This window comes from Zosterops lateralis (genome assembly GCF_965231275.1).
Source record: "Zosterops lateralis genome assembly, chromosome: 4".
Classification (NCBI taxonomy): domain Eukaryota; kingdom Metazoa; phylum Chordata; class Aves; order Passeriformes; family Zosteropidae; genus Zosterops; species Zosterops lateralis.
Window position 1 is genome coordinate 49,549,947 of NC_139765.1, and position 115,363 is coordinate 49,665,309.

At 39.4% G+C, this 115,363-nt stretch overlaps 1 protein-coding gene across 4 annotated transcripts; it reads left to right on the top strand.

Annotated features, from left to right (window-relative positions):
• The first annotated feature begins 13,419 nt into the window (after positions 1-13,419).
• MET (MET proto-oncogene, receptor tyrosine kinase) lies at positions 13,420-103,502 on the top strand. 4 transcript variants are annotated; one of them, XM_083859273.1, is made up of 22 exons: positions 13,795-14,275; positions 33,317-34,531; positions 46,287-46,478; positions 58,201-58,335; positions 59,689-59,862; positions 65,207-65,367; positions 66,558-66,660; positions 66,873-67,009; positions 69,421-69,594; positions 70,504-70,603; positions 78,692-78,910; positions 84,704-84,850; positions 86,824-86,980; positions 87,775-87,915; positions 90,306-90,536; positions 92,935-93,015; positions 93,652-93,833; positions 95,345-95,454; positions 97,935-98,100; positions 99,004-99,140; positions 99,285-99,498; positions 102,082-103,502. In XM_083859273.1, the coding sequence occupies exons 1-21, from the start codon at positions 14,018-14,020 to the stop codon at positions 99,493-99,495; spliced, it is 4,431 nt and encodes a 1,476-aa protein (XP_083715399.1). In that variant the 5' UTR covers positions 13,795-14,017; the 3' UTR covers positions 99,496-99,498; positions 102,082-103,502. The 4 variants fall into 4 exon arrangements, with proteins under 4 accessions (XP_083715401.1, XP_083715399.1, XP_083715398.1 ...); XM_083859275.1 differs by lacking the exon at positions 13,795-14,275 and adding an exon at positions 13,420-13,488 and having other exon boundaries at positions 99,285-103,502; XM_083859272.1 differs by having other exon boundaries at positions 99,285-103,502.
• The last annotated feature ends 11,861 nt before the right edge of the window (positions 103,503-115,363 follow it).

Sequence of the window (115,363 nt, forward strand, 5' to 3'; positions counted from 1 at the left end):
CCCAGTGAAACTGTAGCCTCTAAGTGCATTTTGCCAAAGCTGGTGAATTTTATATGTCCCAGGTCCATTCTTCTAAAGCTATCTGTCAGGTCTTTCTCTCCACAAATTCTCCAACTTGGTTGTATTGAGAACTCTGATATATATTTCTTGATACAAGCTTTGGATATAAGGAGGCTTCCCCTTCATATGTGTTTTTTCTTAAACAAAACAAAACCATTTTTTAACAAATACAAAAAATGTATCTAGTGACATTCCTCCAATATCAAACAATCAAACTGCAGTAATGAGCATGCATTTTGCAAATAACAGGTACAGTGAAAGCAATTATTGAAATTAAACAGAAAACTCCTTTTAGCAATTTTAAAACCATATTCGATGGAATGCATTTTTAACTAGCCAGAAGTGTGAGAATGAGAAAGATGCAAGAGCTGAAGCCAGAACAATAAGTCAGTGTTCAGACTTAGAGATGAAGGAAGTATGAGCAACTTAAAAAGAAACTGAGAACTGGTAAATAGAGAAAATAATAAATGCAAATAAATCACAGCTGCAGAGGGAATTACAAAAAGTTAAATGTTTGATGATGTGAAATCTAAGTAGTTTAATTCTAAGTGTTAATTATTTCAAGTGCCTTTTGCAGCATGCTGAGTTTAGTGAAACAGTATGAATCACTGTCTAGCCTTAAATATGAACCATAATGGAGTTTATTTCAGTGATGGTGGTGAATGTTTTCTGATTTTTCTACTACAGCAGTCCTCAGACATTGTTTATTTTGGGGGTTTAAGGCCCTTTTCCTAGCTTTTGTACAGCACAATAACTCTTCTTTTATAAATGTGTTCATACCTGAGTTTAAATAGGCAGAAGTGCTATTTTTCATTCCCATAAGGGGAAGAGCTGCCTTGACACCAATATTGATATCACTGGTTATTACAGCTGCCAACAGTTTGGTCTCAAAATAGATCCATGCTGCAGCAATGTTTTACTGGAATTCTGCTTCAAATATTGGTTCCCACATGTATGGGATTTGGGTTCCTGGTGCTGTTCTTGTTAACTCAAAAAGCAAAGACATCTCTCTGAAGTTGCCATAAGATGGATTTTTTTTCTCATGCCTTGATTCATTAGGGAGTCACTGATGATGTGCTGAAGGAATGATTCAGAGCCTTCAGGAAAAAGAATCTGGCTTTTTTCACTTTTCCTTTATTTACTGGGTCCAGTAGAATAGAGGAATTCAGAGCACACATTCAGAAGAACACAACTTAATAGATTCCTCTGATGCATATACCCAGACTTTCTCAGAGGTGAATTATGAAATTCAGTTTATATCACAAGGAACAATTACATATGGAGAAGTTTTTCATTCCTTGTAATATCAGCCTTCAAGAATTTAAGAAGAACCAAATTCCAGGCATAATTTGCAATATCACTACATCTCAATCCAGCATTAACTTTTGTGGATGCTACAGAGGGAAAAACTGTCAAGTTTAGACTACTACAGTGCTTATGTGAGAATGCCTCCTAACTTTCAAACAGAAAGGAAGTCTTAGGAACTTATGGAGTTGTTTATATAAGCCATAGTAAGATCATGTCTATATCAATAGAAGTTTAAATAATACCAAAAATTCTGTGGTAAGAAATGAGCTATATTTTTGGCCATGAAGTGCAACTCACACTTATGCCACAATGTAAATAAGGATGATAAAATATGATCTAGACATTATCTCAGAATCCACGAGGTGGCAGTGTCATAGTTTTCTTAGTATTGCATGCTAAAACATTATTAATCTCTTTTTAAAAATGATATTTTATGATATCACATATCATTATAATATTTATCCCCTCAGGTTGAAAAATTTGGGGAGCTATTTGACACATTTCCTTCATTTCTAAAACCTGTCAAGAACAAATTATTTTCCTAAGAAAAGGCAGAAACTGTTGTATAAAGATATGGAGCTGGCTTCCTATGAGGCATCTGTCATGGTCTTCAGTGTTCAATGCTGGGGTGTCTACAGAAGCTTGTGAAGGATTCTGAACTCAGATGTGATCATAACCTGCCACCAGAACATCACATTCAAAAATCAGGCAGTCTTCCAAATCAACTTTCATTTAGAGTGGTTAAAAAAAAAAAAAAAAAAAAAAAAAAAAAAAAAGGCAATTTCTCCCTATTTCATTTTTATTTAGAAAACATTGACTTTGTTATTTAGCAAAAATATTATATGTTAGGTCTATTTTTGCTCATATCAGATATCTTTAACAAAAAGCTCCTTATCTGAAAAACACAAAATATGTCCCTATGTACATGTAAATATATCTGCATTATGTTTTTTAAAATAATAAGACTGCAGAACTGCTAAGAATATCTAAAGGGAGAAATACCTTTGTCCTATTCTACCCTTGCCCAGGAAACACCACATCCCTATTTTAAATGAAGGAAAAGGTCATGAAGGATTTCGCAAGTGGTTTCCTTTGAATTCCCTGGCTACTCCTGCCTTTGCACCCATTGGGAGGCTGTTGCAGGCCGGCTTGCCCAGTCCCAAGGGCTGGGGCTGTGGCCATCTCCCAGCTGCCGGCTCTGTGCCCAGTGGTGCCGGGTGGCCCGTGCCGAGTTCTGTCACTTTGAGAAGATTAATGTGATTGGACAGATCACATCCATCAGGATCCGTCAGATTCCCGGGAGGATGATTAATTAGTGTAATCTTATTTAAACTCAGTATGTCGATTTCAATCTTTTCTACATCCAATATGAGCTTTCCTCCCTTTTTCTAGTGAGCCGTTCAATAAACACCCAACCATGTGGGGCCATGAATACACAGAGCTGTTAGCAGCAGAGCTGGTGCTGGGATTTCCTAGCTGCTGGGATTTCTAGCTGCCTCTCAGAACAAGAGCTGCACAGTTGGCTAACTCAACCTGTCACCACCTTCCAAAACAACTGGTTAGCCTCTGTGGCAGTTCTAGTGCTCTTCTTAAAAATTCATGTCTGTGACTGTACCTCTTTCTTCCCTCCTGACCACTCCTCCATGTAATCTCCAACTCTCCACGACTCTGACTCTTACTCCCTTTCATTGTTCTCTCTCCTGGGATAATCTTGCCCACACAGAACATCTCAGCAGTGATCCCAGCTCTTTTGCCATTCCATACTAAGTTGCATGATGAAGACAACCACCTGGAGGTGCCCACTTACAGATGTCTATGCGTGAGCCGGCTACTCAGGTCACACACTGTGTGGAGGTGTAATTTACACCAGCAGCCAGGTCAGGAAACAGGCAGATATCTATAGTGAGTCCCAGCATACACAAGACACACTTTTTACCCTTCTACCTGACTCAATCTTTTATCTTCTCTGAACAACTTCCATCTCCAGCAGCTCAGGCCAAACCTGGCTAAGACAGAGCTTTCAGCCTTCCTCAAGGCTTTGTCACCTGTGTCCTGTAGCAAGACCAAGCATGCTGCCACCTCAGACCTACCTGCAGCTGTGCACACCTGGCCAGTCTCTAAATCACAGGCTCTCTCTGAGGGAGATCTCTGCAGCCTTTCAAAGCCATCTGTAGCCATTCAGAGCAGGGGCACCCAGCTCTGACACTGGGCAGGGGGATCAGGCAAAACCAGTTCTGAATCCCTTCAAAAAACGTGGAGGCAGCTTCCCATCCTAGGCAGAGGCATGCAAGGCTTATGCTCAAGCCGGTGAAAAATACATCAAGGTTTGATTAGGAAGTCTCTCACTGGAAACTCTCAGATTTAAATAGCACCCTGCTCCACACAAAGTAAAAGTTCATAGGCTATTGGAATTACCAGGATATGAATAGATAAGAAACTGAGTGTTCAATGACCCAAAATGTTTGCAATCTCTTTGTGTCCATTCAAGAACTATCTTCAAAACTACTGTGACAGAAGTAGATCAGGAGATCAGTCAGATCTGGTATCTCACTAGCCATATATTAAATGAAATTTAATTAAAACTGATAATTATCACAACTAGTGAAATTTTCCCTGTATATTTTGCTGCACTTTTGAACTTAACAAAAAAGACAGAATTCTACTATGGTCTAATACTACCTTTCATAATGAGAAAGAAAAAAAAAAAAAAAAAAAAAAAAAAAAAAAAAAAAAAAAAAAACAACACGGAAGTCCAGAGTTAAGAAATTTAGGATAAGTTTAGGAGCTGTGTAAGTGCATGTTTTTATCTGTGGATTTTGTTTGTTTTCTTTCCTCAAAAGCAAAATGGCCTGTTCCAAAATCTCTTGGACAACACTGGCGATAACTCAGCAAGGGTATTTCCATTGTATTTCCATAGTTGATCTAAATTAATTGGTTTTGAAAGTTCCATCTTTTGCATTTTCCTAGGTACTTCCCTCATAGTACATCAGGCAAAAAAACCTGGGTTCTTCTTCTCTGACTACGTGTCTATAACTGAGACCCAATAGAAAGATGTCCTACATTATGAATCAAGTGTATGAAGAAAAATAAAGTGATTCATATTTTAAATGCATCGATTCAAATTCTCAGAGGTTTTTCTCTCTGTTGCTGTTTACTATAAAAGGAGACCAGACCGAGATCCTTGGGCATCTGACAAGGCACATGAAGTGATCTGGGTCTTGCCTGGGTGAGAGGATGGCTGAGAGCCCACCTCTGACACAGAGGCCACCCCACAGTGAGGTGATGGGGCTGGAGATCATCTTTTCCTTCCTAGAAAGCAGCAGCCTTTCCTTTTTCTCTCCAGTCACACCTCCACCCCAGCCACTCCCCTGACATGTTTGGGTTGAGATTAAGCTTGTCTCCTGATTAATGCCAATAGGATGTGTGCAATGAGACACATCGCAGCCTTCTAAGATAATGTTAACAGTTATTACATCATAATTGTCATTAAAGAGCACTAACACATACCAGCAAAATGTTTGCAAGACATTTTAGCCCTCACAAAAGCATTAAAAGCTCCCTTAAGATGTAAAAGCTCTGTCTAGCTTGCACATTCAGAGGAAATTGAAAACCCCCAAGAAATGGCCATTCCCGCACTGCCCTCAGTACAACTTCTGAGAGTTTCTCAGCCCTGTTCTCTGTTCCTCTGGGGACTGGGAGGACAGGCTGAAGTGACCTGGATGCTTTGAAGAAGCCAGCTGACCTCACAAGCTAGCTTGACCAAGGTGACCCAGGTGACCTTCACATGGTGACCAGGATGCTCAAGGCAGATGATCTTTCTCCCTGTTTCTCATGAAATGGTTCCAGACAAAAATCATTAGATTTCACAAACAAGCAGCTATTTTCACAGCCAGATCAAACAATTAAATGACTAATGTATAGATTAACAACACAACAGTGGCAAAAGGAATATTTTCAGAATTAGCACCACAGCTCAGAGTCCCAGTTCCAAAGCTGTGATTTTATTTTCACATGAGTCTTACCTCTCTGACCTATTTAGGCATCAAAAAACCCATTTCCTTTAGGATTTTTGGACATTCAGAAAGATAATTCTACATTAGACCTACTTTCATCTCTCAGCTTCTCTAGAGGTTTCCTTCCTGTCTTAACTTAGTCAAGGCAGTGGTTTTCTCTGTTCCTCAGCCCCCCATCAGTAAAATGAAGCTAACAGTACTTCCCAATAGTGACTTGTGGGAAGAGTAAGACAGCAGGAGTTTGAGACATTCTTCAGTATGTTAGCATGGGAGACAGCAATAGGAGGGAACAGCCTATGTAAAAATGAAGAAAAGAAGGGCAAAAATCTTTCTAGTTTCTTAGTTGAGAGTAAAACTTTGGGAGCAAACATGGGAGTCAATCACAGCTGGATTTGTCCTGATGGTAATTGCAGCTTTTATACGATCATTTAAATTGTCTGTCAAATGAAAATATTTCTGTATAATGAGCATGCTATTAAAAATACCCCTGCCAAAGTGAGGGCAGACACTGTCACCATATCTATGAGGGACTGGCACAGATTCACAGCCACCACTGGGCCCGGTGAACACCAGAGCAGAACGCCTGAGCCTTCCGCAGCCCTCCACAGCAGGCTGGGCAGGTATTCAGAGTGAGTACCATGATTTAATTTGAAAAAAAAGAATCAACTTCTAGTCTCTCACTTCGGATGTACTCATTATACAGCTAAATCTCCCGAACTGGATAGGTTTTGTCCTACTGGTCCCCTCTTTCCTGCTACCCTCTTCTTGGTGGGGTGCTTTTGTTCCTTCTTAGAGATAAAATTAAATCTATGAAAGTGACCAAAATCAGTAAGGTGTTCTTACAAAACCCACATTTTAACTTTGAATTTTGCCTTTGTTAAAAATCTCTCAGCAGATAGAGGGAAGTGAAACATAAAATTACCAAGCTGAAGCTAATCCCTTTTGGTTTGGCTCAGTATTTCCTCTAAATTCCTTGTTTCGTTTGATTTGAAAATGTTCCCAAACTCAAAGTTAAACTTTAAGCTCACCTGAGTACTTGCTGGTATGTTTAAACATGCTTTCTCTCTGTATATTACACAACAGTGCTATTAGCTCCCAAAGCAGTACAAACAATAAAATTGTAATAATGGTATAAGGACATTCTGAATTTTTTTTTCTTTTTTTTTGTTAAGAAATGTACTGCTATCAGTATAGATGTTGTTAAGGACACAAATATTTCCTGGCTACACATTATGGGTGTGCTCCTGTCTATTTTAAAATTATGGGATTTGAACGTTGACTTCATTCTCCGTAGTATTACATTCATAATCAGCACATGTGTCTAATTAAATAATGAAAGTTATTGAAAGAAATAATCTTCTATCAAGATCCTCATGAGTTGGGCTGTATCCTAAACCAGCCTTATGAAATAGAGCTTTTGGCAAATACCATGTGCTTACATCATTACAGAATCGACTATGTTATTCTAAAGTTAACTTTAAAATGCAGATTCTTAAATTATAATGAACCAAATCCAAGCCTGATTTACAATAATTTGGCTTGGTAACAGAATACATTTCTTTATCTTTAAAAATGTATCATAATAAGTATTGTACATAAAACGCAACACAATCTAAACCACATCTGAGAAACATCTCATTTTTAATGACATTAAGTAGAAAGCCACTATGAGATTTTAGAACTGTGCTCTAATTCTTCAAGGAGAGGTAGAAGACGGATTTTACACACTCAAGGTAAAGTGACCAGGTTTTCCAAATTGACAAATATTTCTGTGTTTAGGTCCCTAGATGTGGGGAAAATATGATGATGACATCTAGACACAGCTCTTCAAAACTAAGCATGTCAGGCAGACTGCCACTATAAACGACATCAGTCTGAGGTTTTGCCAAAGACCTCCACTTTGGTAGTTACAGAGAGCTAGGACACAAGTTCCCAAGTCTGCAAACACTTGTGTATGCAATTGATTTCATTACCAAACCATTCTGAAATGCCTCTCCTTTCTTTCCTCTTGACACATGGTTAATGTTATGCCAAGAAAGTATAGATTGATATGGGATCTCATTTTTTTCTGTATTCTCTGGCATTTTATTGAAGTTCTATGAAGATGGTTTCTGGTTTTAAAGTGCTTTTCTCTCTCACACATGTTGAAAAAAAAATAATTGAGGAAAAAATCTTTGAGTTAATTTGAAAACAAGTGCTATAAATGCAAGAAGTAAGTAAGCAAGCAGAAAACAAAGTGGCTTTTCTTGTCAAAATCTCTGTTCCACTCCTTGGAGGTGGTCCTTACAGCAGCATTATCTTAAGCAGTAGCATTCTGAGATGCTTTCAGACAAAGGAGAAATCTGAAGGTGATGGTTCTTTTTCAGTGCACAGGAGTTCACCAACAGTATTACTTGTGCAAATGGCAACTGCAGAGCTGTGTCATGACCTGAAAGGATGAGCACAACTGCAAAAACCAGGCTGCAAATGCCCCTGGCACTCAGCATCACCTAACTTAGGCAATTGTTTAATTTTAGACATCCGATTATCTCTGGTGAAGGTTATATCTTCCAAAAGTAGGCTGAATCAGAACTGTTTGCTCATGCATGCTCACACGCGTGTTAGCATAGTCACACCCTTCCCCTGCTCGCCAGGTGCACACATAGCTGGAGGCAGGATTTGTTCCTGTGCTTTTAAATAGGCAGATTTTCTATTTTCAATTATCTGGATGCTATGCCCTTTGTAAATACAAACAGCAAACTAAGGGAGGGAAGAAAAAGGCTGCACCTGCATTACAGGAATCAGACTTAAAAGAGACTTTAGGAAACTTTCTAGCAGATAGTCCAAAAATAACCCTGGAAATATAAAAATCTGAGTGATTTCTCTACTAAACAAAAGCAACGCGTCTGCAGTTGAAATAAAGGGGTAGTGGTGTTAGAATTCATTTAAAATGTACTAAAAACAATGTCAAGGAATAGCATTTTAACTAAGTGTGCAAGAGCAGTGAACGTATGAATATTATACGTAGTAATTCTTCACTTCGTAATCACTTCGTCATTTTGAGTATCATTAGGTTTGTTTTCAGTTATGCAAACAAATTTACTGTTCCAAAGTGGCACATATATGGTACTGGGTTTGGATATTGCCACTGTGCTTTTGCCTGAAGCAGTTCATGCTGAGCTATGCTAAAAAAGTTCTCTACAGCATGTGCTGGAAAGCCTTTGCTGCTGCAGTGTGAGCTCAGTGAATGCACCAAGGACTACTGCACTTCTGTCATTTTAAGGGACGTGAACACAAAGACTATTCAGCTTTCCATCCCTGAAATGATTTCTTGGCTTTGCATGTTCAGAGGTACTCATTCAGGGATTTAATGTATTTCAACACCAATAGGAAAGGAGGCAAGGTTCAGGTGGGGAGCAGTAAGATCCATACCATCTCCCTCCCCTGCCTTCTGGAGGGTGAGGTGCCCCCTCCAGTTAAGCTGATGTAAATCTTGGCTGTCATGAGCCCACCCTCCTCTTTGGTTTCTGACCTCGTCCTTTTGCAGCACTAGCACTGACATTACTGCATAGCAGATGGATTTGAAGAGCTAATCTATCTGTAAACTAATCTTTGTTCTTTTGAGTGATTAATTTTTGCTGGATTCCTGAACTTCATGTACAAGTTTCCCATGTGATCACCAAGGCTCTGGGACTAGCACAAAAAGGACACAGAGCCATGGCAATCCAGACTTCAGATGCACTAACTCCATAAACATTTTCCTCCATTTTCAAGAATTACATTTGATGCATTCACCATTTGTATTTCAGAATGGCCCAGTTGTGGTGTTCATTTACAAACAGAAAGACAAACAAGGAGGAAAACGTCATCAAGTTAAACAAAAGACTTCCATTTGCTCAGAATTCACCTGTCATCCACAGTGCAATAGGTCGAAACACCTTTGGTTATGATCTGTGTTCCCATACAAATGGAGAACTGCCCAGGGTGGCTTAGTGGGTAGAGATTAGGACTTCTAACTGGAGACTTCTATTCCTGGCTTTGCAAGGGACTTTTGCAACCACCAGTCACAGGATGAATTTCTTCCAGTGACATTGTTGGCCTTCTTACAAACAAACAAAAAGTACTTATTTAGTTTTCAGAATCTATGGGCTTAGTTAATAAATGGCTAGATAATAAAATGCAGTGATGATCAAGTCTTTGGAATCTAGAGATCTAAGTAGCAATTCTGATATTTAGTCTGGTTTCCTGAGAGGCAAAAAATACCATGGGCATTTTTTCTCAAAATCCCAATCCCCAGTCAACACTGTCTCCCTGCCCACTGTGTGCTTTTTGAGCCCAGGAAAGACAGTGAAAGACAGATTGTGTCAGAGTGACTCGAAGGGACAAAGTAGTAGCAGGAAAATGTGCCTCAGGCACAACCCCTTTCATGAGCTGCCTCTGGCACTTGCAGCCAGGCTGCCTTCCAGTGAATAAGGGTCTACAGGAAATAAGGCTACACATTACCCCAACAGGCTGTTGAACTATAATTTTCCCCTTGGATCACTGGTTTGTAAGGCAGTTGGGTGGGTTCACCTAAGGCTCTTATTTTGTTTATCAACCTCCAGGGAGAATCAGACTCAGCTATTCTGAGCCCCCATTACAGGGTTCTGTGATGACAGGAGGGTACCTGTTACCCACCACTACTAAGCTCAGCTCTAGAGATCTTTGTCTTGTGTGCTCTTAAGCATTAAATTAATTCCTTTCTGCTGTCTTGCTCCTTCTGAAATCATTTACTCATGAGTAAGCTCTGCTAAGTCAGAAGTCTCTGGAGTCTTACAATGATATTTGCATTTTATATCTGCTCCCAATGTGTGAATGACTGCAGCAGAGGACAAAGAGTAAATCCTCTGATGGTACCATATAGCAGTGGTACATATGGTAGAGTGTGGTTCTGCAGCAATGCACAGTAGATTCATGTCTGATTCTGCACTTTTAGAAAATGTGGTTAGATCCAGATTTTCAAAGTTATTAAAATATATCTTTTTCTTATTGAAATTAAGTATAAATTGGATACATAAGTCTATGGACTTCATTTTGCTACCTGTAGTTATGATAAATAACTTTTTAGGTTCTGAACAGAAGTCACAATGAAACCCATAAAACTGAAGTGGGCACCTTAGTGTGTTGAGATGCACTAATGCCAATGCACAGAAATCATAAATCATCCCGTGTTTTCATTCCTCACATTTACACTTGAAAGTTTAACTTCAACATAGCCTTGCAATTCATTTTCTAACTCTCTGTTTGTATTCTTGGAAATGCGATAGGGTTTTCTCATCAGCTTCCTATCTCAAAACACGTCAGGGCTGGAAAGCCTGTGCCAATACACTCCCTGGTGTGTTCCAGTTCTCTTACTGAACAGATCACCCTCACACACTCTCCTTCACCCTTTTGAATTGTTTTTTCCAGTGCCGTCAGCTTTCTAAAATGTGTCACACCATCTTATGCCAGACTGAAGAGGACCAGCTCCTTTTGGATTCAGGAGAGAGAAGTTAGGAAAACCTATAAAGAAACCAGGATGATTAATAAGAAGGTTATAGGGTTTTTTCCACCCAAAACTGCACCCTAAAGGTGCTTCAAGCCTCTGAGAAGCTGTTTATGGTGCACACATATCATTGCAAGCATGATGAAAGGAGTATCAGACAATTATCAAACTCTCAGTGCAGTGTCACTGTCTCATACAACTAACCTAAAATAACATGGCATCAGCATGGTCAAAATGGAAAGGAAACATCTGTTTCTCCTTTTTATGTTAGTGACAATCCATTTGCTAGCTTTAGAATAGCACAGGCTGTCCCACTGATAACAGCCTGGGCGCTGGCTGTCCAGCCCAGGCAGGTGCACAGCGAACTCAGGAGCGGACTAAGAACAGATAATATGAGAGGCTGTTCTTAGGATGAACACTTGATTTAAATCCCTTTCATTATCACTTTCTTTCAAAACCCTTCAGGTAGATTCTTCCAAATCTGGTGTGGCTGTACAGGTGTGCAATGACTGACTGATCAATAACTGAAGCCCAGCGAGCAGTACAGTCTTATTGTAGCCATGCTTTTCCCTGGGGCGGGGGGGCTGGCACTGTGTCTTCCTTTTCTAACTACTGCTGAGTATTAACTGAAATAAAGGTTGTTGAAGTAAATGGACAAATTTCCAGAGACTTCAAAGAAATGAAATCACATCAGTCATGAAGTGAGACAAGTGCTGAATTCTGCATCTGGGATGGGACAACACTGGATGTATGGACAGACTGGAGAACAAGAAGTTGGAGATCAGTGCTGTGGAAAGGGACCTGGGGTCCTGGTTGATGGCAAACTGAATTTGAATCAGCAGTGCCCTGGCAGCCAGGAGGGCATGTCCTGGTGGCTGTCAGGGACAGCATTGCCAGCCAGGCAGGGGAGGGGATTGTTCCACTCTGCTCTGCACTGGGGCAGCCTCACCTGGAGTACTGGGGGCTGTTTTGGGTGCCACAATGTAAGGAAAATATAAAGCTGCTAGAGAGCATCCAAAGGAGGGCAATGAAGATGGTGAAGGGCCTTATGAGAGGCTCTTATAAAGGGCCTTATGAGGGGAAGCCGTATGAGGAGTGGCTGAGGTCAGTTGGTCTGTTCAGCCTGGAGAAGAGGAGACTGAGAGGACACCTCATTGCAGTTACAACTTCTTCTCAAGGGGAAGCCCTCAATCACACATCTGGTTTTGCACAGGATCAGCTTATAGCTAGGTTAGATGTCTTTGTCACTGGTGCTGCCAAGTCCATAGGAAAGAGGAGACAGATATATTGTGAAAGTGCTGAAGACTAGCAGAAGGCTGGCTAACTGCTTTTTTTAAACATTTTGTTCTGATGTACAGCTTTGTCTTTGTACACATCATGGTGACATCCAAGGCCTAAAACAAATATACACAATATTGAATTTTCCTTACAGTATGTTTTGATGTAAGGTCTGACATTTTTCCCATGGTTAATCAGGAAACTGGGCAGTGTTTCTTACAGTTCCTTGTACTTCACTCATGAAAAGCATTCATTGGTTTAAATGGTATGATTAAGGGGAGCAGACTTGGGGCCAAAAAAGGAAGAAGGCAAAGGGAAAATAGATGTCTCCAGTAACTTCTATTGGAATATGGAGCCTTTCACTTAAAATCTGGTTTAAATCAGTAGCTGCTGAAACTTGTTACCAGAAAAAAAAATGGATCTTTTGCTGCATGCCCCAGCGTTGAGACTGCAGCAGTCTCTCGGCAGCTCCACAAGTGTACATTGCACAGGCAGTATTGCTGAGTGACTCAGTTTCTCAGCACCTCTGAAAGATGAGGTCATCATCTGCTTTGCAAACCTTGTGAGGGAGAAACCCCAACCTGTGCAGTTTAGTAACCTGTAGGAAGCACAAATGGGGGGAGAGAGCTACTTGACAGTCTATATAAACTGAGGTCATTTACTTGAATTACATGTGGATAGACATTTAAAGCACAGTCAGCACTGACACCATGATAGTGCAGTATGGGCTAAATTTGTTCACTACTACACAACCTGGGGGTGGTCTCGGGACAAGCCTAGGGGTGCCCATATCTTGACCTCTCAGGGTTAGGCTTTAGCATCAGTCAGGCCCTGACACCTGACGGTGGGTGCCCAGCTGTTGGGAGTGAGGAGGGAGGCTGTGCCTGCACATCATCCCGGTACTCACTCGGCCTCAAAACGCAGAGGTGCAGGATAAGGTCCACCAAGGGTCCCCTCCTGGCTTTCCCCATGTGAGGAGTGACAGCCATCAGCCATCCCTCCTGCCCCCGGGGCTGGGGGCACCTGGCCGGGAGGGACGAGGGGAAGAAAGGAGGGGAGGGGGAGCGAGAGAAGGAGGCCCCCCCCTCCTTTCTCCCACCGCGCACCCGGGCTCCTGCGATGTGGTGAGTCACAGGCAGGTCAGGACCGCGCCGGAGGGGCGGAGGGAGCGCGGGGACCGGCTGATTTACCGCTGGGAGCCGCCACCAGCGCGGCGGAGGCGCCGGAGGGAAGGGCGCGGAGAGCCGCCCCGCAGCCCAGGTGCCGTGCGGGAGGGAGGGAGGGACGCCCCTGCCCGCCGGGGCGCGCAGCCCCTGCCGCCCCCAGGTAGGGACAGCGGCGGGGCCGGGCCGGGCCGGGGGGAGCCCGCGGGGCGGGGGGGAGCGGAGGGGAGCGGCGGAGGGGAGCGGGGCCGCGGAGGTGCGTCGGGCTCGCCCCGCCCGCCCGGGCTGGGCCGGCTGCCGGGCCGGGACCGCGGGGCCAGCCCAGCCCAGCCCAGCCCGGCCCGCCGGGGTGCAGCGCTCGCCCCTCCGGCGCTGGTGCCGGCGCGCAGCCCGCTCCGCTGCGGTAAGGACCGGCACCCGCGGGGGGACGCGGGGATGAGATGAGCGGGAGCGGGGGAGGACGGGCAGCGGCGCGGGGCTGCGCCGTGCCCCGCCCGGGAACTTGGCGGGAGCGCGGCCGCTCTCCGGGGCGGGCCGGGCGCGGGGGCAGGTAACAGCGGTGCGGGGGCAGGTAACAGCGGTGCGGGGCTGCCGCTCGCCCCCGGCCCGGGCGGGCTCCGCGGGGCGCCGGGACCCGGGTCCGCCGCGGGCGGGGCGGGCAGGGCAGGGCAGGGCGGGCGGCGCTCCCCGGGATGCTGCCGGCAGCGGCCCCTTGGCACAGCCCGAGCCGCTGCCCCTCCCGGCCCTTCCCGCTCCGCGGGCGCGGCGGGAGCGCGGCGGGGCAGCGTCCGGCAGTGCGGCCGGGAAGTTCCAGCTCGGAGACCCCGCCGGACTTCGCGTTTGTGGTGCCCGGTCCGACCGCCCTCCGTGCGGCGCAGGGGGAGCTGCGGGATTCCCCAACTTGGGGATGTGTACTTTATGGTTGCACGGCGTTCACAGTTTTCCTTGCGGTATGGCTTTTTTTTTTTTTTTTTTTTTTTTTTTTTTTAATTGGGGTTTGTTTTTTTATTTTCATTTTTTAAAGCAGAATTTTCTCCGAGCAGTAAACAAATCGCAAAGAGCTCATATAATGGCATTCCACTACTGTTTCCATGTCAGCATTAAATTATGTGGTCTTATGCTTTATAAATACTGAATGCACTCCTTAGAAATTGGAAATTTTTCACCTACATCAATAGGGATTAATAATCAAATAGCAGTGTTGTTTAACAAACTGTGCGTTTGTAACCTGTAGGAGGTTTATTCAAGCTGCAGTGCGTGCTTTTCCCGAAGAACCTGTGCCCTGTGTGGTAGTTCGTTTGCTTTATCCCACAGGTGCTTTTTTCATTGTCCAGTAGCAAAAAGAGGACGGTATCTCTTTTTTGTTGTCTTTTTATTTTAGATCTGAGAGGTTTGGATTCATAATCAGGCAAGATAAAGTGTCTCACATGTTTCTCAGAGAGCTGGTTAAATGTTTACGGATCATACACTGCAAGAGCAAAAAGCTAGCCTTTGGCAGGAGCTGCATGTTGAAAACAAAGTAACTTGGAGAATGACTGTATCGCTTGTTCTTTGTGTCCTAATCCTTCTTCAGCACTGTATGATTCTTTTTCTGTCTTCTAATACAAACTGAATCATTTGGAAACTGGGATATTTGGTATAACATTCATCTTGCTATTTACAGAAGAGAGCGTCAACTTCTGTGCCTTTTTGGTGGGGAGGGAATGAATTGTCTTTATTATTCTATAAGAATTTTCTCTTTTGTCGCCCTTTTTTTTTTTCTTTCCTTTTTTTTGAATTTTTTTCTTCTCCTCAGAGGTTAACCACTGCATAGCATTTCTTTAGTGGTAGGCTGAAGTGCACATGTTGTGGCTGGAGAGGGGTTCACAGACGTGTTATTTGCTCAAGTGTAGATGACAGTGCAGCCATAGATGGATGGGAGCTCACTGAGTCAGGGCAAGGCCGCCAGAAAGCCAAAATTCAGCAGAGGTTCAATGAAAAGCTCATGAATGCAAAACTAAGTAGCAAGTGTTGTCTTCCCAGGATTGCCTTTCCCATCTTGAGTCTCCTGCATTTATGGTTTTCTGGTACCTTAGCTGTAACCTTACCTTACCTTACCTGTAACCTCTTCTTGCTTGTCCAATGCAATCAAAGGGAGCAACCCACCTACTCTTACTCTTCTATAATCTGCAGTTGCCTGCTCTGTATTTTTCGACTCAGATGAGAAATTCAAAGGCTGCTGCCTCCCAAATCTGGCTTCCAGAGCTCCAGAGACTAACTGGCACAGCTGGCTGCAGTGCAAGAGCAGCAGTCTTGCCTTTGCAGCCACAAAGGGAACCTGATGCCGGCAGCGTGCTGGGCTGGGGTAGCCAGAGAGCCAGAGCTGCAGCAGTGGGAGTCACAGAGCACTGGGTGATCTGCTTTGTGCCATGATTGCTGTGTGGTGGGGATGTGTCTAGACTTTATTTGCTTCAGGCAGAAATCAAGGAAAGGTTCTGCATCTCCATCTGTGTTTGTGAAATATCTAGTGTAAGGGAAATCCTGCTTGGGCTCCCTTAGCACTACACATCATTTCTTGAATGAGAAAGGGATAGGGTAGCTGAACAGCATTCTCTAAAACTACAGAACACAAAATTCAGTGGGGAGTTACAAGGATCTGTTTGGTCCAAAGCAGAAGGAATGCATGCAGTTTGTGAAACTTCAAACACACCTTCCTAAGATTTTGGGTGGCAACACCACCTTTATGGTGGGTTCCTGTGAAACCCTTATGTCCAGGCTTTCCACCTGCCCTGTTGCTACCTTGCCGTCTGTCCTTTGAGCTGGTGGCACAACTTCCTGTTTCGTTAGGCATTTACCCTCAGATGAGCCATCAACCTGTGCATCTCGTCTGCTATGGCCACAGTTGGTGATTTTGCTTTCTGTGCAAAGGTTGTGTTTGGTCATTAAACCTGTGCAGCGCACCAACCCTGGTCACGCCACATTGCCCCAAGCAATGCCATCACCAAGGAGGCAGGGCCACAGCTCCATGCAGGACTCTGAGGAGGGCATCTTTTTGCTACAGCCAAGATGAGGAGGTTTCTGTTGTTCTCTTACAAAAATGTTGTGTTTTTCTCAGCAGTGGCTTCAAAGATCTGTCTCATACATAGCGACTGATGCAAACATGTTAGCAGAAGCCATTTTTAAATCAGTTTCCTTACCCAGGGGAAATGTAGTATAGACAGGGCCTTCAGGAAACGAATAATTAGGTGACCTTTTCCCCCCCAGAATATCAGGTCTGTTTTATGTAGAGCTGTTTGAAGTCACACAAATTCTCATTACTCTCCAAATCTCTAACCTTGCCTTGTTTAAGATACCTTTTAGGAAATCAAATCAGTGTTTCAATCTAATTTCCAAAGGCATTCAAACACATGGTATGTGTGCTAACTTGTTTCCTCTAGCATTAACAAATCTAGCAAATTGCCAAGCTATTTGCCTTGAGGAAAACTATGATGTTGTACAAGAAGATAAAGTATTTTTTTCCTCCAATTTTAAACATTAGAAAAAGAAAAGAGAGGTAAAGTTATCAGACCACATTAGTCCAGGATATAACTCCTTTGAAGCAAACAGTGTTCCCAAGTAGATTGCCATGGTTTTTTGATCTGTTCTGGGACTTTTTAGTCACGCTGTGATCTTTTTTCAGACACTTGATGTGGCTGGATGGTGACTGAGTCCCCTTAGCTCAGATGGACTTACATTAAATTAGTTACAATTGAGTATACCAAATATGAGAGTGGAAAATAGAAGTGGAGATAAACAATTTGAGCAGCTTGTAACCCTCAAATTTTAAGAATTTTATAATGCTTGTATTTTAAGGAGAGGCTGTGTACATAAGCGAGGCACAAGGGCGTATGTGGTGCAACAGAAGGAGTGAATGGTCTGAAACCTCTCCTCTGCCTCTCCTCTCAGCACACCAGTCTCCAGGGACACAAGTGCTCCAGAACATTTAATTATTCAAGCGGTTGTCAATAACAGAAGAGTTTCTGCAATGCTGAGGAGTTTAATAACTTCAAAATTCTTAAACAAAATGCTGCTCTTTTTTTTGTGCATCCTACAGCTCTGATAGTTTCTTCTGCTTAGTCCAAGAAAATGAACATGGATTTGTCCTTTTGTGTGGAAGGCAGCAAAACGTTCTTGTTTGAATTCATGATAAATTTGGTTGCAAATGCATGTGGAAGGAAAATTGCCAAATGCTTTCAGAAGATTTTCATTTTGTTCGAGTGTTCACACCATGGCCATCACCATGGTATTTGATAGCTATCCATTTTGCTGTGTACATTGCAGCTTTAGCCTCATGTTGAAGGGTCACACTGGCATATCTTTTTTTCCTTTAGTCATAAAGAAATAAGACTTTTTAATGTAAATTGCTTTCCTTTACTGCAGTTCCTTCATTTTGATGTTTATCCACCTAAACAGTATCAGAATCTTTTTGACATGTATAGTTATCATTTCTGTGAAGGATCAGTGACCTAGCTTGATGAATTTAAAAGTTCAGCTATAAACCTAAATATGTGACATTTATTGAAATTCATTCTTTGCCATGGAGCTACTTTCTTTCAAAAATATTGAGAATAGTAAGGAATTGCATCTGCAATTTGATTAAATCTACAGTTGTTACCATTTGCCTTCTGAAAATTGATTCCCTCCCCTCCCTGTCCTCCAGCTTGACATGCTTATTGATTAAAAATTCTGCACTGGCCTAGGCTAGCATATATTTGTGTGTTTCCTATGCAAGTTCTGACAGGCTTTCAACTGTGGAAGCCAACTCTATTCCTAAGCTATTGGAAATGCTAAGGTTCCTTAGTAATTGTTTTAAACTATATGATGACACATCTTTGAACCCCATTGTATGAAGGAAAAATACCTTCTGACTGGAGAGAGGTTTCCTGTTTATGTGTGTGTTTGCTGGAATTAAGCCTTCCCCTGTGTGTTGGCTGAATATTTTTTTGTAATCCAAAATGGCAACATGGCAAGTCACCTCCAGAGTTTATTTTTTGGACAGGATACAGGTCTTTTATTTTCAAAATAGCATGGCTCTGGAGTTGATGATGAAGCACAGAGCCCTCTCAGTTACACTATTAAGCAGACTCAATTAATTCAGGAGGCACAGCTAAATTTAAGCAATAAGTAATAAATTAATAAAGACAGATTTAAGCAATAAGTAATTAATTTTTATTGACAATTTTATACAATGTATGTTGTTTACTTCCCACACAGGAAGTTTTTTGCTTCAGCCAGAATTTCTTTCAGCATAAGGATGTGAAATTTGCCAAATGTATAATTTATTTTATAAAATGGCTAGAATCATAGCTTTGGTTGTGGCTGAAGAGTCCCGTGAAATTTTCTGCTTCTCTTTAAAGAGCAGGCCAGCAGGTGGCCTCCAGGTGGTAGCCCTGCTGTAGGAGGATGGCATGTAATACCTGAAGGGTTTTCAGCTGTTTAGATATGGGGAGGTGACCAAAAAAATAGCATATATAATACTCTTGCCTCTTGGTATCTGGGGTGGACCTTGCACCCTACCTGCCGTAGCTGAACCTGCTTCAGAGGGGAGAGGCGATGAGACTCAGAAAGGCATTTTGCCTCCAATAGTAACAAGGCTGGACCACCGTGAATTTAGGCAGTGAAGTTAGTTATTTATGAAATACAGTGTTAAGGTTTCTGGTTTTCTTCAAATAATGCTCATTTTAAACAACTGTCTGGGACTGGGAGAAACCTGGACTAATGGACTGATTACACGAGCGTTTGTTAGGGCTGAGCGCCACATGGCCCTGGTGTGGGATGTCCACACCCAGCCCCAGCTTTGCTGGCTGCTACCCCTGCCCACTACTGGCAGAATGTCCTCAGCTGAATTCCAGCCCCTTTATCACCCACCGCAAACACTCAGGCCTACAAAAACACATGTGGGGCTCAGGAAACTGCCTTTTTTTACCTGTTTTTGTAGTTGTGCTACTTTTCTGGTAAGAACCCTGAGCAAGACTGTGGCCTCGTGGTTGTCCCTGGGAGCTTTGTCACTGACTCTTCATGGACACTGGATTTAGCTCTGCTTTTGTGTGTGTCTGCACCATATTTGAAAAGTGGATTTCCTCTTCTTTGACTTTAGTAGGAGGTTGATGTACCTTTTTTGACATAGAATTTTTCTCATTAATAGTTATAAAAATTAAGTTCTGCAGGAACTATCTATTTTCATCTAAATTTTGTGGAAACAAATCCTTTCTGAGCATGTTTAATGAGTTAGATGAAAACAATTATCATCTACAGTTAGAATTCCAAACTTACTTATTTAATGTTTCTTAACTTAATGTTTTGTTTGTTTGTTTTTTGTTTTTTAGTTTGTTTGAGCTGGATGCTGAACCTCACCTTTCTTTTACTTTGTTTTGAAACTAATGTAGCTAGTGAGATTTCAAGCTTGATAGTGGTCTATTGTGCCATGTGAATGCCTAGAGACATACATGACTTTTTATTGTTTTGTGTTCAGCTGTATCATAAATAAGAGTGCATTTAGGATTGGTTGACCCAAACTAAATCACCAGAATTTTAGGACCATCAGGGATATTTATTAAGATGTTGGGGTTTGCTTCTCCCTCCCTACATGCTCGTGTTGTGGATGATCCTGTGAGGATAAAAGTAGGAAGTTTCTACGTAAGCCCAGCATTCCAAGTAGGCCTAGAGAAAAGTCCCAAATCTGTGGATTGTCCCAAAGCATGACTAGAAAAGAACAAACTGAAATAACTCCACAAGCTTCATTTGTCTTAGATATATGCTGGGATAGCTCTGGTTTGGATTACTCTCTATCTTTGAGACTGTTCGACATTCAAAATTGTATTAGGATTTCTGTTATGGGAATTACATATCCTTTTATCTGTTGCTATCATATATCCTGATATCAGTTATGGGTGTTATTATATCTGTATTATTATATATACTTTCATGTGTCTTCTCATCCAAATTTAGCAGATTCTGTTAGGTCTGAGAAAGCAGGTTAAAAGAGAGCAGGGCAGCTTTACTGAAGACAGTGAAAGGTGTTAGTAGTTGAATTAATGTTAAAAGTTTATTAATTACCCTATCCTGATGTAATTGAAAATGTTAAATGAATTACTTTAGTTATATTCTGTTTTCCTGTCTACTTCTAGAGAGGGGGTATTAATTTTACATGTTATGTATTACTGTCCTGTAAAACCTTTCCTTAAACTCTTTAGGTTTATTGCTTTTGCTCTTTGGATTAGAGGCCAATATTTTTACTGAGGGAAAATGTTTCTTGCTAATACTCAGTATTTGATATCATTCTTACAAATGCCCAAAGCCAAAGTAAAAAAAAAAAATACAATTGCAATATTAATAATCTTTTAAAGAGTAGGTAGAATGCAAGCAGTAATGGGCTCCCGTAAGCAGTGAGCCAGTGTGGAGCTCCCTCTGTGATAAAGCACTTCTGCATCAGAGAAAATAATCCAAATTTCACCCTAAAAATGTATTTACCATCCATTTAGATGAGTGGGAAATGTTCATGTTTGAAGGTGCAATTTAGCTTGCTGCAGATTGAAAACTATCTTAACAGTTGTTTAACTCTTCTGATGACGGAAAAGAAAACTTTGATGAAGGAATACTTTGAATACTTTGCTTTTGCCTTCCTATATATGTTCAAGGATGAAGTGTTGCATGATAGTGAGTTTTTTCACTGTTTTATCATTGCAGCACTTCCAAATAGTAAAGGGGAGTGTTTCCCTAGCCAGGATGTAGGTACCTTTAGTTAAACTCAGGGTGTAAATTCCGTCATCTTCAGTGGAAACTGTACAAGAGTTGAAAACAGAGGACCCAGATGTGCACTGTGTCTTTATGCTTTACTTTGATTTCTTCATTTCCTAGTATTTAGGGTTTATTAAGCCTATTGCAGTCAGAATCTGAAATTCCCAAATGTCTGTTTTTCCTGGTATTACAAATACTGGCCTTACAAACAAATTACCAGGTTGCACAGTGGCAGCATTTCACTGTGTCCTTTTCCCTTCTCAGAGGATTAAGTAGCTCCTTTTCTGGGAATGTCCTCTCCTGTGACATTTTCAAGATCTTGTCAGCTCTCCACCATAAATTTCCCCAATGGAAAAATTCTATTGAATATAGCATGGGAACCTTACTATAAGTTTCTGAATTATCCTATGAAATTCAATATTCAATCTGTTTGTGCTTCAGAACTGCATATTAAAATCTCATTACATTTTATCTTCCATTAAATCCCATAGAATTCAGTTATTATTTCAATCAGATTCCATTAGGCTTTTGTCCTTTTTATCCTGACCTTATGTATACATAAGAGAGGGATTGCAAGGCATGTTCATTTGTGAGAAAGGGATGATTCTCTCCTTCTCCTGGTCGTATTCAAAAAGGCCTAACCAACAACAGTCACCTTTTTTTTTCGTGGTTGACTGTGGAAGGCTACATGGGAGGAAATGTTCTGGATGCATAACATGCTAATAGAATTTGAGAGAGGTGAGAGCCAGCCAGAAGGTAAATAAAGTCAGCATAAGCGTGCATGAAATCACAGAAATCATTAATGACCTTCTAATTGCAAAACTGAAGCTCATGATTTTCATGCAGGGCTAAAAAGGGGGAAAACACCTTGCATGGCCGTTTTTAGTGAGAAGGCTTGTTTTCCAGTTCTGTGGAGTTTTCTTTCCTCCCTTCTAAAAACACGTTTACAAAAATAAGTATGTATTTGTTCTTCAGATGTAAGCTGCCATGATAAAATCAGCTGGGGTAGAGCTCAGAGACAACTTTGCTGCTTCCTGAGGATGGCTGAGTTGTGTTTTTGTTTGTTTGTTTTCAATTTGAGAAGTTTTCATATAACATGCTTTGAAAGACCTTCTTCTATGCAAATAATGCCACAATTCTCTTGTAAGTGAAACACACACTTGGCCAACCTCTGTCTGCAGGTAAGCAGGAATGGCTTAAAAGTTCCCCTGCCTGCAGTGGGAGAGGTCTCTGCTTATCTGAGCAGAGTATGTGCATCCAAAATCCCCTGCAGGGTAGAAAACTAAGGTAACAACCAGTGAATTGTTTTCACAGTACAAAAAGCCTTTCAAGAAGGAGCAAGAAGCAATAAGAGGTGGCTTAAAAATAAGAAAGTACCCCTTCCCCAGCTGCAAGAGGGAAATCTAAAGTTATGTTATTTACCGAGACCACCATCTCATGCTATTAACAGGGGTAAAAGCCATCAGTCAAATATTTGACTACTCATGGTTTATAGGGATTTCAAAGACTTATGGAAAGATAATGCCTCTGTCCATTAGCTAGTTACTTAGAAATGCAGCATTGGTTAATTCAGCCTTTCTGTAAAGAGTAATTATTATCTTCATTAACAATATATAAGATTTTAAAGATTTACTCTTCTGCACCTATCATTCCTGTTAGGTCTTCTGTATCTCAGTGTTTACCCTGTATCATCTATTGCTCATTTTAAATGAGGTAGTATTGAGATTCTGTCATTGCCACAGATCTTCTGTCTTTCAGCCTGTTTTAAGCACCCTGTTCTCCAGTCCTTAGTCAGCTCAACTATCACAGGAATCAATGAGAGTAATGTTTGCATAGAGACTGTGGAGTCAAGTCTTGGAAAAGATGATGGCTTCACAGTGAAGGAATGTAGCTTATCCTGACCTAGCTTAGGTCCAAAACCAGGCTTTTGTGTGAAAGTCAGGTGTATAAGAGTTGAGATCTGTCCATCTTCACCCCAAACACCTGTATCTTGCTCCCATTAAAAATGCTTGAGTAATTATTAATCACAAGTAGTCCCTATTTTTTGTCTGAACACAACATACATGGTGCTAATAAGTAATACAATATAATTTGAATATTTTTAGTAGGAGCAGGGATGTAAAAGAAAATATTCCTTCTAAATGACAGTGACCTTTGTTAAGTGCCCAAAATACTGAATTAAATATCAACTCTTTAGTAAAATATGCTCAGGAGCAATTGTTTCACTATAAAGTCCTAAATTTAAAACATACATTAACTGACCAATTCTAATTTTACCACTGCCATTTTATTTTTCTTTTGGATAAACAGACCAAGCTTAATATTACGGGGAAGATCCAGAGAGGCTGCTTTGGCATCTGAAATGGGGCTTAGAGTGAGTTCAGGGCACAAGTCCAACAAAGGGATCTAAAAAGCTAACACTCACTGGCCACAAAGCTCTCAGGTGCTTGGATTAACCAGTGTCTGCACTTTGTGATGAATATTCTCTGGATCTCACCTGAGCTGGAGCTCTGGAAGAGAAGACAGAGCAGTAGGAGGTTCTCAGTCCTGGCTGGGTTACAGCTCCCAGCCAAGCTCCTTTGCAGTGCCCAGACAGGATGGAGCCAGGCATGGGTTCTGCTGCTGACAGGCAGCCTCCAGCACCACACGCCATCCCCTCTCTTCCTCCCAGATGGCTTCGCTCCAAAGCATCAGGACAGCTTTGCCTAGGAGGACTCACATTCTGCTGTCTGCATCTTCCACCAGGACAGGAAGAGGAGGAAGAGAGTGAGGAATGGCCATGGGGTGGTGGATGGCTGGATCTCATGGCAAAAGGGCAGGAGAGTGCAGGCAGGGGCTGCAGAGGGCAGGGGGCAAAAGCAGCAGAGCCAAGCCCTAGTCCCAGATTTAGACCTTTGGCCAGCCTGTTCGTGCAGGGATGAGGACCATGGTTTTAAATCAGCCCCTTTATGGCAGGCACCATCCTACAGCTCAGCCTGTCTGTGCTGTGCCTGTAGTAAACACCAGCACTAAGCCTTTTGTGTTTTGGAGGAATGGATTCATTATCCTCATTTCACCCTTATGAGAAAGGTAAATACACTCTGAAGCCTCTTTGCTTATCTCACAGACTCCTTGAATCCGACTCCAGATTTTCAAAGGAAGCATTCCAGGGTCTGAACAAGTCCAAAACCTTGTTCTGGGCCGAGTATAAATGAGAACCTCTAAAGAGCAACAGTAGCACATTTAAGCTTCCCAGGTCTCTCCAAATGAGGGGAGAGGACAGGCTGAAAGAAAGTAAATGAACCAGCTGAAAAATCCTTTCAGAAACAAACACACATAAAAAGATCCCATTAGCATGAAAAAACTCAGACTGCTCAGCCATCCCTGAACTCCTTCTTCAAACTATTGAGCTTTTCAGCATCTTCTGAAGGTCAACACAATATTTCAAAATAAAAACTGTGGCTGATGGATCCTTGCTGAGGGACATCTGCCAAAAAAAAAAAAAGGGAGCTGAGGCTGCTACAGATCAGCCACTCTCCTGATTGCAGCTGTGACACTTGCCTCTGGTGAGAGCCAGGATGTCAGATAGGCTGATCCCAGGCCATTTCGGGATTTATGAATGCCAGTACCGTAAAGTCCTTGGAAGGGGATCATGAATCACAGGTCCACAGCAAGGCAGCAGTCATGCCAATGAGTCGTCATTAACGCCGTTTCTAAACTGAGTGAAAGTAGGGCATCAGTTAAAGTGCACTGCAATAACATAAACTTACAGTGACAAAAGCAAGGTCAGCATTAAAAAGAAAAGGTCATAACCTCTTAACCAAACACAGCTGGGAAATGATCACTATCCTTGACATTGTTCCTTTTTGATTATCAAAAAGCCGCTATGAAGCTAAATAGACCATCAGGTTATTAACTTTGGTGTCAGATAATGTATGAAGCTGAGGCATAAATAAAGACTCCATTGCTTTCACTAGCAAATTTACAAACACAGCCAATTCAGTTTTGTTTGTAGCTGTTTTGAGTGTTTGCACCACATTTTCCCTTGGGGCAAAGACCACCAAAGCTTTGCATAGAGGTGGTTTGTGTTTGGTGGGGCTGATTATCTCAAACACAGCATTACACAATCATGGTTATACATTGTGGAGCCAGCTTGAGCATGGAAGGAGTGCAGTCTGCTTTCCAACACTAAGTATACGTGCAGACAAAGCACAGTATCAGCCCAGCACAGTACCAGCCCAATGGACTGTGCCAGGCCAGACTAGTTCAACAGCACCACAAAAGTTCCTAGATGCAAGGAGATGACTTGGAGGCAACTTAAAGTCCTCTTAAAGTCCAGTGCTGGCATAGGTTCATAAGCAGAGCTTCTTCTTGGTTTTTCCTTTCCCTGGATAAACCAACACCAGCAGGCTGAGTAAAGGAGAACTGAGGGTCTTATTCCAGCCTTTGGGCCAATTCTCCAAATCTGTGAGCCCAGCTCAATTGAACAGATGTGCTGATCTTGCTGGGACCCTGGACTGTTTGACCATGACATCTCAGCTTGACAAGCTGTGTATCAAGCAAGGCGTTAGCAGCCTTTTGGATATCCTTGACCCTAAGTTTGTTGCTAATTTGCCTTGTGGCTCTTGGAGACACATTAACTAGGAAGGGTGAAATCATGGCACACAGTGGCATGTTTTATGTGGGCCTGCCAAGCAGAAAGCCACTGTCTGACACTGTCCTGCCAGATCATTCAGAGGAAAGAACGGAGCCAGCACAATCTTTTGCTTAGTATCCTAGGTATTTGTTGCACACCTTGGAAGAATTCAGAGACTTCTTGGGTTTTAGTTGCTGATAATATTATATTTAATATGACATTAAAAGGAAACTTGGTAATTTGGTGGACTTGTAGGATCCATTGGTACCAATCTAATAAAATACCTTATCATCACTATTTTCATACAGTTGTCATGTATCATACAATGTACTTTACCATCTGTTTCTATTGACATGCAGAACTTTTTTTTTTAAGAGATTAATGTTTGGCTGTGAAGAGTTATTATCTCAGGGACTCCTAAGAACCATTAGCAGCAAATGACAATTAAACTGCAGGAAATGTCCTGCATCAAGATCATTCATAATTGCTGTTAGAACATTTAGATCAAATCTGTATGCTGTCTTGGTTACTCATGACTATCTGCCTTTGAATCTTTTTCATTTTTATGACCCATGCCGTTCCTTTAATTATCACAGTATGGAAGGCTGTTAGCTTTACAAGACAAGAAAGGCTTCCAAAATATGATCTGCATTTCAATACAGGAATTCAGGTAGATAGATGTTATAACCATAAAGCATAAAGTAGCAAATCTAAGTGCTGAGACTACTTGAAAGAATTGAGCTAAAACTGTGCTTGCAGCCAGGTTTGCCAACTTGGCTCTTTACAAAAGGAGGAACTACATTCCAAGGAAATTACACTGTCCCCATTCAGTACAGACAACCACAAAATGCTTAGACTCATGCAGAAAAGTTGATCAACAGGATCAACTCAGAAATGCAAGTAAGTTTCTTTCTCCTACTATAAGGTGTTCTTATCACACCAGAAGCAAAAGTTTGGATTTTTACCCAAGCTTGTGTGATTTCTTCAGTCCATCAGAGCATGTCTACATTTATCTCAACACACTAGAAGTTGACAAAGGCCTTGGCTTTGTATATATGGTGAAAATAGATAAGAGACTAATTAGTCTTTTCACACATGAAAAATTTGAAGTGACCCCCAAATATCTCTATATGCACTATCCTGAACCAGAAGACCAACATTGCCTTGTGTTATTAGTCATGACATGTACTATATCAAGCGTAGGATGTTACTCCACTTACACAATCATAGCTCTTTTTCTACTTGCACTGAACCTTTGGACTGAGTAAGATGTTCATATGTCAGTGGTCAGGCTGAATTATTTGCTGCAGATACAAAGCTTAAGTCTATGCTAGAACTGGGTTTATTTTGTAGTGGTAAAGAGCCACAATACCATCACACTTATTTTCTTAGTGAAGTTCCACAAAGTCTGACTTGCATTTCAGATGAACAGGATGGATCAACTGTGTTGTTCAAAGTTTGCTTTCTATTTTCCTATTATTGCTAGACTATACAATAGTTTTTTAAAAAATCCTTCCATCCTTATCATCCAGATGTGGAAAATGTCCTATTTAAAGATCCAAATCCATCTGCAAATATAAGCATGAAGAAACAGTGAAGGTTCTACCTTATTTGGGGTGTTTTCTCCCTGGTTTTCAGTTATTCTATGTATCTTTTGAGCTTCTAGTCCATGTTCTTTGTGGAATTGATTCCTCAGCCCTTAAAATGAGTACTACTTCCTCACATGAGCAATTTCTCTCAATTGCAAGAAATGCCGTATTCCATCTATTAAATTAATCTTTTTGAGCAATATATAGGTCTTGATCTGTTCCACTCATTTGTAATATATCAGTGAGTGTTTGCTGAGGTTCATTACAAAAGAACCAGTACTGTCATTGTAGCCCATCACAACAAAAAATGATTAAATAAATCCAGTTGTGCTAAAGACCCATGACATGAGTTGGCTTTACGATGTTAAGTTCTGAAGCAAGTTTCAAATAAAATATTCTACTGCACTGCAGGACACCTCAAAAAAAAAAAAAAAAAAAAAAAGCCAAATGAGTGTAAGAATGGCATTTTCTCCACTGCAAAGACTAGATTAGTGTTCTTGTGGTTTAAAGCCTGTTAAAAATAAATGTGCTAGACAACAGAAATGCTTCTTTTGATAGCTGCTGTGAATTATAATGGTATATGGGACCCAGTAATGGACTATGTATATTAAAGAGTGTGTTTTACGCAGGGATAATTTTAATTCTTTTTTTATGTGTTTGAATATTGTAAGGAAAAGCTTGCAGAGCAGTTGAACCTGCTAATGAAAGCAATTTCTTCTGACACACATGACTGCACTGTGTATGTAGCAGATTTAGTTAATGGTAGATCCTCCAGCAATTACCTAGACTGTGCCCTGCCCAACAGTTCTTCCCCATCAGCCTTCTACACACACACCTCTTGGAATAGCATAGAAACCTCCCAGTTCTGCTGTGAATGAATTTATTATGTAAATCACTGCTAATACAGTCTTTGACTCTATACACTTGAAAACTGCATTGTGCTAGAGTGCACACCATGCTGCAGGAAAAATTATGTTGCCACCCTAGTCAGGATGAGTGACCTAACCTAGAGCTGAAATAGTGCTGAAGACAAGGGAACATGAATTTTAACTCAGACTAGCCATTTGAATTCAACTCCAGGATAATTTGTATGTTTGCTGCTGCATTACTCAATTTCTTTGTTCTCTCTGTTGTCTTAAGGTAACTAAGTTCAGATTTAAAAACTTTTTTTTTTTTTTACCTCTGAACTTGGAAAACATGTTACCCTCACTAAGTGTTTTACATATAATCAACCTTGTGTACAGATGCAATTGGTTAATTGAAAAGTCTGATGAAGGCACATCCATTGTGAGCTTAATCTGTTGAAGCTGATGCCAGTGCTGTGACAGATTTGCAACAACTGATTAAAGCTGCATGGATGGAGCTGTTATCATCACCCTCTCTCATTTTCCCTGTCCTCTTGAATGATGATGTTCTCTCCATGGCACAGCCTCTGAATCACAGGGAATCAGATCCTGCACTGGCACAGATTTTAGTCCAAAATAGCAAAGCAAACTGAAGTCCCAGGAGGAGTAGTCACTAGGGTTATTCTATATAAATTTGCCACCTCAGCTCTGTCAGAGACCCAAGTAACAAGATGTACTATCCCACTGGAAAAAGTATAAAACCATACTATCAACCTTAAAGAGGGAGAAAGACTACCATTTAGTGACAATAGAGTTCTTGAAACATGAATTTAAATAGCTCTGCTGTTACCTAACCTGAAATGACCTATCTGAGGACTAAATATGTTCTTGTACAAACACTCTCTGTGAGATAGAGGACCCTGTTATTTCCTTTTCTGTAATAAAGCAGGGAAAATGAGGTGCACCAAACAGCCTACAAAATATTTTCATTCAGCATGTTGTCTGAGCTTGTGCAGATCCATGGAGTGCTTGTGATTAGAGCTAAATGGGACCCAAGTTTCTGAAATGAGGGAAAGGCAAACAGGCATGGCTGTGTTTTCTGGCTTCCTTGCATATGCCAGCTTGAACATTATTCCACAATAAGGCCAGGCCTGACTTGTCAGTACAGTCAAACAGTGCAAAGGAGAGACTTGATGTTCAATATTTACAAATTATCACCCAAATCGTAATTAGAAGGAATGAAACTTGTAGGAAGAGGATTACCACTGGGAAACTGTTAATGGTATAAAAACAGTCCAGCCATAGCACTTGAGGCTGCCAATCACACTAATATGACACATCATTACCAATCATTTGCAATGGTTAACCAAAATCTATTTTCTCATCACTTTTACTGGCTACTGTCTGATGAGAGATGGAAAAATGAGCACATCATGACACTGGCTTTGAAAATATCTCTTACAAAAGGAATAATCCATGCATAGCTATTGCTCACTGATAGCTATCACAGGCCAAAGCTTACAAGTCATCTGCAGACACATGAAAGACACACACACGTGTCGCAGGAAGGCCACAATAGGTTAAACAACATCCATCATTCAAACCAAGTAGAGAAACAAAAGGTTTCCTTATTTTCCTTCTGAAACTGGTAAACAGCTAGTTCTTTGACCTGTATCTATAGCACAAGTATTTTGGTTCTAATTCACCAAAGCTTTTTAAGTTCAAAAAATTACTTTTGAGTGTTTGCTAAGGAGAGCTGTTGCACCTTTGAAGAGAGGAAAGACTGAATTTTTAATTCACCAAAATTTCTCTGCTTCTTCAGGATGTAATTGGGTGAAGTGTATTTGCAGTGACCTGATCTGGAGGTTAGAGAAGAGCAGCTCTGTGCTGGAGATTGCAATGCTGGAATAGAGAAAGAACCTGGGTCAGATGAAGAGAGGCACCAAATGTCATGAGGCTCTGAGTAAGAAGCAGCAGAGTTTATATGATATGAGGACTGTGAAGTACACAGTACTCTTCACATGATTCCTTATGTTCTCCCTAAGCTATAAATGTCTCACTGTAGGGCATGTTCCTTCTGATATCAGGCACCTTGAGAGAAGATTCACAGTATGCTGGGAACATGGACTGTAGAGAACCATCTTCTCTAGAGAGCTGCCCATGAATCTGAGCCAGAGCTTCCCATAGGTTGGAATCAGCAGATTTCTGTCTGGGAGGATGCTTGAAACATCTCAAAAGTACACAAAGGAAAGCACTATGATGCGACTCAAATAGAAGAGAAAAGATTACTTCATTTTCATTTATTGCTCATATTTTCCTTCCTGTAGTGGTAAAATAAAGTACCTATTATTCCTGGCATCCTTTACCTCATACTGAATTCCACCTTTTTTTTTTTTTTTTTTTTTTTTTTTTTTTTTTTTTTTTTACTGTTCTTACTGTTAAATTTTCCATTCCAGCCTCATTCGCTAAAGGAGTCAAAGATGGAATTTTTGGTCTCCAAGAGAATAGATTGAAATTAGTGGTGTTTTACTGAGTGTAGGCAGAGCGGACTATCTGAGCCTTTATAGACTATACTGGCCTCACATCCCAAAATATGGTTGGAGTGAAAGAATATGTCAGATAGTATTTATTACTCTTAAGTACCCCTGCAGTGCACACTAGTACTGGTTGTTGGACAACTAGGGATACACTTTTTCATACACTGGAATAGGAAGGATTGTAAACTGAAGACTGAGGGACATACTGGTGGGAAATTTATTTGGGAACATTGCAACAACATAGCACAGAGTATAGTGCAACAAATAAGATGCCTGTCAAGTAACCTTCCTTTCATCCTTTTTTCCTGTGTTGGTGGTTAATCAGCCTCATCCTCATGCAACTCTTTTCCCACCCATTGCTTCCTCTCTCCACTGCAGGGCCGCCTCTGTTAGGTGGGTTTAAACCTATTGCACTGAACAATATACCTGTCTCTGCCTGGTGTCAGAAATAGAGCACTTTTGGAATTTTCTGCCGAATCTAATATTTGTCAGAACATGTTGACTCATCAGAAGGTGAATCTGCAGGAATGCATCAGTTTCAGCAGTTTCTTGGGTGGAAGTGCTGGTTGAAAAGAGGCAGACAGTCAAACCAGGCTCTCACTTCTGCCAGTGCTGGGACCTTCACTTGGCACTGGCCAGGCAGGATGTGAACACGATTGTTCTTGGATCACGTGTGACTTCTGGGTGTTTTACTCAAACTTTGAAAGCTCTTGGTTTCATCCCAGCACAGAGCAGAAAAAAAATTTCAGAAATTTTTTTCAGAAAAAATTTCAAAAAAAATTTCATAGCAAGATGTTACAGAGGATGAGAAGAGTTTCCTGCCCTATGCAATGTGGAGGTCCGCAGTTTGTGTACTGGGACTATTTTCTAACTATAGCAATATCCTTGCTCTCTTTTCTCTTTTTTCTTTTTCTTTCAAATTCAAATCCAGGCTAGATTTGTTTCCAGGAGTCTGTTATCACTAATTAATATCAGAAAAATGTTACTAATTTGAAGAAAGATCTTTATGTCTCAATACTAGAAGTGTGACTTGTTTTTACCAGCTAATACTTGCAAATAGCCTGTGTTTCTGATTTTTATCTCCAGCTCTTCGTCATGATTCTTATCAGATAACAGGGAGGAAGAACAATTAGTTTCCAAAACCTATTATTTTGTGTAATTAAAGAGGTAAACCATGGAAGGAATTCAGTGGATGCTGAAATAAACCACCACAAGAATTATTGATGGATTGTTTTAACCAATCTAGTGAAAACACTAGATTTATACACAGCTGAACCAGCTGTGGTCTACAGTCATGTTTTCATTTTGCATAAAGTCCTAATGAAATAAAAAGTTGGTACAGATTCCTATTCAATTTGTAATTTTCTAGGTTGTCTATTTTAAATTCTCTCAGTCGTCACAAGCATTTCTTGATTAGCAACAGTTGCCTAACTATAGTCAAACTAGAGGGATTTTCCCAAAGTATGTGATCATATTGCTGTTAGAATGCATAATTGTTTTCTCCATGAAGAAGCTAAATTTGGCTTAGCAACTGTGTCATGATGTTGATAGAAAATATCTGGTGTGACAGGGCATAATGTGGATACTGCGCTGAAACGCTCATAACCACAGTTCATTTCATTGATCTTTCAAGGGGGTGAAATATCACACAAGTCATCTGCCTTTGGTTTTTCAAACCACATCAAACAACTGTGTGGAGATGTAAAAAAAAAAAGAGAGAAGTGCTAGGTGGTTTGATTTCATCAGTTAATGGCTGTAGGTCACTTGATAGCCCTTTGTTTACAATACAGCGATACGCCTGTATCTTGTAAGGCTCACCAGAGTGACTTACTGCTGTGGTACAATGCCTAAAATAAAGCTTGCACATGCCAAGCACCACATGATGCATAAAATATTCTAATAATACATTACAAAGCCTTGTCAACACTGGGGAGAATGACTATTCCAAGAAGTAGGGCTGGCTGAAAAAAGAAATTCTTTTTTCCAAACTAGGCCTTTATGAAAGACAGTGATTTGGGGAACTGGAGGGAGAGAGGGAGAGAGAGAGGTTTCTTCCTTTGGTCTGGTGAAGTGTCTCTACCTTGGTTAATCAAAAAAATCAACAGAATATAAGTCCACTCAAGCTCAAATCTTCACATTATTTCATGTCTTTTCTATTTCTTACTTTTGATCAGCTGTGCTAGGAATCCAATCAGTCCCTTGAGAACTTGACAAATATCTTATATCCACACGTTGAAGTGTACAACTGCTTTGTGTGCTGTTGTGTCCTCAGTGTCCTGGGCAGTTTTCCTTTCAGCTGTGTGTACAGCATCCTGTTCTAAACCATATCAGTCAGCTGGTTTAATGCCATTGTGGAAATAGTCCTCTCTCTTTTGCTGCTCTACAATGTGCTGAGGTGTCTTGAGAAATTCATTGTAAGAAAATCCTTCTGTGAATTTTTCTGAAGGCAATGAAATGGATACCTGCAAAGAACAGGGACTGTAGCCATTTCTAGCACAACTATTACGACACTAAGCAAGTTTGCAACACTTCTTAAACTGAAATAGTTCAGCTACTACATGCAGCCTAGAAACGGATTTCTGTTGTCTGATAAACTGACCGTTTAGTATATGAAATATAACCAGTTTTTCCATTAAATATATTTTGACAGATTAGATCTCTGACAATGAAGCCTTTTACTGCATATCCTTCTGGATTTATCATATTCCTGTTTGCCTTGCTGCAGAGGAGCCATGGACAATGCAAAGAAGCAGCTAAAAAATCAGAGATGAATCTTGGTGTAAAATATGATCTTCCTAACTTCATTGCAGACACACCAATTCAGAATGTGGTTTTATACAAGCATCATGTTTATATTGGAGCAGTCAATAAGATTTATGTACTAAATGAAACTCTCCAGAACATTTCTGTGTACAAGACTGGGCCTGTTTTGGAGAACCCTGACTGTGCACCATGTGAAGACTGCCGAGATAAAGCCAATTTATCTAACAGCGTATGGAAGGATAACGTCAACATGGCACTGCTTTTAGAAACTTATTATGATGATCAGCTCATTAGCTGTGGTAGTGTGTCCGGAGGCATCTGCCACCGTCACATCATTCACCCTGACAACCCTGCTGACATTGAAAGCGAGGTGCACTGCATGTACTCACCCCAGGTGGATGGAGAAGCAGATAACTGTCCTGACTGTGTTGTTAGCACTTTAGGAACCAAAGTTTTGGTGACCGAAAAGGACAGGTTTGTCAATTTCTTTGTTGGAAATACTGTGACATCTACATTTCAACCTCCCCATGTGCTGCATTCAATATCAGTTAGAAGATTAAAAGAAACACAGGACGGTTTTGAGTTTCTCACAGATCAATCTTATATAGATATCCTCCCTCAGTTCCGTGACTCTTATCCCATTAGATATGTCCATGCCTTTGAAAATGATCACTTTGTCTATTTTTTGACTGTACAGAGAGAAACTCTTGACTCACAATCTTTTCACACAAGAATTATCCGCTTCTGCACTTTAGACTCAGAGATGCGTTCCTACATGGAGATGCCTCTTGAGTGCATTTTTACTGAAAAACGAAGAAAGAGGTCCATCCGAAAGGAGGTATTCAACATTTTGCAAGCTGCCTATGTAAGCAAGCCTGGTGCAGCTCTAGCACACGAAATGGGCCTTGGGCTCAACGATGATATCCTTTACGGTGTTTTTGCACAAAGCAAACCAGACTCTTCTGAACCAACCAACCGATCTGCTGTCTGCGCCGTTTCTGTGCGAACCATCAACGAGTTCTTCAACAAGATTGTTGACAAGCAAAACATGAAATGCCTCCAACACTTTTACGGGAAAGAGAGCAAATACTGCTTGAACAGGGTAAGTGATAACTGATTTGTTACATTTTGGGACTTTGGTTCTCTCTTTGCCTATTCCATTGCCAGGTATCTATCCCTTCAGTTTCAGTTACAAAATGTAAGTCTCTGATCATTGCAGATTGCTTAGCATTGCTGTTGATTATCTCTAAAAGGATTTGTTCCTATAAATTAAGTATAAAAATTGCTGAGGTCTTTATGGGGCTAAAAAATGTAGTTTTTTGCTTGAGAAACTATGATGCAGATAAATGAAACATTTAGGAGGCTATTTCTTTTACTATTTAAAAAAAGTATTCATAAACATTCATGTGCACTGAACAGACCCTGAAAAACATCACATACTTAAAAGTATGTTAATGCTGAATCACTGCCCATCTCAGAAAAAAATGAAAGAGCTGGTTTGGTGTCTGCCATGAAGAGCCAGATTGTAATGTAGTTACTCATGCTTGGTACAGAAACAGTCCAACTGACATCAGTTTTCTGCACGAAAGAAGTGTCAATGAAATCCGTATCTGAATCCACCATTCAGGTGGTTTCAGGTGGGAGGGTTGCATTTCTGTACACCATGATTTCAGAGGGTTGCTACTCTCCAACCCTATGAAATACCGTGAGCAGAGGAAGCACAGAAATTTTCCCATTCCCTTCTGGCCAGTGTCTGGGCTGGTTTCAGGTCTTGTAAATAAATACAGAATCTGGGAATTGGGTAGTTTGAACAATTACTTTGGAACATGAAACATTAGAACTTTCAATCATCTGCTTATGAAGCAGGCCCTTAAATAGACTAGCTGGAGAACTTTCTTTTCTGCAATACAAGAAATTTGGAGTTCAGAGGTGGCATGCTGTCTTCTACCAGAGGGCCAGAGCCACTGTGGTGAGGCGAGGCTCAGCCAGTATGAGGCCTGTGTCAGGGCAGATCAGCAGCTCCACCTGCTTTTAAAGGTGGATGGTACCTGTCATATCCCATTGTTGGGACAGCTCAAAGTGAGAATGGGAGCCACAGGTCTTCTTCACCCCAAGTATAACCAGTGTCCTCCAGCACAGCTGCTCAGCACAGCTGAGGTTAGGATATTGACACAATGCCCTGGTTGGAAGTGGGAGTCTATTTTGTCAAAGAGAGGGGCTGCTCCCCTCTGCCAGAGGTGAGACAGGGTAGTCTGGGGGAAAAACCCATTACAGACACCCTGTGACTTCTCCCCAGTAGCAGGAATGTGCTCAGAGGGGGTCTGAAGCGGTCCAAGCATAACCACAGCAGCCTTGGCATTTGAGGGATGACTGCTTATAGCAGGCTCCAGGTGTTCAACACAGATGTAGGCATTGCCAGGGGATGATGATACAGCAACCCCAACAGACATAGCATTTCATTCCTTTTTTTGTGGGAGGGGGACAGGCAATTTTCAGCAACTAAAAACAAGTTAGCAAACATTCAGCACAGTAGCTTATCTCTCTTCACTGTGTTATTGCTGTCCTAATTTTTCATTTCAGGTAGTAATATCCTCTTTATTTTTTTTTTCATTTTTCAGTTCATTTTTAACAAGAACCATTGTCCTTCTCTGAAAGTACTTTTATTCTATATTCCTGGGGTATATGATTTGTGAATGACTGTCTTTAAAGCTTGTGGCCTTTAACTTATCTCATTCTGCACTTGCCTATACACCCATTTCATAAGGTGATCTCTTCAAAGCAAAGTATACCATTAAAATATTGACAGAATAATTTGCTGCTTTTCACATGCTGGGAAGTACTTTCGTGTTTCAAAAGCTTTTCCAGAGTCTGCTGCTGCTGCTTTGCATATCAGAATGAATGTCTTGTACTGCCAACATGTTTATTATAGTTGCCTATTTTCAAGAAATGTCACCAGAGCTCTGATTTTTGCTACATTAAATTGATAAAAGGAAAAATGTTTCTATGATTTCTTGTGGTTCTTTTAAATGGCATAAAGGCAGTCAGAAATTTTTGTCCTGATTGTTTGCTTAACTCTGAAATATCAAGACTGTCAAGCTTTGCCATTCCATTTCCTTTGCCTTGTTCCAGAGGACTCATTAAGGCTCCAGTAAAAAGTGTCCTTTGAGGTTTATCAGGTTTCAACTAGCCAAAAATATTGGCAAGAACTCGCCAGCCATCCTTTATACACCTGTTTTTCTCTGGTGTATAAAGCAGACCTGGAAGGTTGGAATGTGAAGGAAGGGAAGGATCAGGCAGAAGAAGGAAAAGACATTATTTCTTATGCTTGTCCCAAAAATGTTAAATTCCCTGATTTTGCTGGAGATTAAATAATAATTAATTAAAAAAGAGTCTCAAACCCCTCAACTCTTCTTAAGTCCTTCTTTGTACCTTGTAAAGGTGTGCATAAGAGCATAAAACATTTTTCCCCTTTTTGTAAGTCACCATCAACATAAAAGAAAGCTTTTATAAAAATCTGAAAATTTGTCACAGTTTATTTTTGTGAAGTTCAAAACTTGTTTTTGTAATGTTGCCAAGATGATCTTTCTCTTTGATGTCAAGAGAATAAAACCACAGACCACTCATGCAAGTGAAAGGCACTGACCACTCCAAAATTAAGTCATAGGACAGTGAAAACACTCCAGCAGTGAATATGGTATACCACTAACTTCAACATTAAAAAGAAAAATGAGCCTCTTGCACTCTTTGCAAGGAAATGCTCTCTGATAATTTACAGTTAGAGTTTGATTGATGAAAGCCATTTCATGTTATCAAAAAAAGTCCCATAAGACAATTGTACATAATTTTGTTGGACTTGGGGTAGTCCATCTTTTTAAGTGGCTGTCCCTCAGGACTGTTTAATCTGAGGCTTCTGAAGGTAGAATTGACCAAAATAAACCTGAATGATACATCTGAAACACTTTCTCAGCTTGTTCTTCTCATTTAAAGCAAAAATAAGAAAAACTTCCACTCTTCTTTATGCGATTGGCAAAATTTGTTCCATTTCGGCCTTGTTTTCTACAAGAATGACATTTATGTGGTCTTTCTGTCAGTTATCCTTAAAGCCTCAACAATAAGAAATCTTAAAGATGTGAATTAACTGTGAGTCCAGAGGCTCAGGCTATGGAAACTGATGAAATTTTAGGAGTACCTTTCTAAACATGAGAAGGACTCACAAGGACTGAAGAAAGTATTGCTCACCCATGGAAAAAGTCTCCATCAGAGCTTAGTTGAAGAGCAAAGTCAACCAACCACAAGCTGTAAATCAAGACACAACTGTGCTTCACTTACTCCAGTGCTCATGGAAAACTTCATAAAATCAAAATACAATATTTCCAGTTGTGTTTAAGTGTAATACATATTAAGCCAAAACCTGGGCTCACTGAAGTTAGGAAAAGTGAATCCAATGGAGCATCTGATTGATGTCAGATGTACTTCAGCAGAACTGTGACCAGTTAGTACTGCATAATAATTTACTTCAGTGAAGAGCTGACTGACACTTAAATGACAGCAAGATGGAAACAGAACTGGCTTTGAATTAAAAGAAAAATTGGGAGTAATAGTAAGGAGGTTTTATTGCTTGAGTCAGGACAAAGATATCTGAGAAGTAGCTGCTGTGGGGGGTTTTGAATCACTGTTCAGGAATCTCCCACAACAAAGAGAAAACTGGATGTAGTCTTTAAGCAGAGTTTATATGGTCAGTTAGTCATTATCAGCCTCAGCGTGGTATCCCCAAAGAAGAGGTGTGCTTAGATGAGGAGACAAATGCTGCTTACTTCATTTTCAGACATAGTCCAGTAGTGTGCATATTTACCATAGATTAAATGAGATCTTTTAAGTGAGGAAGATGCGTTGATTTTAGCTTGACAATCTCAACTATACATTTCAGTTGTCATAGATCAAGATCTTACAGGCTTTTTTTGACCTTTCTGCATCTCTTACGTGCTAAACAGTTGTAAGCCAAACTACCTGACTTTAATCATTATGGACTCACATGATAAAACACCTCTAAAAATGAAATCCAAATTCAGCTCTGTAAAGATCTTATCTTTATTTTTTCTACAGGTAAGTTCAGGTGAAGGCCTAAAATACTTAGATCTTACAGGAAAAGAGAAACCCTAAATAGGCTTTTGCCATTGTGCTCTCAGAAAGTGTCATAAAGCAAAACATTATGGTCACAATTCCTGTGAAATGAAAGGCATAAACAGTTGGAAAACATGATAGGAAAACAGAAGATCACCAAAAGAAAAAATAAAGTGAGGGTAAAATAAACACATGGTGATGCTTCTTTATTACCATTGCACACATGATTGATGAGTAAAATTAGGTTATGCTTATATTGTAATGGAAGAAAATAATTGCTGCCTTCTATCAGGAAACCGCAAAGGCACTTATTGATCTGTCGTCTTAAGGCTGTGTCTGAGAATATTTAATAAAATAAACAGAGATAAATAACTCTTTTGAGGCCCTGTAACTGCAATATCCCACATCATTTGGCATAAAATTTTGGCAGGTTTAAAAATAACACCACATATCTCTGATTAAAATGGGTTGTTGTAAATTACTTAGATAATCTCACCGCATCGAGATGTTTTCATATTGTGAGTAGAATGTGACTGAATATTTTCCTTAAAAGATAGGCACCAGGATCCATTAGGTTAGTTCAGTCATTTATTCCTCTGGAAATGCAATATCAGATGGCATACAGCACTCTGCCTGGGCTCGAAATCTGTTCCTATTTGTATGCAAGCAGTTAAAGTGCATGGGAGGGACACAGGTATGAGTGTGTAGGGGTGGGGTATGAGCATGGGTGTGGGTCTGGGTAAGGTTATCTCAGCCTGAACCACATTTAGCAAACACTTGTCTACAGAGGTAAGGGCTGTTCCATCTCTGGGACTGGCCACGCGGAACTCCCTCATGAGAGAGTTCCTGAGAAAGAAGACAAGGAAAAAGGCAGGTCAGGGAGTTTTTGTGGAAAGTACCACTCAATCCCTAGTGGTAGATATCTTTGCAGACTCTTCCGAGCCCCAGAAGCTATGGAGTTTGAGGGTAACCTCTTAGACACTGATGGCTGAAAAAACTACAGTTTTCCTTCTCTTGGTGTCCAGCTGGGGACCTGTCCTTCCTTGCTTCCTAGTGCTGCTGCTTGGCATTTTATCATCTTCTTGATGAAAGCTGGATTTCTCTGTGAAAAAGCAGTATCCGTTAAATGACCATTTTCTGCAAAGGGCACAGATTTATCAGCCAGAGTTACTAATAATGTTCAATTTCCAGACTTTTTAATCAAATTCTTCCACTGAATGCAGGGTTCCCTATTGGTTATTACTGTGGAAAAGTGACTCTGCTGCTTTTCTCTGGAATTGCACAGAAATCGTTTCAGGCAGAAAGTAATTTTTATTTTGTTAAAATGGATATCTATTTGTGTGGGTTTTATGTCTCGGTTTCTGAAGGCTCTTAAATCTAAAGACTAGAACTGGACAATGTATAATTTTCTTACCCTATGTAGCCTTGCGAATTAGAAAAAAAAAAATTACAGTCCCACAAAAAGGGGTGTCCAAAATGTATATGAGTAGTTGTATAATATTAAGGACACTCCCTAAAGATGTATAATATTCAGATCTGAGCCTCTTTTCCTGGGTTCAGACCAAATTCCAAGACTCCTTAATCCCAGATTAAGTTCACTTCAAGTCTGCTGATGACTATTCTGCAATGGGACCATCTCAGCCCTGTCTGAAAAATCTGCTTGGATTTCTTTAAGCACAATTCCAAGTTCCAGAGAAAGAGGAGCTGATTATGAGTGCATTGTGTGCAGATCTAAGTCCTGGATTCATCCCACCTGGCCTTGGTAGATGGTTGACATATCTAAGCAAGCAATGAATTTTCCTCATGTTCTGCTGCCAAACAATGGAGAGACACATAAGTCCTGACAAAGCAGACATCTGCCTTTCAGCTCACTCAGCACCCACCTTACCTCAGCAGTTTTCTACTTACTCTACTTATTCTGACTCAGGACCACATCTGGCCATCATTATTGCTCACTAAAGCAACAGTAGGTAATTATTATCCAGCAGAGAGCTCTGTTACTCAAACTTTCTAAGTGGCATGTGGGTTTCTGATCTCAGACAGCTTTTGCATCAGAGTGGAATTACTTCTCATTTCCAAATGTACAAGTAAAACCAGAATCAAATCCCACAGTAAATTAAAAAAAGAATAATAATGCTGAGGAAGAGCATCCATGGCATAAATGGTTCAGAAAGCAAGTCTAAGCCATATGAAATTATTACTTGCACTGTCTGCAGGGTGTGTGAAAACAAAGAAATGTTAGAGAAGTGATCTTGCAGGAAGTGATAATGGCAGCTTAATTTTCTTAAGGCAGAAATCACCTGCTTTTATACGCACCCTGTGGAAATTAGGACAGATTGCATTATTTTCTTCTAGTTTCTTGACTTCTTTCTGTCCCACACGTCTTGCACCACTATTTTGGCTAGACATGCAGTTGTTGTGCAATGTTTTGTTGGAATAAGGGTCTCCACCCTCAGCATTATCTTTGGATAACTGGTCTAGATGTGATTCCCAGCTTTTCTATTTTACCACAGCTTCCATGTTAGTAAGGACTTCTATGAAAAATGCACCTAATAGACACTACAAATGTAGAGCAAAACTGCTTTCATCAGCACAATATCTCCAATGCATTACTTTATTTCTTAAAAATGTGTAATTAGTCAACACCTCTTCTTTGATAATCTGTATACTGAGTTAAATGCTAAATTAATATAAAGGAAATCAGCAAAATACAAAGATTACTTAGGTCCATTTTGTCTGCTGAATCAATAGGATTTACTTAGTGCTAATGCACTAACCAGATTATGAGAACTAATGCAGTACTGTTCAATGACAAAAGCAAATAACTCTTTGAATGATCTTGACAAAAGAACATGAAATCATCTTAATTTGTATTAACTAATTACATTTAACATGGATGTTTTTCTACCTATTACTTTAAGTGGAGCATCAGTACAGTGACTTCTTTCCCCCATCTCATTTTAGGAGTAGATGAAAGCAACAAGTATTAAGAGTTACTGAAATGATACCATGCAAAATTTTACACTGATGGAGTTCTTTTAAATATTTTATTCTCAGAAAGGGACATGTTTTCTCTGTATTCCATATAAAAATCTTGGAATTGCTTTCAAATACATGAGGAGTATTGGGAAGAGGAGGAAGGAAGAAGAGGGTAACAATTCTTTGTTTAAAACAAAAAGAGGAAGAAACGTTTTAGAGTGAAGCTTCAGTGCCTCAGCAGAAATTCTTAGAAACAGAGACCTCAGTCCCCTGTCCCAGACATGTTCTGTCCTGCATGAACACTGGACTGAGTTCACAGCACCCACACACCCTCAAGGTGTTGTTCACCAATCAAGAAGAAACCAGAAGCACTGTGGCTCTGCTTCTATGGGAACTGTTTAGCACATGAATTGGCTTCCACTGGCAAAATTGAGCCTTTCAATATGATTCATTTTTCCCTTCCTTAGGATTACAAGAGTCATCATTACCATGATGATGATCGAGTCACTCTCACCCTCAGACAATTACCTGGCCTCACTGAATTATTTGTGCCAGAATTACATTTTTGTATTTTCAATGGAGAGGAGCAGTGATCAAATGCACTTCTCACCTGAGGAGAAATAATGCAGACTACCCAAAAAACTAAGGTGTATCAAGAAGAGCAAAGCTATATTGGCTGAAAATACATGGAAATATTTAGAGAGGAAAATATGAAAAGGTTCTTCTGTGTTCCTCATGGTTACTCTTCCTGCTCAGAGTCTGCTGTATGTGTAAATTCTTCACCATTATGTGTTTGATTCGAATAGGACCCACTCTGAAAACTCTAGTTTGATTATTCATCTTAATTCACTGACTTCCACAAGAGAAAAAGAACTTATATACTCTCTTGGTTTTAATGGTCTTGGTAACTAATTTGTTATGTAGAATCACTAATTCATTCAGAAACTCTGCAGTCATTTCTTTGGGAAAAGATTTTTGCCATTTGCTGACATCTGGATCCAGGTCATTTAAGAATAGTTTATTTCTCCCTACTCTGTGTTATGCCGTGGATCTTAAGGGTCTTTTCCAACCTGAGAGATTCTTTGATTCTACAAAAGGAGAAATGCTGTTGGCTCTTGTAGGTGACTACGTCTCTTGAGAGAGAATCCCAGAGTTCATTGCAGAAAAAAAAGTTGATACTTAGAATTTTGATTCTTGACAGCCAACAAGTTAAAAGTCATATAAACAAACCAGCAGAAGATAAAACTCATGCATATTCCTACTTTCATTTGAGCTTTACATCGTAACTGCAGTATTTTATGACTGACACTAGGAAATATCACCTAATTACTTTCTGACCATTTCTCTAATTTGTCAAATTAAACTTTAATTTTAATTATGTCCTTCAAGTGGCTCACAAGACAGTATGAAATGTTCTGCAGTGATTGTCATTGATTTCCAGACTGTTCAAGACATTAAACATAATATCAAGACATTATACATAAAATCACTTTCTATATGAGCACTGCACTTAACTAAGAGCAGGTTTTGACCAGCTCTAGAAGAATGAGCCTGGAGGAGTGGTTCTCCGATTGGCAGTCACTGCAAATTAGACAAAAGCTCTCAAAAAAATTTGGATTTTTTTTTTTTCCTGGGTATAGTATTCAGACAAGAGACTAGACTTTTGATTTTTTTTTCTGACACCAACATAACTGAGTATTTTTCTGAAATTTTCATTAGTTTCTCTAAGAATTCCTTCCCCACTTTTTTCACTTTTCGCTTCAAATGTGCAACTCTGTCTGAAATATTTTATTTTTATGCTCACTGGATATGACATATAACCCATCAGTTAGCTGCAAAACAGTGACAGCTCCTGATAGCTCAGCTCAGCAACATCCAGAGACTTTTTTGGCATGTTTGTCTTTTGTGAACCAAATCAAGAGTAAATTCCAAAACTCCACAACTTCCCGTAAGAGCAAATAAGATAATATTAATTATCTTCTAGCCTTCTGGACACAGCTGTAAGGCAGGGCTTGGTCACACCTCACTGCATTCCAGCAGCACACCTGTGCCAGCTTAACAGTAACAAAGCCCTCTCTATGAATCACAGGCACAATTGGCACCTCTTGTCCTACAAGAGAAGCAATATAGCTGAACCCAGGGAATTACCCGTGCTCTAATCGTCCATTTCAATAGTTGTGTGATTTCTCAGTGGAACTTGGCATAATATCCAGAGTGCATCATCTGACATCAGTTATTTTTCCACATTGACAGCCAAATGGATAGTTATGTGTATACTGGGAGGGAGAGAGAGAAAGCCAGGCTTAAAAGTGTTGATTTAAAGCAGCATCTTTGACAAAGTTTTCTCTGTTATCAATCTTCCTTTCGTTTTCTAAGTAGCCTTTAATCTCTGCATTTCTACTCAAAGATCAAAGCCTTCCTATTTCTTGAACAGCCAACCCTACATTATGGTTAATCCCTGAAGCACCAGGTTTTTGTAAGAACCGTATGTGTAACAATCTGCAGGTTCTTCAGCAGATAGACAAAATTATGGCATCTCTGAGGAAGGCTGAGCTGACTTTGTGACTGAGCTGACTTTGGATAAGCTAAGAAAGGTGTCAGGGCAAGCAGGAAAATCTAGCCACTTTTTCCAAAGAGCTTGACCAGGGTTTCATGAGGCAGCATGTTAGGATGTTTGAATTGTGCTGAAATGACTATGTAGGAGGAAGTACTTTAAGCTTAACACAGAAACATCTCTCTCCAAAGTATTTGCTTATGGAAAAAAGCAGTTACAGGAAAGAGCAAAGATCCCATGTTGGGGGAGGGTAAAATCAAAAATCTGCCTTATTTCAAAAAGCATGAAAACTGTGTATCTTTCTGAACTTGAACTATTCATACTCATTGTATGAGTAATCTGCACAGATGTTTCAGAAATACTTTTAGACTGGGTAGGATATGAGTGCAAAATAATACAGTTTTTACTTGTTTGATGGCCAAAACAAAGAAAAGCTAAACTTGCCCATTGATGATTTAACCTAGTCAAACATGTGGTTAAAAAGTGCTTAAAGTGTGTTCAGTGTTCCTGGTTCAAATTATTAGTTCAGTTCCTGCTGAACAAAATACGCTATATATTAACAGTTAATAAGAAAACTAATACAGTAAAACCTTTAGTATGTGGATAACCAAACTGTTAAGTCACTGCTGTACCAGATCTAATTTAGAAGCCCTTTTTCTGTATCATTAAGACACTGCACAGAGATTTCAACAGCTCATTTGGTCTGATCTAGGCTTTCACCTAAATAATACAGTGAATTGACAAGGCACCTTCAGAAAAGCTGGCACCAATGCTGACTGCAACTCCGAGGGACCACAGCAAACCTCATCTGCCAGTGCTATTGCCAAGCTCAGCTCAGAAACATCACAATTCAACAGCAAAGGGCTGAGCTACTAGGCTGAACATTTTATTGATAGTATTTTCAATGCCTTGGGTTTCAGTCCAGAATTCAACAGAGTTAGGCCAACAAGAAATTCTTCATTCACTGCTTTCTTTTTCATACTTTGAGGAAAGACATCTGAATCTAGAAAAGAAGACAGTAAAATTTTAGTTCTATATGCTCTTTAAGGGTATGATGCAGATCTATTTGACTTAGTAAAAAGGCTCTTGACTGTCTTGGAAAGGTTTCATTCAAGCTTCTTAGAAGATTTTTTAAAACATGTTTGTGACAAAAAACAAGTAAATAAAAAAAAATAAGAGAAATTAAGCTCACTGTTGATTTCAACAGAGGGAACTGCCATAAGGTCCTTTATAATCTTCTTATATGTTTTTTCATAAAGTATGTCACAGTGGGAACATGCTACATGTCTTCCAAATTTAAACTGGTTAAAGATCCTTCAAGGAATTCCTGGTTATTTTCTTTATACAATGTCCCCAAAACAAATGATGTACTATCAATAATAATGAAATTATCAGGTAATGTATTACTATTGAGTTGTTAGGAGGTTATATTCTTCTTCAGAGATAACTTAAAGTGTATTGTTCAAGACTTTTTCTAATGAAAATTAAAAACAGTCAATCTCTATTCCCAAAATGACAGAGAAAATCCTGCAAATGCTGCTATTTTTTTGTACATTCAAGATATATAGAGATCAGATGAAATAGTGCATGAACTATAGATGATCAATATAATAATCTAAGTAATTAAAAATCTGTCTTCCCCATGGTTGCATTTAAGCATACAATCAGAAACCTGTTTTTCCTAACTTAACTCCCTTTTCTTTCTCTGGCTTCTTCTCCACTTTAGTGTCTTAGCTCTGAAAAAGATGGTGAAAATAGAGGTGGGAGAATATTGGAAATTGTTATTTTAATGTAAAAAATCATGCTGCTGTTAGAAAGTCTATTTCCAGGAAACTGTTTTAGAAGCAGGTGTGTCACTGAGCAGGCTTTGCAGTACAAGAATTCTCAGACTCTTGGAGAAGCAGCATTTAGGAAGTCACTATGCGAGAGGATACCTTGCTATATGTGCTTATACACCTATCATCTAGTTAAATAAAGACCCTACATCTTATTCCTGCAGACAGGATTTTGAAAGTTAATAGAAACATTCCCATAACATTAAGAAGTTTTTGCCTTTCTCATGGAACATCATAACTGATGGAGCAATTAAGTTTGAAACATCTTAAAATACTTTTGGTCGAATGCATTTGTGCTAAATGACTTCATTCTGACAAAGATCTAGTGCTGCTCATAAAGTACTCATCTGTACTTCATTTCCAAACAGGCTTTTTCAAGAAACGCTTCATCCTGCAGAGCACAGGATGATGAATATCGCTTAGAAGTTACGACTCCTCTGCAGAGGGTTGACTTGTTCATGGGCCAGTTCAACAGTGTCCTGTTGACTTCAATATCTGTCTTCACCAAAGGGAACCTTACCATTGCTAACCTGGGAACTTCGGATGGACGCTTCATGCAGGTAAATATTACCATGTTACTACAAGAACTTCACAATAAAAAAACTTACTAGAGTTAAGCAGGATGGTAAAAATGGAGGAGCGTTATTACCCCAGTTTAAAAGGGCATTAAAAATTGAAATTACCAAAAAAAATAGCCTTTGGAATATAAAGTGTCTAATATAGCATTCAGTATTTTAAGTGTTTACCTGGAGTCTGTGGTTTAGAACAGTGATTGTAGAGTAAATTCTACCATTATCTCCAGCTGTCTTAGTTCACAGAACAATTTTGGTCCATACAAATGAGTACTTTCAAAGAAGACTAAACTGAAAATACTGTCTTGGTTAGACATCAAATATGCCTCAACCCCAGCTGGAGTAGAAAGATCTAAAACAGTGACTGATTATTCAAACAGCTTCAAAAATACACTTTGTATGGTCACTGACTCTAGAGGATCAGATTAAATCTATTCAATTTAAAATGCCAAGACATTTTATAATGTAGAAGCCTTAGAATTAGTTGTTTCTATATACTGATCCACTCCTCTGGCAACAAATTCCTTGCTAGTGTACCCACAGCCTATGACTCACAGCTGTAGAATTGAGATTAGTTCCTTCTCCACCTACTTTCAAGTTTCTCTAAATGTGTGTTAGATTTTCAGGCTCTTGCTCACTCCTATCTCACTCTGTTCTTTTGGATTACAGTTCTTCCTGTCCTAAAACAAATTTTTCATAAAAAAGTGATAAATCACCCTCTTGAGTAGTCTGTCTCTCTCCATTAAGTACATAACTAATCCAGACAGGTAGATGACTTCTTTGTAGGTGACTAATGAAATAAATATAACACATACAAGCAGCAGTCTTTTAAAATCTTGGCAGTCAAAGTCAAACATCAGAAGACAAAGAGAAAATACTTTGAGTTTATCCATCTTATTTCAAACACTATCATCCTGTAGTAACTTCCTTGGAGAGCTTGGCTTCTCCAGCTGCCACAGAGTCCAGCCTGGATGTGCATCTCAGCCTGGATCCTTCTTGCAGCCAAGGACCTGTGTTATTTCAATTTGCCAATACTATTTGTCTTCTAGAAAACTTGCTGAAGTATTGACAGTCGTCTGGCCTTCTTGTTCTGTAGACTATAGAGAGTCATCAAAGTTAATGAGAAGACCATCAGTTGCTATGCCATTCCAGTTTTCCCATTTCCCATAACCTTCCATTAGAAAATACTTGGGCACATGTAGCCTTTAATGGAGCTAAGCCTTTCCTTTCTTCTCTCCCTTTCCCTCATTTTTTTTGCCACATGCAGTGCATAGGGTTATATATTGTCCTCAGTATATGCACCTTGTCTGGAAAAAGGGAATCCTATACCTCCAGTCTTCTGCGCGGACTCTACACAGAACCAGCTACATAATGCAAATTCTGTACTGCTTCTACAGGCAAGAAGTTCAAAGTAATATGCTGCAAAGGACAGATGAAAAAGTAGTGAAAATCATGTTTCTCTTTTCCCCCCACAAAAAAAAAATTAACAAAACTTTCAGTGAGAACCCTGCCAGTTTTATCTTAACTTCCCATGATGACCTTGGTAAATTTAAGCTGCAGTTTGTTTTCTGTGCAGGAAAGGCAAATGCTAAGAGCTACACACTAAGCAGGGGCCCAAACTGCTCTCTGTTCTTGAAAGCAGATACTGATTCACACAGCGAAATGAGCAATTTGTTTAACCTTTCTGAAGTAATTTCCTTATCTACAAAATACAATTAATAACAACTACTCTCTTACTCCCAGCATTACTTCTGGGCTGTCACAAAGCTTTTAGGAAGGTTTGGTAGAAAGCACAAGGGAGCAATATTTTTATTTATAATGTTCTTTAAATTATTCATTCAAATCCTGCAGCACACACTTCATTCAGATGTTTGCCCAATTCAAGGAACAATTAAATATTTCCAGAATACATTTCCCATTCCAGGTTCAGTTACAGATCAAAAGAAAAGGCTATTGTGTAAACTGCACATGGCCATTAGCAGAAATATTCTCATCATTGAATTAGACTGGCTTCAGCTACAGGGGGAAGTCAGCATTGGGCTCATATTGTACTAAATAGGAGCTCTTTCTTTGAGGGTTGGGTGCAACCAGTAGGAGAATAAGCATACTGACTACCTTTAATGATACTACCTCTAAATAAAAGGTTAGTATCTGTTTTGTCTTTAAATGGTTTTGGAAGGGATACAGATCTGTGTAGGATACAGCAGAGATTTTTGCATAATTTAATGTTCTCTTACTTTTTTTTTTTTCTCTAATAGTAATCTAGGAAGTACTTTGAAACAGGTTCATTAGGAAATGCCCAACTAAAGCAGATTTGTAGTGTTTCTATGGAAATATAGCTATTAACTGCAATGAGATTTAGATCATTAAAAATTAAGCTATTATATGACCATTACTGAAGTAAAATGAGTTAAAAAATCAGGATAATCTAACAACAGCTTAATTCATCAAAAAGATATCCCCAAAGACTTCCACACATTTTTAGCAAAGAAATGTAATGGGCCTTTTTTATTTCATTCACAAATCTGTTGGAACACACTGCAAAGAATCCTCAGCTCTTCACTTGTTATGAATCTCACCTTTGCACAGTCATTTGCACTGATATTTTTAAATCTTTGTACAAGCGAATATTGAATTTTCCTGTCCAATCTCCTTGTAACTTGTAGCTATTCAAGGCTGACTTCTGACACAGGCATGCTTTCAGAGAAAATTATTTACAAAAAATCTACGTACAGGTTCAGGGAACCTGTTTCAAGACTGGTTGTTTTTGTGTTAGTATTTTGAGAACGTATTATCATGCCAACTATTTAAAAACAAACCAAAACAAAAATTCATGTATAGCTTTCTATATTTAGAAAATCAGCTTAGCCCTTCAAGTGCACCCAGTTCGTATCTTATTTGAAATACCAAACCTTACTATATTTAGACAATTTAGTTTCTGACATAAATTTCAGTACTAGCAGCCATCCATGAGATTAAAAAAGTAGTACATTATCTGTCTTTGACAACAGCACCCTGAAGTGTCCAGATATGCAGCAGTTTGGTGAAAGCAATGAACATTTGAATCACAATTTTGCTGTAGTAGTTTAGGGTTTCCTTTAGTTGTTATGAAACATGAAGGGGGGTGGTGGTGGGAGGGGGCTGGGGGGAGCCTCTTTAAAACGTAGTGATCTTGTCAATCTTGTCATCCAAATTGAGTTGAAGCTCCAAGCCTGTGCAGTGGAAGCCAGTAGGTGCAGCAGCAAGCTATTGAACCTGAGAGAAATTTACTTGCAAATGTTTCTCATATATCCCCATTATACTTGATCAGCAGCCAACCACTTGATTCTCTTTTTTTTTTTTTCTTTCCTCTTTCTTGTCATCTTTCCATCTCCTTTTGCTTTTCTTCTGCTCATCACTTTCTGCCTTCCTACATCCCTCTTGTTTCCAACTCTATTTCTATCTCCATTTTTCTCTCTTTACCTCATGGCTATGGCACAGCACTGCTGCAAAATTCAACAGATTTAATATGTATGTTTTTCCTTTTATAGGCTGATGGCTACCAGATTCTGGGGTTTTGATGTATTTAGGGATGTATGTTAGGAATGAACAGTTTCTAACTTTACAAGTGATTCCCCCAAAGCTTATCAAATTACTCATCAGAATTGTTAATGACCCAACTCAGAACATAGCCCACATTTTACTTATTTGAAAAAAAGCTTTCTAAAGAAGCAGTAATAGTCAGAATGCAAAAGCAGGTATTTTTTATCCAACCAAGGAATACCTACCTGTTGTTTTCTGCTTTTAGTTTGATAAAATAGAATTATTCACTTGAACTGCTTTGGAAAGCACTAATACTGGAAAGTAAATATAGCCTCCTTTGTTAAATGTTTAATTTTTTTCAGCCAAAATCTGGAACTAAAATAAAATCAATCTGGATGGTCCAAATACAGAAGAGGCATGTGTTCTTCTGAGGAGGATAATTAGGGCCATGAGGTGAATTCCAGATCTCTCCTGAAAAGTACTGCAGCCCATTCACATACTGAGCATGTTTTGGCTGCCTCAGAAATGTCAGATCTGTATTTGGCCATGAATAGATTGGAGTTTGTAGTTTACTAAATATTGTGGAGTTTCTGTTACAAAACAGACCAGTAATATTTTTTCTAAGACAGCTGACATGCATGAGACAGAAAAGAAAAATGGTTTTACTTCCTTCCTAAGCTGGAGCCTGACAACAAACTTTTTTTTTTCCTTATGTTTTTTTTTTTCTGCTGAGAAGTTGCAGCTGTTTCAGCCTTTCTTATTGTGCTTGTTTTCAGACTGTGAGTGGGAACACAGACTGTAACTACAGCTGTTGGGTGCAAAGTGAATCAGGTATTTCACAGTGGTTATTTGATTAGAAAACAGCGCCCAGTCAAACTGCTATAGCTGAGGAATCAGATATTCAGCTAGTGTAAAACAGCCTTATTCTGCTCAAACCAAGCTAGGCTGAGAATACACTCACAACTGGAAAAGACACTTATATTACCAGCCAATATTTTGGGAAATTACAGTTTGTAAAAAAAAACTCCACTCCATGATATATTGAGATAAAATATCTTTTTTTTTTTTTTTTTTTTTTTTTTTGCTATGTGTCAAGGCATTTTGGGTTTTTTCTGCCTGAAGTTGGCATTATTTCAGAGAGTGTTTTTAGAGTGATGATGAAATGAGGAAGGGAAATCTTTGTGGTAGCTCTGGGAAGTGTGGGATATGGGAATGTCTAACAAGATTTATTCTTAAAAGCTCACATTTGGTCTGGCCATAACAATGAACAAGAGATCAATGCCCTTGACATAGCAGAAGCTGGAATTCAGCCTAAGATTATGTTTGGAAGCAGAATAGTGCATGTGCCCCCTACACTTGAAGCTGGCCTTAACAACTTAACACCCCAGCAAAACCACCACAGCTGCTTTTTGGTGACCTTCTTGAGGAAGAGGGACTAGAGAAGTTTTCACTGTATGTTTTACAGCTGTGATGGGCAACCACTCTCTGTAGATGCAATTTTGGCAGCAGGGCCACCTCATCCTTCTGAGTGTCCCAGTGTAACTCAGTGCACAGCAGGGCAGCAGCAATGCAGAGTGAGGGCCCCCACCATGGGCCCTCTCATCTCCATGGTTTGCTGGGACATTCATCCTGCTGCTTCTGGAGGTGAGGAAAGGATCTTCCCATGGGCAAACATAGACTCTGAAGTGCCATCAGCCACATGCTGGCTGCAGTCCTGTTCCATCTGGCTGAACGTGAGCCAGCTCTAGCTGAAAAGCCAAGCATTAGCAAAACATGTAATGCACTGTCATGTCTGAACAGATTCTGGACAGAAAATGGCTTTGGGCACAAAAAACAAAGTGTGATGGTACACACAGGCCTTGCTGGAGTACTGCACATCAGGCAACAGGCCACTCATGCTCCCAGAGGCTCTCTGCACTTGTTAGAGGTGCAGCAGTACAGATTAATGTAAGCCTTATTCTAGAGAACCATTATATCCCAGTATTTTTAATCAGACTTTTTGCTAAGAAATGTTGTATGGGGTTATAATAAAGGTTCAAGGAGCAGTGCTCTGGCAGGAGTTAAGACAGATAACAGAGAGGTATAAGGCAAGTAAAAGCACAGAAAATACCTTTATCAGTATCCCCCAGCTTCTGGCACTTAGTGACCCAGAGGTACTCTGGGCTGTAAATTGAACCCATATTTGTCACTCAATAGTCATTAATAGACTCCTTTCTCCTCAGTTTTGCTTACTGTTTTTAAATTTATCTTTGTTTTCTTCTCTGTAATATGCTGTGACAATTACTTTCATAATTTCATTCTGCTTTGAATGATAAAGAACTTTATAGGGTTTTCTTAACCTGCTGCCTAATCATTTTTTTAGTTGCCATTCTGTCTGATCAGGAATAGGAATGGGACACTCACAAATCAATGGTTTGGGAAATTCTCACACACTGAGTATAAGTCTGTTTTCAATCATAAGTATTCCTGGGAAATGAGTGTGATTATCAAGTATTCTGTCTACTTGGATCTGAAAGACAACAAACACCAGAACCAAACTTTAGCACACATCTCATTTCCCCAAAAAGAGAGAACTTAGCATGTGTTGTAGCTGCTTTCATAGACTACATGCCAGGGAACATAATGCATGCTACAGAAATCAGTGAAAAAAAAATCACATCTGCTTTTTATTTGTAACTACATTCAAGGATTGGGAAAATTTGTCCGAGAATTCAGCAAGAGAGCCAAGTCTTCAACATTGCTCTCCTATTGCAAACAGCAAAGCAGCAAGACCTCACCACTCAGAGTCATGGTGCCTGTCAGCAAAATGAGTTGACACAGAGCAAAGAAATACAGAGCTTTGCATCTTTCACTGTGCTCAGTCAAATCCAGTGTATACTGTAGTGTACTAGAAGCCATATGCACCTTTGAATTTATCAAATTTCTCTTGATCCAATTCTTGCGTGGGTTGTGATAAAACCCACCCATGCAAGTGGCAAGACATATTTGAAGCAAGTGCAAGAAGGCCAAGAAATATATGAGCATGGACTTTAAACCCTACAGAGCCTGGAGGAGGAAAGAGTGATGGGATACCCATGGAGTCATTGCAAAAGTTGTCCTCAGTGCCCACTGCTGTCCTGTCTCAGTGGCCCAGCAATGCATCCGGCAGTCTGACCTAGTTAAGGCTAAATGCAAACTGTGCACACAAGCATTTGTAGGAATGCAATCCTTCCATCTTTCATTTTTAAGCCAACAGAAAACTCTGGCAAACTCTTGATACGTAGCATTTTCATATCAATTTTTGACATTTATGATAGCAGTTCTTTCTGGGATAAAGAATGTATCTTGATTCTCCCAGTGAAAAAAAGGCATCAAACACTCCATAATACAAAATCCATATAGCCAAATTAAACTTAACACCTGGTACTGAATAACTGGTTTGAGAGCACATATGTTTTAATATTCAGTTTGAGTAGAAAAGCTTACACTCTTCAGAAGGGATCCATTATATTCTTCATGGATTAGAATGATATACAGCATTTAGAGAGCTACATATGTGCCCTTTGCAAGGCTATGCTGCATATCCCAGGGCATTTGAGGCATTGCACAATAAAGTTAACCCCGAGCCTATCTCTGCTGGATAATGGCATACACCTGCCAGACATCTAGGGAAAAAATAACAATATGATACTTAGATTGGATTCCTTTTGGAAGGCCTCTCATTTTTGCAGAAGATATTACAACATGTAGACAGTAACATTTGTAATTCAATCCTGCTGACTAGCAGAACTGAGCATCAGAATGATTTTTAAAATAAGCTGTTGCATGCTGGTTTTCAACTTAAGTTAGTACAGTCTTAATTTGCCATATTACACAGACAAACCTAGACTCAAGTCTTCATATTTAACATTAATACTAGCTGATATGGCTAGTATTAATATTAATATATTAGCACTAATATTAATAATATTTAATTTAATAATTTTAGTGTTCATGGACCTAAGTGATCGCTGACTTCCAACATAAAGAATACATTAATATATTCATTAATTAAGTAATTGTCGGCTGTTATCTCCTTGGAAGTACTTCATGGAAGTAGTCTGAGCTATGCTGGAACAGAATTTTTTTTCTCTAGATAGAGAGACAGAAATATTGTCTTTGTCATAGTTACTGGTATTGAACATGATTCTCAAAAGATATCAGAAGAGCCACATGGATTTAAATGAAGGGTCCATCTAGTTCTAGTGCTCTGTCTCCAGTGGTATTGACAAATGGATGCCTAGTGACCCAGACACACATAGCTATTACCTTCTGCTTCAAGTCTCCAAGTATTTTCCTTTCCGGGGTTTTCCTGAGCTATTCATTTTTGTCTGTGTAGCTCTTTCCATGTACCTGTGGAGTTTCCCTTTGTATGTGCATTTCTCTTGCATGTGTTGCTCTCCACATTCTTTGGCAGGGAGTACCATAGGTCATCTCATATTGCTAGGATGTCATATTCTTTTGTTTGCCTTGAACCAAGTCTTGGTTTTGTCTTTCGGTGGTGTTTAGATTTTTTATTAGCATTAAATAATGGAATAACAGAATCATTTAGGACTGAAAACACCTGTAGTATCATTGAGTCCAACCATTAACCTAACACTGCCAAGTCCAGGACTAAACAATGCCCTTAAGTGCATTCTTCTATGTCTTTTAAATATCTCCAGGGATGGTGGCTCAACCATTTCCCTGGGCAGCCTGTTCCACTGCTTGACAGCCCTTTTGGTGAAGAAATGCTCCCTGAAATATAATCTAAACCTCCCCTGGTGCAACTTGAGGCCATTTCTTCTTTCCTATCACTTGTTACTTGGAAGAAGAGACCAACCCCAAGCTGGCTACAACCCCACTTAGGGTAGTTGTAGAAGAGAGTATGTGGTTGGTCTCTACCCACTCATGATTCTCTATTCCTTGTTCATAGAGATTCCACACATACCATACTCAATCATTGTTCATTACAGCCTTTTGATCATCTTTGTTACCCTTCTCTCAGCTTTTCCCCTTTTTAACATTCTCTTTTTGCCAGGAGGCAAGTAGAACTACACTGGGATTTTAAGCTTCAGGCAAGCCATGAATTTATTTGATATCAGGGTGTTTTCTGGTTTGTTCTCTAGTCCTTTTCCAATTATTTCTAGGTTTTTATTAGGTTGGTTTTGGCTGCTGCTAAGCAGTTTGATAACTATCTATCATATACTGCTTTAAATTAATTTTCTTTGTTGTAGTTCACTTGCCATTTTATTGCCTTGATAGACTGTCTTGTAAAGTAACCACCTTGAATACCTTTAGAACATCGCAAAACTTTATCACTGGACTGCTCAACCACTTTTCTAACTCATTTATGGGTGTATTGACCAGTATAGACTCCAGCACATACAGCTTGTAGAGCACCTCTGGTAACTTCTTACTATTGCAGCCACTGATCATTTACTACTAATGTCTGTTCTCCTTTGGTTAATTATCTGTGCTAGGCCTTCCCTAACTCCTAATTGCTCAAGTGCAGGAATAGAAATAAGATTTCATTTCTCTTATGCTCTGGAGAAATGTTTGGTTAATAAATTAATTATTAAAATGTAAATAAAACAAACAAAAAATCCAACACTTACTCTCCCCCCACCAAAAAAGATACCTCCAAAACCCCCAGGATTTTATAGTCTTTGCAGAGAGAAATCCTCCTGTAGTACTGAACCATTTTCATAGTAGTGGTGCCTGTATGTTGGTGTGTCCATGGCAGATGAAATTTATGCTGCACACATACCAGCTCAGTCCCAAGCCATAAAAATCAGAGCTTTATGAGAATGACACTGGAGTCCTAAGTAGCCTCTTCCTCCTGCTGTAGAAGCTGTCTTCAAATTGCTTTTTTTTCAGGATTATATCAGATAAGGGTAAGATAGAATTTCAAGGACTGGGCTGATGTGTGCAAATATCACACAGTTGTATAGACCAAAAAGAACATCTTTGCGTCTAGTATCTGTTATAGCAGCACTGTAGGCTGGTAGATTAGTTTTAAGCAAAATCCAAACTTTTATTCCATGAGCTAGGAAGTGTAATCCGAGCTCCCTGTGTGTCATGAGGTCAAAGTCTAGTCATTTGGGCTTTGAGCAGGTGATTCGACTGTCAACCTCAGTAAAATAAAGGTCAGTCAATGTTTAAAGTACCGAGTAATTTTTCCAAGATTGTAGAGATGGAATCCAAATTTTCATGTATTGCTCTGAGGCTGAAATGCAGATGTGTTTAAAGAGTTAACACTGTGGCTCAATCAGAAAGAATGCTTGGCAATAAGAGGAAGCCTGGATTAATGATGGAAAAGAATTCTTAGCATTTTATAGCAGTGGGTATTCGAGATGAGACACGGCTAATGATCAACTAAAAAGGTATTTGCAGCTGTGGTGCTACCTCTCCCCATAATGCCAACATTAATCAAGCTTTTTCATGCAGCTTTCCAGTCCATTCTATTTTTCATTGTCCTGAATAGAAAAACAGAGCTCATGCCCTATTACACTGAGTCAGAGACCATACTTCTGTGTCACCAAAAACGATCATACCTTATTGATTTCTAAAATCTGTACTTTCTGTGCTGTGAAATAAATCCATAGCAAAATCTGTAACAAAGTCACTTTCATTTTTAAAGGAAAAAAAGCCTCTTGCTACCCCAAACTAGAAATACCTCTGGGATGTGAAGCAGTTATCGGCATGAATTAACTGTCATGTATTTTATTTAAGTCTTGAATTACATCAGAACATCAGCTATAATTACAGCATCTCTAAGTCTAGTTTTGGAGTCAGCCATCTTGTTGAAAGACCTTGGCAGTGTGAAAGCCAGTGAAATCGTGTAAGTCAATGTCCTGGCTGTTCTGATTCTGCCTTCGGAGTCAGAAGAAAAGCTTCATTATAGTAAAAAATGAAACATTTGACATACAAGTTATTTCCAAAATGGCTTCAATCTTTTTAAATAATGAACCCCATTGAATCCTAACTTCTCAGCAAATGTCGATTATCTAAATTCTTTAAGTAAACTACACGTGATACAGCTTTTGAAACATGAACATGATCTTCCCTCATGTAAACAATCCTCTGCCTTTGTTGCCTGATGCTATCACATTTGGGTGCACATCCTTCTGGATTGCAGGCCCGAGCCTATAAAATCTTGCTATCAAATATCCACCCCGATGTGCAGATGCTTTATGCCTCTGCTTAACAGCCATGACTCATCCCGTTAAAGTCAACAAAGTTACAGTAGTAAAGTTAGGCGTGTGTTTGCAGGAATAGGCCCAGATTCTCAGAAGGATTTAGGTAACTCAAGATGCAGAAAGATGAGTAGTGGGGGAATTTCATACTGGTGTGACTAATTCCCTAAGATCTCCTAAAATTGAGAGAGAGAGGTGGGGGGAGAGAGGGAAGGTTTTTGCGAAGGGGCTTCGAACAACCAAATAAGGCTCCTGTTTTGGAGTGTCTCCTAAAGGAGCCTCCACCGTTCCCTGTAATTTAAGAAGTTTTAAATTCTCAGTCCTGGCTCACACAGAAATCAACAGGAGCCAGAGCTCAGGGTGCCCAGCCAAACCTTGCAAGGAGCTTGTCAGAGCAATGGCCATCTGGGCAGCTCTGGGTGCTGAACTCTGTGTATGTGTGGCTCTGCGGGGTGCCCACGGCGGCCGCCTGCAGTGCCTGACATAGCTTTGCAATCTAATTGCCCCACGTGCTGCAAGACCAGAGACTCTTGACACAGGGTAAGGTTTGCTTTTCAAACTGAAGGACTGATGTCAAAATAAAAGGAAATGTTTTTGACTTCAGAAGACTTGGAGGTTTAAGATTCTTTTAAATAGACATTGTAGATAAAATTCTTCATTCTTAAATATATAGGACTGACTAAATGACCTATCTTCATTTTTTATGGTGATTTATAAATACCTGAAATTGAAGGAATAGGAAACATTGCAGTGATTCCTGCATATTTTAATAAATATGGTGTATTTTGAGGATCCTCCAACAGCCATGATTTTGCTGTATTAAATGAAGTCAGTTTTATAGCACTTTAATCAGATTATGATGGAACATTATGCAAAATATTATGCAATGTAATGCAAAGTAATTAATGCAAGCAGAGAACATGAGACAACTGAGCAGCATGCATTTGTGTTACATACTGCCTGCTGATTTTCAAAATTTCTTTCTTTCTTAGATAGTGGTTTCCCGTTCAGAACCCACAGCTCCGCACGTCAGCTTTCAGCTAGACTCCCACCCCATCTCTCCCCAGGTTGTTGTCAAGAATTCATTAGCAGATGACGGCTATACCCTGGTAGTGACTGGGAAAAAGGTGAGTGGTTCATAATCTAATCCTCCTGTGCACTGTGTAAACCTTCCTTCAGAACAGTAGCTATCAGTAAGAGCAGCTGTTCACTGCTGCTTTATGCTCTGCATCCTCATAGCCCTGCCATTCCCTAGGAACACTGGGGGTGAAAGTTTCCTCCAAGATATGTTTTTTCTCCTGCTAAACAAACTGGCAGCCTAATATTGAGAAATGTTTAAATAATGTAAGAGCTGGTGATATAAACCAACAAAAGCCAGGAAATGCAAATTTTAAGGCTGAAGCCCTGTCCCTAATTCAAGTGCTTGCAAAGACAAAACATACAATGGCTTAAGAAAAGAATGGTGCTCAGTTTCCTGGCTTTTGTTGATTTGTGTCATAGCATTATAACTTTTTAAGGAGGGTTGTGTGTGCAAGAGTTACATAGGTGTCTTTAAAACTGTAAGCAGTAAGGCTTGAAAATTGCTTTAGCATGTAGTCTGCAAAGAGTTAATAAAAGATGAAGAGCTATCATAAATATGCTATTGTCAAAAGTAGATATGCATTGAAGAATAGGTTTAAAACATCAGCAGATAATATTACAGATAATCCTAAACCATAATCGTAAGCAATAACTTGACCCCTTGAGTTCTATAAGGACTTAGAGAAATACATCAGCCATAAAGATAGTTATTAATCATTTACTAGAAATGTATTAGATATTTATAAGAGTGATCTTCTGAAAATGTACCAAATAAATTTAAGGAAGGTCGTGAAGGAAAAAGAAATATGAGGCACTTATATAGTAATGTAATTATACATTGATTGTAATATTTTGACCAAAAATAATTTTTATATGTTTAGAGTGACTATCCTGATATTTTAAGTAATGTAAATTTTAGCTTGTATTTTAGGTGAAGTATAGGTTTTTTGATGATAGGTGTTAAAAAACAAGTCCATGGTCAATCACATGCTTTAAGTGTGCCACAGATATTAATACGGCCTCACCAAAGTTGAAATAGCCATCATGCCTATTTTTACAAATGTATAAACTAAGGCATACTGAGATACAGAAGTGGGAGGAGCACACTGCTGTTTTCTTTCTCCATCAGCAAAAAATGCTATCTTGCTGTAAACACCAGATGCTGATAGTAACTGTATATAACATTAAGATGCCTTTAGGGTTTCTCCCAAGCGAATTTAAAATCATGTCAGTTAAATTACTTATAAGATCCTATAATTACTGAGCTAAAGAGAAGTCGAACTGTGGCTTGCACATCTGAAATCTGAGTAGCACCAGCATGCTATGCATAAATAGAGATTCTCCTTGCCACTTAGTGCATGTATTAAAAGGATGTGTGCATCATGTCTCTCCATCGACAGATAACAAAGATCCCGCTGAAGGGGCCAGGCTGCCATCACTTCAGGTCCTGCAGCCAGTGCCTGCTGGCACCAGCCTTCATGCAGTGTGGCTGGTGCAGCCAGCAGTGCCTCAGGTCTTCTGAATGCCCCAGCAACACCTGGACCCAGGACACCTGCCTGCCTAGGGTTTATGAGGTAAAGTGGTGGATTTCTCACATTTATCTCTTGAGGGAAGAACAGTCTCCACTCTGTAGACATTTTCTATTCATGTAATCATGATAAATTGTCAGCTTTCTTCAACTTCCCCTCAACCTTGATGTCCATAAATCCTCTGACTGGATGCACGTGGTCTCCCTGAGTGCTGTGGGCTGAGATGCTCATGGATGGACAGGTTTGTCTGATCATCCTTACCAGCCTTGGGAAATCCCTGGCCCTACAAAGCATTTCTGATGGGGAAACAAGATGGGTCTGAGCCAGCCTGGCATGGATCTGACAGGAAAGCCAGTCACAGAAAGGAGCATCCCTCCTTTTAGACCTCTCTCAGAGACAAAACTGGATGAAAGCATTTCCTGCCCAGGGCCACCACAGCCTGACCCAGCACAGGAGGTCTCTGGCTCCCACTCTTCATCCACCCCTGTGCTGGCTCCAGTGTTGGAGGAAAACTTGGTGTTTCTTTGTGAGAAAAATCCCCTTTCCACTACCCAAGCTCCTGGGGAAGTAGTTTTTCCATAATGTCCCTCCCTGGCTCCTTGTTCCCATGGGTCCACTTGGCACCAATGAGGAACAAGCCTGGAGCTGCACCCCTGGGACAGGGGCAGCCACAGGCTGCTGCCAGCTGGCCAAAAGCTCACCAAGGGCATGTGAGAACAAAAAGGCACAGATGAGCAGAGAGCTGCACTGGCACAGCCCAGTTTTAGTTTAGCTATGGTTAATGCAGGATTTGTACTGTATGTGGGACCAAACCTTCCCGTGTCAAGTGTGACATAACTGTGGAGGCAGAGGTTTGTAGGGCAGTTGATGGACTGGAAATCTAAGGGAAGGACAAGCGTAAAACTTTCTGGTAGCATTTATGCCCATTCACTTGTGTTAGTGCCTTTAAACTATGTAGTGTAATTAAAAATACATTTTCCTTTATTAGAATTCAACTTATAAACAGAGATGAAAGATTGATACGCTAAACTCTTAGAGAGAAAGGGAGAAAAAAAGTGGGTTTTAAATAAATAATGTATTTCATTCATCCAGGCAAATAATTTCATGTACAACAATATTTTTAAGTTTTAAACTTTTAGGAAAAACTGCTATTAATCTAGAAAGAAGTATAGAAACACACATTTACAGGGTTGGTTTCTTCCATGTTCACCTTTCAGACACAAAATTTAGGATTAACACAGGCAAAATTCAGTGAAAAAACAATGAAGAGTTATAGGAATCAAATCCAAAATGGATGGAAAATGGAAGGGGGAGGGGCAGATTGCCTCACCTTCTGTGGCCATTTACTTAGGGCAAAGGAGATGCACAAAAATTGCTAATGCAGAATGTGAATCATTTACTTTTTCTTTATACAAAAAACATATTTATTTCAAAAGGGTTATATTAGATAATGAAATAATCCTTTCAGCCTTAGTCTGTATGAAACTAAATTGCCAGTTCAAACGTATACAGTGAGAATTATCTCTTTCACATTTTTCTGTACCTCTGCAGGCCCAAGGTACTCACCTATCCTGCACAGTTTGTTTCATTTTTTCTAGAGCTCAAGCACCCTTTTTAATTTTCAAACTTTCCAGCAGTGACTGTATATTTCCATAATGCAAAAAATATTTCTCAGGCTCTGAACTGCTTAGTTTCTGATTTTCAGAGGGGCTGAAGTCATGTAGCCCTCTTTAATTTCAGTTTTGAATGTGTTCCCTCAGCAGTTTTAAGAACGAAGAGCCTGGAGCCCATGCACAAGCACTTAGACCAACAGGTGTATCCCCCACAGCCACCTCTGCAGTCCCTGGGAAGCAGTTTGGAGGGGAGCACACCTCAGATGTGGGGCAGTGGGAACAGGTGTGAGGCTGGCTGGGTGCTCCCCTTCCCCATGAGGCTCAGCCCAGCCAGCTCAGCACAAGCCCAGTCTACTCCTGTAATGAATATGGATCTGTGACACTGATGGATCTTAAAGTGAATCTCGAATTACTGCATGCCAATGTTGGTAGAAGTTGCTTCCAGGTTTGTAAGGAAAAAAATGCAGCTGGGTACTTAAATCCATTGGATTGCTAGCTGTTAAAGACAAATTTCATGCTCTACTGGACCATGACATTTAACATGATTACTGAAAAAAATATAAAACAGATTATTCATAGTCTTCTGATCTGTATTTAAACTCACAAGCATAAAATGTAAGAAACAAGCTAGTTTTGTTCCTAACAAACAGAGGATGACCTGCTTTGCATAGTATCTGAAATTCAGTCTGAACCTCTCCCTAATATTTTGCAGCTTTCAGAGGGACAGATTGCTTGAGATATGTCATATGATCTCTTTAACCTGAGGGAACAGATTGCTCTGTGCGGGTCTGGTCCTGTGGATGTTAGCTAACTAAATCTTCAATGACATTTTCCCCAGGTTATTACACAGAGTGCTGTACAATGGGAAATATATATATATATGCTTTTTCCTCTCAGGAGGGATGGCAGAGAAGCCCAGTGTTTTCCCATGGAGTCCTGCAGATCCTTTGTCTCTTCTCCCTGCTTTAAGCACTTTCCCTTGGAGCTGTGGGTTGGAGAGGGGCAGTCAAGTCTGCCAAAACATAGACAGCATAGCAGGGCAGACACTGTGGAGGGGATGCATCCCCTCCACAGCCCAGCTCCCAGTCTGCCCCCATCCACTGCCTCTGCCAACAATGAGGAGTTTCATCAGCCTGGACGAGCAGTTCTAGTGGGAAGCCAGGGAGGGAGTCTCCCTGGAGATCACTCGGTGCTGGAACAAATTGCAGGCATCTGTGCGTGGCGTTCAGGTCACGCTAAAAGGTGAAGGGTGTAAAAGAAGAAATAAATTGGTCACCCTTCTGATTCTTTGTTGTGGTTAAAAATCTGACATGGTTTGTTGTTGTTTTTAAAGTGAGTCATTTTGGCTGGCTTTTGTATCAGACATATCAAGAACATCAGGCCTTCTGCTACTTGTTTATTTTGGAGGCTTTGCTGGAAATTTCACATGTGGTTGTAGGTGTTCTTGTATTTGAATTAAAATGAATAGGCTAATGAAACTTTAATAAATAGGTATTTTCTTCCAAAAATGTATTAAGTATATAAGTGGATATTAGCTGTCAACATAAATAAAAGGAAAACCCAATGCTTTAAATTTTTCCAAAAACAAAAAGTTAACTTTCTCCCTTAACCAAAATTCAGAAGGCAGCAGGATGACAGGTCTTGTAGTGGATTTGCTCCATGTTATCAGTGGAGATAACACCATACTTTTTTGAATCCTGCATTTCATAGCATTTATAACTGTTTTGCATTTTGATTGTTTTCTGTTACTACCAGTGCAATGTAAGTACACAGAAGAGGCCTACATATACCTCAGTTCAAAGACCAGGAGGTTCACTATCCATTCTTGTCAACTCTCCCAATAAAAAGTCTGGAAAACCACATTTGATTTTCAGACATTTCATCATACAGAAAAAATGGAACAAAAATAAATCTTGAATAAAAACGGGAGTTCTGCAGAACTTAAACCCAAAACTTTAAGATTTTGTTTATTTACTTTTTGCTATCTACTTAGAGGTCTTGTCTCCTAAATTTGTTGATAGAATGTAGTTAATATTTGCTATCCCTCAATTGAGGAACACAGGTTTCTATCACAAGTCTCTTTTGCCATGTAAGATCACTAAAAACATGTTTGGTACCTTAAGTTTTTATTCTGTATGGCTTTGTGAAGCCCTTATTCCACTAACTTGTGGATTACATTTCAAACTCTTCAAATACCACATGTCAATATATTGTACAGAACATCAGGACATGCTGTACCCCCACAGAGGAATTTCAGTTTCTGCTAAGGTTTTGTTATTTCAAAAGTAGATAATGTGTTGAGATATTGAGTGAAGTGGAAAACTAGAATCTGAAGTCAGATTAAGATTTTGAGGAAGAAAACTCCAAAGAAATAATTAAAAATTAACTTGAGAATAGCGCAGATTTCGTGGGCTCAGTATGGCTCCGAGCTCATAGCTGCAGTTGTGTGTCAGGGGGCTGTGTGAGTATCACTCCTTTTTTACAGATTTGAACAAAAGTGCTGTTCCTGCATAGGTTCCCTCTTTGCTCACTGAGAGCTGATTCAAAGCTCTTTCAAACAGGAAAGGTTCCTCCTGGCTTCAGTGCATTTTAAATCAGACTCTTTGTCTGGTTTCTAATGAGGGCAGTAAATTTCCCCATATATAATATATGATATAATTCTTTTGAAGTATTCTTCAGCTGCCTTTCTATCTACAATAGTTCATTTGTGAGAGTCTTGAAGTATAGCTACAAGAGAGTTGAAAAGAAATGTGCTGTCTTACTGGATTTCCAGATGAAATAATAGCCAAGTATCACTCAAACACTTTCCTTTCAGCATGAAAATTAAGCCGAGTCCTTTGAAGGACACAGCTGTATTGCATTTTAGGGGCAAAATTATTATCACTAAAGAATTAAGTTTAAGATACTTAGGCACTGTAATCACAGGTATAAATTCAATCTCTCATTCCTTTCATTCTTTTTTGTTTGTCTAGTGGTACTGGTATGTTTGCAAAATTGTACGGTATTGTTGAAAGTCCTCATAATTCCTGAACCAATGTATTTTCTTTTTGGTTGGTTTTTTGGTAGCCTTTGGGGCTTTTTTTTACTGACAGTACTAACCAGTACTTTTACTGAGCTTTGTAAGACTTCTATAGTGTTCCTACGTTTTTCCCACCATTGTTATATTTTACAGGACAATTTACAATATACACACACACACAAAAAGTATTTCCTCTGTAGATTGTCTCTGTGTTTCTGAGGGGCAGTTTATTTTTAACTCGGAATTGGAGGTGACCAAATGTAAAACGTTTAAGGAAAGAATAGCAGAAGTCGTGTTAACTTTATCACAGTCAACGCGAGATTGGATTATGGTGTCTTTGAAGCTACTTCACTCTGAACCCAACTTTCATCAAGCTGACAAAAAACGGTCATTTGGGGGCTCTTTTGTGTTCAGCATTCAGCTTCTAACAAAATAAGTATATTGTATGTTTAACACACCAGAAATAAGATGTGAAAGACAAGAACGGCAGGATTTAAAAGACTATTACAATGCACAGCTTGTTCAGTGCCCCTAAACACTATCTTTCAAAGCTTTCTAGTATAGGTTTTGTTATTTATTGCTACTGTCATAGAAAGCTCATAATGTGACAAATGAAAGGTGAAGAACAATTAAGATGAATGCTAGGACATAGTCTACCAAAATAAATGCTTTTCTAAAATTATTTCTTTGCCCATTCTTTAGCTCCAAGTGAAGTTCAAGAAAACCTGATTCAACTAACACAGCATTTTTTTAACAGATTCTCCCGAGCAGTGCTCCTTTAGAAGGTGGGACAAAATTAACACTGTGTGGATGGGACTTTGGATTCAGCAAAAATAATAGATTTGAATTAAAAAACACAGTAGTCCATATTGGAGGACAAATTTGCCCTCTGGAAGCAAAATCTAGCAACAAAAATAGGTAAGAAACCTAAAATGTTAATTTCCATTTATACAGATGTTTTTTATGTGGTATGGATTTTTTTTTTGCAAATACAAACATTCAGCCTATAAGTATTATCTCTGATTCTGAAATTTCAAATTAGAAAAAATCCCATGGTTTAATAAACTCCCCAAGAAAAGCAATGCTTGAAATGGAGATGAAATAAATCTAGTTTATGGCAATAGCTCCTGCAGCAGTTTTTCTGATTTGTCTGTGAAATGCTGTTCAACATCTGTGGAAGCTGGCAAGAATGAATCTATTCAAAGGTTTGAAAAGAGGGCAGGTTCCTTTGGCCAGGATCCTGCTGGGCTAAGTTATGTCACCTCTTCCTGATCTGTGAAGCTGCTGGAGAGAAGTGTGAGAAGATGCAGGTATTTCATCATCCAGAAGCTTATGACCCTCAACTGCACCTCCCCTCTTCCTGTTCAGAAATAAGTATTTGAGACACTGGGATAATGGCTTAAGATAGAGGCTGCTGTGGTTGTTATCTTGCAGAAATGCAAGTTCAGTAAATATCCTCTCTATACCACTAAAGCAATTTGCAAATTGTGGCACAGCTTTCCTATTCACATACATAGCAGTGAGGATACTCCAGCAAGTGCTCCAGAAGTGTTGAGCGCTCTCCTAACTGCTGTTCTGAACAGTCTTAATGGAAACAAGATGATTTAGGGAGACTAGATTATATATGAGACTATGTGAATGTAACAGAATACATTGACACATACTGCTGCAGAAGTACAGAAGTTCAAATTTAATTTTTGGTCATATTTAATTTTTTTACAACAAACTTATGTATATGATTCATTTTTTCTAATGCTAATGTCAGCCAAAATTTGATACTAAAAAAAAAATAAAAAAAATCCATCAGCCATTCAGTAGAGATATTTGGTTTTTCTATCATGCTTCTTTTTTCTGAAAGGTATATGATATACTAAAATTATTTTCTGTAGCCAAGTATTATAAAGACCACAGGGTTTGTATTTATTATTAAGGAAGAGGGACACATTTATTTTATCTGTTATTTCTGAAATGTCTGTGATGTGCATAGATTGATGATCTGTTTAGTATGGATTCCTCATTAATATGAGTTTGAAGTGGTTCTATTCTAATATGAAAAAAAATCAATCAGAAAAAAATGTAATTCCTTTTTTTTTCCTTGTTTTCTGAAGGCTGGAATGCACAGTTCCTGCTGCAAAAAGTCCAGGTTTTAATATATCCAGTAGTGTTTCTGTTGGACATGGCAAAACACTGTTCAATACATTTTCATACGTGGTAAGCACTATGATTAAACCTTTATAGTCAAAGTTAGCTTCAATATTAACTGATAGGGACTCCTCATGAGTCCAATCCAGCATGACAAATTCTGTATTCATGTTGGCTTTATTGTTACTTCATGGAAATGTTAATAAATGTTTTAAGTCCTCATCTTTACACTTTGAAAATAATGTTATAATCCACTGAGTTTTATTTTTACCTCCCCTCAGAATCCTGTAATAACAAGTATATCTCCCACCTATGGCCCCAAATCTGGAGGAACATTACTGACTGTAGCTGGAAAATACCTAGACAGTGGAAAGTCCATGAGGATTTTTGTTGGTGAGCAACCATGCACTTTGAAAAGGTAACATACTAACTAAAACACATACTAACTAAATGCTTTTAATACTGAAATGTCTTGATTAAAAGCCTTGGAGTTAAAAAAACAAACTCAAACATTTGCTTTTCTCTCCTTGTGTCACTTATTGGGAATTTGTGACATTTGTGAATATATTTATTAGGGAATATATAATAAGCAGTATCTGTCCTGAGATTAGGATATCTAAAAGATTTCTAGAAGGGACTACAGTTCTCTGGAAATCTTGTATCATCTGTAATGTCTTCATTAACCTCATTAAAAGGTTGCATATAGAAGTGTCAAATCAGCTTCTAATGGACAAGAAACTGCTTATTTCCCATCATTTTTGTAATCTTGATTCCCACACACTCAGCCCTCTCTCTCGTATTAGCAAGAGCTGCTGTTCATGCAGCAGCTGCCAGGGAGCAGCCAAGTGAGCCCAAGTTACCATTTCCTACTGCCTTGTTGGCTGGAAACCTGACCAGTGTGACAATGGCTATCCCATGCAGAGGAGCACTATTTCTGCACTGCTATCAGTGCAGAAATACAGAGGCAGCATCAGTTTGAGATTTTTCCTGGTATTTAGAAAATTGTTTTGGAGGGTTAAGCCAGAATTTCTTGTGGCTCTGTAGTGGATCCAGTAGGAGCTCAGTCACGAATCTTTGATGTGTTCTGTGTGGAAATGCCTTCAACCACAGCAGTATATAAATGTTAAATAGCAAGCACAGATTCTCTGCTATGGGCAGATTAGAGATCTGAATTTGGTTGCCATTCTACCATGGCACAAATCCTACTTGGTTCTGTGTCTAGGTACAGCAGGGTGATTCCAGAATTGTCACCTCTGCAGACAAGGGCAGAATCTGGCCCACTGTGTTCCAGGAACAGGACATCCAGCAATTCCTCTGAAATTTGAGCATCAGCTAATGATTATGGAAATTCATAGTGGTAAAACTTCATACTTGTGAAGACTCTGGAGAAGCAGTAGCCTATTAGTTAACGTGAGACTCAGAGTCAGGAGAGATGAAATTTATTCTTTACTGCTAAATGGTTTATTGTATGCTCTTGATCAAATCAGCCGAGTCTGACTAAATGAAGAAAAAGGATTTAGATATTCAAGTCTGATCACTAAAAAGATCTTCATAATTTCTGTTCCTTAATAGTTAGGGTTGCATTTCTTGGTGTCTTCATCTCAACTGGTCAGCTAATGGAGAAATATATAAACCTTTTGGGAATGATTCACTTGAGACATCTACTATGGGGATGGTACAGCAGCCAGCTCAGATGCAGATGTTGGTCAGGTGGATCTCTAGGCATAGAGACCCAGTATCTCTAGGTATTGAGATCCAGCAATAGCTGAGACTTACCCAGTAAGCATCTCCAGCACCCCTCTTTCTCACTAGCAAAGTTGCCTGGAGACTTCTATGCAGGTCTTAACCAATTTTTCAAGGCAGATGTTTTTCTTCTAGGTAAATAGCTTTCCCCAGTTCTGAGGGCAGCTAGAGCAAGGGTTTGTTGTTTTTTTTCCTTTAAGAGATGTTAAAAAGCTTTCAGATGAATGAATCACTATCCCTTATGGTGAATCCCACCTTTCTGGAACGCTTCATAAGTTGTAGAAAATATCCCTTTTATCTAATTTGGAGACCATCTCTTACATTCTATGAGAATGACGTCACTTGGCAGGCCCATGGATGTGCTTGGGCCCAAATCACTGAAACCAGCTGGCAGAGTTACATTTGCTTCTCCAGTCAGTTGCCACCCTTATCTCTGATGTGCCCTGTTCCCTGTGGGCACATTTGATGTGCTTCAAACTTCAGGATCCTCCTGCTGCCCACTCACCCACTGAGCTCATTGTAGGAGGAAGATGACTTCCACAGCCAAGCATGATAGCAAGGGAAAGGTGAATATCCCAGAGACTCTGCTGATGCTGATGAATTCAGCCAGCTCGCCTTGAATTTTCTCTTTCTCCTTGCCCTCTGTCTGCCCCTCAGCATCTGGCACATCCCACATGAGCGCCTTTACTTGAGGCTTTTAACACAAAGTCCTGTGGATTTGAAATAGGCATTATCCTTTGGTTATAGCAATCAAGTCATTCTCCTTAAACCTGGAGTGTGCTCTTGTTTTCCAGGCTGGAAGCTGCCTTTCAGGTTCAGGAGCTCATGGGGTTGTCACCAGTACTGGGGCAACACCTTCCATCAGGCAAGGTGCAAGTCAACTGAATTAAAATTAATCTTGAGCCTAAGCCATGCTGTTGCAATTTCTACCTTATGTCATGGTTACCTGTTGCAATTTGATTATCCAGCAGGAAAATCAATAACATTTTTTAATGAACAGATCCTTAGGCAATGTTGGGCACAGTAAAGGACAGTGTTTTAAGCCAAGTATGTGTTTTATAATGATGACAAGCAATCTGTTTTCAGTCCTCCCAGCATATCTGCGAGCACTGTGGAGTGCTACACTCCAGCACAGCAAATTCCCCAGGAATATCGGGTGAGAATGGAAATCGATGAAGCTATTCGAGACACAAGCAGACATTTCACCTACAGAGAAGACCCAGTTGTTTTAAAAATTCATCCAGCCAAATCTTTTCTTAGGTGAGTAAAATTTTCTTATAGAAATAAGAGAAAGCAACAAATGAACGAAGAACAGCTATGCTGCTCAGCAATCTATCAAAAGAAATTGCATTTTTATCTCTATCTTCCATGCCAATTGTTTCTATTATGGGTGCAGTTGCAGAGGGCAAATCATTTCCTTTCAGAGGTGAAGGAGAAGGGGGAAGGGTGCCTCTTTTCTCTTTGTGATTTCACTTCTAGCTGCTGCTGAGCCTACCTGTGATGTCCTGCTGAGATACCCACTGCACAGCTAAGTGTGTCTCCTATACTGTGTTTGGACATTACACTGATGGCTGAGGAAAATCATTTAATGTGACAACTCAGCAGGCTCAGGAGAGCAAATGGATTTTAAAATAGTCTAAATCCAGTGCTATATAAATATTATGAATATATATGTATGGTAGCATGTGTGTGTTTTCAAGTGACATATTTATGGTCTCAGTAGCTCTAATCCAAGCCATCTGCCTTTGCCAAAAAAATGTCTGCAGTAAAACAGACACCTTTTTCAGCACCACTGAAAGCAATAGGTGAAATAAGTTAGTTAGCAAATGCTAAGCACGAAAAAACAACCTCTTTTAAAATGTGCACATTTGTTCTATATCCTGGCTTATCACAGTTTTAAAAATTATTTTTCTTTCCTTTTTTTTGATTAGTTGTTACAGTAAATGTAAAATCTGTTTCCCGGGAAAACTATCTCACTGCTCAATGCTATGTATTTGCATTTACCCAATATATCTCTAATTCTGGTTTTACGTTTTCATTTACTCTAAAATACAATTTGTAATTAACATTACATTATCACAGCAGTTATTTATCCTACTTATCTTCTCTTTTTCTTTTCCTTCCTTTTTTTTTTTTTTTTTTTTTTCTTCTTTTGGTAAATTTTCCTAGTGGTGGAAGTACAATCACAGCTCAGGGAATCAACTTGAACTCAGTGTGCTTTCCTCAGATGGTGATTACTGTACCTAAACTAGGGATGAACTTCTCTGTGGTGAGTCAGTCTTAGAGAAGACAATCTGTTATCTTTTCATCTTGGTGTGGTGAATGGTTGTGAATTTACAGTCAAAATACTTTGATTTTTGCCTTGAAACTTTGGGGCTTCTACTCATATTTTGATGTTTGATGTTTTCTGCAAAGACTGTTTTCACTGTATAGGCAAAATTCACAACAAATTCGAAATTAAGCTGACGATAAAACAACTGTTTCCAAGAAACCTTTTCCAAAGAAATAAGGCTAGTACAGTATCTGATGAGAATATTTTTATTTTTCAATTTAATAATACAAATTCAGTGACTAAACACAGAGCAATGCAATATAGATATGTCAGATTACATGACAAATTCAAGCACTACTGTGATACTCAAGTGGTGACTGTGGATATATATCAAAGGAAGAGGAAATATATAAAATCAAAAGTAAGTATTATTTTTAAAAATTTCTGACTGCCAAAATCCCTGTTGGAGAAATCTGTCCTAACTTTGATAAGTTCAGCAATTAAGTTTGCAATTGGGTACCTCCGCTTAAACAGCAAATCAGTCATAGATGTGTCTTCTTTTTTTTGTTGTTCCTGAGTTGACACTACACAGTGTCCAAATCTAAACACAGATATGACCATGTGATCTATTTTAATTCTTATCAGGCAAAAATGGCTTTTGTCGTCTAGTTTTACTGAAACTGCCTTCTGTGAGCTTTGGTCTACACACTTGTGTTGTGCCTCCAACATTTTCTTATTCTGTAAGGTTTGTTAGTCTGAAGCTAAATTGACCTACACTCTTTATGACATGCTACTTACTGTTCATATTCTCTGCTTATTTCTAATGATCATCATACACTGTTTCCTGAATTGAATTCCAACTATTAGACCTAGGTTTGCTCAATGCATTTTAAATTATATGTCTGCAGATTTGCAGTCTTTTATAGCTTCAAGGTCAACATATTCTTCATGATCCTAATTTGTATAATATGAGTGTCAGGACCTGAATTTCCACAGCATGTAGTCATGGCTTGTAATTTAATAGGTTTAGATTTTAATCTAAAAATCAGTTCCTTTCCAATGAAACAGTGTTAAGTGTTATCAAAAAGTCACTTTACCCATCAGTCAGAAAATAAAACCTTTCAGTGAAATCTACTAAACTCAAAATTTATTAGATTTTGAATAATGTGAGCATAATTATTTCTAAGCACAAAGGATTTTGAAGAAAGAGATCATTGTTGAAATCAGGTCTTGAGATTTTGCCTTGTGTAAAGATCATTCTTTTGCTTTTTCTATTCCTCTCTGGAAATATGCAGTATTGCTTCTCTTCAGGCCCTGATACTGCATACCTTGTCAAATATTTAGGACTTCTTAGAATCCGAACAGATTTGAAAGATCTGAAATTTTAAAGAAAATCCACTGTCCAAAAGTCACTGGCAACTCCAGGAAAGAAACACCATAGAATTTACTCTTTCCCCCAAATATTGGGGAGAAACCTTGCCTTTGAGCAGTGTTTTGCTTTCATCCTGCCTCTAACCTGCTGTTGAAAAAAAATACTTAATCAGTCAGAATTATCTCCTTTATTCTTTTTCTTTTCGTATCTTGCAGTGTGTTTAACATCAGCCAACAAACTAATCTCCTGCCACTGCTGATGTCTAAGAAATTACCCCAGTGTTTGAGTGGCTGTACACAAGTTGATTCTCCCTGCACAAAAGGTGGAATATAACCTCAAATGGATTATAATCCAGAGTGTGTTATGCTTTCACATTGCCCAAGCAATATATTTTTTCTTTATTGAAGTTAAGGGCTTCTGGCACTCAGTCAGTCACCTTCCCTGCCTCTGTGGCAGCCATTTGTTCTGCCACTATTCTCTATCTCAAGCATATTTCTTAAGGAAGAATTTTAATGCTCAGGTAGAAAGGGAAGATTTATAAGTGACAAAGCAAGCCACTGTACTGTGTAACTGAGGAAATTTCTGGCTGTAGTCTTAGCATCCTGCATTGGAAGTTCTGGGCTCTCTGTGTGAGGGATGTACCAAAAAACCCCAACATATCATTCAATCATTACAATGAAAAAATAAGCAACAATGAGAAACTATTTTCAGCAGAGATCCAGACCAACTATCCCATTTATAAAGGAGAAGACAGGTTGTTGTCCTGAACAGACCAAAAAAGGGCTCAAGAAGTGCTATAGCTGAGGTTATATGTCTTTTTGCTTCCTTAGTCTGAGACAGGATTGCTAAACAAGTCATTTTTTTAATTGTTATTTAAGCCCTTTTTTTTTCAGTTTTCTCTCACTTGCCTCCTCCCAGAAGCTGCTTTTGTCAGCATTCAGAAACTCTGGCTCTTGGGAAAACCAAAGCCAATGCTGAAACACATCCCAAAGCATCAAAGGAAAGTACAGCTGGGAGGGACCACAATGGCTTAGCATGGCCCACTTCCCTGCCCAGGAGCAAATGTACCAGACCACTGCCTAACAGATACTTGTTTAGGCTGTTATTAAAGCTACTTGTGGAAGAAATTTCACAATCTTGCTTAAACAAGCTTTAGAGAGAGCTGCTCTACCTGCTTACCTAGTGGTTTGGAAAGACTTCTAATAATTAACCCAAATCTTGTGGGCTAATTACCTATCTTCTTGTTTAACCCTCTGTGGATACAGGCAACAGATTATCAGTCTCTCCTGCTAATTTTACATATTTGCACTAAATTATGATTCAACCTTTCTCTTTTCCAGTTAAAACAACCAAACCACTCCAAATTCTCCTGATAAATGTTGTTTCCTAGAGCTCTTCTCATTGTTAACCCCACCTCCCAGACCACTTTCCGTTTGCCTAAAACTGGCAGTGCCCAATTTAAAACAGGTCTCACCTTCTCTTGTCAGCTCTTTATCCTCAGGTTTGACTGTGGCCTAGAGTCCTGATGGACTCACAATGTAAGTGGAGGGTCATTTCTGTAAACAGCAGGAGCTGTTGGGGATGCTCTGCATCCCAAAGTCTCAGGGAGCTGAGCCAGCAGACATGCCCTGGGACAGTTGCTTTTCTCTGCCTCTTTCCACCCCAGTAGTAGAGATGAGTGCTACAACTGATATGAAAGTTTTTTTCTGGAAGAGCTTCCTATAAGAAGTGCAATTTCACTGAGTCTGAAAAGTTTGGGGTGAAATAGGAAAGCCCCCTGTAGAAGAAACATTTAAGTTGAGCTTTTCAGCTTTCATGTTTGTAGTTTAGTATCTCTGAAAATTTTTCTTCTATAGAGCAAAAAATGCCTTGTTTCCATTTTACAGTATTCTTTTAATGTTTATTTAAATTTCCTTAAAATTGTTCAGTACTATGTTCACACTAGTTGTGTTTATATTACATTCTATGTTAACACTGTCAAAATAATACATTTTTCCTTCTTTGAATTTATTTCAATGAATGAAAAAATGTATTCAACCATATGTTTCAATAATTGCAATGTATTTCTTTTAAATTTTTATTTCATGAGTTCTTTGTATCATTTTTTCTGACTAGGGAAAAAGAGTAGGAATTCAGGCAGTGCTGCATAAATTCCCAAGAGCTCTAGAGAATGCATAAAAATACAGAAACCTCCTCACTTCTGTTCATGTATCCAGTTCCTGTGTGAGGTACACAAGCAGGGAAGCAGCTTGTTTGTTCCCTCCTTTCATTGTGCCTGTAAAAAAACCCTAGGCACGGTTTGGAATGGTGTTTGATCAGGAACCTGTGCTGTAAGTCATGCTAGATGATTCTTCTGCTTCTGAAGCACTTGGTAATAATGTCTTTTTCTTTGAAAGCCTGTAGTTCGCATTGATTCCCCCAAAGTGAACAAGTGTGGGGATCCTTTCTTGTAGCATTTTTAATATTCCATCTATTAACTAATTTGGATATATATTCCCACTGCCTAATCTCTTCTAACAATGAATGTCCCAAGATATGCAAGGCTGCAAAACTAAGGAGAAGCGTTTTTAATACATGACCTTCAACAACTGACCCTGTAGCTATGCAAGATCCTCTCTCTCCACAGACTTTTCATTATCTCTTCAGTAAGTAGTCTTTTGAATGTTCTTCGGCATTTCATAATTTCTCCCTGCCAGGTACCATTTCCTGCTATTTTACAGGAGAATTTTAAAATACTCTAAAATTTGTTCTATGTTTACAAGTCTGTAAGCAAGCCATACTCATCAAGATGCCTAGAATTCAGCAGTGAGTGTCTACCTTAGATGTATTAAATAATGATAAAACAAATTTCCTGTAAAGTGTGGGTAGTGAGTGTGTGATTATTGAAGATATTCATGATTCCCTATCTGAAGACACCTAGGCTTGGATTCTCTGTCCATGGCACATCCTTTGTTCCATGGCACAAAGCTGCCACAGAAGCCTAGGGAAGAGTTCTCCCACAAAGGGGGAAATTCATCTTTCTTTTTGTGCCAGATCTGTATCTCACGCACATCTCCTGCCAAAGAAAAGGTACAGCAGGGGATGGCAGGGAAAAGCCTCTTCGTGAAATCACCAGGGTGCCAGGGATGCAGTGCTACAAGGTACAGTGACCATCCCAAACCCAGGGAGGAATTTGGACTCCCACTCAGTATTGATCATGTTGTGCAAAGAGCTGGCTCTCACACCCAAGAGCAAGAGAGGTTTTACTCTACCTTCTGGTCTGATGATCTGATAGACAAGTATCATCTCCCATGCCTTCTTCATCCAAGAAGAAAACTGAAATAAAAAAGGCTACCAATCCATCAGGATTGTACCATCTGAAATGCAGCAAAAGGCAATGAATTCTCTGAAAAACCCTCAGGATACACTGCTTGAGTGTCACTGGTTTACACAGAAAAGTCTTCTGAATGGGCTTCTCTTCATGTTGGACCTGTATTTTCTTCTCTTTCTATTAAGAAATCATCCTTTGGCAAAGACAGTTGGAAAGTCTCCAGGTCTGTCTTTAACTTCATTCATCTTTCATTCTCCACTGGAACTCCAAAAGTTTACTTTTTATGAAAGAATAAATTGGCCCTTTTCTCCTTTCTGACAGCTGCACATCCTGTAATACACATCCAACTGCCCCTCTCTAATCTGTGTCAGCTGCTGGGAGACCTCTGGAACTCAGAGATCCTCCCTCATACTTTTCCTGTTGTTCTATCAGATGAAAAAAAATTGAATTGGGCACTGAAGTTCAGGTTCTGTAGGTCAGGTTTGGATTAATTGCCTCAAGGGTCATATTTTACAAATGGAACAAGAATACATACCTTAAGTGATGAGTCATATGCATTGTGCAATGGATTATTATTCCCTTTGGGGTATAGCATTTACTTATGCTTGTGAAATGCTCCATAATTTTTATATTTTTTCTTCCTCTTTGTCTTCAGATGTAGATTATAGTCACAAGAAAAATGTAGGCTTAGCTTTTAAAGTGAATGTACTTTAAAGTTTAATTAAATAAAAGTTAAAGGTGCTGGGTGATAGGCAGTATCTTAATTGAGAAGGCAATAGATTGAATTAGGAGGGTTTTCTTGGAGATCCTCAATCCAATATTTCTTGAAAACTAAACCGTCATATTCTTCAATTGCTAAAACCAATTTCAAGGTAAAAATGTCATGTCAAATCATGTACCAATAAGGGCATTGCAAATAAGATTTTTCTTGACCTTACCAATCAGTCACATTGCATCCCCTCCAAAGAGTATTATTAGATTTTTATCATTTTCTGAAAGCTTCTGCTTCAGAGACCAGCCTGATAAAGTAAAGTATCTGATTCTAATAGATAGCCACAAACAAAGTTATGAATACCACTGCTATTCATTTAATGGACATCACTACTCTACAGTAGATAAAGAGTCTAATGAATTTACATTAATCAAATAAATATAATGATTACTTGGGACATACTTGGGTTTATAATTATTTATTTTAGTAACCCATTTTAAGAATTGACACAATATGATAGATATCTTAACTAATAGTCATATCATGGAAAAGCATGGCTTGATCATCCATTATACTAATGATGCATCTTATTATTTCCATACTAATTCAAATTAATTTCTAGATCTATGTGATAGAACAAAACCTGAGATATGGTCATGGGTGTATAACAAGGTATTCAAAAGAACAGTCTGATACTGTAAGCAAATGGAGCAAAAATCTGCCTTGTCTTGTGTCCTACAGTTTACCTTGTTGACATGGGGGTTACAAAAATATTTCTGAATTTCTGCTAGGAATATAAACGGGCTGTTAGATACACAGGTGCAAGTCCCATTAGCATCACAGAGAGCTCCACCAAGTTATCTGAGTGCTGAACTCACAGCTCATAGACACTACAGTTTTAGGAGCTCTAAAACTGTATGCTCAGAATGTTGAAAATGTTTCCCTTGGCAGATTCAAGATTTCACAATATTATTCACAGAAACACGAATTACTGTGGTGATAACAAAAAGCCCTGATTTGCAGATATCTAATGTAATCCCACTTTTCAAGCTAATGTGGGTATATAGCTGATACAGCCTGAGTGGTTATGTCACTGATTTGAAACACCAAAATTACATTGCATTAATTTAAACTAATTTCAAAGCTCCTTCAGGCAGCATTTGATAATGGGAACAGATTTATTTTGAAAAACAAACCAAAAAAATATGTATTTTTGCCTTCTCTGGATGCACAGAGCCATTCAAGTGCATTTTTGATCTTCCAAGAAAATCTCTTGTAGAACAAATGTAAGATTTATGATGACAAGGAGCTTAGGCCCATTCTTTTTGGGACACATGTCAGATACGCTTTTTTATATAAAAAAAAAAAAAAAGGATTTGATCTGCTCTAAGAGCACCGTGCACAAGGGACAACTTACAGAAGGTTTGTAGAGTTGGAAAAGAAATAGTTCTGTGGAGCTGAAGCAACTCTGTTTGTGCCAGAAGTCCTTCAGCCATGTCACTGTTAGGCAGCAGCAGAAAGGCAGGCACAGGGAAGGGAGCACACAGTGACAAACAAGCCACTCTGCAATTTGCATGGTGCCGTCCACCATGAAAACCTTCATGAAACCTTCACAGTCCAGACAAAGTTGACTCTTCCAGAGCACCATTTCTCTAATTAAAGATTAGGTGGTTGTCTAAAGGGGATCAGATGAAACCCACTCTAGATGAGCTGTTGTCCCTCTGTCAACTGCAAAGGCAATTCAGACAAGTCCTGCATTTTGTACTGGATCATATCCCCAAAGCACAGAGCATCCTCTGGAAGGTGTTCTGATCATGGGATGCACCAGCAGCTTCCCCCCAGTGCAGGCCATCATGAGGAATAGTGGCAGAGTGATGGGTAAGTGTGGCTTCATTCCTGTTGTGAGGCAGCTCCTGCACTGCAGTGAGGGGCAAACATCCCTGCTGGTGTGAGATACAGTGTAAAGTGTGTCCCACAGTCAACACTCTCAGCAGCAGCTTGCATGACTGAAAGTGGCACCAAGTGCCACACATCTGGGGCCTTAAATACACATTTTTAGAAAGAAGATACACTTTGCTGAGCTTTTGTGCCCCAGAATCTACAGTGGCTTTGGCTCTAAAGCCCTTTTTCACAGCATCCACAGTGCCTTTCTGGAAACATAGCAACTTAGCTACACTATGGGTAAATGGTGCTTTATTTCTGTTTTCCACTGCTCCAGTTCACATTGTTGGCTTTTAACTTGTCGTCTGGTCCCTTACTATTGCTTTGGTAGTGAAAAAGAAAGAGAAATCCATGTTGCAGTCGCTGTGATAGGCTGGGTAAGCTGAACTATGGCTGCCCAGTACACCAGGCTAGACTCCTGATGGTCCTTGGCTTTGGAAATAATTTTCCATTAATTATCTGCAAAATATTTACTTTAAAAGTGCTGTGAACAATCAGGCCAGGAAGCTTGTTTACTTGAACATTTCCTCAACGAGAGTGCAAACACCATTGACATGAAGTTTTTATACTTTTCTCCCAACTCTATATAAACGCTGTGTAGCACTGATCAGGATTTTACTTTGGTTAAAGAAGAACAAAACCCTTGCTGTTTATTTTTTCAATGTATGTCTATTGTTTAAGAAAGCTGCATTAATCAGTGACTTCCTATGTGTGTTAATACTGCAATTACCTCTTTTTTTTTTCTTATAGGCATGTAGCCACCGCTCTAGCTCAGAGATAATCTGCTGCACAACACCTTCACTAAAAGCCTTCAATCTCCAACCACCCTTTGTAACCAAAGTGTTCTTTATTTTTGATGGTGTCAGCTCCCTGTACTTTGATTTTGATTACGTAAATAATCCTGTATTTAAGCATTTTGAAAAGACAGTGTTCATCTCAAGAGGCAACCAAAATGTTCTGGAAATTAAGGTAAGAAATGCTGAAATAAGTTTTTCAATTATTCGCAAGTGCACATCAGCAGCAGAGCATGGAACAGACGTTTTGATGAAATAAAGGAAGCCCCAAGGAAGCAAGGGCAGAGAGAGCACTGTGTTCAGTACTGCATTCACCCGAGCCTAGTTGTCACAATTTAAAAGATGCAGAGCTGAAAACAAAGATATATGTACCAGGGTGTTTGTTGCCATCAGGTGAAGTGGGAGAGGGGCTTTCCTTGTTCTCATGGGAGGACCACACTGCATCATCTTCTGATTGCAATAAACTGTGCCACCAGTTCAGGATTAAACATGGCCAGCAGCCCAGAACCTGAAGTATGTAGTCGGCACACCAGCCCTGGCTCTTACTGTCACATGGTTATGTGTCCTTCCTCACAAAAGATGTTGTCTGGCTTCTTTGGTTCTCTTGAGCTGAAGGAAACTCTGGCCTGTGCACAAAGTCACTCATGAGGATCAGTCACTGCTGTAGCCTAAATATTTATGGATCCATGAAAAATGCAAAGTTGATGCTGAATGCCTCTTCAAAGTGCACTGAGAATAGCCTACATAGCACTGAGAAGCATCTCTTAGGAATTTGGGGCCCTCTGTAGCACAGGTTGCTCTCTACTGCAGTGCTGTGGAGAAAGTTAATCTAATCCGTTTTGCGAGAGTCCAATTTCTTGAAGTCTAGTTTTTTCTTAGTATTAAATAGAAAAGGTATAAATATGGGTATTTCTAGTTTACAGTGAATGCTTGTGAAAATTAATTGGTATTTATATGTTATATAGATATCTATAATTTATATAAAATATAACTGATAAAAATGTTTTATAGAAGACAATCTGTCTTAATGCTTAGATCATCTCTTTGTGTCACTCCTGCATAGTTCCGTAAGCTGAAACGTTTCCCTCATCACAGGGAAGAAATCTTGAAGCCCTAAGGTCTTTGGCTCCAAGGTGGTCCAGTGGGCCAGCTTCTGGGCTGCAAGACATAAGGATTACTTCAGAGTTCCTGTCAGCCATGCTGAGTTCCAATCAAACTGAATACTAATCCATCTCTGCAAAGTGTTTTGGGCAAATACCAAAGAACAATTGGTCTGATTTTTACTTTTTGCATTGTTTTTTCTACTTGGAACTCTTAGCTATACAATCACTTCTTCCTCAATGCAGAGCAAATCTCTTGTTCAGTTATGGAGAAACACTAGAAAGAGTTCTGCTGTGTGGATCAGCAGAGATCTGGGAATATATAGCTGCTGCATGGCTCAGTGCCTCTGTGCAATGACAGCACTGTTTTCCAGTATTTTCCAGGTCATGCATATCAACCAGTTGGAAAGAGGACTAATTTGGGAAAAAAAATCAGAATAATGTAGATTGGAAGGAACCTCTGGAGATCTTCATAGTCTAACCTCATTGCTCAAAACAGGGCTAAATTAAAAATTAGGTCAGGCTGGCTATGGCTTTGTGTAAATGACTTTTGAAAATTTCCAAGAATGGAGATTCTAGCTTTAAAACACTCAGATCCACCAGCCTTGCATTCTGTGTCTTATGCTTGAACTCCCCTCCTAACTCAGAGATCTTCTTCTGTAATTCATCCAGTTTTTCAGTACCTCTCTTTTTCTGTGGGGTTCAAAACTTTACACAATTCTCAAGGTATGGCTCCACAGGTGCTGACCAGAGCAGAACAATCACCTTCAATCTACTGGCTTTGCCACTGCTAAAATGTGTGTTGAACCTTCATCACTAAAGTGGCATACTGCTGCCTAGTTTCACCTTATGGTCGAGTATATCAGTCATTTTCATGAGTCTGACATCATCTGAAAGCTCAAAGACAGAGCATCCTATCCCTTTGTCCAAGTTGTCAAAAAAGATTTTAAGCAGTATTGGTCCCAATATCAGCCATTGACAAATGAAGATTTGATATCTGTCCTATCTGTTTTTCACTCATTTTATATACCATCCATCCAGTCCATACCATCCTAAGTTATTTTCACTGCTAGGAAAAAATAATTTCACTGCTAGGAGAAAATTTTTTTGTGTTGCAAAACTTGCAAAAACCAAGGTCCACTTGTCCAATGCTCTCCTTTTATCTGGAGAGCCAGTCCTGTCTGCATAGAAGGTTGGTCAGGCAAAATATGCTCTTGGGAAGCCTGTACTGGCTGTTCCAAATTGTGTTCTTGCCCTTCCTCTGCCTGGAAATGGGTCCATGAAAACTTGCTCTATAGCCTTCAGAGACACTGAGGGTCAAAAATTACTTGTTTTTTTTAAACCATCTTCTTTGTTTACTCTTTTATTCTCACAGAAGAAGCCTCTGGTGCTGTTTATTGCCAGGAAAAAAACATTTAGATAAGAAAGGCTGACTGAGGATTGTCATAGTGGCAAGTGACCAAAGTCACAATTTTGTAGTATTGACCCATAGTGATGGCACCCAAGGCAGATGTCCCTAAGCCTAATGTCCTGCTTATTTCCTGACTACCAGCTGGAGAACAGCATTAGTGAGAGCTGGTCTCCTAGAACGAAGCATGAGCAGGCACCAATTTAACATCTTCCTCTAAATGGAATTAGTTATACTGGGGTGCTTCTATCAAAACAGTGAGACAACTTTCATAAATTATAGTCAGGAGCCAAAAGAGCATTACAAGCCATATTGGCAACACTTTTCCCTTGCCCTGTACCCACATTCAAAAATACACACACACAAGTTTACATGCCTCATGATCATATTTTGTGCAGTAATTAAGCAAGCTCAGCATGAAATTAAATGGCAGCTTGCTTCAGTGAACAGTCTGTTCTAACAAACCAAAGTTCTTTTATCTCTTTCTTAATTAGTTTCAGAGGGGTGGAGGGAGCTTTTATCAGAAGTTTTTCAATCTAACTAATCTAGTGTGACATATTTGGCTTTCATCAAATGGCAGTGGGTACCAATTGAAATGTTCTGTTTGGTTTCCCCTGATGACCACAAGATGTTTTTGTAAGAAAATGTTATACACAAGAAAACATTAGGTTTTCTATTTAAAACACAGTCAGGGCACTGTGTGCCACAAATGCCAGTCCTCCTTGTCTTCAGTATCAACATCCCACATCATCACTGTCTTCCTCTGACAAGTACATGGCTCTTTCAAGCCTCTTGGTGCCCACAATGCCCCAGTCAGGGGGGTCATGATAAACTGGTACCAGACAACTCTCTGCTTCAACACCATGAAGACACTACTTCAGAAGTGCTCCCATCTCCTGCCAACATGGAAAGCTGTCAGGGCAGGAGAAATTCTGGTGTTTCACTGCTGAGTCTGCTGAAAAGGACAGAGTCCACTTGCTGCCTCTACCAGAAGCCATTGATCCAGACCTGCAAACTGGGCTGCTGACAGCTCAGAGCATAACAACAACAGCAACAACAAACAACAACAACAAAAAGAAATCCTTAAGTAACAAATAAATAAGAAAATAATTTTTCTTCAGTTAGCCCAGAGGCCTCATCTGTTCCAGAGTTGTGATTGTACAATAAGCTGGTGCAGGGACTCCGTGCATTATTCCAGAGGAGGCCTAGGTATAGGCCACCAGAAACTAAAGTATATTTACAAATATAAATCTTCCACTAGAGAAATATATAGCACAGTTGTAATACAATGTGTAACTGGTATGCTATACAGCATATCTGAGATGTTGGCTGTGCTCTGGCACTTCTGTCTTAAAACTCAGAGTAGGGCAAGATTTACTAAATTGCCTACTCTATTCTTAAGCCAGTGCAACACATTCTTTATGAGACTGTCTTAAGGAAATCTTCTTGCCTATTTATAGGTCACTCTATTGTCAATCTTCTTTCACATTGCATCGGAAATTATTACTCTCAAAACCTGGTCCAAAAGAGAGCAGTATGGAAACTGTGGTATTTTTGAGCAAGCTGAAGAGGAACCTCTGCAGCTGCAGTAATTCCTCATTCTTTCCAAGTCAACCTGCTCACTCTGCTTAGGAGCCTCAAAAATGCATCTGACATCAGTCTCAGAATTTCCACACCTTAGTTAGTTTACTGTTCTTCTACTGCTTTTAGACTTTTACCTGAGTTATTCCCATCTCTCTAAAGCTGCAAGGTGATTGTGCTATCAGATTGGGCTGCAGCAGCTACCCAGTACAGCTTGAAGATTAATTTCTCCAGCTTGCATTCAAGGGCATTGCTCAGCAAGAAGGGGATAAGACACATTTGAAAAGAGGAATTTTTTTTTCCAGTTCTCACAGGAACCAGTTTCCTCCTTTTCTTAAAATTGTAGGTAAATTCTGTTGTCCCAAGAAACAGACAGTTTCAAACTGCTGAAAGCATTTTGAAACTCTTAATGTATTTAGATATCATAGTGAATATATTTGAAACTATAATATATTAATGGTAACATAATGGTCATAATAATAAGTAAAAGCTACCATCTTTATAACTGGCTAAAGACCACTGATATTAGGAAATATCAGTATGACTTTTTTTCCATCTGTTTTGGTGGAGAAAAAGTTCTAGGCTTTGGTGTAGAAGAAGAGACCACTCAACCACACTCTCTAGGATAATATATTTATCCTGAAGATGGAAGAATTAAATTCAAGTCTTTTGAAGTACCTTATTCAGAGGAAAGATTTAAACATGAATGGCTCACAATCTGCCACAAGTCTCCATACTAATAACCAATAAGCATTCATATGCTCCCTGCCCCAGGAATATTTTCTTACTTAACACCAAACAGAATGGCTTTGATGAGACAAAAGATAGAGTGCAAAATGGACTTTTCTGGTCAGCAATTAAAAAGCATTTACCTGGGGTATGGCTTTGCCATCCAAAAAAAAAGACATTAAACTTGTTCTCCTATATTTCCCAGGGTTCAGTCTCATTCTGAAGCAGATCTAAAACATATGCCAAAGTAAGATGATTTTTTGCCCCTCAGAATGGGATTCTTATTTCCTTTCCAATATACAAGGCTTCACGGTGGTGTCATGCCTTCCTCCCTTCTCATGGAAAACTCCCAGATCCAGCCCATATAAATAGCCTGTATTAGTCCCATACTCCCTTCTCCCCTTCTAATCCCACTTAATATGCCTCTTCCATCCATCTTGAGCTGGGCAGTACATTGGGTTGGAGTAGCTTCTTAAATAGAGATGGACTCCTGAGCACGAAAGATGCTGAACTTGGCCCTTGGATTCTACTGTCACAGTATCAGAAGGAATAATTTTTCATCCAAGTCTGGGATGTGAGAGGAGGTTTTCTGGGTTAGAAGTGTACTTTTCATACCTCATCTTTCCCAAGGTTTTTTTCTGTTTTGGTCTGTGGAACTTGATTTTAACAGACTTGTGTATTATTATAATTAATTACTTCTTTCTGAAAGCTTCACTTCTGCTACTATAACCACTTACAAAACAAAATGTTTGAGATGCCTTTAGCTTGCGGATAATATAATGCCAGTTTTGTGTAAACAACAGCGTTACATAATGTGTCCTTTCTTGCACAAATTATGCAAAAATATAAACAGGACCAACAGGATTAATCCCTCAGACATTTTAAATTTCAGAAGTCTGTATGAGCTGTCTGAGTGTTAGTGACAGCAGATTTTATCTGTATGCTTTACCATCATACACTGGCTTTTCTGTCAAAGTCGCATTTATATGAAATAAGCCTATACATGCATATTGACAGGACAGTGTAAATTCTCATTAGTCTTTTATTTCACAATTTATTTTTCATTAAAAATATTTTCCAAGCTTGTAACTACTTAACTTTTATGAGATGGTTATGTAATATGAAATTGATTTTTTTTTTTTTCCCCAAGGGAAATTATATTGATTCAGAAGCTGTTAAAGGCGAGGTGCTGAAAGTTGGAAATAAAAGCTGCGAAAACCTCCTCCTGCAGTCAGAATCAGTTCTGTGTACGGTTCCCAGCGATCTCCTGAAATCCAACAGTGAGCTAAATATAGAGGTGAGGCAACTACACCACACAGGAGATATTAATGCCATTTTTATTATTATTCACAGTGTCACTATTGAACCAATAAACTTTAAGCCTAAATAAAATTTAAGCCTAAGCCTGTGCTTACAGAGAAGTCTCTATCCCTGTTTGTTTGGGATGGAAATTCAAATAATATCTGCTATTTAAAAATAAATATGTTTGTCATTGTTGTTATTACCTGTTTGTACAGAGACTTTCTGGAGCCTTAGGCACAAAGTAGGACCTGAACTAAGCACAGAAATAAAATTATAGTTATTAATCCAAACACAAGAGGAAATATGGGGAAGAATAAGAAGCTATAATGGAGTAGTTTTAGTTTGGAACTCACAAACTCTTTTTTCAACAAAACATTCTGCTGCAGTCAAGAGGATCAAATCTTTCCTGGAAGATTTTTTTTTTTGGTCTGCATTTTATAATTTTATTTCAATTCTTTTTCTAAGAAGGAGACAGTTAGGACAAATGATTGATTCATTGTGTCATTGCTTTAAAGGTGGTCTCATTAGAGTCATTCAGTGTGCTACTGGAAATTTAAATTGTAGACATACTGATTTATAGAATAAGACATAAATCTTTCAATACATTTGTATTTTTAAATGTATAAAAAAAGGAAATTGGAATGGGATTACCTTTAAACTATGAAACTTCACTCTGATTCACTGAAACAGTGGAGACTTTACTGCTCATCTAAGTGTGGTTAGGATCAAAGTCTATGTAAGCTCTTTGAAGCAGGGACATCTATTCTTTTTATGTCTTTATGGCATTCATCTCACAGGATCCTGGGCTTTGAATGATATTCCTATGTGCTACTGCAATCTAAGTAAATAGTAATTACTAATTTGATTTATTGATATGGTAACTAGTAATTTATTTTAATATCAATTTATTTTTTAAAGTAAGTATTTCTTGGATACATCAGGCAAACTATAAAATTAGATGCATCTCTCCTTTTGGTGTACGTCTCCGAGGCTTCTAAGTGCCTAGTTTCATATAATACTTGTGCACAGGATGCATTCAGTTAATATGTTGTATTTTTACATATGCTACCAGGATTAACATTGTATTCAATTTGTTCTACTATCTGATATTTTCTTAACCTCTAAGAAACAGATATGTCTGACATGTTTCATGCACAGAAAAGAACAAAACATGAAGGGGTTAAATAAGGTTTCTACTTGTTTACTGGCAAGGAGACTCAGAAATTGTAGTCTGCCCAGCGAAGAAGAAAATTTGCTCTTTTGACGGGCAAATCCATCATTACAGTACCCAGAGGGATGAATTCCACAAGAGGAAAAGATGGCCAAATGCATTCCAACTAACTGAGCTAGTGCTGTGTGACCTAAAACAGTTTTTCCCTGTTAGCTGGCTTGGTGTTTGTTTGGTTGTTGGTTTTTGGGGCTGGATTTTTTGTTTTATTTTGTTTCTTTAAACTGTCAGCAAGCTAGAAGCTGGCAAGGGACAGGCTCATGTGACCTTGGGAACTAAACTGCAAGCACACTGTCAACAAGAGAGTGAGTTTGACGTTACAACATATTTATGCCAGAAGGACACACGGGCTATTTCTTTTTAATGTACATCTCAGCCTATATAGCCATAGGCCCATTCTGTGCACCATATGAGTTAAAAGTATGAATTCAACATTTTGAATTTGCAGTGGAACCCTGTTATCCAGAGTGCATGTGAGTGCATGCTGTCTGTGCAGTGTATCAAGTACAGAGCTGTGTCACCACCAGAGCTCTTGAAGGGGAGAAATGAGCCATTAACATGTAGATCTGTTTTCATGTACACCAATATCACAGTTTCTCCACTCAGAGAAACTGTATTATTGCAGTACAAAATCAAGATTTAATACATATGGGACATATCAGCTCATACTTTAGTACTAATAATCTAGTTCTTACTTGTCTTTGGAAATCATTACACTTTTTTTTTTTTTTTTATTTCAGTGGAAGCAAGAAGTTTTGTCAACAGTTATCGGAAAAGTGCTGATCCGGCAAGATCAGAATTTCACAGGACTAATTGCTGGAATTCTTTCAACATCAATCTTAATTTTTATCTTTTTGGTGGTTTTCTTCTGGAGAAGGAAGAAGAAACAAATTAAAGGTTCATCATAGACAATCCTATCAAATAATTCAATTCTTATCTTAGATTTTTAAAATTGACATAATTTTATGCTTTGCTTAACTGCCATGCATTGCTCTGTTGTAACCTGTCAGCAGAGGTTTCACAATCAAGTCCCAATGTTTAGTTGCATTTCAGTGCTTGGCAAGAGGCTGAGCTGGGTGAAGGGCCACATTACGCCTTAAGCAGAAGGATTTCTGAGGAACTGTGAGCTATTAGGAAAACTTAGTAACTTCTTTTCCCTAATAAGCTTTGGAAGATGGGATGAGTGACATGCATGGAATCATGAGTACTTTAGCTTCATCCACTTGCCTTGCATTCCTCCAGGCTGTGCCTGAGTTGTGCAAGGCACAGAGCGCTGAAATCTCCTGGTCTTTTACCCCAAATCAGGAACTTGGTCAGACTCTGGTTCTTCTCTGGTCCCTGTGTCTGGGTTTCCTTCCAGTGGGAGCTGCCACACTATGTAAAGTGGGAGATGCAGGGCAGCTAGTGTATAACCAACTCTTGTCCTGATGCACTATCATGGTAAGATCATGAAGCTGGCCCTAGAGTTTTTAGAGCTGTCTTTGATCTTTCAGTATAGCTAAGAGATTATTTTGCAGAAAGTCTTGCACTGTAAAAGTAGCTCAAGTTCAAGTCCTGCACATCTGCCACAGCAACAACCTGACGCTCTTCCCAGCAGAGCAGAACAACTAAATTTAAATAAACAGATAAATCAATATTGGCATACTGAAAACATGAAGGTTTTCTAATATTGCTTTCTCCTCCCCCTTCAGATCTGGGAAGTGACCTAGTTCGTTATGATGGCAGAGTGCACACTCCTCACCTGGACAGGCTGGTGAGTGCAAGGAGTGTAAGTCCAACAACAGAAATGGTTTCAAGTGAATCTGTAGACTACAGATCAACTTTTCTAGAAGGTATGCCTCTATTAAGAATCAGTATGAGGATATTTTACACATCTTGATTTTCATGTCTTCAGATGATAGCTATTTTGATCGGTATCGTAATTTCAGTTTCTCATCTGACTTGTCTATGTCTGCATTTTTGGGACTCTGCATTTTGGTTCACAGGCTTGCTATTTTAACTGAGCTTCTCAAGTGCCTCCCAAGATTAAGGTGCAAAGGATTTTTACTTTTACTCAGGTTGAAGGAATAAATAAAATACAGTTAGTAAAAAACTCTCTATAAGTATGCTCCACACGTTATTAGGAGCTAGTGTATATAGTGATTCTGTTTTGCCATAAGATCCATCACCATGTACAAATCCGCTCTGAAAATACTGATTTTAACAATAACATCAAGTGGTCATAGGTTTAGTGTGTCTCAGTGACTTCCTACAGTTATAATAAAGCAGTTCTGTTGGCCCAGTATGGGACATGGCATTTTGTAAACTGATATTCTTTTGTCTGTTAATGCCCCTCCTGTAAAATAGGACATTGTATAATGCATAAATGTTAATTTTAAACATTAGGCTAATAGGATATGAAAACTGTGAAAAATTGAGTGGAGTTCCATGTGCACTGTTTTGTCAGTCTCAGAGAAGAATAATCCCATGCCAAATATATTTTTGTGCTGTATAATATGATTTTAAAGTGAGTATTTTTTAGAGGAGCAGTCTGCTACACTTATCATACCATGCTAGGCTCCTTGAACACATGCAGAGACCATGTCCTGTGATTACCATTAAAGAGCCTTTATCTATTAGGGGTTAGTACATTATGGCTGTGAGATATCACAGATATCTGTTAGTCTTGGTATAGACATAGTCTTGTACTATTTCAGTTGCTACAATACAGTAGAAAGAACTCCAAATCTTTATTCCAGCTTTGCAAGCCCCAGTCACAGAGCTATCCGAGACACAGGCCTCCTCCCAGCTTCCCCTATTATTCTTTAATTGCTGTCACCAGCTCGTACAGGAAGTTTCTTGATTGAAAAATTTCCAAAGGGAAAGGAAAGCCTGTGCTGCTGGTTAGGAGGGAAAGTGGTACACGAGACAAAACTATGCAAAGATCCTTGGTGGAAGGTCAGTCCACAGTGGTCCTGCAGCCATTGTGTACTGGCAAAGCACAGTGGAGAGTGCATCCAAGATGGGCATGTTTTCATCTAATACATTATTCCTGTAGCAATGTCAATGTCAATACTATCAAAGAATAAAATAAAAGAAACATTAGAAAACATGGAGGTTTACATTTAGCAGCTGCAAAAGTTATTTTGCAGCCATGGCTAGACTATTTTACTGTGTTTATTAAATAGCTATTTGCCCTTAGTTACAAATAAACTCATTTGTAACTTGTAGGAGTTGGTATTTTTGCTCCTAGATAAAATAACAGAGTATTTCTCAGCACCCAGAGTGATAAAAGTACTTTATAAAAATTTCACAAGTTTTATGCAGAAATAAATAAAGCATGTCTGTAAAATGTTGATTTTTTTTTTCCTTTACTTTTTTGTAATAAGACACCTGATAATTTCTTTTGGTAAATTTACTCCCCTTTTTTGTTTTTGACCCTGGACTAAATTCAGCTCGTCAGCCCCACTGAAATCACTCCAGACTGAAATTGGTATAAACTAAACATTTTTCTTTCATTCAGTCACACAAAGTGCTAGGAAAAAGGTTTTAAACAAAACCGATTTGAAATACCTGAACAACATGCTGTTGTTAAAAAAATCTCAAATACATACTCCTGGATTTACTGAAATATTTTAGTTTCTGCTATATCTGATGGCTCATGTTATTTTCATGAGTAGCACCAACTGTATTATCTTCAGCAGTTACAGGAAATGAATCACCTCTAGGCATTTCCCTGGTTGAATATTTACCATTGGATAAATACACCTAGTCACCAGCACTTTGGAAACCTTTGTGAAGTGTAGAGTTTGTAGAGTTCCCTACCAAATTAGAACATGACAATAATAGAAAGCTTCATGTTTTTAATTGTTCACTCCCTCCTCCTCTGATATTGCTGTAATTTTTCTGTTTTACTCTTGTTACTCCCAATTGCTAGAAATGCTATAACCTCTATTTGGCAAGAAGTGACAAGGCTTCATTCCATCCCCTCAGAAAAGTGGAAGTTTTGCCATTTACTTTCATAAAAGTAGAGCTGAGACAAGCATAAGTTTCTAGTAACATGGTTCTTCTGGAGGTTGGCGAATTACCAATGCATATTTTCATTTTCCCTTAGTGACCAAAACTTCCATAAAGCCAAGCCACTTCCACACTGATAAAATCAAACCTTGCTTACCAATGCAATAAAACTCTTCATTTTTCAGGAAGTTTGAAAGGATTGTAACAGTTTCTGTTCATTTTGCAGATCAGTTTCCAAGCATGTCTCAGAATGGATCATGCAGACCTGCCCAGTATCCTCACTCTGACCTCTCCCCAATTCTGTCTAGTGGAGACTCAGATTTAGCCAGTCCACTTCTCCAAACTAATGTCCACATTGACATCAGTGCCTTAAATCCCGACCTGGTCAAAGAAGTGCAGCATGTGGTTATTGGTGCTGACAGTCTGATTGTGCACTTCAGTGAAGTAATAGGAAGAGGTAGGTACTGCAACTCTTACACTGTAAACTGCTCCTCTTTTACACAGCCATTCATTATAAACCATTCTGAATAAGGTGTCTATACAGAGAGGTTTTTTCAACCTTTTTCGCTCTTATAGCATTGCATGCCATGCACTGGATCAAGGGGGAAATTAAGGGGCTTTCCTTTGAAGTCACTGCATTTGATCAGTTGTAGAAGACACCATGAGGAGGGAATCTGCCAACTAACAAGGCACTTTTGAATTTATGGACTTGCTGATCCCCCTCCAACTGCCTCACTCTCACCCTTTTCAAGGCTCAGCCAAGCTCAGCCAAAGCTTCTGATCCCTGGGGCTGTGGTATGGGAGTGAATCTGTTGCAGGATATTATGTGAAACTTAAGGCACACACCTAAACAGCAGGGGATGCTGAGGCAGGAACACAAGTGACCTTAAACTGGGATCCTATTTGTCAGGATTGCTACATGACACAGCAGACTCGTGCAGTCAGTAGTGTATACAGTAAAAGTCTTCATGGCCCAGGTGAAATGCCCACACCCCTTTTCCCTCCTCAAGTTTCCACCAGCTCTGAGGAATTTGGTGCTTGTTTCCTCCCAGCAAATGCTCTTCATATCACCTCATTCCTCTCATGCCAGCTGCAGAAATAATGTAGCACCTGATTCACTTACCCTTAGTTTTGTCCCTGATTTAGCAAGTCTCCTATTTTTCTAAATTTCTCTCATCGCTCCTATTCCTCTACATCTTCATAAGCAAGTTCCCTTCACTTTTCATAGCCCAACCCATTATTTCTGTTAGGGACATTTTTAAACTCTGTATGATTGAGTACCTTTTAGTAACTAAAGTACAAACTGGATTTTCAGTATTTCTGCAGATCATGCATGAGAGGTTTCTTGTTGAGTATCAGGATACTGATAAAAAATTGGCTATAAATTATATTCTTAATGCCTCTTCTGCAGAACAAGAGCCACAAATCAAACAAACAGTCAGTGTGTTTCACTTCTATGTATTACACTTCATCATCCCCAAAGCAAGGGTGGGCCTTTTTCTTTTCTTTTTTATTTTGGAAAACTCCAAGTAATTTCCCATTTTTTAAATGTTGAAAAAAATCTGGAATGACACCAAGATAATTACCCGTTTTAAATTTTCTCTTTTCTAAGCAGAAATGGGCCAAACCCCAAAATATTTTAGACACACCCAATCCAAGCTTTAGGATTTGTGCCCAGGCTTCAAGCAATCTGTAGTCTGATGGGATTTTAGTTGCTTTTATAAAACAAACTTTGGATTAATTTTACCTCAAGCCAAAAGCAAAGTCAACTGAGCTCTGACCAGAGCTTATGGCTGGAACATAGTAAAAATTAATCAGATAGTCTTGTTCTCTCACACTGTAGAACTCACACTTAAAAATAAAAAAAAAGTGCTTTCTAACTGCAAATATTAGTATTTTAAGTGTCCAGTAAATAGTTCATCTATGAAAGAAAGCCACAACTGTACGTACAGAATTTGAGTTGGAGAAATTAATGCATGAGCCTGGAGCTCAAACTTCGCTGTTTCCCAAACTGGTAAACCTGACTTCTCATAGTAAGTTTTGGTAGACAACATCAGTTGCTTGGCAGGAAAGCACAGGATTCCTGTGTCCCTGGCAGTTCATTTTTCTGCTTAGACCATGAGAAAGGAGGCAAGTTTTGTTCATCATCTTTTAGCGTTATTTTATACTTGGAAATAGGCCATAGAAAAAACTGCCAAGTGGTGTCATCAGTCTGTGATCAGTAGAACAACTCCCAAAGCATCCATAATCAACACATCACTTTTAACATTCAAGACTTTCCATGGAATAGCAAGACCTGAGTGACTGTAGTCCCAGAGTGGCTGTCCTTTCCGTCAGATGCATCAAGTTTGTACAGTCCAGTGGACCACTTAGCAAGGGCTTGCAGATCACTGGGAACCACCAATCCAGTGGTCATGTTGGCTCCTAACTGCTCCCTGTGCTTTCCAGGTGTCCTGCTTTGACACCTCTGTCACAGGAGAAGATGATGGGAATGGGCTGACATGGGTTTTGTGTGTATAGCCATTACAAGAACATGAAATACTTGTGGCGCCAGCCTTGTCATTATTTATACTCTCCATTTAGGTCAAGAAATACCAATTATGCTGCAAATAGAGTTTTCATTTTATGTAATGGTGGTTTTACATAATGGTGATTTTATGAATGGTGGTTTTATGTAATGGTCCTATTCCATTTATTTTAATATGTTAGTTAGGAAGTATATATTACAAGTGTTGGGAATTGGACAGAAATGGAGTGTGATCACTTTCTTACAGTATAATTGCCACCCAATTATGGAAAATACCAGAAAGCTAATTTGACTTCTTAAAGCTAATATGGCTCATTTTTTTACACAGGACATTTTGGCTGTGTGTACCATGGGACATTGCTGGATAACGATAGCAGGAAAATTCATTGTGCTGTGAAGTCACTGAATAGTGAGTTACATGTTTAATACTGAGACATTACTGTTAATTCCAAAGGTAACTGGGTTGAACCAATAAATTCCAGTGAAGTATATACATTCACAAACAAAGATTCTTAGTTGAGCTGAATCAGAATTATCTTTGGAGTAATTCCAATTACTTCAGACTACCACAACTCCTTGGCATATATTTTTACATCAAATGAAATGTCTATATCTTTCTTCTACAAAGAAAAGAATGATGGAAAATAAGGGAAAGGTAGCATCATTTTTTTTTTTTTCTACTGAGTACTGAAGATTTGGGTTTGGAAATTAAATTGCTGAAGAGAGGGCACAGCTGCTGGAAAAACAGGAAGATATTATAACAACATTTATTAAGGACTTCACTCGAGTGTTGTTATTCAATTTTGAATCATACAAAATAAGAAATGGAGAAACAGAATTAAAATCACCAACAGCCTGTTGGTTATTTTGGTTTGATTATTGGAGGAAAACCAATGTACATAACCTGATTGTAATGTGGGAGCTGGAGAGCATGTTTGTAGTCTCTCATTATCACTTTGTTATGCAATGACAATGCTGTAGGGAAATGAACCCTAGTTTGTTTCTGTTTCTTTTAATTACCTCCTTTTATTACTGGATTTCTCAGGGATTACAGACCTTGAAGAAGTAGCTCAGTTTCTGAAAGAAGGAATAATCATGAAAGATTTCACTCATCCCAATGTTCTGTCGCTCCTGGGAATCTGTTTGCCCAATGAAGGATCCCCATTAGTCGTTCTTCCATACATGAAACATGGAGATCTTCGAAACTTCATTAGGAATGAGACTCATGTAAGTACCTGGTGAGGTGTAAATGGTAATGCAAGTCTGGCCACGCCCTGCTCCAACACTGCAGGTTACCAGCTCTCATAATTACATTATGTCTGCAACTTACTGCTGTTACTACACCTTAACCTTTAGCACTTGCTTAGTCTGGCATCAAGCCCAGCCACAGCACTGCCACTCCTTCCCCTCCCCCTCAAATTCCTCTCTAGAATGTTTCCCAGAAATTATCAGCAATAGTATTTCTCATTTCCCATCCATAAGCCTCTTTATAAACAAATGTGTTTATGAGATCTCCATCCAGGGGCCAAATCATCTGCTGGTTAAACTGGCACATCTCTGTTGACTTTAGCACAGCTGTGCCAGTCATCAACATCTGCTCTTTCAGCTCCTAGGTAAGGGAACTCCATGTCCAGCTAGTGTCACAGTCCATTTATTATCAATATTTTTTCTTCTTAAGAAAGAAAAACAGGAACTGTTATACAAACTATGAGTATTCTCTTATCAATGCAGTCTTCTGCATTTCTATTAAAAGACTGTAGATTCCTCAAATGTGCCTCACTGCTTTCTCTCAAGCGGGAGACCACAGATCTTACCTCAGGCAGTGTAAGCCCACTTTATACTGTAGTATTTCACCTACTTCACAGTGTTAGAATCAATAGGATTTTGTCCTTGCTTTTATGGCAATCAGCAATAGCCAGTACAATTAAAAGAAATGCATTTTGACAAATTTTTGGAGGAGTTAAGTTTTCTGAGGCTGGGATCTGCTACCATTTGAGCTTCTTTCATTCTGCAAGCACCAGGGCCATTGTCTGTAAGTAGTGCCACTGTCCCTCCTGAAATAAATAGAATAATGACCACAGTTGAATCAGATTGTTCCACAGAAAATAATTATAAGGAGCAATATCAAAAATACAAAAATCTATAGGATCATTACTATTACATAACAAGTTGTATGATTGCCCATAAAATATTTATATGTTTATGTTGATACTTATTTTGATATTTAACGTTTTGAGTATCATCTCACCATGTAGACAAGCAGAAAGAGTTACCAATCATTGCCAAAAATCTTCCTCTGGTAACTGCTAAGGTCTCATTTGCCTTTTCCATGACATCATACTGATGCACCTATTTTGTCCCAAATAGGACTTTGTCTTTTCTTGGTCATCTCCAGCTGTTGAACTCCAAGTTCATAGTATCTTCTACTGAGTTACATGCTGTCACTCTTAAGTCCACATAAATGAATTTTGTGTATCAACTGTGATGCTGAGGTTTGAGCATTGAGCATAATGTTCTACTTATGCTGCTTATGCTGCAAACTCTACTCTTCTGGAGACTGTCAGCTCTTTTGTTTTCGTATAGTGTGTTTTCTCACTGGGGGTAAGAAGATGACCTAAACTTAAACCAGTTTCACTACAAGCACCAACCTTTCTTGATCATTCTGGTGGCAGGAGAGGTGTGTAAAACCTAAAGAAAGCTTCTCCATTCATTTTATCATAAATATTTGTATTTTGCAGAATCCAACAGTAAAAGATTTAATTGGATTTGGCCTTCAGGTCGCAAAAGGGATGAAATACCTTGCAAGTAAAAAGTTTGTCCACAGAGATTTGGCAGCAAGAAACTGTATGTAAGTACAAACATCTACTTGCAGCCATGTTACCACACTCTTCTGTATATAACAGTGAGATGAGATAAACTGAAGTGTCCAGGATTCTGCTGGTTTTTAGTCAAAAGATGGTGGTTTTTCATTGCTCTGCAATTACACTGATGTTTGTCCTGCATACTGATGAGCTACTCATCTTGCTAAGGGCTCATTTCTTACACATAAGGTTTTTTTGAGTGTGAGAAATAGAAAAGCTGAGGTGAAAGTGTAGCCTCTCAAAATCATTGGTTAGAGTTTAAAAGGCATCTCCTAAGGGAAGTTAAACTGCTGTTGCCTCAACTTGCTGTTGCCTCAACCCAGCCTCTTCAGAAGCAGCATGTCTCTGCTGCCACACCTAACCAGCAGGGAGGGGAACACAGGGGAACTTTGTGAGAAAAACAGGAACACAAAGAAACACCAGCGAGACCTCTTGACAGTAGCCTTTCATTACATGAGTATGAGCTTACTTTGGCTCAACTAGGCACACAAATTAACATTCAAAGAATCTTACTAGTGTCTGGGAAGCCAGACAGTTCAGTTCCCACAAAGACAAACTGATACAGGAGTTACCAATATGATTATGCTGATTTATCACTGATGTGAATTAATGAGGCACAGCCTTAAATATGGAAGTTAATTTTTAGCACATCATAAACTGGAACTCTGGCTGCAAAATGGTCATTAACCCATGACATCAGGTGTCTTATTCTTTTTTCAAGGATGCACACCTGTGCAGCTGAACAGCCTCTGAAAAAGAACATTTTTTTACAGGTATTGGCTTTTTTAAGGGATGAAAAAAGCCACAAGCAGATTTTCAGATTTCCTAAGAAGAAATGCATTGGGTTACTGAATGAAAGACCTAGTTCATCTAATCAAAGTCCAAATAAGTGGCAACAGGACATTCCCCTTGGCCTAATGTCTCTTCCTTGGGTGAGAAAGGAATAGCTGTCAGGGTCTCACACGGCCATTGAATGACTGCTTTTGTACTTCTATAGGGATCAGCACTTAGAGCCTGGAGAGCTTCTGCCACAACACCCACTTTCCTCAGTGGCCATGTGCAATCCAACACTCAGTACAGGCCCTGCAACAGTGGTGATATCTATCAGAAAGGAAGCCAGCATGCAAATGTAGTCCTCAGGGACTCTTAATTCTATTCCACTATCCTGGAAGAGGTGCAGGAGACTCCTATGGCATAAACTGTTTCCTGTTGACCCATCAAAGTTCCCTCCTAGTGCCTTCATCAGATTAAGTTACAACATCAGTAAATACAGCAGATGGTTCTTTCCCATGCACCGGGACTTCAACAGACCAGATTTGTCCAGACAGAAAATTCATAAATTCAAGGGAAATGCCATGTGTAGACATTGAGAGAGACAGGATCATTTAGCCTAGAGAAGGTTCAAGGGGATCTTATCCATATGTATAAATACCTGATATGATGGATTAAAGAAGAGGAAGCCAGATTCTTTTAAGTGGTGCCCAAGCACAGGCCAAGAGGCAGCAGGCACAAACTGAAATAGAGAAAATTGCATTTAAACATACTAATGCTTTTATTATACGGATGACTGAACACTGGCCCAGGTTGCCAGAGAGGCAGTGAAGTCCTTATCCTTGCAGATATTCAAAGCCCACCTGGTCATGGTTCTGAGCAACTTGCAGTAACAGACCCTGCTTTGAGCAGGGGAGATAATGGTGAACTAAATGGTCTTCAGGAGCCCCTTCCAGTGACACCCATTCTGTGACTGTGTGATGCTGTAAAGAAGCCCAAAACAAAGTGCTTGCTGTGACTAGGTCTGCACATGTAAAGAAGGATAGGCTTGAAAATGCCAACACCCACACTCTGTTCATGACAATGATACCACTTATCAGGACAAATACCAAGCTTAGAAGAAGCAAAGCTAAGGAGGTCTTCTGGTATGGCTGAACTGTAACCCCAACAGAACTTTTGTTATGCCATCATTTTCCCCCACAACAGACACCAAACTCATCCTTAGTTAAAGGACTACATTATTACATAAAGGCAGTCACTGAGATAATGATGGATCCCTCCTCATCAAAACTGAGAGTAAGTAGGAAAGGTGATGCATTGACTGGGAAATAAAAATTAGCAGGTTTTAAGGATACAGAAGAAAAAACAGCTGTGAAAGAAATTATGTAGAACTCAATCAGGATATACAGACTATTAGCAAAAATCTTTTTATACATAGCAATTGTTTTGAAATAACTGTAATTCAAATTGCATTATTAAAACAGTATCTGTCATTTCCTAAGTTCATTCACTGTTTTAAATGGGTGACAAATATACTTTGCTGCACTTTTGTTTCAGTGTTACATTAGTTCATAGATCCCAAATAAAGTACTGCTACACAAAGTCACCATCTCAAAAATGCAAGGCAGTCATTATAATTCACCAACATGGTAAATCTTGCCTGCTCATCAAATAATACCTTTTGGCATTTCTCTAGGTTGGATGAAAAATTCACTGTCAAGGTTGCTGATTTTGGTCTTGCTAGAGATGTCTATGATAAGGAATACTACAGTGTGCACAATAAAACAGGAGCTAAACTGCCAGTGAAATGGATGGCTTTAGAAAGTTTACAAACCCAGAAGTTCACAACAAAGTCAGACGTGGTAATGTACAAACATATTTGTATCACCTATTTATTTCTTTTATATTGCCTGAGGCATCTTTCTAGTATTTAATTAATGGAACACCTCCAAATCAAAGCTTTTATTTGAATCTAGCTTTTGTTCACATAAGAATAAAAGAGTCTTTCTACATCCAGAAAGTGTATTTGTCCCAATCACAAAGGAAGAAGTTGTTGACCTGATTCTATCCTACTCCTTAGGAAAGAATTAGGAGTTTAACCCTGTTCCAAGGGAAACTAAGGACATTCCAAGAAGCCAGGTTGGAGCTGAACCCTGCTATAGGAGGGGCTCTGGAAAGCTTGACACAACAGGTTAACTTGGAGACTTGTAAAAGTTCATAGCTCTCCAAAATACTTTATTAGCTTTATAAATACTTACTGGCTGCCTACAGTAATCTCAAGTACTACCTGGCCATTTATGAAGAAAAAATTGTTACAATGAAGTCAGTTGGCTGGATTGCTTTGTATTTTAGCTCTCCATTCAATCCAGATTCAGACTGACTTGTGATGCATAAAATTTTCACCATCTATATTGTCTTCAGCACGTATTTACACAGAGTTAGTCAGATCATCAGTTCATGTAAACTGGCAGAACTCCATTAACCTCAAAAGAGGTCTGCCAATTTATACCAGCAAAATAGCAGGCCTATAGGCTTTTATTTTCTTTCATTTACTTAGATGAGATTCTCTGGCTTTTATTTAAGTGGCTCTTCAAGTACCTACAGCATTTATTAGCCCACTTAAAAGAAAGCTGAATGCAGTAAAACAACTTTTCAAAGGGAAAATCCATACAGCTGAATGGTTAAATCTGTCAAACTATCTTCTAAAACAGGAATGTAAAGACCTCCAACCCTTTAACTATTTATTTATTTATTTGTCTTCTTAGTGGTCCTTTGGTGTATTGTTATGGGAACTTATGACACGAGGGGCACCGCCTTATCCTGATGTAAATTCTTTTGATATAACTGTTTACCTACTACAAGGAAGAAGGCTGCTGCAACCTGAATACTGCCCTGATCCACTGTAAGTAAATAGTTTGCAAAGGCTTCTGCAAATGCTGATGATTCTAGCACTACAGTAATTGAGACTCTGGGAGGAAAGAGGAAGTTGGGTTTTTTTCTTTCTATGTGATTTCATAATTGAACACTTCTTTTATTTGAATGGCAGGTATGAAGTCATGCTGAAATGCTGGCATCCGAAACCTGAGATGCGTCCAGCATTTTCTGAACTTGTTTCAAAAATATCAACAATCTTCTCCACTTTTATTGGGGAACACTATGTTCATGTCAATGCTACTTATGTCAATGTGAAGTGCATTGCTCCCTATCCTTCTCTTCTGTCATCACAAGACAACACAGACGTGGATGTTGACACATGATGGGTATGTCTGAAATTAAGGAAAATCCATTCTTAGTTGTATGAACAAAAAGCAAAACATTTTGTCCACTAGTTTTTACTGCCCAGTCTTTGTGAGAACACTGTTGCACATGTTTATGTTGTTGCCCAAGTTGCACTAGTAAAAGGACACAATATGATATTGTTTAAGGATACAGGATTCCATAAACCATCACAGTAATTTCCAAGTATTTGGAGAACACCATCAATTTACCAAAAGGAAATATGGTGTGCTACCATCCAGGGCTAGTTCCCACAAACTGTCATTAATGTGTGTTCAGACCCAAGAACAAAGATTCATCATTAATGCCATGAAAGTAGAATATCAATCAGTATGGCTGGAAGGACTGTTACTGTGCATGTACTTTAGGATAATGAGCAGTGCAGAAATGGTTTTCATACAAAAGGCCAAGAAATGCAATGAGAATTACAAGAGTTTAAAATGTATTTTCATTCCACATGGGGAAAACTTTGGATTTTTGAACTACATCAACAAGGTTTCTAAGAACCTAGGCAGCCAAGATAGTAATCCTCATGGTGTCTTAACAGAAATCAAAATCAACAAACAGTGTGCAGTAAAATAAGTATAGAAAAGTGTGACTGAGTAAGGAGTGGGTGAGGAAGGCCAAGAAAAAACTGGAACTGAACCTGACAAGGGATGCAAAGAATAACAGAAAGGGCTTCTACAGGTATGTTAATTGGAAAAGTAAGGCCAAAGAAGGTGTTCCCCCTCTGTTAAGCAATGCTGATGGACAAGGAGAAGTCTGAGGTACTTAACTTTCTTTCCTCAGTCTTCAATGGGAACATCTCTTCCCACACCTCTTAAATGGATGGATAACAGGATGAGGACTGGGAAAGCAAAGCCCCTCCCACTGTAAGCGAAGACCAGGATCATGACCACCCAGTGAACCTGCACAAGTCTATGGGACCTGATGAAATGTATCTCAGAGTTCTGAAGGAATTGGCTGATGCAGTTGCCAAGCTGCTCTTCATGATATTCAAAAAGTCATGGCAGTCAGGGAAAGTCCCAGGTGACTGGAAAAAGGGGAACAGTGTACCTGTCTTTAAGAAAAGAACAAAGAACAACCCTGGAAACCACCAACCTGTCAGCCTCAGCTCTGTGCCTGGGAAGGTCATGGAACAGATCCTCCTAGAAGGCACACGAAGGACAGGGCGGTCCTTCACCAGAATTCAAGACACCAGCATAGCCTCTCCAAGGGCAAGTCCTTCCTGACCAGCCTAGTGGCCTTCTATGGTGGAGTCACTACACCAGTGGAAAAGGGGAGGTGTGCAGATGTAATTTACCTGGGCTTTTTTAAAGGTTTTGCCATGGCACCCCACAACGTCCTCTCTAAATTGGAGTGAGATGGATTTGATGGGGGAAGTGTTAGATGGATAAGAAATTAGCTGGATAGTCACATCCAGAGGGTAGTGGTCAATGGCTCAGAGTCCTGACGGCCATCAGGAACAAGTGGTGTCCCTCGGGGTCAGCACTGGGACCAGTGTTATTCAATATCTTCATTAATTACAGAGACAAAGGGTGCGAGTGCACCCTTGGCAGATTTGCAGATGACACCAAGCTGAGTGGTGCAGTTGACACACATGAAGGATGGGATGCCATCCAGAGGGACCTGGACAAGCTCAAGAAGTGGGCTGGTGGAAATGTCATGAGTTTTAACAGGACCAAGTGCAAGGGCTGCAGCTGGGTCAGGGCAACCCCTGTATCAGCACAGGCTGGGGGAGAAACAGATCCAGAGCAGCCCTGCCAAGAAGGACCTGGGGTGCATGAGAGGCTGGACATGAGCAGGCAAAATGCCCTCCCAGCCCAGAAAGCCACTTGTATCCTGGGCTGCATCAAGAGCAGTGTGACCAGCTGCTCAAGGGAGGGGTTTCTGCCCCACTGCTCCACTGTGGTGAGACCCCACCTGGAGTGCTGCATCCAGCTCTGGGGCCCCATCCCAGGAAGGACATCAATCATCAACCATGATGATGAGAGAGTTGGAGCACCTCTCCAGTGGGGAAAGGCTGGGAGAATTGGGATTGTTCAGTCTGGAAGAGAGAAGGCTTTGGGGTTACCTAATTGCAGCCTTCCAGTACCTGAAGGGAACTTGCAGGAAAGATGGAATAAGACTATTCATAAAGGCATAAAGTGACAGAACAAGGGGAAATGAGTTTAAACTGAAAGACAGTAGGTTTAAATTAGATATTGGGGAAAAAATCTTTAGTGTGAGGGTGGTGACACTGGAACAGGTTGTCCAGGGAAGTTGTGGATGCCCCATCCCTGGAATTTTCAACATTCATCAATGTACCCACAGCAGAGGGGCTGGAACTATATGATCTTCAAGGTCCCTTCCAACCTGGGCCATTGTATGATTCTATGTCTTACTGGTATAGTATACTGGTATAGTTCTCTGGTATAGTCAGACGGTACACAAAACAAAGGGAAAATCATCTAGCTTAAAGCATTCCTAGTGTCAACATTATTCCAACATGCAGCCATTTCTTTGAGTCAAACAGTCTATAGCAACAGATCTCTTGCTGAAAAATTAAAAGCCTCCATTTCTTTCAGTAAGCAATGGATCACTCTGAGAATTAAAACTTGAAGGCTGCTGTCTGGTGAGTCACTTGGAGCAGCTCAAGCTCTGCCACCTACCCTTGGGTGGAGCTACTGGCGTGAATAAGGAGCAGAGGTGTTGCAGGCAGCCCTGACCTAAAAAAGACACCCACTATAGCAGGCTTATCAGTAACTTCTTCATACCAGCCCTGAAGAGCAGAGAAGACTGATGAAAAGAAGAAATGGCTTTAGACTCTCTTTCCTCTCTTCTTGGATCACATAACCCAGTGAATTATCTACTTTTAATACTAAGTTATGACCAGAGAAACAGTTTTGAAAAGAGATAGTAAACAGAACTTCTATTCATTAGGGAAGAGTACTATAACTTTAGGGCAAACATCATGTCATTTCTGTTCCTGTGGAATTCTGTGCATACTACTGTATAGTTTGTTTAGAATAGGATAGTACTGGGTTTGCTGGTGTAAACACATAAAGTATTCTATTTTTATATTTAAAAAAAAGTTTATTTTTAATGACATTTACAAAGTTTGGTTAGGCCACAAAATACTGCACTGTGAACCTTTCAGAAAACGTATGCCAATGTACATGATTCATAAACTGTAGCAACCTTAAGAAATACTGTGTAAATATTAAAAAGGAAAAGAACTGACTGTAAACACACGCCACTGTAAGTATATCTCCATTGCTGCAGGCAAACCATTTTAAGATCTTCAAAGAGAGGTAATGCAGATAAAGAACTGATATAAGGGAGATATATTGTTCATGGGAGACTGTGTTAAAACTGAAAGATTTATAATGAGGGCAGAATGTGTAGGCAAGCTATGAGCAGATAATATTATATTGTGTTTCATCACCACATTCATTTCAGAAATGAACTTTCATGTCTGCTGAGAGCGATACTAATTGTAGATTGCTCAAGGACAAAAGGCTTTGCTGCAGGCAAAAAAAAAATCATCTCTATGGTTGTTAAAACAGCTAAGGAAGTTTATGACACATAGATTTGGAGAAGTTACTCCAAACTTGTACGTACATGCTTGAGGAACGCTGCAATGTGAAACAGAGGACATTTTTTACTATTTATGGACTTTTGCTTAATAAAGTTAATGTTGTGTCTGGGACACCTGTAAGAATATGTGATTCTGGTAAAGATTTGATGTTAGTAAGTTCATATATCTGCAAAGAGCTGAATGGTACTTATGTTTATAGTTGTTGTTATGACCGAATAAACATGTAATTAAAATGAATTATTGTAATACTTTAAGCTCTTAGTGCTGTAATTACTGTTCACATTGACTGTTAAACTGACAAGTCTGTCCATATGCTTTTTCTGAGTAACATAGGAAGAGCACCCTGTGGAACTGTGGGAGAGAGGGGAAAAAACTCAGAAACCTAAAAATACAGAGTTGCACAAATAAATAAAACACACAGTTCATCAGCCTCCTAGCCATTAATATGTCAGAGAAAGATGCCGAATATTCATTGTCAACAACGGTGGCATGGTTTGTTTGAATAGGAAGCCTCTTGCCTAACCACAGGCTGTACCCATACAGAGCCTTACAATTCTTGATGCACTTAAGAGTTGGGGTGGCATTTGAAGCTTGGAATTTAACTATCATAAGGAGTACCTGCGTGGCCCAAGAAGGATGCCAGCACTTGTGTTTGGTATCAAAGTCCCTAATCAGTCATGATCCACAAGAAATTTCAAGGTCATCCATCCTGCGTTTAATGTCTGCAAGGTGTTTTGTATCTGAAGAGAAAAACCCACAAGGCTCTTGGTTCTTCTGGAGCAAGAGGAGCCAGCCCCACCCTTCTTCCACACATTTCCTCCCAGTTACATGAGATGTCTCCCACTGAATTCACAGGTTTCTTTGTGTGAAGAGTATTTTAAGTGGGTACCCCACAAACACTGCAATACACACTGTCCTGTGCCACTTTAAGTCAGACCCTACAAGCTTATTTCTCCAGTGTTTTATCTCATTTTGTACTTACCTCACTCAAAAATACTTCAATGCACCTCATTTCATTGACAGCAGACTGAACATGAGCCAGTGTGTGCTCAGGTGGCCAAGAAGGCCAGTGACATCCTGGGTTGGATCAGGAATGATGTGGCCAGCAGGACAAGGAAAATGATTCCTTTCCTGCACTCAGCACTGGTGAGGCCACACCTTGAGAGCTGTGTCCAATTCTGGGCCCTCCAATTTAGGAAGGATGTTGAGATGCTGGAGCATGTTCAGAGAAGGGCAGTAAGGCTGGTGAAGGGTCTGGAACACAAATCCTGTGAGGAATGGCTGTGGGAGCTGGGTTGTTTAGCCTGGAGAAGAGAAGGCTCAGGGGAGACCTTACTGCTCTCTACAACCAGCTGAAAGGAGGCTGTAGCCAGGTGAGGATCAACCTCTTCTCCCAAAGAACCAGCAACAGGACAAGAGGATACAGTCTTAAGCTGGGCCATGGCAGGTTTAGGTTGGAAGAAGTTCTTCATAGAAAGGGTGAGTGAGCATTGGAATGGGCTGCCCAGGAGGGTGGTGGAGTCACTGTCCCTTGGAGGTATTTTAGAAAAGACTGGATGTGGCACTCAGTGCCATGGTCTAGTTGACAAAGTGGTTTTAGGTCATAGGTTAGATATGATGATCTCAAAGGTCTCCAACCAAATTAATTCTGCAATCTCAACTGATTAAAAACAGCATTTATATGCTCTTGCCATTTCAAAATATCAGAAAAACCCAACATCAAAACACATTTTCTCCAGACACATTTACTTCTTAGCAAAAAATGTATATGCTCAGTTTTATCTCAAAGTATATTTCAGGGAGAAGTTCAGACTTAATCATCTCCAGAGGTCCCTTCCAACCCTAAATATTCTTTTATTCTGTGAAAAGGGCATTGAAAATAGTAGCTAAGAATGAAAATATTCTGCTAGGTCACAAGACTGATCAGTTTTTTTTATTCTAATTGTTTATATTTAATTTACTTTCCAGCAGTTTTTCAGGATTTCCCTGAAAAGTCAGTAGAAAATCTCCAAGGTTTTAACACAATCTGCTATTAATACCAGGGTCTTCAATCTAAACCAGCGTAACACAAGAGTCAAATGATGATCTGAACTTAAATACCAGATTTGTAACACATTCCTCTGATTACTTCTCATGATTTCTCAGGGATGCTATATGTTGTATTTTTGAAAGGGTCAACAGGATCCCAAGCTTCCCATGCTCAGTTTTTCATCCTAGTAATTTTGGTAATATCAGGTACACACTGCAGCAGATCTGCAGCTGACTTACACTGGCAGGCTTCCCACTGCAGGAATATTAACAGTGGATGGGGCCATGGTCAAAACATTGCATAACATATACCCGACACAAAAGCCAAGAGATTGAAAAATAGGGAGGGATATCTTCACCCCACAGAAATTTTACTGTTGATTTCACACCAAGTTTTTGAGTGCACTGTTAACTCAACCATTGAGAGTCATTTGCCTCTATTTAGGAATATTTTTAATCCATTGAGAGTAACTTGCCTCTATTAAGGAAGATTTTTAATACATCCAACAATATTAAAGGTTTCCAAAACAAAGGAAAATGGTGCACAGTACCACTGGGTTGCTAAGGCTTAGCATATTGCTAATTTTCTGTCTCTGGTGTTAAAATCAGTCAAGAAGAAGAGACCTACATGCTTTATGTAAATGAATCATGAGGTTGCAGTGGCAAAAACAGCACAGGTGAGAAACTGCAAAAGGGCCTCAAAATAATTTTATAGCTAAAGATGAAACCCTCCCTTCAGAAATTTCATTTCTGGGATTCAGCCATAATACTATATTAGAGGAAAAGGTCAGAGCAGATATATGAAATAGAAATCACAATTGGTTTTTTACTCACTAAGCAAAGAATCTATTCCTGAAAATTCCAATTTCCATTCTTCTTAACAAACAGGTCATGAACTGAGTATTCTGAGCATGAAAGACACAGGAAATCTTAGGATTGTGCCAAACTGATTAGTAAAAACATTTACAAGAAATTGTGATCTCACAGACAGCAGAGAGAATTCAGAACAACTTTATTGACTCAACAGACACCAGCTCAGTGGAAAGCAGTCTCTCATCCCAGAACTGTGCTCTGACACTAAACCTGAATTTTCCTTTTGTAATCCTCATCTACCTGCTAACACTACAGGTGCATTTACTTCATGTGAGGATACCAAAAGAGTCTTTCTGATTAAGGTTAAGCACTTGTAGCCACTCCATGACCTCCTGGGGGACAGAAGAGAAAAGATTTCTGTTTTGTAAGAAAATCTGCTTCCCTGGCTGCTGCTACTATTAATTTTGGTGCTCTCCTTTCAAGAGCCAGGAGTCTCCTCCCTACACACAGTGCCTGGGGAGAGACCCTCAGCAGAAGGTAAATCCTTGCCATATTCAGCCCAGGGACACCCTGGGTTTCCGTGTGCTTTTCTGTTTCAGTAGTAAGTACTTTGAAGCAGCCTAGTGCTGTTTGGAGGTTCATCACTATCTGCCAAACATTTTCTTACATCCATTAAAATTTAACAGGGAAGTCATCCTTGCTTGGGCCTCTGGGGCTCTGTGCATTTCTACAAACACCATGCATTAACACTTGCCAGGTCCTAATTATCGAGCACACATTGAGACCCTCTCTGGCACAAATGAGTTGAATATCCTCCTTTAGGATGTGAAAAATGTTATTGCCAAAAACTTTAGGGTGCATGACCAAACATGGACACCTCAGCTGCCAGGAGGCTGCAGCTCACTGGGGCAGCTGGCATGCTTTCCAAGTGTGACAAAACTGAACGCAAATGCTAAAAATAGAGTTTGAAATTTAATTAGGAAGGAAAAAAAGTCTCCAGACAACAGTGGTATATTCTCTATCTTGTGTGGCTTAACATAAAATAAAAGCAATTTAATAAAGACAGCAGGACTGCAGCCTGTTGGAGCTCATGGCAGGGAATTGATGGCAAACACATGGGAAGATGTGACAATACATACAGCCTCGTCAGCAAGTGGAACATAACAAGGAGTGAGTCACATCCAACTCCAATTGCATGTTACCAGTTTCTTTAAGCAAACCTTAGAAGAAAAGACTGCTCCAGGAATGACAATCATCATCAGAAGTTAAAAACACATTCACCATGTGACTTTTGCATTTTGTAGAGCAATGTAATTAAATGAATAGCTTTTTCATTCACTGTCAGTTACTGGAAATGTATCTATTGAAATTACCTGGTCTATTAAATCATTAGCCGTGCCTGTGTGATATATCTGCCACCTGGCCACAAGAACTGCAAGAGCATTGAAACATTTCCCTTAAAGGTCAATAGCTCAATAATTGTGACAATGCTCCAGCACTGCTGTGTCCTCCATATACTTTTGAGCACCAAATTACTGCAGCTATAGTCAGAATTTTTGAGCTCTGGATCAGATGGGCAGAGGGTAAAATATTGTCAGGCCCAATCAGTTTCCGTGAATAGTGTCACTGAAGTGATGAAAACAAACTCACCTCATCGAAAGGTGTAACCTGGGCTGCTGTATGAAATGCAGATAAACAAAGGCCAGCTATGTTTCTACTTCTTTTTATGAATATTGTTTACTCAAAAATATCCTGAAAAAATACCTGTACATCTGCAAAAACAGTGATAAAATACATTTTCTAGGAATATTTTTTATTAATTTGTATCAGCAGGGTTTTCTTAAGACCATCACAAAAATACAAAGTAAATTATTTTAAAATATGTTTATGTCATATATCTAGGACTTCAAAATGTATCTGCCAATTCATTTGGATAAATGAAGAGAATTTGTTTCTATTAGCCATTCTGGGCACCTTAAAATAGGTTTTATGTCTTCTGAAAGCTGAATTTGATTCAAGGGAAACTGATTTTGGGTTATTTGGCAGAAACTACATTTCTCCGCAGTAGTTGAGGGTTCATTTGTCTGTCAAAACTGATTTACGAAATACTTTGTTCTGGTTCCTGCTTCTATTATCTTCACACTACCAAGAAGGCATCATCACACGGAGGTTCTGTGTACAAATACCTACCCAATATTATGCTCTGTAGATAATTCTAAATAGGAAGACAGGGTCTGAATGGTGATGAACAATATTATATAATGAACAATATTTATATTATTACTACTGTGATGAACAAATCATTATTGACACAGCACTTCTCCCAAGACTCCCCTTCCAAAATCTTTATAGTACTTACCATAAAATTTATGTACTTATATATTTTACTGCATAAAATAGTGAATGGTGTTAAAATAGTAACTTCATTACAGGGGAAGTAGTGTCCATGAAGGTTAATGGCCCATACTGAAAAGCCAATAACAAATGTCTTTGCTTAATGAAATGCTTGGTTTAGAACATATTTTTTCATATTGTGCTTCTGCACTGGTCTGCCAGGCAGATAGTATAAAACAAACTCATGACCCATTCAGAAAGTACAACATACAGGATCAACACTCTGGTATTTTCAACCTGAATTCAAATCAACAAAGTCTCATTTCAGTGAAAAAAAAAAGCAACAAAAACCAACCCACCAAACTTCTTTCATCAACTGAATGAGAATATAGGAACTTTGTCCATCATTCCTACATTCAGCCACAAACAGGAAATTAGAGACTCAAGAAGATCAAAGGATTTTACTGCTCAAGGTACCCAACACTATTTCCTACAAGTTTAATGCCACTCCTCCCCACCACTCTTACTAATACCCCTAAATAGTTAGGTCAAATTTTATGAGGAGAAATTCTAAAAGCTGGAAGAGGTCTCTCTGGAAAAAAGCCATCTGTTTGAAGTGCTCAACTGCAAGATCTGAAACACTTCCCAGCATTTTTTCACTTCCCAGATGTACTGCAAGTTCCAAATATCTGAGCATAAAGTGACAGATTTGCACAGTTGCAAGGGAACTTCTGTTCAGTAGTAAAGCAGAACTGAGCAGTAAGCTGTCAGATACAGGGGATCTGAACAAGGAGGGCTGCTGCTTTGGCTTATCTATGTTTTGCAATGCCCATGTTGAGTTTTTCATGTACGTGAAAGGTATCCACAAATGCAGACCAGACACTTATGTTGTGCAGTGGCTTTTCTTTGGTACAGATTGCATATATATCACATCTTCCCACAGAGCCAAGCTACACTTAGAGAATATGAGAGATGTTCCTCAGCCTACAATCATTTTTAACTCAAGACAAGGGAAAACTGATAAAAAGCTGTTGAAAAGCATCAAATCCATCCTATCTTTGTGATCAGTTAACACCAGTACACTGTGCAACATGAAGGTATTAACTAGTAACACACACCACAGCAAACAGCTCAAAAATCAATCACTCTTAGGAAGACTTGTTAAGGAAATTAATAGCAAAATTATTTGTGATTAGGAAATACTGAAAATTGTAGAAATATCATCATAAAAGCCTCCTTGTTTCCTAATCAAACACTCCTCTGATTAAACAGCTAATGAAAATTTCACCCTGCTGTGGTAATGCCTAGTGCCAAGGCCTGAGGAGGAAAGCAGACCAGAGAATTAGCAGAAAAAAACAACTTTGGAGATACAAGTTTTCCTTTATTATAGTGAATACTACTACCTTGTTTGGAGAGAGTGCTTTTCATAAATATATTTCAAAGCACTTGCACAAAAATACAGGGCAGGAAGACGTGTCAGGAGATAATTTGGTCCAACCCATGTCACTAAGATAGGGTGAACACACTTAAGCTGCTTTGGCAAACATTTGTCTAATGTTTTCTTTAAAAAACCCACTTGTACAAGCTACAAGGATTTCAAGGTTTCATTATTTGAATAGTGCAAAAAGTTCTCCTGGATTTCTTTTCTAATCTTTCTCACTTGGTATGAGACCAATATCCTTCTTTTTGCCTCAACACTGGCTACATAGCCAACAAACAACTGTCAGGTTATCTATAGAAAAAAAAAATTAAGCAAAGATGTCCCATTTTAATCTCTTTTCTTCTCAGATTAAAGAGTTCTTTTCATTCCTTAGTCATAGCCTTTATTTTCTTAATATATTAAATTTCTTCTTGCTGGTTCTTCCCAGTCTATCTTTATTTCTTTACTTCTAAAGTGTGGTGCCAAAGACAAAGCTGGTACTCTCAAAATGTACCACTTTATAGTGATTAGGTCAGCGGTTGTGTTGCTCATGGCTAAATTAAGTCACCAATAATATAACCCAAGTTTCCTGGACAAACAACCCACCACAGCACAGTATGTGCTTAGAGGTTTTTTTCCACAAACAGATTGAGAAATGTGGCTCTAGGTGCAAACACGGCTTATAAATAACTTACTTGAGGATCTTTCTGATCATACAATTTAGATGGGTCTGCAACACACTGAGTCCTCTTTTTTATAAGTCTATATCCTACTTTTGTCTTGAGATTATGTCCCTCCCCTAACTCATTCTTTTGTGATTACCTTAGTTGAACCACTGCAGTCAGGAAAGCTGCCTCAAGAGGACAACTTTTAACCAAGGAGCTACAGCAAAGCCAGGAACAGGAACTCAAGTTAGTTGGAACCCTAATCCTTCATCTCTTAGTCTGCATTAAAAGAATATTACATTAATTTTACATAATATGTATTTTTGAATACATATGTATTTAGTGGTTTCACATTTCCTTTGTCTCTATTTTAACTAACTTTGATCCATTAACTTTGAAAAATTTGCATAATCCAGCCAGGCAATACCAGAGAGTGAGAGATCTCTGGCTTCTAAAAAGGGAGCTGTACAAAAAGGAATTTCTTGAGGACTTATTCATGGATGGGTCATGCAGAAAACAGGCCAGATTCAGGAAGCAGAGCAAAGCTAAGAGCACAATAGAGACTTTGTTCATGATGTAATAGGAAGTTATGATATTTGGAAAGATGGAAACATTAGACTTGAGTAGGTAAGGGAGGAGACGCACTGAGGCTCCACGTTTGCTGTTATATCAACACTCCTGCCACTCTCTCCCTCATGTCAACCTAATGCATGGAAAAAATGGCCAAGGGCCCTAGGAGGTGTCTCCTTCTAATAACTGCTCTCTGAGGCCACTGACCCTGACAGAGAGCTCTGTGAGACTGCAGCCAGTGGGCAAGGGATGAAGTTCTCTCAAACTCCTGAGAGAAGTTGTTTCTTCAGCAGTGCTTACACACACACAGTTAATGGCATATTCTGTACAAAGACTGGCACAGCAGTTAAAAGTCACAGGCACACACACTGAACATCAGCTCCCTCTACTGTAAATACATTGGAATATGTTCTTCTGCCACCCCACCACTCCCCAAGATGGTCAGATTTGACAGAAGTACTACTCTAAAGCACTGTGACTAACATCACTGGAAAAATGGGTCCTGTAGAACCGGCAGACAGGAAGACAGCACAGATTTTTCTTTTCAGTTCTTGTGGTTATGATAATTGAGTTTTCAGTCTTCTTGTATGCTGCATATATCCATTCTCTAGTTTGTCTCAAAACTAGAATAAATTTCATGATCTTAATCTAATATCTTACAAACAACTGTAGCTACAGTCTACAGAACAGTCTGCTGCAGTAACTGCAGTCCTGCCTTTATTAGTCACAATATTAATTTCTGACAGAAAATGTAATGGCGTGGACCCTAACCTCTGCTGATCATTTTCCTAATTATGATGTTTAGTCTTCCTGAAAAGGTTAAAATTCTGACAAGTCTCAATATCTGATGGCTGTGTTCATCTATACTGAGGGCTATTCTTTGTTCCCACAGAAATCAGAGACATTTGCAGCAGAGCTCAGTAACATAGTTCCATTAATTGATAAGATTTACTCAAAAGTATGACTTGAAAGGACAGAAATATTTGCTCAGGCCAGACTGAATTAAATTAATAGTTTAAACATAAAAATACAAGAGGCTGGCTTTTTAAAGAGAAACAGAAATATTTTTTGTTTTGAAATTGACCTTATTTTTTTTATGTTAGACTAAACAAAAGTTTAATTTAAGATTAAACCAGTGCCCATGGTTTTACTCAGCATGAAATCCAATTAAACGATCAAAGTATCAAAAGTCAGCCAAGAGATCAACAAAGATGAGGACAGCAGAGAGGCTCTGAGATTTGCCCAAGAGTGGATAGTCAGAGCCTGTGGTGAAATTTTTATGTAATGGAAAGCAAAGACACAAGATCAGAAAGAATCCAAACAGTCAGAGACGTGATCAATAGCCTATCCATGAAAATGGCTCATTTATTGATTACAAAAAGGAGAAGGAAGGTGTTAAAAGTTGTAAGACAGGGATAGAGAGCTGAGCTCTGAGGTTCCAGTTTGCTCAAATGTTGAAGAACAGAGACAAAGAAGAAGATGAAAGAGTGAACAGATGAAAATGTGATCAAGGAAGGTTAGTACAGAGGACAAGGAGGCATCAAGGGGTGGGCTGAAAGCACTGGAGGAGCACTGAAAGCTGGTAAATACCTCCAAGTAAGGAATCTGAGAGACAGAGCTGCCCTAGGAGAAAGAGACAAGAGGCCAGGACACTAGCATGTCTGACAAGCATGAATTGGAGAGATTTCAAAAAATACCCCAGCTCCTCATGCCATCCTTCCTGTATGCTGTAGTACAGATGGTCGCATCTCATCCTTAGCCATGGGCCTCTAGAGTCCCCAAAGACAGATAATGAGAGAACAGGGATAAAAAGCAGAAAGTCATTTTGATCAACCTAATACTTACTTTGTACCATTCCTTTGATAGGAACAGAACAGACAAAGCAAATAAAGCTGCTTTGAAATAGGAATTGACATGACAAAATATAGCAAGTACATGAGTGGAACTTATCAGAATTATGCCACAACTCATTAATCTGTATCACAGTAATGGTGTTACTTTAAAGCTAACACCAGTATTTCAAAGCAAAAGGTCTTCTGGATCTCTAGCAACTCACTGCAAACCCTTTACAGCTAATCAGTATCATTGCTTCAAAGGAAATTAAACTGTCTCCACCCAGTAACTCTAGTGGCATTTGATCTACAATTGGCTTGAAGTTAAAAATTAATTACCCTTCCAACATATTGATTACATGACTATAAATATAAAAGCAGCAGTCCAGAACAATGTACACTGACCCTCTGTTGAAACAGCATGTTTGTTTTCAAAAGGAGCTAATTAAGACAAGTTCCCGAAAAGAGGCAGCAGTAAAACTAAAACCAACAGTGCCATCTAGTGCATTGCTGTGGTCAGAGCATCACACAGAATCACATGAGGCTTTATTTCACTATTTCCTGATGCTAACAGAAAAGGACTGATAAATTAATGCCACACTCTACACGCCTGAGGTCCCGAGGCTTACCAGGAGGAAATATATAACTTTCAGGCAAAGACAGTCTTACATCATATTTACATTTGTATGATTAATAAAACCTCAGAGTTAAATCTACCTAGTAGGTTTAATTACTGACTGTGAATTAACTGAAATAAATGAAATTATATATTGACATTAATTCTCAGGTTCTAAATAATTTTGTTTCAAAACAGCTACACTGAAACATTTCTGGTTTTTTTAGATGTTGTCTAGGCTGAGAGAGGAGTTGTTCAGCCTGGAGAAGACTCCAAGGAGAGCTTAGAGCATCCTTCCAGTATCTGAATGGGCCTACAAGAAAGTTGTAGAGAGACTTTTTACACGGGTATGGAGTGACAGGAAAAGGGAAAACGGCTTTAAACTGAAAGAAGGTACATTTCAGTTAGATGTCAGGAAGAAATTCTTTATTGTGAAAGCAGTGAGACAACGGAACAGGTTACCCAGAGCAGCTGTGGATGCCCCATCCCTACAAGTGCTGAATGCCAGGCTGGATGGTTGCTTTGAACAACCTGCTCTAGTGGAAAGTATCCCTGACCACCGCAGGGGCAGGCAAAGCAGCAAGGGGAGGGTGCAACTAAGGTGATCTTTAAGGTCTTTCCCAACCAAAATTATATTTTTATAATATGCACTAAAATAGATAAAATTTTCTGCATACGTTTCAAATATTTTTATTATAATCACAGAATATGCTGAGTTGGAAGGGACCCACAAGGATCGTCAAAGTCAAACTCCTGGCCCTGCACAGGACAACCCCAAGAATCACACCATGTGCCTGGGAACGTTGTCCAAATGCTTCTTGAACTCTGTCAGGCTGGTGCTGCGGCCACTTCCTGGGGAGCCTGTTCCAGTGCCCAGCCACCTTCTGGGTGAAAAATCTTTTCCTAATATACAATCTAAACCTCTCCTGACTCACCTTCATGCTGTTTCCTCAAGTCTTGTCACTGATCACAAGAGAGAAGAGATCAGTGCCTGCCCCTCCTCTTCCCCTCATAAGGAAGTTGTAACTGCAATGAGGTCTCCCCTCAGTCTCCTCCAGGTTGAATAGACCAGGTGACCTCAGCCACTCCTAACATGGCTTCCTCGCAAGCCTTCACCATCTTTGCTGCTCTCCTTTGGACACTCTCTTACAGCTTTATGTCTTTCTTATACTGTGCTACCCAAAACTCCCCAAAATATTTAAGATGAGGCTGCTTCAGTGCAGAGCAGAGTGGACAATCTCCTCCCTTGCCTGGCTGTGATGCTGTGCCTGATGCCCCCCAGGACACAGGTGGCCCTCCTGGCTGCCAGGGCACTGCTGACTCAAATTCAACTTTCCATCAACCAGGACCCCCAAGTCCCTTTCTGTGGTGCTGCTTTCCAGCATCTCATTCCTCAGTCTGTACCTACATCCAGGGCTCCCTTTCAGATAAACAGAATAAAGATTCAGCTCCCTTTTCCCAAAATCCTATACAGCCCTCCCACTGTATCTAGCATCATACTTGACCCTCTACACTAGATTAAAGTACATTCATTGTCAGCTTTTTATATAGATTGCCTTAAACTACAAAAGAAACCCTAAAATTAAGGCTGTATATCCTGCAGCAGGAAAGGAAAGATTACGATCTATGACAATTGCCTCAGATTCCCTTCTACCCTAAGGACTCATATTTCACTGGGGGTTTTTTGTACCTACAGCCTGGTGTCACTAATCTTTAATCTAGAAAATATAGTGTCAGGCACGTCTCAGTTGACATTGGGCACACAGATGTGTGCAGCACGCACAGAAGTCAAGCACACATCCTTCAAACTTTGCCGCTTTATTCATCAGATTCTCCCTGACATCAGGGGAACTAGTCCATTGATATTCACTGAAAACACTTCACCATTTGTTTTGGTTTCCCTTTTGTTTTGGTTTGATTGGCCAAGAGAAACTCCTGTAAATGTTAAAATACAAAACCCTTGGTATGACATAGACCTGGCCCATTTTAGT

Coding starts and splice junctions, on each gene's coding strand:
- MET (XM_083859272.1), top strand. CDS start 14,018: ATGCTGCCGGCAGCGGCCCCTTGGCACAGCCCGAGCCGCTGCCCCTCC. Junction 46,479..58,200: donor CGGATGGACGCTTCATGCAG/GTAAATATTACC, acceptor TTTCTTTCTTAG/ATAGTGGTTTCCCGTTCAGA. Junction 98,101..99,003: donor TCACAACAAAGTCAGACGTG/GTAATGTACAAA, acceptor TTGTCTTCTTAG/TGGTCCTTTGGTGTATTGTT.